At 44.9% G+C, this 141,005-nt stretch overlaps 2 protein-coding genes and 1 long non-coding RNA gene across 4 annotated transcripts; 2 read left to right on the top strand and 1 right to left on the bottom strand.

Annotated features, from left to right (window-relative positions):
• Positions 1-62,271: 62,271 nt before the first annotated feature.
• LOC308471276 lies at positions 62,272-70,588 on the bottom strand. Its single transcript, XR_013982868.1, has 3 exons — positions 70,482-70,588; positions 68,146-68,210; positions 62,272-62,439 (listed from the first exon to the last, which is right to left on the bottom strand). It is a non-coding gene; the product is annotated as an uncharacterized lncRNA (long non-coding RNA).
• An 11,223-nt stretch (positions 70,589-81,811) lies between these two features.
• DNAJC22 (DnaJ heat shock protein family (Hsp40) member C22) lies at positions 81,812-90,346 on the top strand. Its single transcript, XM_080994937.1, has 3 exons — positions 81,812-82,122; positions 83,792-84,676; positions 87,916-90,346. The coding sequence occupies exons 2-3, from the start codon at positions 83,855-83,857 to the stop codon at positions 88,093-88,095; spliced, it is 1,002 nt and encodes a 333-aa protein (XP_080851063.1). The 5' UTR covers positions 81,812-82,122; positions 83,792-83,854; the 3' UTR covers positions 88,096-90,346.
• Positions 90,347-93,157: 2,811 nt separating this feature from the next.
• Positions 93,158-140,512, top strand: SPATS2 (spermatogenesis associated serine rich 2). Of its 2 annotated transcripts, none has more exons than XM_080994661.1 (13): positions 93,158-93,287; positions 102,435-102,736; positions 121,965-122,044; positions 122,686-122,794; positions 124,506-124,555; positions 125,564-125,825; positions 126,571-126,777; positions 130,049-130,184; positions 133,329-133,387; positions 134,418-134,527; positions 136,902-137,004; positions 137,831-138,036; positions 139,326-140,512. In XM_080994661.1, exons 2-13 carry the CDS (start codon positions 102,712-102,714, stop codon positions 139,635-139,637), a joined length of 1,659 nt encoding a protein of 552 aa, XP_080850787.1. In that variant the 5' UTR covers positions 93,158-93,287; positions 102,435-102,711; the 3' UTR covers positions 139,638-140,512. The 2 variants fall into 2 exon arrangements, with proteins under 2 accessions (XP_080850787.1, XP_080850788.1); XM_080994662.1 differs by having other exon boundaries at positions 93,282-93,342.
• Positions 140,513-141,005: the final 493 nt, after the last annotated feature.

The following is a 141,005-nucleotide window of genomic DNA, read 5'->3' as shown; positions in this document are numbered from 1 at the left end:
CCCCTGACCATTAGGACCAGTTGTGGCCGACTCTGGGGTTGCGGCGCTCATCTTGCTTTATTGGTTGAGGGAGCCGGCGTACAGCTTCCGGGTCATGTGGCCAGCATGACTAAGCTGCTTCTGGCGAACCAGAGCAGCGCACAGAAACACCGTTTACCTTCCCGCCGGAGCAGTACCTATTTATCTACTTGCACTTTGATGTGCTTTCGAACTGCTAGGTTGGCAGGAGCATGGACCGAGCAACAGGAGCTCACCCCGTTGCGGGGATTCGAACCGCCAACCTTCTGATCGGCAAGTCCTAGGCTCTGTGGTTTAACCCACAGCGCCACCCACATCCCACCTCCTATGTTACAGGGGCCCAAATGGCCTTAACTGGTCAGGCATTTGGCATCACTGGTCTCGTGCTGTGGAACATCCCTCCAGCCGAGATTTTTCAGGCATCCTCGCTCCTGATTATATAAAGTTATAACAATCCAAATTACATAGCCATATGATATTTCTCTGAGTCTCTGAACTTCCCACCTTTCTCTCCATGGGTCCTATTGTACACCATCTCAACTGCATATTATTCCATAACCCATGTTTTATATGTCTCCATATTGTCCATAATATTTGCTACATTACAAGTGAGATTAAAATCCTACCAATGTTTTCATCTGCTTACAGTGGTTTCCTAGATAAGTTATAAATGTTTCCCATTCTTGGTTGAAGTTTTGAACTTCTTGGTTCCTGAGCTTCGGGAATTGTGTCAGTTTTGCCATTTCGGTGTAGTCCAACAGCGTGGTTTGCCACTCCTCTCTGGTAGGGACTCTTCTTTCCATCTCTGGGCAAGTAGCATCCATGCGGCTGTTGTTGCATACATAAAAAGTATTTTCTGTTCCTTTGGAATTATCGGTACCTACAATTCCTAATAAAAAAGCTTCCGGTTATTTTTAAAAAGTTTATTTTAAACATCCCCCCCAATTCATTACAATGGTACCTCGGGTTAAGAACCTAATTCGTTCTGGAGGTCTGTTCTTAACCTGAAACTGTTCTTAACCTGAGGTACCACTGTAGCTAATGGGGCCACCGCCGCGCGATTTCTGTTCTCATCCTGAGGTAAAGTTCTTAACTTGAGGTACCACTTTAGCTAATGGGGGCTCCCGCTGCCACCGCCACGTGATTTCTGTTCTCATCCTGAAGCAAAGTTCTTAACCCAAGGTACTATCTCTGGGTTAGTGGAGTCTGTAACCTGAAGCGTCTGTAACCTGAGGTACCACTGTATATATTATTTCCCACTCTTGACTCTCAAAACTCTTGAAGACACCACAAGACAGTTAGCTCCGGTCTCCTCGACCCAAATCTTCTTGCTACATCCATTTGGTTGCAAGAATCACCCTTGAGCCACTGCATGGCAGCGGGGTGTCACCTCACCTTACACAGAGTCGCAGCATCACTTGCAAGGTTTCTAAAATCAAGGGACCTGGATGTGCAGTAGAACAACTTCACAAGCACAAGTTCAAGTTGGTGTGTGCTTTCTAGAGTGTATATTATTCTCAGGGACGTTCTGGGAGGGCTGAAACATATGGATGAATGAACTCTGAGAGTTTGAAACAGTCTAGCTTGGATTTTTGTCAATGCTGCTTCCAGTTCTGCAACAGCCCCAACTACTAAGCAATGTGTGTTAAAACAAATGGAAATTAAACAACACAAAGGCAAAATGTCTCCACTAGAGAGGTGGTAGCTGCTGCTGTGCATATATTGAGAGTTCATCTTCCTTTCTCTCCTTGACCCACAGTATCCCCTGTTTTGGTCCCCGCTTAAATCTGAATTCTTATCAGCACTACAGAGAACCAGAATCCTAGGTTGTTCTTTAATTCATGACTTTGTGATTTGTAATTCATGACTTCATTATTTTGATATTTAAGCCACTAGGATTTCAGACAAATGGTATATTTTACAGGGTTGCTCATTAAACGCCCAAAATAGCAAACAATAAACGGTCTGCTTGCCAATTACAAGATGACCTACAACTCTGGTCCCACGGAGACACACGGTTGTAATGGTAAACTGTTTGGCTTTGCGCTGACATCACTCTGGCAGGCAGGACACCTGGGTCCACTCCTGCTATGATGCACAGCACTGCAGTCCTCTGGTAGATATTTCTACCCCAAACTTGACCAGTTAGAATTGTGGCCAATGTAGCTAGCTCATGGGGGTTGAGATGAGCCAAACCTTAATGAGCCGAATCCTGGAACCAGGAAAATGATGTATTGGTGGTATTTGACTGCTAGTAAACTAGCAAAAATGTATAGAACAAGTACAAATAGCTTCTGGAAATGTAAAGAAAAGAAGGTACCTTATAGCATATGTGGTGGTTGTGTAAGGTAATAAAGGCTTTCTGGGAAATGATATACAATGAACTGAAAAAAAAATTAAAAAAATCCTTCCAGTAGCACCTTTAAGACCAACTAAGTTAGTTCTTGGTATGAGCTTTCGTGTGCAAGCACACTTCTTCAGATACACTGAAACAGAAGTTGCCAGATCCTTCTATATAGTGAGAAGGTGGGGAGGGGTATTACTCAGAAGGGTGGTGGGAATGGGAGATAGGCAGATAGCTGGGATGAGCCTGCTGACGACTCTTAACGACTGTAATGGGTCTGACAGGAAAAGGCAAGGGGTGAGAAGGTGAGAAATGGCTTAGTCATGTATAATGGGATAAGAATCCAATGTCTTTGTTCAAACCAGGTTTCTCCATGGTTTTAAGTTTGGTAATGAGTTGCAATTCAGCAGGTAATGAGTTGCAATGACTAAGCCATTTCTCACCTTCTCACCCCTTGCCTTTTCCTGTCAGACCCATTACAGTCGTTAAGAGTCGTCAGCAGGCTCATCCCAGCTATCTGCCTATCTCCCATTCCCACCACCCTTCTGAGTAATACCCCTCCCCACCTTCTCACTATATAGAAGGATCTGGCAACTTCTGTTTCAGTGTATCTGAAGAAGTGTGCTTGCACACGAAAGCTCATACCAAGAACTAACTTAGTTGGTCTTAAAGGTGCTACTGGAAGGATTTTTTTTATTTTGACTATGGCAGACCAACACGGCTACCTATCTGTAACTGGAAAAAAAAATGTTTAAAATAACTTTTGTAAAAAACAACAACCCAGAAGCTTTCTGATTAGGAATTGTAGGTACCAACATCCCAAAAAGCATAAAAGACTCTTTATGTATGCGCCATCAGCAGCATGGATGCTATTAGCCCAGAGATGGAAAGAAGAAAGAGTCCTTAAAAGAGATGAAAGGCAAACCAAGCTGTTGGACTACACCAAAATGGCAAAACTGATGGAAAAGCTCAGGGACCAAGAAGACAAAAACTTCAAGAAAGAATGGGAAAAAATTATAATTTACTTAGGAGATCATTGTACGCAGACGAAAACATTAGCAGGATTTTAATCTCACTTGTAGTGTACTATGGACAATACGGATAGATACAAAATACAGACTATGAAATAATATGCAGTTGAAAACGTTGGCAATAGGACCCATGGAGAAGATATGGGAAGTCTTGAGATTCAGAGAAACCTCTCTATATGGATATGGATATGTATTTGGTTTTCTTAAAAATTTATATTTGTAAAATCAAATAAAAACGATTCAAGCACCCACACCCACACACCCCTACACCTGGAAGTGGTGGTGGCGGCTAGCTTTTTTCAACAGCATAGCATTCTGTGCCAGCTTCCGGCACTGCCTTAGGATAAATTAAAAAAAAGGTAAAGGACCCCTAGACAGTTAGGTCCAGTCAAAGGTGACTATGGGGTTGCGGCACTCATCCCGCTTTCAGGCTGAGGGAGCCGGCGTTTGTCCACAGACAGCTTTCTGGGTCATGTGGCCAGCATGACTAAGCCGCTTCTGGTGCAACAGGACAGTGGCAAGTGCCAGAGTGCACGGAAACACCGTTTACCTTCCCTCCGCGGTGGTACCTATTTATCTATTTGCACTGGTGGGCTTTTGAACTGCTAGGTTGACAGGAGCTGGGACAGAGCAACGGGAGCACACCCCATCGCACGAATTTGAACTGCTGCCCTTTCTATTGGCAAGCCCAAGAGGCTCAGCGGTTTAGACAACAACACCTGTGTCCCTGCTTCTTTGTGTCTGTAGGAGAGAAGCATCCCAGTAAGGAGGTGGTGGTGAGGTTGTTGCTATGTTTATCTAGATTCATAGACAACAAATGCCTTTATTTTCTCTGTCTTTCAGTGCACTGAATTCCCTATAAGCACAGTTAAAAAAACAAAAATTCTGCCGCACTTCAGGAGCCAGATTCATCCCCTGGGTCCTGGTGCTGGCTAAAAGCACCGTGCATGTTTCTACAAGAGTCAGTTTGGGATGGGGGAGTAGAGTGGGAAATGCCTCTCCTGGCCGCCCCCTCCTCCTCCCTTCCCTACCTCGCAGACTGTGCTAAAATCCATCTCTCAGCCATGACAAGAAAAGACAGTAAAACCCAGCTGGGGTCATTGTAAGCCCAATGCATGAGCAAAAAGGAACGCATCTTGAAAGAGCTCGCCAAGAAGGAGGAAAGAACTCTAAAGGTTTAGGAAAGGAGTTTTCTCAGTTCTGGCCTCCTTGGATTTCGTTTGCTGGGCAACAAGACCCTGCGCACAGAGCAAAACCCCCCCCCCACTTTTTAACCCATTATGGTCAAGGACATGATTTAAGACATCCGTTCTGTGTGTCAGAGAATGGCTGGACTCTGGAGAGTTGTGGCTCGATACTGATGTGTGGGCACTCGGAGCAGGAGAGGGGGCTAGGGATTGACTTGGAATAAGAGATCAGTGATTGGGGAGGGGGGGCTGTAACAGCCAGGAGGTGAGAGGCTTCTTCTTCTTTGGCGATCACTCGTAGCTGAATAAGATTGTCTTCCATAAACATGGTTTTAACAGTGAGTCCGTAAGTGACTGTGGAGGCCAATTCTGGATCCACATGCCTTCCACAGTGGGGACATAGGTTTCTGGGCGAGAGTTGATCATGGTGAGGGTTGGCCAAGTGTGCCTTCTTCTTAGCACGTTTCTCCCTTTTGTCCTGAGTATGAGCATCTTCAAAGTCCACGATTCCTTTGGTAAAGGCTGTTTTCCATCTGGAGCGCTCGCAGGCCAGTGTTTCCCAGTTGTCGGTGTTTATACTACATTTTTTAAGATTTGCCTTGAGAGAATCTTTAAACCTCTTTCGTTGACCACCAGCATTATGCTTTCCATTTTTAAGTTCGGAGTAGAGTAATTGCTTTGGAAGACGATAATCAGGCATCCGCACAACATGACCAGTCCAACAAAGTTGATATTGGAGAATTGTTGCTTCAACACTGGTGATCTTTGCTTCTTCCAGTACACTGGCATTAGTTTGCCTGACTTCCCAGGTGATGTGCAAAATTTTTTGGAGACACCGTTGATGGAATCTTTTGAGGAGTTGGAGATGGCATTTATAAGTGGTCCATGTTTCAGAAGCATATAATAGCTTTATAAACATGCATTCTGGTTTCCATTTGAATCCCCTTGAGTTCTCAAACACTAGGCAGGAGCCAGCAGGATTGGAGGGTGAAGGATTGGAGAATCAAGGATAGGTGCAGGAGGAGGAAGAGATTGGTCCAAGTGGTGGAGAGTCAAAGGCTTCCAATCCTCCTCCATTTGCCCCCATCTCTCCTGCTCCACTGTCTCCCAGGACCAGAAGAGGGCTGCAGTGAGAGGAGCAGAAGCACACAGGCGTAGTCTCTGCCTGCTTGCACACAGCTCAGGTGAGGAAGATACATAAGCTGAAGTCCGGAGTGGGGCCTCTCTTGCTGCAACTACCTCATTGGGTACACACCTAGGAGTAGCTGAGAGATGTGGGACTGATGGACATGCCTTTTTCTAACTCGTAAGTGCATTTTGGACAGGGACAGTAAAGAGTCAATTCCTTTCTCTGGACATTTCTGTCGGAACTCCATTCGACCGAGCTACTCCTCCGGTCGAGTCTTCGGAATCTCCTCCAACGGTGATTAACGACCTAAGCCTTTGATGAGGCTTCAGGCATGTTCCCATTCCGCAGAATATACAAACAGCAGCAGAAGGACAAGAAATACGAGCTACATCGCTACGTTTTAATTCTAACTACGTAGGACAGAAAAGAAATGCATCTGCTTTCTGTGAGAGTCAGTGAACAACTGGAACAAAGAAACAGGAAACCAGTAACATCAACATACGTCTCCCTTGAGACTTCCAACAGTCTGGAATGTAAACAGAGTCTTGTGACTCCAAAAACTGCACAGTGGCATAAACAGAAACCTAACCATTTCTAGTCTGACAGCGCCATGGCACATTCCCAGAACAACCTCATAGGGTCAATTCATTGGTCCATCTTAGTTGTCATGGTAGGGACAACGTTCCTAGCTGCCATCAGTGAGCCAGGGATCAAAGATCAAGTGTGGAACTGATTTTAATCTCACTTGTAATGTAACAAATACTATGGACAATATAGATAGATACAAAATATAGACTATGAAATAATATGCAGTTGAAAACGTTGACAATAAGACCCATGGAACTGAACTTGCCACCAGTAGGGATGGGGGAGAAATGTGATTCAGTTCACATTTAAAAGTGAACTTACCTAATTTACACTTTCCGTTGCAATATTTGAACCGAAACCCAACCCCAACCAGAGATTCACACTTCTCTGAATTCTGCAAGGGAGTTCTCCAGCCAAGCAATGTGCATATGTTAGGATTAAATAGGCACATAAGTGCCTAAATTAGTGAAAATAACATACAAATAACATACCTTGAATTATAACATTATTAGCCGTGTCAAGCCTCTTCAGGGCAGGGGGAGTGTTCCTCCCGTTGCCCTGAAGAGGCTTCAGCAATAGCTGCGCAGCCTGCATTCGCTCCATAAAACGCACACAGATTTCCCCTTACTTTTTAGGAGGGGAAAAGTGTGTCATAGATCGAAAAATACGGTACCTGTCTAACAGGGCTCATTGCAGGGGTTATCAAATCCAAAGCACTTTAGGGGGCGCTGTTGGGTTACATTGGAAACTGCAGTAGGCTTATACAGGCTTATACGCTGGGGCAGTGTCTTTGCACCTGGAGCACATGAATCAGCCTCACTTGGTGGTGGCAACTGTAATTGCACAAGCTCTTTCCTGCTTCCTAGGTTGTTTGCAATGGTGGCAGCTGGGGGAGCTGCAGTGTGTCCTGCTGAAAAGCTTGCCACTGCTTGATTCCATCCACCCTCTGTTCATCAGCTGTGGTTACAGAGGAATTGTTCAACACGCAGTGCTGAGAAACAAGACCTAGGCTTGAGCTTCACTCCTGGAGCTCAGTTTTGAGGGTTCCATCTCCGCAAGCACACTGAAACATGATAGGAAAATTCCACCCAGAAGGAGCTCAAACAAATGATAGAAGAACAGAGACAACGACTGAGAGTTGTTGAAAAATAGTGTTCACAAGGCTTCTATTCTGTGTCCAGGGCAGCTGTCTACCAGCTCCATCTGGTATGCAGGCTGAGACCCTAACTGCCCGCAGACTGTCTAGCCAGAGTGGTGCATGCTCTGGTTAGCTCTCGCTTGGACTACTGCAATGTGCTCTATGTGGGGCTACCTTTGAAGGTGACCCAGAAACTGCAACTAATCCAGAATGTGGTAGCTAGACTGGTGACTGGGAGTGGCTGCTGAGACCACATAAAACCAGTCCTGAAAGACCTACACTGGCTCCCAGTATGCTTCTGAGCACAATTCAAAGTGTTGGTTCTGACCTTTAAAGCCCTAAACGGCCTCGGCCCAGTATATCTGAAAGAGCATCTCCACCCCCATCTTTCAGCCCGGACACTGAGGTCCAACTCTGAGGGCCTTCTGGCGGTTCCCTCACTGTGAGAAGTGAGGTTGCAGGGATCCAGGCAGAGGGCCTTCTCTGTAGTGGCACCTGCCCTGTGGAACACCCTCCAATCAGATGTCAAGGAAATAAACAATTATCTGACTTTTAGAAAACATCTGAAGGCAGCCCTGTTTAGGGAAGTTTTTCATATTTGATGTTTTCTCATGTTTTTAATATTCTGTTCGGAGCCGCCCAGAGTGGCTGGGTAAACCCAGTCAGATGGGCGGAATTTTAAATTTATCATCATCATCATCTATTGAAGCATTGGGCTCCATCAGTTGCACTGCAATACCTGGTTCCTCTGCCTGCTGGCCTTCCCAGAGGAGAGCAAATTGTCAGACAGACTTGAATTGGTGCCTGTTCTGCCCCTGCTTACAGATGAATATTCCCTCTCCAAAACGCCTTTTTCTGAACCCCCATTTTCTGCTTTCCATTTTGGGGAGAATCGTGTTGATTGGGTGGCAACTAGACAGCTTCAAGCACACCTGCATGTTGTCAGTTTCTTGAACTCGTTCCATCTTGGCTTGTAACCCAAAATATGGCACAGAGACAGTGCAAGTGGCCATGACTGATGTCCGCCCCCCCCGCCCCCGCACAGAGATCAATAGAGGAAATTGTACCTTATTGATCCTATTAGATCTCGCTGTGGCCTTTGATACTGTTGGCCATATGGTGTTGGCATTATAACTGCAAGGCCAAGTGTGTGTTTATGGGTGGCCTTGCTGAGTTCTGGCAGGGAAATCCCAGAGGATGGTGATGACAAACGATTCATGCTGGACTCCCGTCTTATTTTCCGTTCTGCTTAAGAGACGTAAGGAGCCTCCGGCATTCCCATTTGTTTTCATTTCTTTCACAAAGCAACAGCTCTACCATTAGGCATGTTGAGGCAGGCAGTTCAGACAGCAGATGCTGTTGGGTTGAGAGGCGAAGCAGGAGTAATGTCAGGAGCTGGAATCAGGAGCAGCTCAGCGGTGTGTCAGTGAAGTTAACTCTGTATTCAAAGAAACCTAAAACAGCTGAGTGATCACAGCAACACTTCCCAGTAGGTCTTGCCCCAATGAAGCAGTTTTGAGGACTTCCCAGCGCTCTCTAAGACTCCTCCCCAGCAACCTGAGGCTGCTTTGTCTTGTCTCTCTTTGCTCCACCATCGTCAGTTCTCTCTGTGTTCTGGGAGATCAGGGGAGAGGGAAACAGGTCACATGACGAGATGGAGACTCCCTGTCTTCTTCAGCAACCTGCCTCCACACTGGCCCCTCTCCTCTGCAGCCTCTGCTTCTGCCTTTGATTCTGGACTGTCTCTGCCACAGCCTCTTCCTGCTCACTAAACCCTGTAACCTCTTCAGCTTCTGACACCTCCTCCTCCCAGTCTTCTCCCTCTGACCACACTTTGTCATCCCACCACCAATCCCCTGGCTCTGAGCCTTCTTCCCCTGGCGGTTCTCCAGCTGGTTCCTCCCACCACTCCTTGGCATTCGGCGAGTCCATGACAAGGGAGTTGCTGGAGTTGTGTGTGCCGTGCAGCCCTAAACTAACCAGCTGTTGCCCTCAGCTGCAGTGGAGGATGCTGAAGTAAAATTACACTGGCAGTCTAGACGACTTCAGTACTTGGAACGAAAGTGGGCACCATCTTGTCCTTTGCCTTGGGCAGCAAAAGGTATTGGTGTCAGGCGTCAGAGGATCCAACCCCCCATGGTAGTTTGCCAAGAACGGATAAGACAAGGAAAGATCTTGCCAATATTGTTTTTTCAGTATTCACAGAGTGGCTTAAAAATGCAACTTCCTGTAATAAATTATTATATATAAAAAACACAGCCTTTTGGAGTAATGTTGTTGCTCCAAGTAAATCTCCACCCCCCCCTTCTCTCCTCCTTTCTCATTCGTCAACAGCACCACCCACCTTACGGTTGCCGCTTAGGGCCATCTGTCTCCGAGCCCTTTGCTCTCCTGCTTTCAATGCTCGCTGGGTTCTGGGAGATGGTGGGTCTGGAATGCTTTCTAGTGATAACGTGTTAGCCAGCTGCCCCAGCTCTGTCTCCCTCTCCCCCATTATTTCCCAGCTTTCCCCCTCATCTGCCTCTGACCTGTGACCTCCTACAAACCACTGTTGTAAATCTATACTGCCTTCCTCTTCTCTGGGTCTCCACCATTCCTCCTCTGTCCAATCCCTGACAATTGGACTGGCCCTGTTTTTGCCTGTCGTTTGCCTGCGGCTTGGCTTGTCGAATACGCCTCTGCTCTCCATCTGCCCTCGGTCACTAAGAGCTAACAACAGTTTTAAAATTATACGTCTCGTCTGCAAGATGCTGAGGCTCCATTTACAACTTGAGGCAGGTGGATTGGCTGTCATTGAGATCTTCCTGCTGTGAGTGCTTGCCAGATGGAAACCCAGCCAGATGGACGGGATATAAATATTGTTGTTGTTATTATTATTATTGCCAGGGTGGTGATCCACATGTATGAGCAGGTACATGTGGAAGTTCCATCCCAAATGGAATTGCATCTGGGGATGCCTCTACTTCTTCCACTTTTTCCTCCTCAAGCCTTAGTTGCAACTGGCCTGAAGCATGTGGGCGTCTTTTCCATGCATGTGTTTGCAATGGGATTGCAGCCAGCATAACAGGTGATCTGCACTGAAGTTGGGTCTCCAGAGGGAAGGCTTTGTACAGCATCAGATAACACCTTTTGGTGCACTCTTGGTGCCGTCATGAGATCCTGCTGAGGAGATTCCGAGTTGATCTTGGTGCTTGTGATGAGATGGAGACTACCAGGTGTGCAGGGATGGATGCAGGCCAGTTAGGGATGGCACTCCTCAATAGTAACAACAAACAACAACAACAACAATTTATTTATACCCCGCCCATCTGGCTAGGTTTCCCCAGCCACTCTGAGCAGCTCCAAACAGAATATTAAAAACACGATAAAGCATCAAACATTAAAAACTTCCTTAAACAGGACTGCCTTCAGATGTCTTCTAAAAGTCAGATAGTTGTTTATTTCCTTGATACCTGGTGGGAGGGCGTTTCACAGGGTGAGCGCCACCACCAAGGAGGCCCTCTGCCTGGTTCCCTGTAACCTCACTTCTCACAGAAGGCCCTCAGAGCTGGATCTCAGTGTCTGGGCTGAACAATGGGGGGTGGAGACACTCCTTCAGGTATACTGGATCGAGGCCATTTAGGGCTTTAAAGGTCAGCACCAACACTTTGAATTGTGCTTGGAAACGTATTGGGAGCCAGTGTAGGTCTTGCAGGACCGATGGTATATGGTCTCGGCAGCTGCTCCCAGTCACCAGTGTAGCTGCCACATTCTGGCTTAGTTGTAGTTTCCGGGTCACCTTCAAAGGTATCCCCATATAGAGCGCATTGCAGTAGTCCAAGCAGGAGATAACCAGAGCATGCACCACTCTGCCAGGACAGTCTGCAGGCAGGTAGGGTCTCAGTCTGTGTACCAGATGGAGCTGGTAGACAGCTGCCCTGGACACAGAATTGACCTGCACCTCCATGGACAGCTGTGAGTCTAAAATGACTCCCAGGCTGCTCACCTGTCCTTCAGGGACACAGTTACCCTGTTCAGGACCTGGGAGTCCTCCTCACCTGCCCGCCCCCTGTCCCCTTGATCCATCTAACTCAGCATCATCCACACGGACTGGCAGCAGCTCTCCAAGGTTTGAGATGGGGGTATGTGTTTCTTTTTCTCCCAAATCTACCTGAAGATGAACCTCAGACCTTCTGCATACAAGGCCACTGAGCTACGGCCTTTCCCCAAATGGATGCAAAATGCTCCAACCTCCCCATCTTAAGAAGGCAAAGCGCACCATTTTGCCCAGACTTAAGTCTTCCAAGCAGCCCCACGCAGTGCATGTTGACAGTTTCTAGCCTCAAAGGTATAAAGGTGTAAATTGCAGTTGTGCTGGGAGAAACAGCCATAAGAGACTTGTCTGGGGAGCCATGTTTCTTTGTGTTTCTTACATTCTAGCCTTCTGTCTATGGAATGGCACAGCGAAATCCGTGTTTACTATTAGTACTAGATCAATAAATTATTCTCCGATTTCCACCTCTTCTGTCTGAATGAGATCGCTGCTTGCAAAATTAAAAGGACGCGTTACTGCTGCTTTCCTCTAATTGCAGGGCATTTAGTAGTACCTTGCAATAAATCACTTTTCATCTAAGACATATTCTCCTCTATCCAGTAACAAATATAAATAAAAGTTGGTTCTATTAATCAAGCCACCCAGAGTGGTTGGGGGCAACCCAGTCAGATGGGCAGCATATAAATAATAAAATTATTATTATTATTATTAATTAGCTAAGAAGTTGGTTGCTTAAAAGAGGTATGATTTCATATATTTAGATTTTTTGCCGAACTAGAAATTGATTAATGAAATATTCTGTATGTTAGCAGTTTATCTCAATTTCTCATTTGTGCTTTTGCCCTTCTGGAGTTGGGGGACTCAGATACCAACAGTAGCTGTACTGTGTGTGTGTGTGTGTGTGTGTGTGTGTGTGCGCGCACATATATATACACACATGCACAAAATAAGACCCTTTCGTTCCTTCCAGGATGCGGGGGGGGGGGAGGAAGCAGTAATATGTGAGTTTGGTGAGTTCTTATTCCACAGAGCTGAGTTTGGGCAGGCAGCAGGCCATGAATAAATTCATAGACTTTCCCCTCTGCCGCACCAGCCCTCCCCTTCCCAGACGTGGACCTTACTGTCACAAGCCCATCTTACGACTGGCAATTCCCACATCTCTGGATGGGGGCGAAGGGGGGGGAGGGCTCTTCTTTTCAGAAGCCGAGACGGGAAGGCCCAGTGGGCTTGGGAATTTAGATGAGCCGGGCATGCAGAAAAGGGAATGGCTTAGTGACGCCACCTTTTGCACCTGTGCTTCTGATCCATCCATCATGGGCACCCCAGAGGCAGCTGGCCGGCAATTAGGCATTTGCCTCCAAGCCTCACCCTGCCCTAAGAAAGACTGGTAGTGGCAAAGACCTTGAATTAAATTTGTATTTATGGTGTGAGGGCCCCCCCCCCATGCTACCGGCCAAGTGCCGTTGTCACTCTTCCTTTGCCAATGTCCTTGTATGGATTGTGGCTGCCTGCCCCTGACACACACACACACACACACACACACACACACACACACACATTTTGGGTTTATTATTTGAAATCATTTGCTCGCAGTGGTATAAGAGGCCCATCTGTCTTTCTGAGGTTAGGATGAGGTTTGTGATTAAAGAGGGATGCTGTTGGTTTTGAACGGAGAATGAACGAGTGCTTTGTAGCAGCCTGTTCGTCAGCTTGCTTTAAGGACCTACCATTGGCCCCAAATAACTGCTGGAAAATGAATCCAGACACTGGTCACATTGCACCTGATTGAATAGTCATGGGGAAATGACCAATGGAGGCGAGGACAGGATAATATGAAAGCAGTTTCCCCCTTCCTGTCTGAGATTTGCAGACTTGGAAAATGGAAGTTGCAAAGAATTTGAGGAATAAGGTAAAGGTAAAGGACCCCCGGACGGTTAAGTCCAGCCAAAGGCGACTATGGGGTTGTGGCACTCATCTGGCTTTCAGGCCGAGGGAGCTGGCGTTTGCCCACAGACAGCTTTTGGGTCATGTGGCCAGCATGACTAAACCGCTTCTGACACAATGAAACACCATGACGGAAACCAGAGTGCACAGAAACACCGTTTACCTTCCCTCTGCAGCAGTACCTATTTATCTACTTGTGCTGGTGTGCTTTTGAACTGCTAGGTTGGCAGGAGCTGGGAGCTCACCCCATCACAGGGATTCAAACCGCCAACCTTCTGATTGGCAAGCCCAAGAGGCTTAGTGGTTTAGACCACAGCGCCACCCACATCCTCATTTGAGGAATAAAGAGCCTCACATCCCATCTAGAGGTGCAAACAAAGACCAAGGGTTATGATTTCCCATTCTGCACAGCCAGTGCAGCAGTGAATTCCAGGGTCAGATAATTTAGAAAACTCTCTGGAGCAATGTTCATAACATGGCATGCTGACAATGGCTTCTAATGCCAAATTGGAATTCGGAGCCTCTGAGTTTTTAATAGGAGCTTGTGTCTAGCCTTCAGTCATGATTGCAGAGGGGTATAAGTGGCTTCTGCCCAATCCTTCCAGGAGTTGCCAACATGGAGCCCTCCTGATGTCGCTGTGCTCCAAATTCCCACCATTCCCAGTTGGCATGCCCAATGGTTGAGGATGATGGGAGTTCTCCAAATTAACTGGAAGGAACCACAGTGACTGCCCCTATTTTAAATGACTGGGGGTTCAAATGGGAGTGCCAGTGCTTAAGCAGAGTGCTGGCATTTGCTCATCAAAGGTTGTCATAATCCTCAACATTTAATATTTGTAAAGGGCTCTAATATGTGCCAGGCATTGTACAAAAACGAAGACAAAAGTAAAGGGCAAGTGTTGTTGTTGTTGTTTAGTTGTTTAGTCGTGTCTGACTCTTCATGACCCCATGGACCAGAGCATGCCAGGCACTTCTGTCTTCCACTGCCTCCCGCAGTTTGGTCAAACTCATGCTGGTAGCTTCGAGAACACTGTCCAACCATCTCATCCTCTGTCGTCCCCTTCTCCTTGTGCCCTCCATCTTTCCCAACATCAAACCGATCCATTCTGAAGGAAATCAGCCCTGAGTGCTCACTGGAAGGACAGATCGTGAAGCTGAGGCTCCAATACTTTGGCCACCTCATGAGAAGAGAAGGCTCCCTGTAAAAGACCCTGATATTGGGAAAGATGGAGGGCACAAGGAGAAGGGAACAACAGAGGACGAGATGGTTGGACAGTGTTGAAGAATTGAAAGCATCAATTCTTCGGCGATCAGCCTTCTTTATGGTCCAGCTCTCACTTCCATACATCACTACTGGGAAAACCATAGCTTTTACTATACGGACCTTTGTTGGCAAGGTGATGTCTCTACTTTTTAAGATGCTGTCTAGGTTTGTCATTGCTTTTCTCCCAAGAAGCAGGCGTCTTTTAATTTCGTGGCTGCTGTCACCAGGGCAAGTAGAAAGTTCCTATTCCTTCTCCTTCCCTTTTCATGCCAGGGGCCTCTCTCCACTCACTTCCTGCACCCCCTTTGTCTTTTATGGTTTCTGAACCACAGTTCTTCTCAGACCACATCCGGTTTATTAATTAACATTTTGCATAATCATTCTAAAAATAATTGTGCAACTCAGATGAAAATGCAGAGTAAATATGATCTCTTAAGTACAGGGACAGAGTGCAGGAACTGGAGTGGGGCTCGGATCTTTGTGTGGCCAATAGCTAGCGAGCATCGATGCTTGTCTTTTCTTCTCAGTCCTTCCCTTCTTTAAAATGGGAAGATTAATTCATTGGCCCAGATTTGTTACGAGGATGGCCGAGAAAAGGACTGCAAGACATTTAGCATGCTGAAAGTGCTATAGGAATGATTAATAGGAATAATGAATGTATGCAAATGTAGCCATTTGCATAATGTACTCTTAAAAATGGCAGATTAGCATAATTTTATTTGCTGGTCATGAGATTTTAAAAACTTTTAGTACGGAATCTTAGGCATGCTAGCCAAGGTCATCCCAAGCATGGTGATTATTCTAGCTATCTATCCTGGCCTGGTGTTACCCAGCATACATCTGAGTTGAGCAGGGATTTGAATCTGGGGCTCTCCAGTCCTATCAATGACTGCACAAATATACAGCCATGGATAAAACACCGTTCATTGACATCTTGGACCTTTCCAGGCAATCCAATCTTAATTCAATAAATGTCAATTTATTTATCCCTCATTTGTTGCGAGAGAGTCAGATATCTTCCTTCTAATTAGTGCTTCTAAAGCAGAGATCACATTCCTTTGCATCCAGGTGACAATATTTTCTTACTAGAAAACTGTCATTCTCCAGGCCTTCACATGTACATCCCAGATCATTTTCTTCCTCCCCTCACCGCATGCAACAATACATACTTTCCCCTCTCTCTTAACTCCTTGTCTAAATTTCACCTTGGTTTGACAATCTATATCAAGTACAGTGGTACCTCAGTTTTCTAACGTAATCTGTTCCGGAAGGCTGTTCGAGTTCCAAAACATTCGAAAACCGAAAACTCAATACGGAAAATTCAATATGAAAAACTCAGAACAGAAGCCATGTGGCATGTTCGACTTCTGAGGCGTGTTCGAAAACCAAAGCATTTACTTCTGTGTTTATGGCATTCGAAAACCAAAACGTTTGTCAACGGAGATGTTCGAAAACTGAGGTACCACTGTATCTATATCAGTACTGTGAACTCCTGAGGTCAGGGATCTGTCTTTCGCTTGTGTTACTTTGTGTGGGTGTGTACATACTATACCTTTAAAGTACATTCAAAGCACATTTCCCCCTTCAAAAAATTCTCGGCCACTGTAGTTTGTTAAGGTTTGCCGGGAATTGTAACTTGGCAAGGGGGTAAGCTACAGTGCCCAGAATTCACTGAGCGAAAGAATGTGGTTTTTAAAGGCATAACCTTGCTATGTACAGTGGTACCTCAGGTTACAGACACTTCAGGTTACAGATGCTTCAGGTTACAGACTCCACTAACCCAGAAATAGTACCTCGGGTTAAGAACTTTGCTTCAGGATGAGAACAGAAATCACATGGCGGCGGCAGGAGGCCCCATTAGCTAAAGTGGTACCTCAGGTTAAGAACAGTTTCAGGTTAAGAACGGACCTCCAGAACAAATTAAGTTCTTAACCCGAGGTACCACTGTCCACTGATGGGCTTTCCCACTAAAATAAGGTGGTGAGTACCAACAGGACCGGAGCCAAAAAAAGAGCCAATGAGAAGCTAGAGCGAAGCATCTGTATCCTTGGGACAACTGTGAGGTTGCATAAAAGGTAAAGGTAAAGGTACCCCTGCCTGTACGGGCCAGTCTTGACAGACTCTAGGGTTGTGCGCCCATGTCACTTAAGAGGCCGGGGGCCAGCGCTGTCCGGAGACACTTCCGGGTCACGTGGCCAGCGTGACAAGCTGCATCTGGCAAGCCAGCGCAGCACACGGAAACGCCGTTTACCTTCCCGCCAGTAAGCGGTCCCTATTTATCTACTTGCACTTTGACGTGCTTTTGAACTGCTAGGTTGGCAGGCCCTGGGACCGAGCAACGGGAGCGCACCCCGCCGCGGGGATTCGAACCGCCGACCTTTCGATCGGCAAGTCCTAGGCACTGAGGCTTTTACCCACAGCGCCACCCGCATCCCTGTGAGGTTGCATAAATACCCCCAAAAGAGCATCCCTTCCCTGAAGCAGCCTAAAGAGCACCGTGCATGCTCAGTAACTGCAGAATCAGTGTCAGTTGGAAAATAAAAATGGGGGGGGGAATTGGGGGGGGGGAATGGAATGCCCATCTTGAGCTTATTACAATCCGTAGTCTTCTAGACCTAGAGGGAAAGCCTGGCTGGCTGGAGTCCTGAGCAATGACACAGACAGCGCAATGCGTTCATTTGCCACCTGCTTAATGTAATGTGTGAACTTCCTCCTCTCCCCTGCCTCACCGTGTACAGCCTTGCATTTTTATGACAGGTGGACGTTGCTGTGGGACACTGTCTAAATGAAGGGTCAGGCTGATTTCTGGACCCTTCCAGGCTCCTGTGTGTTGCTGCCTGAGGCTCCACTTCTCAGTGACCCCTGCAGCTATTTGCCTCCTCTTTCTTCCCCTTGATACACTCACTACAAAGTTTGGGGCGGTGACGCGCTGCCTGCTTCTGAGAAGGAGGGCTGGAGTGTTGGGGGGACGGTGGCTGGCTCCTCATTATCTTGCCGGGATTATTGCTCAGGTTCATAACACCTATACGTTTAGTCTGCTGGGAGTCTCCCCGTTGCCTTTCCCTTTCAAAAAGACCCGAGTGCTTTTAAATCAGTCCAGCAGGGGATTCAACAGACCCTTGTAGCTCAGTGTGTTTTGAGTGGGTGATAAGCAATGAGACGCAGTCATAAGAAAGCAATCATATATATATTAACTGAGCATCCAGTTAACAATGGCTGCGTAGCTACAATGAGGCTAATGAGAAGTGAGAGTGGGGTGTCAGCATTCTGGGGGGGAAACTAAGGTTCTTAGAAATATATGTTTTTAAAAAACTTTGAGAGAGGGAAATGCCTAATAACAGGGCAAAGAAAACAGCCCAATGGGCATTGAGCATGCTTTAATAATAATAATAATAATAATAATAATAATAATAATAATTTATTTATACCCCACCCATCTGACTGGGTTCCCCCAGCTACTCTGGGCGGCTCCAAACAGAATACAGTCGTAACTTCGTTCTTGAACAGAATCAGTTCTAGAAGTCCTTTTGACTTCCAAACCATTCAAAAACCAAGGCACAGCTTCCGATTGACTGCAGGAGCTTCCTGCGGTCAGTCAGAGGCTGCAGAAGTCGCATCGGACGTTCGGCTTCCAAAAAATGTTCGCAGACCGGCTCACTTCCGGGTCTGCAGCGTTTGGAAGCCAAAAGGCATTCGAATTGCAAGGCATTCCAGAACCAAGGTACGACTGCATTAAAAACACGATAAAACATCAAACATGGATAACTTCCCTAAACAATGGCCCGAGAATGCTGAGGGTCTGGGGGAAGGGGTTGATATTGGGAGAGGATGTGTGCTAAGGGGAATGGGATGGCGTATTCTGAAAGAAGGCGTGGATGTCAGGCTGCAACACTGAGCAAGGAGTTCTCTACGCTGGAACATTTTGCTGCAGGTCCCACCTGTAAATCCCGATTTCTATTCTTGGTTCTCAAAGGGGAGTGTGACCTAGTGGGAAGTAAGAGCCAAAGCTGCTGGGTTTTGTTCTCATTCATCCATGGGGCTGGGGTCATCATCATCATCATCATCATCATCATCATATTTTATTTATACCCTGCCCATCTGGCTGGGTTTCCCCAGCCACTCTGGGCGGCTCCCAGCAGAATATTAAAAACACAATAAAACTTCAAACATTTTAAAACTTCCCTAAACAGGGGTAAAACCTGTTGGAAGCTTCCTTATACTGAATCAGTATACTGCTTTGACTAGTTGTTGTTTAGTTGTTTAGTCGTGTCTGACTCTTCGTGACCCATGGACCAGAGCACGCCAGGCACTTCTGTCTTCCACTGCCTCCTGCAGTTTGGTCAAACTCATGCTGGTAGCTTTGAGAACACTGTCCAACCATCTCATCCTCTGTCGTCCCCTTCTCCTTGTGCCCTCCATCTTTCCCAACATCAGGGTCTTTTCCAGAGAGTCTTCTCTTCTCATGAGGTGGCCAAAGGATTGGAACCTCAGCTTCAGGATCTGTCCTTCCAGTGAGCACCCAGGGCTGATTTCCTGCAGAATGGATAGGGTTGATCTTCTTGCAGTCCATGGGACTCTCAAGAGTCTCCTCCCACACCTTAATTCAAAAGCATCAATTCTTCAGCGATCAGCCTTCTTTATGGTCCAGCTCTCGCTTCCATACAACACTACTGGGAAAACCATAGCTTTAACTATACGGACCTTTCGTTTAGTTTAGCTCTGACTAGTAGCTGCTTTCAAAGGTCTCAAGCACAGGTCTATCAGATCACCACATGCTTTTAACGGGAAATTGAACCTTCGACCTTCTGCGATGCGAAGCGTGTGTTGTATTCCTCTGGAGCTAGGCTCCTTTCCTTAAACAGATTGGGGCATCGGCATTCCTGGACTGCATCTTGAGCTCTCGGTGGTCAGCTGTTTCAGAATGTGTAAGTGACACGGAGTTGCCATCTAACACTTTCTCTGCCTGCTTGTGTTTGCGTGGGGCAAGAAAGGGAATGTTCCCTCTCTCGGAGCTCATGTTCAGGAAGGTCAAATGCTGGACAGTTCCCTTATGAGAAACAACTGCCAGAAGAAATTGAGCATGTAACCATTTTAAAGGATATTTTGCTGTCACTCTACCTTAAACTTTAGTTAACTAGCAAACAAACAAATCTTCCCAAAAGGTCACTATACCACGGGTTACCAAATGCTAATGGACAGGCAACGGAGGAGACCTGTTGTCTTCCTGCCACCTACTCATCGCCAGGAGCCCATTTCTGCTGCACAAGAAGGGTTCCCCACCCCCTGAGCTAGCAAGGCAACTGGGTTTCTATTTGTTGGGAAATCTGCATTCAAAATGACAAGAGAAACACCCCCTGCCGTCACCTGACCTTGGCTCATGTGGCGAAAACAGCTTGTGATGGAGCCACTGTGAAGCTGTCAAGAGGGGGGAGATGCTGAGGGTGTGGGATTCAAGCCACATAACACTTCCTGAGTTTAACATCATGTCCTCAAAGCCTCACGTGTAGATTCATCCCTAGGCAGGAATGGGAATGCAAACATCCCAGGTCCCAGCCTTTTCCACAGCTGTGACTGGCTCCATAGGGTGGAATTTGCTGGGCTCCTGACTGCTTGTGCCTTGGATAAGTCCTGAAGACAGTTCTTTGTTTTCCCTGCCATTGGAGCGCCATGACCATGTACGGGGCCTTCTGCGTGGTGGTGCCAGCTTCAGAACTCACCCCAGGGACACTAGCCTGGCATCTAGCAGTGCGCGCTCTCTCTGCACTGAGCAAAACCCTCTTTATTTCCCTATTCTGTTTAAATCTATTGACGTGCTCTACTCCAATAAATTATGCTGTTTGTTGTGTTCTAATACTTCGTGTTACAGTGGTACCTCGGGTTAAGTACGGTACTTAATTCATTCCGGAGGTCCGTACTTAACCTGAAACTGTTCTTAACCTGAAGCACCACTTTAGCTAATGGGGCCTCCTGCTGCTGCTGCACCGCCGGAGCACGATTTCTGTTCTCATCCTGAAGCAAAGTTCTTAACCTGAAGCACTATTTCTGGGTTAGCGGAGTCTGTAACCTGAAGCATATGTAACCTGAAGCATACGTAACCTGAAGCGTATGTAACCTGAGGTACCACTGTATTGTTTTCACTTATTGATTTCAATGTGATAGTTTTGATCTTTATTGTGTGCTGTCAGTGCTTTTCTTCTTGGGGAAAAAAAGTGCTGGTACTCACCGTGAAGTTTTCACAGTGCTGCACTTTTAACCAGTGCTTTTGTTCTAGAAAAAAAGGTGTTGGCCTGTGTACCCTTGAATAAGCCCAGAAAAAAGCACCGTGTCCAACATAGTGAATTCCTGAATTGAATTTGCAGGGCCTCACTTGCTCCTGCAGTGCTGTCATTTCTCACTTTGCACTGAGCCCCAAATAAACATGTGAAAGAGTTGGCGTGAGAATAATATTTACATGATGTCCCAGATCTCTGATGTTAAGGGATGCACTGAGGTTGTCCTCGCTGAGAGTCCTGAATTCCCAAAGCTCGAAAAGTCTCTACAGTCTCTTAGCTTTCAGGAAGTCGTGCTTCAGGTTGGTAGAATCTACATTGTTTTTTGAGTGTGCTAGATTCCCAAGGTCCACTAGGTAGAGTAGAAAAGGTAAGGTAAAGGACCCCTGGATGGTTAAGTCCAGTCAAAGGCGACTGTGGGGTTGCGGGACTCATCTCGCTTTCAGGCCGAGGGAGCCGGCGTTTGTCCACAAGACAGCTTTCCAGGTCATGTGGCCAGCATGACTAAACCGCTTGTGGCGCAATGGGACACCGTGACGGAAGCCAGAGCGCATGGAAATGCCTTTACCTTCCCACCGTAGTCGTACCTATTTATCTACTTGCACTGGTGTGCTTTCGAACTGCTAGGTTGGCAGGAGCTGGGACAGAGCAACAGGAGCTCACCCTGTCGCGAGGATTCGAACCGCCGACCTTCCAATCAGCAAACCCAAGAGGCTCAGTAGTTTAGACCACAGCGCCACCCGCACACGTTCTGTGTAGTGTTTGCACAGTGGCTCAGTGGGGCCAACAGACACTTAGAATTACGGAAGGGTAGATAGCATTTCTGAGTATATGTTCAGCCCAGGAATTTGATTTCATTACCTGAACTGAGCTCTCAGATCTTTCACACAAAAATGCACTCCTGGTTTCTAAGTTTTCTTCATTTCAGGAGAAGGTGTATGTGTGGAAAAGTGGAAGATTTGTTGCTATACTTATTAAGTTTGTTAAGTGAAATATACTCGGAGTCAAGAGTGGATTTCATGCTCTTTATTCAGCTCATAGTGGTGAGGAGGAATGGAAGCTCCCCCAGAATGTCTGCTTTATATACATTATTTACACAATGGCCCCCACGTGATTGGCTAATTCTGGGATTCTCCTGTAGGCCAATCAGGTTGCGGATTCACTTCCACCTGGAGCTGGATTGGGTGGCTCCTGTGGACCAATCAGACTGCTGCATTCTGGATCCTACTGTTCTAGGACCAATCAGGCTGCTGCATTCTGAATCCTATTTTTCTAGGACCAATCAGACTGCTGCTTTTTGGATCCTATTCAGCTCAGTACATAATATTAAGCATACCTACTTCAAATAATCCAGAGATCTAGGAGTGTATCCTGATCTAGCTTTTGCCCACCCATGTTAGACTGCTAAGACCCTATTGCTCCCTGCCCTCAGAGCTCAGAACAGATGCCCGTGCTTTCCAATTTTTGCTCCCACTGCACTCCATTTCTTTTTTAGGAATGAAAACAGAAGCTAGGAATCTCTCTGGCTCCCCAAGCAAGAGGTACTCACTAAGCTTTTCCTCCATCTGCTTCTTTGTGAATGTGAGTTAGTCAGGGCTGAGAGATCAGGTCCTGCCATCCCTTCTCCACCCTCACCCCCTCCAAACGTTATGGGTGGAAAAGAGAATACAAATGGGCTAAGAAACCTCTTGGATATTATTAATAATGGGGAGGAAAAACCCACAGCCCGCTTTGCCATTGTTGGCCTTTGATTTCTGATCCCTCGCTCTCCTCTCAAGAGACAGATGGTATAAAAAATATTGAGGCTGGGAGTCTAATTTGTCACAAAACACAGGAAAACTACAGCTACCCTTTTATCAAGCCTTTTCAATTCTGTTTTGAGGTCTGTATACTGCAATCACACCCTCTGGTTAGTGCAGAATTGAGAGCTCTGACTGGGATGCAAAGGGGATTGAGTTGCATATTTTGCTTTTCTCTAATTAACCTGCAGATTCAATTACATATTACAGTATTTCAATAAAGATGGTGATCATTGATTAAATTAAATTGAAAGTTTCTCATACACTGTCCATATTGGTCCCTTACACATAGTGTAAGACAATAAAAAGTCAGGTATTTGAGTATACTTCGGCTATGAAATATAAAGAAGCCAGATTTCAAGGTGCCGTCTCTTTATTTTTGCTTTGAAGAGTTCTGTGTAGGCTGAAAGCTTGCTTCAGGCATTTTGAACGCTAGCTGTTCCAATAAAGGCATTGCTTCCGTTGCAGACAAATTCCTCGCTGCTGGGGAAAGTATCACCTTAAAGCATTATTGCTTGGATCAAGAGTGGCACACAGTTTGTTTACAACACTAACACCCAAAACTCTCTCACGGGAAAGGGCAATTCCACATTTTGCATGTGTACGTGATCAATGAACAATTGGATTATTTGTACGGTGGCATCCATGTCCACAAAACCCTCTACAGAGTTGCATAAGCAAAAGAAACAGAAAAAAGAAAGATTCTTCCTTGCCTCCCAAGGAACAGTGAAGAAAACAACAGAAACTGGGAAGGGAGAGAAGGAAAGCAAGGGATGAATATGCAATCAGAGGTAGGTTACACCTAATTTGGGCTTAGCTGCAGTTGGGGGTGAGGATTAAGGGGTTCAATCAAAGCTTCTGGAAAAAGGTGAACTTCTGAGAAGGAATCTGAAGGTAAGCATTGAAGGATGGAGCCCCAGGCATAAGGGGCAGAAAGGAAGAAGTCACTTAAAAGAGTATAAGTCCTGTGAGCAGTTGAGGGCTGTAGAGCTGCATGGGTAAAGGTCACAGGCAAGGACGTCCATCCAGTCCGTGCTTTTAGCCATAGCGGTACAAAGACAGAATTTTGGACCAGGATACAAATCCAGTTCCCTTTTCAGTCACTGTTTAAGTCCCTGCATCTTTCTTCTTATGCGGTTTCTGTTAAATGTGACCCCAGATGGGCTCTTTGCCACACATGCACACCCTCCCTCCATCCAGCCCATGTCAGTCAAGGTTCTGGTTTCTAAGGGACATGGTCAGGATCTGTCTGACATCCTGTGCAACTGCACTGCTGTCTCTGAGAGCAGAAAGAGAGAGGCAAAGGAGGATGCTTTGCTTAAGGATCAGAGGAAGGATGGATCAATAACAGGGTCTGGACCCAGCTCCTCTCCAGCAGCAGGCAAAAGGTTAAAAAAAAAAGGTAAATGGTCCCTGGACGCTTAAGTCCAGTCAAAGGTGACTACAGTGGTACCTCGGGTTAAGAACTTAATTCGTTCCTGAGGTGCGTTCTTAACCTGAAACTGTTCTTAACCTGAAGCACCAGTTTAGCTAATGGGGCCTACTGCTGCCGCACGATTTCTGTTCTCATCCTGAAGCAAAGTTCTTAACCCGAGGTACTATTTCTGGGTTAGCGGAGTCTGTAACCTGAAGCGTCTGTAACCCAAGGTACCACTGTATGAGGTTGTGGCACTCATCTTGCTTTTCAGGCCGAGGGAGCCGGCATTTGTCCACAGACAGCTTTCTGGGTCATGTGGCCAGCATAACTAAACCACTTCTGGCACAACAGAACACCGTGACGGAAACCAGAGCGCACGGAAATGCTGTTTACCTTTCCATCGCAGTGTTCCATCCATGTACAGTATATGTGTATTGGTGTGTTTGTGTCCCAGTGTTCTTGAGGCTCAGGGTCCCACAAGCTGCTAATGGATGCATCCTCAGAGAGATGTATAGCTCCTAGCTGACTGACCTTGCAAGTGGCACTGTGGTCTAAACCACTGAGCCTCTTGGGCTTGCCGATCGTAAGGTTGGCAGTTCGAATCCCCACGACGAAGTGAGCTCCCATTGCTCAGTCCCAGCTTCTGCCAACCAAGCGGTTCAAAAGCACACCAGTGCAAGTAGATAAATAAGGACCACTGTGGCAGGAAGGTAAAAGGCATTTCCGTGCGCTCTGTTTTCCGTCATGGTGTCCTGTTGCGCCAGAAGCGGTTTAGTCATGCTGGCTGCATGACCTGGAAAAGCTGTCTGTGGACAAACACCAGCTCCCTTGGCCTGGAAGTGAGATGAGCACTGCAACCCCATAGTCGCCTTTGACTGGACTTAACCATCCAGGGGTCCTTTACCTTTTTAAACCTTTTTTACAGTTTGTGTATTGGTGTGTTTGTGTCCCAGGGTTCTTTAGGCCAAGGGTCCCACAATCTGCTAATCGATGCATGCCTCAGAGAGACCTATAGCTCCTGGCTGGCTGGCCTTGCCTTTGGGAAGGAAGTGCAGACCTCTGGGACGAAGCTTCCAAGTGCACTATGTAAAAAGAGACTTCTGGCATTTTCGTATTTCATGCTGATCGTACAAAATTGATTTCTTGAATGCGGAACCTGTGAGCTGTGTATGAAATGAATCCTCGATGCACATTCTCAGCCATGTTCCATGTATTTGCCATGCACTTGTGTACAGAATTTGCACACATTCTCTTTTGTTGTGTGCATTTGCTGTACATTGGCCCACAACTGAGAATAGGAGGCACAAAGAAAATGCAAATGTTTTGTGTGCTTACGTTTTCCATTTATAGGCTGTCTTTTGGTTGTAAGCGAACCTTGACTGGGCTTCCGTAATTCGTGTACGTTCACTTGCAATTTTTGTGATCGCACGGGAAAGCATGGCCGGCGTGCCAGAGTTTCCAACTAATGTGAAACTCGGCGAGGGATTGGATTTCTCACATCTTCCCCAGTTGTCAGAAGAGATATTTTCAATGAATCTGTATCTTCGCTGTGTTGTTTATGGCTCTGCCCTTTGCAGCTAATGGAGCAGACATAGGGACATGGGGAAACTGTCGCGCCTGCAACTTGCTTGCCGTGGGATTCGACTGCCTCTCATCAGAGCTGGTGTTGTGTTAAAGAATTTCAACCCGATATCTGTCAGAGAAGGTGTCAGGAGGTCAGCCAGGACCCTTAGGGGATCCCCCTTGATAGCCTGCCCTGTCCTTAGGAATCATACACACTGGGTGCCTATTGTCATTGGGCAGAAACAAAATGCTTGCACCCTGCCCTAGAAGAGAGAGAAGCAGATGGGGGTCAGGAGAGCCAGTTGCTTGCTGGCGGCATTAATACAGAGAAGGGGCAAGGGTTCCCCAGCTGGTACAAAGCTCAGGCGCAGTGGCTGGAGTCAGGCAAAAATATCTGGAAATGTCTGATAAGCCAGCCCTTACCTTGAGATGACATTTGGAGCAAACACCTGTCTGTACGCAGCTGTGAATCTTTGGGTCTTGTCCTCCCTTTTCACAGTTTGGGATTCTGTGCAGCAGGAGGAAAGTAAAGGGAGCTCTGTGTTTTCCAAGGAAGTTTCAGTATTGGGAGCGATTCTGAGTGAAAAATATACTGCCTCTGAAGAATGATAACTAAAAAAATTTAAGAAAACAATGGTGTGGTGTGTGTGTGTTTTCCACAAATAATACAGGTTCGAAGGGAGAATTGGGCCATGCATTAAAAAAGGTAAAGGTAAAGGACCCCTGACAGTTAAGTCCAGTCGCAAACGACTCTGGGGTTGCGGCACTCATCTCGCTTAACTGGCCGAGGGAGCCGACGTTTGTCTGCAGACAGTTTGTCCGGGTCATGTGGCCAGCATGACTAAGCCGCTTCTGGCGAAACCACAGCAGCGCATGGAAACGCTGTTTACCTTCCCGCCAGAGCGGTACCTATTTATCTACTTGCACTTTGACGTGCTTTTGAACTGCTAGGTTGGCAGGAGCTGGGACTGAGCAACGGGAGCTCACCCCGTTGCAGGGATTCGAACCGCCAACCTTCTGATTGTCAAGCCCAAGGCTCAGTGGTTTACAGCACAGCGCCACCCACGTTCCTGGGCCATGCATAATTTAGTTGCATATGAATATCCAACAGATTATTGTTCTGCGATCACATTTCATGCAGAGATTGCTATATTTTTTCCCCTTTGCATTTGTAGTTTTCTCTGTTGTGAGGGATCCAGGCTGTATTGTGGGCTTAACAGATAAAAGGTAGCTTATTTCCTCAAAGATTACCAAGTTTAAAAGGTGCAGGAAGGCAAGTAAGGGCTGGATGAAAGGAAACCATCATATAAACCAGGGATGTGGAACTACAACTCCCATGATCCCTGACTGGGGCTGATGGGAGTTGGAATCCAACAACATCTGGAAGCCACAGGTTCCCCATCCTTGATATAAATGTACGTTGCACAGGTAGGTGCATCCATTCGGTGGATCTAATCCAGATTCTTGGTGGGCAGAAGGCAAAGATTAAGGGAGAGATTGAGGTATTAATATATTTGATTTTTATGTATGTGTGTTTGTGTGTTCTTTCATCCTTCATCTCCCCCCCCCCCCAAAAAAAGAGAAAATAAATGAAACTTTTATAAACAGTTGGAGAACTAATCTGGGGTGGGTCAGATGTAAGTAAGGATGTGGGTGATGTATCAAGTGCTAACCAAGAGACGTCAGGCTTTTCTCAGGCACCCTGGAAAGCTTGCAACATCTTTCTCTTCCACAGAGCTTACTCAAGGACTGTAAAATGTGCATGAACATATAATAATAATAATAATAATAATAATAATAATAATAATAATGATAATAAATTTATACCTCACCCATCTTGCTGGGTTTCCCTAGCCACTCTGGACGGCTCCTAACAGAATACTGAAAACAGGATCAAACATCAAACATTAAAAGCTTCCTTAAACAGGGCTGCCTTCAGGTGTCTTCTAAAAGTCAGGTAGTTGTTTATTTCCTTGACATCTGATGGGAGGGCGTTCCACAGGGCGGGTGCCACTACCAAGAAGGCCCTCTGCCTGGTTCCCTGCAGCCTTACTTCTCGCAGTGAGGGAACCACCAGAAGGCCCTTGGAGCTGGACCTCAGTGTCGAGGCTGAACGATGGGGGTGGAGACGCTCCTTCAGGTACACTGGGTCGAGGCTGTTTAGGGCTTTAAAGATCAGCACCAATACTTTGAATTGTGCTTGGAAACGTACTGGGAACTAATGTAGGTCTTTCAGGACTGGTGTTATGTGGTCTCGGCAGCCACTCCCAGTCACCAGTCTAGCTGCAGCATTCTGGATCAGTTGTAGCTTCCAGGTCACCTTCAAAGGTAGCCCCATGTAGAGTGCATTGCAGTAGTCCAAGCGGGAGATAACCAGAGCATGCACCACTCTGGTGAGACAGTCTGCGGGCAGGTAGGGTCTCACCCTGCGTACCCTGTGTTCAAGGGAGCCCTGGTGCTTGGAATCTATCTCTTCCTTCAAACCTTGTGGCCCTCTGTCCTTTCAGCCCCAAACCCTCCAGTTTGGAGACCCCCCCAACTGGATCTTAATCTTCCGGAGGGAAACGCTGGCCGCCTCCTCCCTCCTCCCCTCCACCTCCCAGGGTCCAGCAAGTCTTCGCTTGAAGCGGGCGCCGTCTAGAGAACGGGGAGAGTCGTCTTTCTTGAGATGCGCCCATTCCCCCAGTAGACCTGACGGGAAGCAAAGTAGCGGAACTTTCCCATTCGGAGGGCTAAACTGTGCCTCTTCCCTCTCAATTATTCTGTTGTGACGGGACCCGGAGACAAATTGGCATGTCAGAGGCAGCTGGAGTGGGTTTGGAAGGAGAATTGTGCAAATGAATACAGATGGGCTTCAGGCCGCTGGGCTGGCTCGCCATTTAATCCAGGGCATGTTTGCAATAAAACAAGTGCTTCCACGCCGGGGTCTAAATTGGATGAAAATTGTCCTTGAACGGCTACATAAACCAGGAACTGTTGGAGAGAGAGAGAGAGAAACAGGGAGGGGGCAAATAAACACTGGTTGTTTTTTAAATTAGGGCTGCCATTTGTCTGGATTTACCCGGACATTACCTGGATATTAGGCAAGTCAATTAAAAAAAAAATCACAATTATTTTTTTGGCAATTTTGGGGTGTTCCTAAAAAAAAAAAAGCTCAACTTTTGGAATGTCCTGGTTTTTCCTTTTTGCAACCATGGGTGTAGCCGAGGAGGGGGCAGGAAGGGGCAGATGCCCCCCCCAATCAATAAAAACCAATAAAAATACTGAGGTTTTGCCCCCCCCCCACAAAAATCCTGGCTAGCCCATGATGGCAACCCTAGACTAGGTGTACAGATTTGGAGAGCGGAGGTTGGGGGGCGGCTTTGTTTTTGAAAGTGGGTTTGGACTGGTTTGGGGGGGTGGGAAGGAGCTGCACGTCTCCCAGAGCAGCCGGAAATCCATCTGTCTCCTCTGCAAAATGTAAGCAAAGCAAGGCGAGGGCCCGGCAGGGCTTTATTGAAATGAAAATTGACTTGATTGTTGGGGATTACGGAGCGTGGCATGGAACGGCGCGGCGGATAATAGATTTGTTAGCATAATAGAGCCCGTCGCCAGGAGCTGTTAGCGTCATGCCTGGGTGGAGAGCACGTTTTTGCGGACAGCTCGTACATCACAAGATGGAGCCCCTGGAGGGCCCACCATCAACAAGGCAAACAGCGCGCGCCGGATCCGACCCCCCTCCCTCCGACATCCCTGCTGACAAGGGGAGGGGTGTGTGTTTTTGTATGTGTGTATGTGTGTTTGTAGGGTGGTGTGTTAGGGAGCCAAGCGAGAAGAGGTGCAGGCCCGAGGTGTGTGTGAGAGGGCAGGTGGGAATCGCCGTCAAGCTTTTATTGGCCGATGCTCAGCAAAGTTTTATGGGATCGTAAAATGCCCGGAGGCTGCAAGAAATGAGAAGGCGAGGGGATGCATAGAAACGGCACACTTCTCGCCCCTCTGGTCGCCGGCGTGGATGTGGGGCATCTGGCACGCAAAGGGGGAGAAGATCGTGGGGATTAAATAGGCCAAGGCAGGCAGAATTATGCTAGGGTTGCCATATTATGAAGAGCAAAAAAGAGGATGCTATGACGACTCTCATTTCAAATCCCCCTACTGTATGTAGGCTATATTGCTGAGGGTGGGGGGCAGGAGAAGAAAAGAGGAAAGCAAGTCTTTGGCCACCGGTTTTGTCTAAGTCTCATCCAGAAAGTATAGCAAGAGACATTTTGGCAATTTTTTAAAAAATCCACCCAGATGGAAATTTTACCCCTGAAAAAGAGGACACATGGCAATCCTTAATTAGGCTAACGTGTCTTCTTTCTTTCTTTCTTTCTTTCTTTGGCGATCACTCGTAGCCGAGTAAGATTGTCTTCCATAAACACAGTTTTAACAATGAGTCTGTAAGTGACTGTGAAGGCCAATTCTAGATCCACACATCCTTCCACAGCGGGAACATTGGTTTCCGGGCGGGAGTTGATCATGGTGTGGATTTGCCAAGTGTGCCGTCCTCTTAGCACGTTTCTCCCTTGCGTCCTGAGTTCGAGTGTCTTCAAAGCCCATGACACCTTTGGTAAAGGCCATTCTCCAACTGGAGCGCTCGCAGGCCAGTGTTTCCCAGTTGTCAGTCTTTATACTACATTTTTTTAGATTTGCCTTGAGACAGTCTTTAGACCTCTTTTGTTGACCACCAGCATTACGCTTTCCATTTTTAAGTTTGGAATAGAGTAGTTGCTTTGGAAGACGATCATCAGGCATCCGCACAACATGACCAGTCCAACAAAGTTGATGTTGAAGAATCATTGTTTCAACACTGGTGATCTTTGCTTCTTCCAGTACACTGATATTAGTTCGCCTGTCTTCCCTAGTGATGTGTAAAAAATTTTGGAGACTCAGTTGATGGAATCTTTCGAGGAGTTGGAGATGGCGTTTATGAGTGGTACATGTTTCACAAGCATATAGTAAGGTTGGTAGTACAATAGCTTTGTAAACTTTTACCCTATTGGTCACCCACCTCTTCACACATTCCAGCTTGTCGATATCCTATGGTGCTCAGAACTTGAATTGGTACTCCAGGTGCGATCTGACCAAGGCGGAATAGAGTGAAACCTATTACTTCCCTTGATCTGGACACTATACTCCTGTGGGTGTCGCCTAGAATTGCATTAGGTTTTTTTGCTGCTGCATCACACGGTTGGCTCATGTCGGGCTTGCAGTCTACTAAGACCCCTGGTTCCTTTTCATACGTAGTGCTGTCAGGTCAGGTCTGGGTTTGATCCTTTGGTAAGCTAGGCTGAGAGGCTCCTTCCCCAGCTGAGGAGGCAGGGCTGGTGTGCCCGTATGTGCATGCCGGGGGGGAGGGTGTTCGTGGGAGACTCTGGTGTGGCCTCACCCACTTTTGCCCACATCCACAGCTGGCATGCAGCCCCACCTCCTCCCCCAGGCTGGCCGTAGGCGAATGTGGACTTTTGGCTGCCCTTGATGTAGGGGCCGAAGAGCAGGGTTCTAACCATATCAAAACAAGCCTGGCACTTTCCGCAGGTGCTCATGTGCCATATAAAAGTATTGCCCCATACATACAAAAGATGAACAGGTTAAATCTGCAATGCTACTCTGGGCAAGGGATTTGGGGCATAATGGAAAACAGATTTGAAATTCACGGCTTGTTGTACGCTGAAAGAAAATTATATGAAAATGATGTACCGGTGGTATTTGACTCCTAGTAAACTAGCAAAAATGTATAGAACAAGTACAAATACCTGCTGGAAATGTAAGGAGGAAGAAGATACCTTTTATCATATGTGGTGGTCACGGAAGGTAATAAAGGCTTTCTGGGAAATTATATACGGTATACTGTAATGAACTGAAAAAAATGTGTAAAATATTTTTTGTAAAAAAACAAACCAGAAACTTTTCTATTAGGAATTATAGGTACCAACATTCCAAAGGAGCAGAAAAGACTTTTTATGTATGCAACAACAGCAGCACGGATGCTACTAGCCCAGAGATGGAAAGAAGAAAGAGTCCCTGCCAGAGAGGAATGGCAAACTAAGCTTGTTGGACTACGCCAAAATGGCAAAACTGACCGGAAAGCTCAGAAACCAAGAAGACAAGAAATTCAAGAAAGAATGGGAAAAGTTTATAATTTATCTAGTGTACAGCAAATGCACACAACAAAAGGGAACATGTGCAAAGTCCTTGCACAAGTGCATGGCAAATACATGGAACATGGCTGAGAATGTGCATCAAGGATTCATTTCATACACAACTGCTAGGTTGGCAGGAGCAGGGACCGAGCAATGGGAGCTCACCCCGTTGCGGGGATTCGAACCGCTGACCTTCTGGTCGGCAAGTCCTAGGCTCTGTGGTTTAACCCACAGCGCCACCCATATATTCCCAGTCTATGGGTGTCTTGTCTTAACTCAGTGATAGGCCACCCCCAAAACAGAGGAACGGGAGGCTTAGTTGAGGAGGAGCACCCAGAGCCTTGAACCCATTTTCAGTGCCTCCCACCTGCACCCACAGCTCTGCTCTTCCTGACTTCGTCACCCCTATCCATGTGCATGAATACACACACACACAGATAGAGAGAGAGAGAGAGAGAGATACTACTTTATGTTGTATAATATAGTATCAATTAAAGTGTTTGGCCCTAATTGGTGATAATGAGCCAAGCTTCCCCAGAGATGCTGCAGGCAATTAGCAGGACCTGCCCCACCCCTCCTCCCCCCCCCCCAGCCCCATTTACTGGGCTGCCTGGCGGCAGGCCTGGCTCTCTGCCCGTCGGCTGCTCGGGAAAGCTGCTCTTTATTAAGGGCTCCTGAGGTGCAGGCAGGTCCCCGAGCTGTCAGCCCGGCCCGCTTTGCAGTCTTGTCACGCTGTTTAAATTGGGCTCAGCAGAAAGCAATTTAAAGAGTGTCAGGGCAGGCGGCTGACTCTGGTGGCAAAGGGCCCCCATGCCGGCGGCTTGATAAACGAGATCCAGCCTGCCACAGCGAGGTCGATAACCAGCAGGCTGAGCATGCTGTGGCAGAAAAGGGGGACGGAGCTGGGGGGGGTGACCCACCCCTCGCCCCTCCGAAACCCACTACCCTACCTGGGAACCTTGCACCATTCCTCACAGTGCCCCCTACTGGAAGTGGAATGTAGAGCAGGGCCTGAAATGTTATCCTGCCCTATCCGGCCTGCCTGGGCTGGAGCAACTCAGCTAAATGAAGTTAACCACGTTTGCGAAATTTAGGTTCACGGCATACGTTGAAAGCAGGCTTCCTCAGACTCAGCCCTCCAGATGTTTTTGAGACTACAGTTCCCATCATCCCTGACCACTGGTCCTGCTAGCTAGGGGTCATGGGAGTTGTAGGCCAAAAACATCTGCAGGGCTGAGGTTGAGGAAGACTGATTTAAAGCACAGCCACATTCAAGGCATATCACTTTCCTCAAAGAATTCTGGGCGCCGTGATTTGTTAAGGGTACCTGTGTTTCAAATGGGCATTGAATGGACTTTAAACATGTGGTTTGGCTCTTCCCCCAGTTTACGAGGGGAATGAAGTCAGGGAGGACATGACAGAATTGTATAAATTTATGCACAGTGTAGGGAAAGGTGATAGAGAGAACTGTTCTTCTCTTCCTCCCCCCCTCCTCTCTCTTTCCCCCTCATTCAATGAGGCCCAAATGTAGAAGGTTCAAAATAAATAAATTAGGGCTGCCATACGTCCAGATTGTCCCACTCATTACTGGCATTTCAAAGGCGGAATTGGGGGGGGGGGCAGATTTCCAAAAGACAGTGCTTTGTCCTGGATCTTAGGCAAGTCAATGGACTTTCGGGTTTCCCTAACTGAAGCTCAAGGAAAAAGCCTTGACAACTTTCGGGGTGTCCTGGTGTTGAAACTGAATTACTCCTTCACAGAACACATCCTGGTCTGACTGCACTGGGTACCGGTTAGTTTCTGGGTTTGACCTATAAAGCCTTAAATGGCTCAGGACCGCAATACCTCAAGGACCCCCCCCTCCATATGACCCTCCCTGGACTCTGAGATCATCATCTGGGGCCCTTCTTTGTGTGCCTCTTCCACAAGAAGTCTAGGAAGGAGGCAAAACGAGAAAGAGCCTTTTCTGCAGTGGCTCCATGTTTTGGTCGGCACCTTCATTATACACCTTTAGGTCAGAAACATTCTTCTTTAACGAGGCCTTGGGCTGATTGACATCTGATGCCGTTTTAAAATGTGTCGTGGATTATTGGGTTGTCTTTATTTTTATTATGTATTTTCTGTTTCTTATACAGTGGTACCTAGGTTTAAGAACAGCTGAGTTTATGAACAACTTGGATTAAGAACACTGCAAACCCGGAAGTAGGTGTTTTGGTTTGTGAACTTTGCCGTGGAAGCAGCACATGTTCTGCTTCCTATTGAGTGTAAATTGAGTCCTCCACTGCTATGGGAAAGTGCATCTTGGTTTAAGAACGCTTTGGTTTAAGAACGGACTTCCAGAACGGATTAAGTTCATAAACGAAGGTACCACTGTATTGTGATTGTATGTCGCGAACTCGGGTGCAGGGCAGTATAATTTTTATAATAATAATAATAATAATAATAATAATAATAATAATAGTTATATTTTGTGGTTCGCTTCCACAAGGGTGTGTGCGTGTGAAAGGCATCAGGGTATCACACTGGAGACTCAGGTTGAAAAGGATGTGTGATGTTTGTGTAGTTCAGAGAATGCAACTGAGCAGGGGAGTCACTGTGCCAGTACTTCATACAATATCGACCACCCCCACCCCCATGCAACTTTGCACACTTCACAGTAGATGCTGTAGCTACCTGTGCATTATTCTAAGACGCTATCACATTTTCCAAGGTGCAACAAATGGAGTATCACTGCGTGCTTGGTAAATGCAATATCCCTCCAGTGGAAGTTATCATCTCGACCAAAACACACACATATACTTTGAAACAACTGCGCTGTTAATGCTTAGTAACCCAATTGTACAGAAAGGTCCAATGTCTACAGGCCTTTTCTGACCTTCCCCTTCCCTGCTGACATTTTAAAAATGTGTTTAGAGAAGTGGCCAAAAAGTAACTGAGGATGCTTGTCTTTTGTCATGTTGGAAGGGTCAGACAAGAGGATTTAGTTCTCACTCTCACTCTCTAATTTTCATTTATAACAAATAAACATTTCAGCAATAAAAAAGAATTTAAACAATTCTCACATATCAAACCTCGAGTTCCCTATCCCTTTTTCAGCGGTTCCATGAATTTACCCTCTTTCTTCTTCTGCATATCCCAATTAACTCTATTTATTCTTTTCCTCCTCTATTTCACATATGTTTTAGAAACTGCAAGTTTTTACCATAATCCTGCTAATGTCTTAGTTTGTTTGCAATTTGTTTGTAAATATTCAATAAATGATTTCCATTCCTTAATAAAAAGTTTGTTATCTTGATTTCTTATTCTTCCAGTAGGTTTTGCCATTCTTGCATGGTCCATAAATTTCTGTAGCCATTCTTCTTTCATCAGGACTTCTTTCCATTTTTGGATGGATGCCATTCTTGTGGCCGTAGTTGCATACATAAATAAATTTCTGCCTTGTTTAGATAACTCTGATCCCTTAATTCCCAAAAGAAAGGCTTGTTTTTTGTTTACAAATGTAATCTTAAACATCTTTTCCAATTCATTATATATCATTTCCCAGTAAGCTTTCGCCTTATTACAAGACCACCACATATGAAGAAAGTTACCTTCATTCCCTTTGTATTTCCAACACATATTCGTTTTTGATTTATACATTTTTGCCAATCTACTTGGTGTTTGATACCATCTGCTTAATGTTTTCACATAGTTTTCTCTTGAACCATAATGAGTTCTGGATCTTTTAAAGGGAAAAAAAACCTACTTTCAGAGGTGTTTCCATAAGAATTGCCTAGCAAGATCAGACTTCAGCATTCTGCTTCAAAGTGCTACATGCCTTTAGACATATGAAGGTAATTTCTATTCAGTAGGGACGCGGGTGGCGCTGTGGGTTAAACAACAGAGCCTAGGGCTGGCCGATCAGAAGGTCGGTGGTCCGAATCCCTGCGACGGGGTGAGCTCCCATTGCTCGGTCCCTGCTCCTGCCAACCTAGCAGTTCGAAAGCACCTCAAAGTGCAAGTAGATAAATAGGTACCGCTCCGGCGGGAAGGTAAACGGCATTTCCGTGCGCTGCTCTGGTTCGCCAGAAGTGGCTTAGTCATGCTGGCCACATGACCTGGAAGCTGTACACTGGCTCCCTCGGGCAATAAAGCGAGATGAGCGCCGCAACCCCAGAGTCGGTCACGACTGGACCTAATGGTCAGGGATCCCTTTACCTTTATCCAATATTCAGAGGTAGACTGCTGCTGTAACTGGAAGGTCTGTTTACATCAGAGATGGGGAGTCTGTGACCAGGAGGTCTCTAGGCTGGTTGGAATGGCGAAACTTTGCATAACTACAAAGCACTCTCCCAAGATTTCCCATGCCATGAAGGCAGCTGTTCACTGAGTGCCACCCGTTGACCTCATGTTTCCTGATGAGAGAGCCGGCTGCAGATATGAAGGGGCCAGTAATTTCACCTGTCACTCAGGCAAGGGATACGTTATTGAGCTTTGTGGCAAGTGAGATTGCAGAGTGAGTGAGGCCAGGGTCCCAGGGGTGTCTTAGAGAGAGCCTGCTTGTCTCCCTGCAACACACCTAAAAGCTTTGTCGGGGTTGCGGTGATGACGGTGGTGCTTAAGGTTTATTAAGAAGTCCAATTCCAAAGAGCAACCGAGGAGCTCAATCTTGGACCCTAATGCTGCAGAAGAACCAGATAGATCCATTTGTGGAGGGATCCAGCACGTGTGTAGGGTGAAATCAGAGCAGTGTCCTTGTGGTTAGTCCGCTGTCTTGAGAGAAACACTGTTCAGAGAACCCAAACGCTACCTGGGCAGCCTTTCCATAAGACAGTAGCAGAGGAAGGAAGGGAAGTGATGGAGGACCACTCATCAACACAGCTGAGAGACTAGCAACTTTCCCTTCCTCTTCCCCTTGAACTGTTTTTTTGTCCCAGCTGGTTATTAGTAGAACTTGCAGCTAAGAAGTTTTCTTTTTTCCGCTTCCCTCCCAATCAACTTTCCTTTCGTGCCATGTCTTTCAAACAGTAAGCCTGTTTTTATTGATATGCAAGCTTTTCTGGGGAGCCTTTTTTGCAGAAGGGTGGGCCTAAAAACCCTTTCAAACAGGCATGTAGAGGAATAGCCCAATAACTCTTCGCTTACGGAGAGTTGGGAAACCTGATGCTTCCATGGAACTTTGAATGCAAAAGGTTTCCCTGGCAAAATCTCCCTTTTAGCACTCCCGTCTGCCTGCAGCTCTGACTGCGAGGCTCAGCTGGGCTCCTTGAGCTCCGGCAGGATGGTTTATGGCGCACGTTAAGGCTGGAGGCAGCCTGTCAAGAGAGGAGCCTTCTCCCTGGGCAGTCATGCCTGTTGCCTTGACGGGCTGGGAGGAGCGACACAGAACTAGACACCTGCCGGCTTTTCAACAAAAACAAGGATGGGGGGGGAATTTCCCCTCCCCTCCCCCTGCCGAGCGTCACCTCTTGCCCATGCTTAATGAAATATTGAAGCAGGTTGGTGGTGACAGACAGCTGCCTGCCGCAGGCTGCACAGCAGCAAGGGATGGGGGGAAGCATTGATATTAGATCTGAAGACTGACAGGGGCTAATGGATGGGTGCAAGGAAGCAGGCCGGGTCCTGAGTGGAGAGATTCAAAAGTCCTTCTGCAAAGATCCGCAGGGGGCAAGGGGCAAGGGGCAGAGAATCCCTAGGTGGCTAGAATGCTGCAGGGGCAATGCCCTTGACTTGGTCACCATCCTTTGTGAGTGCCTGGAGGCGGTGGGAGGATGGATGGCGGCTAACAGATTGAGGTTGAATCCTGACAAGACAGAAGTACTGTTTTGGGGGGACAGGAGGCGGGCAGGTGTGGAGGACCTCCTAGTCCTGAATGGGGTAACTGTGCCCCTGAAGGACCAGGTGCACAGCCTGGGAGTCATTTTGGACTCACAGCTGTCCATGGAGGCGCAAGTCAATTCTGTGTCCAGGGCAGCTGTCTACCTGCTTCATCTGGTATGCAGGGTGAGACCCTACTTGCCCGCAGACTGCCTCGCCAGGGTGGTGCATGCTCTGGTTATCTCCTGCTTGGACTACTGCAATGCGCTCTACGTGGGGCTACCTTTGAATGTGACCTGGAAACTACAATTAATCCAGAATGCGGCAGCCAGACTGGTGACTGGGAGCGGCTGCCGAGACCACATAACACCTGTCCTGAAAGACCTACATTGGCTCTCAGTACGTTTCCAAGCACAATTCAAAGTGTTGGTGCTGACCTTTAAAGCCCTAAACAGCCTCAGCCCAGCATACCTGAAGGAGCGTCTCCACCCCCATCGCTCACTGAGGTCCAGCTCCAAGGGCCTTCTGGTGGTTCCCTCACTGCAAGAAATGAGGTTACAGGGAACCAGGCAGAGGGCCTTCTCGGTAGTGGCGCCTGCCCCGTGGAACGCCCTCCCATCAGATGTCAAGGAAATAAACAACTATCTGACTTTTAGAAGACATCTGAAGGCAACCCTGTTTAGGGAAGTTTTTAATGTTTGTTGTTTGATCATGTTTTTAATATTCTGTTGGGAGCTGCCCAGAGTGGCTGGGGAAACCCATCCAGATGGGTGGTGTCAGGGGTTCAGGGACAGAGGCACAGGGTAGGCAGGAGATGGAGAGCGATGGGGATGAATCCCAGGACAGCGAGGAAGAGGATGACAATGACTCAAGAGATTCCATGAGTCTTTCCAGCGAATCAGAGGATTCCCAGAAGGGGGCGCCGGTGGTCAGGGCCAGGGGAGCCCCAGGGGGGACGTGTCAGGAACAGGGGGCCAGCAGGGGATCCCAAAGTGGCAGCTGGGCGTCAGGACCAGCCTCCCCGCCAGAGTGCAGCGAAGGGGGTGGAGGTTCCAGTGTATCAGGGGAAGCAGCTCCGGCAGCAGAGAAGGGAGGGAGGTCGGAGCAAGCCACCCTCCCGGAAGGGGAGGGGAGTAGTGAAGGGAGTAGTGTAACTGTCAAAAGGAAGGTTAGAGGTTGGGCGCGCGCGCCAAGTTCAAATGTAGAGGCGCGCGGAAGTACAGGGAGCCCGGAGGAAGAGCCAAGTCCCAAAGCCCGCAGGAGGGGGGAAGAGCAGTCTGGGGATTCCGCGTCAGGGGAATCCAGGAGGGCCGAAACCCCAGGGGGCAGGAAGACCCTGCGGAAAAGGAAAGAGAGGAAGAGGTGGAGCAGCGCAAGCTTCTTAAACTGGTGCAGGGGAGGGACTGACTCAGAGGGGACTTCAACGGTCTAAGCGTAACAGACGTGGGGCTGCGCGCCTCGGATGTGAAGCAAACAATGAACTGCAATAAACACTTTTGTATATAAGAAGAGATTGGCGTTGGTCTTTTGTGAGCTGAGACTTGAGGCAGCCCTGACAGGTGGGGTATAATAATAATAATAATAATAATAATAATAATAAACCAGATGGAAAGGCCTGGCTGTCCCCCAATACACACACACACACACACACACACACACACACACACACACTGCACTTACAAGTTGAGGGGATGCTTCTAGCAAGTCGTAAATGGGAGAAGCTACAGCCAAGTGACTCTCAAAGGGACACAAGGTGGATGGATGGATGGATGGATCGATCGCAGAGCAGTGGGGAAACTTGTGGGCTTATGCTCATGATTAAACAAGCAATGGTGTGCTTTTTCTCTTCATTAGTAAACAGAATGCTTTCCAAGGAGGAAATCAAGGGAGATATAATAATAGTTTCACTGAATGCAGGCAGTAATCCTGCTACCACCAGCTTGACAATCAGAGGCACCGATAACAGATTCTTTTTGTCCATTTACAAGGCAATCCCATGCTTATCTGTTCAGAATTGAATGGGGCTTACTCTGATGTAAGGGACCATGAGTGCTGCCTTACAATGCAGTCCTAGGCCATTAGTCCCATTGCTTCCCACGGCGCTTAGTCCCCAAGTCAGCCCTCCGTTAACGCGTTGTGCAGAGTTGCCTTGCGTTCCTCTATAATCTTGAATATGCAGATCACCCACCACCCACCCATTAGGCAAATCTCACATCACAAGAAACATAACTTTTTTTTTTACAGTGTTTTATTACAGGCTTGTATTTTAATTGCTCTTGGGAGCAATGCAAATGCATCGGAAGGGTGGGATATAAATCTTTCAAATAAATAAACAAATGTGTGTGGAATTTCACCCGTAAGGTCATAACGCTAGTAGTGATGGACAACACAATCCTCATGTGACTCCTCTTAAATCGGTCCCATTGTAGTCAGTAGAGTTTTTGTTGTTGTTGAGTTGTTTAGTCGTGTCCGACTCTTCGTGACCCCCTGGATCAGAGCATACCAGGCACTCCTATCTTCCACTGCCTCCCACAGTTTGGTCAAACTCATGCTGGTAGCTTCGAGAACACTATCCAAGCATCTCGTCCTCTGTCGTCCCCTTCTCCTTGTGCCCTCCATCTTTCCCAACATCAGGGTCTTTTCCAGGGAGTCTTCTCTTCTCATGAGGTGGCCAAAGTATTGGAGCCTCAGCTTCAGGATCTGTCCTTCCAGCGAGCACTCAGGGCTGATTTCCTTCAGAATGGATAGGTTTGGTCTTCTTGCAGTCCACAGGACTCTCAAGAGTCTCCTCCAGCACCATAATTCAAAAGTATCAATTCTTCGGCGATCAGCCTTCTTTATGGTCCAGCTCTCACTTCCAGTAGAGTTTACTGCCAGGTAAATGAGTGTTGGATTGCAGCCTGATAGTCTTCATCAGGGATTGAAAGCCTATGGCCCTCCCATCATTGCTGACCATTTGCCAGCCTGCCTGGAGCTGATGAGAGCTGCAGTCCAAGGTTGTTGTTGTTGTTGTTGTCATTTTTATAAGGAGGGTGACAGGTTCCTTGCCCCTGGATACTACAGGAAAACATGTTAAGAGGCTCATACAATTAGACATAGTGTGGAAAAAGTGAGCAGAGATTTCCACACACAAACGTCTCAAAATGCCACAACTCAATATGCTGCCCACAGAGAGCAGCAAAAATGGTCCCCTTCTCTAACCTTCGTCTAGTTGGTTGGTTGCAAGTCACTTCGTATTGTTGCCCTGGGCAAGATACAGCGACTGATGAAGTGACTGAAAACTTTAATCAGTAATAATGATAAAACAATAATTGTTGGGGACCAGCTGATTTTTCAAACAAGAAGTCCAGAGAGGAGAGTTTGGAAGCATATTTTGCCCCACAAACGGAGTCCTTCACAAGTGGGCAACCTTGGATGCCATCTGTAATGGTTCTAGGGGTTGCTCGTGCGTAAGCCGGTGCAAACACCTGGCTGGATTGGCTGAGTGAACCTTTTCTGTCCGGACAGCCACTCACCCGTGGCTGTCTCAATCGCTGGCAGAATCCGTCAGTGGGCGTTTCTTAAACTTCTTCCAGCAAAGAAGCTCTTTGACGCCTAGTCTCCTCCTACTCTCTCTGCGCGGAAGCCTTCTGCGCAAGGAGGGCGTAGGCAGCGGAGGAGCTCTACTCTCCCCGCTGGTCCCTGGCAAGGAGTCATGGGACCGCCTCGCCGCTTCCCCCATCTGTCCCCCTTCTCCACTGGTGCTACGCTGATTCTCTTCCCCAGAAGATGGGCTGCCTCTCCCAATCCTGGGACGCTCTCCGGAATCCCTCTGGATTTTGCTCTCTCCCTCCGGCACTGATGGCAGTTCCCTGACACCATCTAGCATAAGTTACCCTGCAGGCTGTATATTGGCCCTCCGAAGTTTTTTGTGGCCCCCAAGACTACCCCAAATTTGTCCTTCAAACAAGCAAATAAGCAAACAAGCAAACAAACAAACAAAAAAGGTCTAAATGACCTTGGAGGTTTTTAAGCAGAGGTTGGATGCTATTCAAACCTCTTTTCTGTGGACTTATTCCACATTCAGCCATGGGGGCAGGGTGCGGGGTTTTTTTTAATTATTATTATTATTATAATTTATATACCGCCCTATACCTGGGGGTCTCAGGGCAGTTCACAGAATAAAATTAAGATATAAAACCACAAAATACCTAATCAAAATAAAAACAACAACCCAATAGCACCCCCAACAAAAAACCCCACATTTTTAAAGGGCATAGGATGTAAATCGGATCAACCAAAGGCCTGGTTAAAAAGGAACATTTTTGCCTGGCGCCTAAAGGTGTATAATGAAGGCGCCAGGTGAACTTCCCTGGGGAGAGAATTCCACAGACGAGGAGCCACTACAGAGAAGGCTTGTTCTTGTGTTGCCACCCTCTGCAGGGGCATCACAAGGAGGATGCGGGGGATGTGGTCTTCCTCAGGTGACATGCCTAGGGAGGGTGACAAAAAAACCCCTGGGTGGATCGCTGTGGTGGTGCTCGCACCCCCGGTGGGCAGATTTTCATGATTGTTGCGATCGTTATTGTGAAAATCTGCCTGCTAATCGCACAGATATGCCCATGTGCAGTGCTGACACCCCCGGGAGGATCGGGCACCATCAATGGCACCCCTGGGAGGATTGCCCCACCCCTGGGTGCACGTCATGTTTGCCACTGGGTTCCCCAGCGGCTCCCTCCACCACTGAGCCTCCAGACCTCTCAAGGAGGAGGCACACACAGAAGGGCCTCAGAAGATGATCTTGGGGTCCGGGTAGGTTCATATGGAAAGAGGTGGTCCTTGACGTATTGCAGTCCTGAGCCATTTAAGGCTTTATAGGTCAAAACCAGCACTTTGAATTGGGCCCGTAAACTCATTGGCAACCAATGCATTCGGACCAGGATTGGTGTGATATGCTCAAACCGTCTTGGTGAGCAACCTGACCACTGAATTCTGTACCAGCTGAAGTTTCTGAACTGTGTTCAGATGATGTTGCCCTCCTCATCCTGGTGAGCTGAACCCACACAACAGACTCTGCCCACATGTTTGGTAGCCTTAAAACCAGAGCTTTCCAAACTTTTTCATGTCAGCGACACACTTTTTAGACACGCATCATTTCAGAACCCAAAACTAAGAATCTGTCAAGAATGTATAACTTGCTGTTGAAATGGAATACTCAGGATGAAACGGTGAAATCTGCTATGATTAAATGGGCACAAGATGTTGGACATAATATTATGTTTGCTGACTGGGAACAGTTATGGACCACAGGTATGAAGTTTACGGCATGTAATGCCTTAAGAGAGAAAATTATGAAAAAGATATACAGGTGGTACATGACCCCAGTCAAGCTTGCAAAAATCTATCATTTGCCCGATAATAAATGCTGGAAATGTAAAGAAACTGAAGGTACATTCTTTCACCTTTGGTGGACGTGCCCAAGGATTAAGGCTTTCTGGGAGATGATTTATAATGAAATAAAAAAGGTATTTAAATATACCTTTCTGAAGAAACCAGAGGCCTTTCTTCTGGGCATTGTTGGCCAATTGGTGCCAAAGAAGGACAGAACTTTTTTTATGTATGCTACGACAGCAGCAAGAATACTCATTGCAAAGTATTGGAAGACACAAGATCTACCTACTCTGGAAGAATGGCAGATGAAGGTGATTGACTACATGGAATTGGCAGAAATGACTGGCAGAATCCGAGACCAGGGAGAAGAGTCGGTGAAAGAAGACTGGAAGAAATTTAAAGACTATTTACAGAAATATTGTAAAATTAAGGAATCTTAGAAGGATGTTGGATAGAATCTAAGTGGTTTCCAGCTGTAATGCTTTAAGAGATACGAAAAAAAGGTTTACAAATGGGTAAAAGCTTAATGGTAAGGATTTGCTGAACTGGAATACAAAAAAGGGAGGTACGAGGAGGTCCGGGGAAATAAATGTAAGGAAGATATGCTTTGGAAAATTAACGTGTTTTTAACTGGTTTTATTTTGTATGTTTCTTTTTATTTTTCATTTTTTTGTTATATTTTAAAAACTTTATTCTTTTTTCTGTATTTTGTATTTTCTTGTATTTTTGTTTTTTGTTTTTGTGTAATTCTTGTACTCTTTGAAACTTTAATAAATATCATTAAAAAAAAAAAAATAGACACGCATCATTTCGTGCGGCACAGTGATTCAGTTTTACTAGCTATCTGGAGGTTAAACTAACCACTTTCCAGCCTCGGGAGGAGTGTTCACACCAGGGGTCAGCAAACGTTTTCAGCAGGGGGGCCGGTCTACTGTCCCTCAGACCTTGTGCGGGGCCAGACTATATATATATATATATATATATATATATATATATATATATATGAACGAATACCCCACAAATAACCCAGAGGTGCATTTTCAATAAAAGGACACATTCTACTCATTAAAAACACCAGGCAGGCCCCACAAATAACCCAGAGGTGCATTTTCAATAAAAGGACACATTCTACTCATAAAAACACGCTGATTCCCGGACCGTCTGCGGGCTGGATTGAGAAGGTGATTGGGCCGGATCCGGCCCCCGGGCCTTAGTTTGCCTACCCATGGTTCACACAACACATCTACACACGGCAGCCGACGCAGTAACATATCACAGCACATAGTTTGGAAAACTGCTTTAAACATTCACGCTATGAAACGAAACGGTGGGGAAGCGGCTCTGTTTGTGGAGCGCCATGATTTAGGAGGTACCTTTTCATCACTTCATAATGTGAATTCTGTCTCTCGAAATTCTCCGGCAGAACAATGCCATCAGGCTCCATGAGACAGGATTGCTCTGTTGCCTTGCTCCTTGAAATGAATAACTTAATCTCGTCCACCTGTGTACCAATTTGGAGGATATGACAGGGAGCAGGGGACATGTGTCAGCACGCAGGACATTTGTTCTATGAATCAGTGGGGCGTATCGGCTGAGTTCTCCTGAAATTAATGAGCATGACTCACTTGGGTCCATTGCTTTTCATGGGCCCACTCTTAAGGATGTCTAACGTTGGATACAACCCGATATTTGGACGACTACCATCCAATATCCCCTTGTTCTCTCGTTTTGGGAAGCTCCGCCAAAAAAATTGCGGTTACCGCAAATTACCAACGTTGGTTCTAAAAAGCATGACACAAAAGGAAACAAGAACAGGAGGGCAGAGGGGAAAACAAGCTCAAGCCCAAGTCCTTGAAATTACAGCTGATGTCAGTGACAGTTCTTTTTTTATATATAGAAATTTATTTATTTGGTTTTTCAGATTAAAATTTTATAGTCACATATCGAACATACAACATAAAAACAAGATTCCAAGGATTTCCCTCCTCGCCTTTGTGGGTCCTATTGTTAATCATTTCCTCCTGAATCTTTTATGATAATCCAAATCTTTTACCTCGCCATTGTGTCCACCTTTAAGCTACAGGTGATATTCCAATCCTAGTAATGATTTAAACTGTTTACAATGGTTTTTAAGAGGCAGAGGGCCTTCTCGGTAGTGGTGCCCGCCCTGTGGAACGCCCTCCCACCAGATGTCAAAAATAAACAACTACCTGACTTTTAGAGGACATCTGAAGGCAGCCCTGTTTAGGGAAGTTTAAAAACAAGCTGTTTAAAAGAACGTAGGCAGACCCTCAGGCCTTTGCATTTGGTGGGAAAGGGAGGGTAATAATAATAATAATAATAATAATAATATAGGTTATTTTATTTCAGTGTTTTGTTGGAAGCCGCCCAGAGTGGCTGGGGAAACCCAGCCAGATGGGCGGGGTATAAATAATAAATTATTTATTTATACATACATACATACATACATACATACATACCCCGCCCATCTGGCTGGGTTTCCCCAGCCACTCTGGGCAGCTCCCAACAGAATATTAAAAACACGATAAAACATTAAACATTAAAAACTTCCCTAAACAGGGCTGCCTTCAGATGTCTTCTAAAAGTCAGGTAGTTGTTGTTCTCTTTGACATCTGGTGGGAGGGCGTTCCACAGGGAAGGCGCCACTACCGAGAAGGCCCTCTGCCTGGTTCCCTGTAACTTGGCTTCTTGCAGTGAGGGAACCGCCAGAAGGCCCTCGGTGCTGGACCTCAGTGTCCGGGCAGAACGATGGTGGTGGAGATGCTCCTTCAGGTATATGGGCTGAGGCAGTTTAGGGCTTCTGTCTCTCAGAAGCACCACTGGTATATTGGCTTCCAGCTCCACCTCACTCTTTCTGCCCTGCTCCATCATCTAGGGTTGGCATACATCCGTACTTTTCCGGACATATCCGGAAATCAGGCAGCATTTTGGTGTCTGGGCATATTTTCGTGAAATTGGCAAAACGTCTGGGAAAACCTAGACGTATTGCAAAGGGGGGTTTGAAAAAAATCATCAAAAATATCCCCAAAGCCCCCAAACTCAATTTTCTGGGGGGAGATGTTCCCCAAGAAAGCTCAACAGCTTTGTCCAGATTTTTAGTTTTGGGACTATGACAACCCTACTAGGGACTATTCCCCCAAACGAGGTGAGAATGCAGACGAGATCCATCCAAACCCCTGTTGTTTTTCGGAGTACAGTGGTACCTTGGGTTACATCCGCTTCAAGTTACAGACACTTCAGGTTACAGCCTCTGCTAACCCAGAAATAGTACCTCGGGTTAAGAACTTTGCTTCAGGATGAGAACAGAAATCGTGCTCCGGCGGCACGGCGGCAGCAGGAGGCCCCATTAGCTAAAGTGGTGCTTCAGGTTAAGAACAGTTTCAGGTTAAGAACGGACCTCCGGAACGAATTAAGTTCTCAACCCGAGGTACCACTGTACTTCCTCCTCGGGAACTTATTCGCTAAAGCCTTGCTGCTCCCCTTCCAGAGCCAGGCAGGGGGAGAATGATGCCTATTGTTGGGGAAGGCAGTTTTTGTGTCCCCGCTCCCTCCCCACTTTTTCTCAGCTGGGATTTACTGTCCGAGGAGATGCACTGCGCTCCAGACCATATAAAATTAGTCATTTCCTAAATCCACCGGCCCTGCGCTAATAAATGGCAGCCGGGCCGTATATCACCTGCATGCCAGCCAACGCCAAGATTGATATCTGCAGGGCGGCCTGAATTAATTCCTTGGACAAGCGGCATTTATTAAGCATTCTGAGGATGTCAGATGAAGAAATCCATCCTGCCCTCGCTGGCAATTAGGCGGGGAGCGAAAGATCAGGGTGGATAGATGGGGCTCCCAGCGGGGCACAGATGCCAAGGGTCAGTGCCTGTCCTAGCTGCAATAAGCGCTCGGCTCCCAAGAAACAGGAGGAGGCCCCCCCCGCCCTGCCCTTGCTTGCCAGCCCTACTCTTCTCTGCAGTGGGCACGATGCTACTAGGAATAGCAAAAAATAGAGGATGGAGACAGAGTTCCTAAGTCCAGGTTGGATTTTTGTGCTCTTTCCGATGCCAGAATTCCGCAATTGTGCTTGGAAATACAGTGGTGCCTCGGGTTAAGTACTTAATTCGTTCCGGAGGTCCGTTCTTAACCTGAAACTGTTCTTAACCTGAAGCACCACTTTAGCTAATGGGGCCTCCCGCTGCTGCTGTGCCGCCGGAGCACAATTTCTGTTCTCATCCTGAAGCAAAGTTCTTAACCCGAGGTACTATTTCTGGGTTAGCGGAGTCTGTAACCTGAAGCGTATGTAACCTGAAGCGTATGTAACCCGAGGTACCGCTGTAGTAATAAAGAAGGTTGTCTCTGAGCATATGAAGAATGCTTTTTTTTCATGACAATGGAATGATCACAATGATGCAGAAACCTGTTTTAAGACGTGAAATTATTTCCTATGTATTCCAATGGCAGTTGTAAGTGAGTTGTAAGTCTTCTCTAAAACAAAGAAAGTCTGAAAATTTGGCGGCTGGGCGGGCGGCTTGAGTCACAGAATAGGGGTATATAATGGTATAAAGAGGTGTGCGATATACCTATTAATGATAAACTAACATGTGTCATTAAGGTAAGATGGAGAATATGCAGGAGAAATGATTTTGAGGAGATATGGTGGGTGTTTGTAGAATTTGTACTGTTAAAACGGAAAGGGGTCAAACCATCGCAAGTGATGAAATTTTGGGAGGTTGGATAGTTATAATGGAATGGTCTCGATGGTGGGGTGCACATTTTTGTTCTTATTTATTTATGGTTATGATTTTGTATATAAAAAAACTATTATCACCTTTAAAAAAAGAAATAGGGGTATAATTCACAGGAAAAATTGAGTATCCAATTTAAGTTTTGCTCAAGCACTGTTGTTCACATGGGATGGGCACATAAGAAGCTCTCTGAGTATACCTGATAATGTCAAAATGTGAATGGGGTCAAGACGTGTTTCCTTCAGCTTTACTAGTTAGGGATGTGGGTGGCGCTGTGGTCTAAACCACTGAGCCTCTTGGACTTGCCAATCGGAAGGCGGTTCGAATCCCCATGACAGAGCTAGCTCCCGTTGCTCTGTCCCAGCTTCTGCCAACCTAGCAGTTCGAAAGCACACCAGTGCAAGTAGAGAAATAGGTACCACTGCGACAGGAGGGTAAATGGTGTTTCTGTGCACTCTGGTTTCTGTCACGGTGTCCCTTTGTGCCAGAAGCTGTTTAGTCATGCTGGCCACATGACCCAGAAAGCTGTCTGTGGGCAAACACCTGCTCCCTCGGCCTGAAAGTGAGATGAGCGCCACAACCCCATAGTCACCTTTGACTGGACTTAACCGTCCAGGGGTCCTTTACCTTTTTTATCTTTACTAGTTAGGGAATCATGATGGTCCACATCCACCCTAGGAATTAGGTTACTATTACTAGGAATACACTGTGTGTTCCCAAGCTAACATATCTTGCCTGTAAAAGTTTGTGAGTATATATGTGGGAGCCTTCTTTTAAAAACCCCAGACACCTCACTATGCTAATCTTTGTAGATGTTTGAAGCACCGAGTGGCTGTTGCATTGGTATCATAAAAAGAGATCCTCTCCCTGTGAATAATGAAATCATAATGTAGCCAATTAGATTTGACTGTGTGTGACCCTGAATCTTCCCAGGAGCAGGAGGACAGTATAGATTTGGAACAGTGGTTTGCAGAGGGGCATAATTCAGAAGGCAGAAGCTGGGAAATACTGGATGGGGAACAGCTAACAGAAGAAACATTGGAAGAAAATGGGAACTTATTTAAAGATAATTATGAAAAATGTTGGACGGAAGTGAAAAAAGATTTAGAAATCTGGTCAAATTTGAAGCTTTCATTGTTGGGTCGTATTGCTGTGATAAAAATGAATGTATTGCCTAGAATGCTGTTTTTGTTTCAAACATTGCAAATTGTGGACAAGATGGACTGTTTCAAGAAGTGGCAGAGAGATATTTCTAGATTTGTCTGGCAGGGCAAGAAGCCCAGAATAAAATTTAAGATATTAACTGATGCAAAGGAAAGGGGTGGATTTGCCCTGCCAGACTTTAAACTTTACTATGAATCAGCAGCTTTTTGCTGGTTGAAAGAATGGCTACTTCTTGAAAACACAGACATTTTGGACTTAGAAGGTTTTAACAATGTATTTGGATGGCATGCATATCTGTGGTATGACAAGGTCAAAGCGCATAAAGCATTTAAAAACCATATTGTCAGGAAAGCACTGTTTAATGTTTGGATAAGATACAAGGATTTGTTGGAAAACAAAACCCCAAGGTGGCTGTCACCGATGGAAGCGAAAGCTCTGAAAAGGCTCAATATGGAGGCCAATTGGCCGAAATATTGGGAAATTTTGGAACAAGATGGAGATAGACTGAAACTGCAGAGTTTTGAGAAACTAAAAAATAAAGTGCGAGACTGGCTTCATTATTATCAGATAATGGAGGCATATAATTTGGACAAGAAAATTGGCTTCCAGGTGGAAAAATCAAAATTAGAAACAGAACTGTTAGAACCCAAAACTAAGAATTTGTCAAGAATGTATAACTTGCTGTTGAAATGGAATACTCAGGATGAAACGGTGAAATCTGCTATGATTAAATGGGCACAAGATGTTGGACATAATATTATGTTTGCTGACTGGGAACAGTTATGGACCACAGGTATGAAGTTTACGGCATGTAATGTCCTAAGAGAGAATATTATGAAAATGATATACAGGTGGTACATGACCCCAGTCAAGCTTGCAAAAATCTATCATTTGCCTGACAAGAAATGCTGGAAATGTAAAGAAACTGAAGGTACATTCTTTCACCTTTGGTGGATGTGCCCAAGGATTAAGGCCTTCTGGGAAATGATATATAATGAACTGAAAAAGGTATTTAAACATACCTTCTTGAAGAAACCAGAGGCCTTTCTCCTGGGCATAGTCGGCCAATTGGTGCCAAAGAAGGACAGAACTTTTTTTATGTATGCCACAACAGCAGCAAGAATACTTACTGCAAAGTATTGGAAGACACAAGATCTACCCACTCTGGAAGAATGGCAGATGAAGGTGATGGACTATATGGAACTGGCAGAAATGACTGGCAGAATCCGAGACCAGGGAGAAGAGTCGGTGGAAGAAGATTGGAAGAAATTCAAAGATTATCTACAGAAATATTGTAAAATTAATGAATGTTAGAATGATGTTGGATAGTAATTAAGTGGTTTCCAGCTGTAATGCTTTAAGGGAATATGAAAAAAGGGTTATAAATAGGTAAAAATTTAATATTATTACTTTTAAAGGATTTGCTGAACCAACAGATTGAAGTGGAATACAAAAAAGGGAGGTATGAGGAGGTCCGGGAAATAAGTCAAAGGAAAATAAGTAATGGAAAATCTGTGTGTTTTTAACTATTTTTATTTTGTATTTTTGTCATTTTTTTTTCATTTTTATTGTAATATTTTAAAAAATCTTAATAAATATCTTATAAAAAAAAAAAGAAACATTGGAAGAGAGAGGGTTAACAGATTCATAGTCTCTGGATAGTATTCACCCCCCCTTCCCCCAAAGTCCTGGAGAGCTCAGAAAGTGGCAGAACGGAAAACACAGCGGATCCAACTTCAGATTACAAGACGTAGGAGTGACGTAGATTAGTAAGGATGGGGGGGGGGTGATCCTTAACTGGGAGCACCGCCATTTCTAGGAGACATGCTCTTTGTTCTCTCACGGTGATTATTAAAGAATCTAACTGGTAAGACGCTCCTTTCGTTTGATCTTCTTATTTACTGCCACAGGGGAGGAAGCTGATTCCCCGAAGCCTGACACCTGCGTACACTCCAACACAGCTGCTCCCTAAGGGTAGGGCTGCCTTGTTTTCCCCCTTGCTCTGCACAACACCTTCTGGTGGCGTAGCTGTTTCTGGGGGGTTCTTTGCAGAGCCCGTGGTGCCTTAATGTATTATGAAACAGGGCCCTCCGAGGGAACAGCCTCGCCAATTATCTGGAGCCAATAAGTACCCCTGCTTGGCTTCCTACAGAGTCTGTAGGGTGGAATCTACACACAAATTTTAAAAAGCTGTGAACATGCTTTTTAAAAAAAACCGTTTTGAAAAATACTTTGAGTTTGGCATGGCTCGCTCTCGCCATCTAGTGTCACATTTGTATATTGCGCTTTACAACGTTTTATTTGCAGCTGTGTAGCTGAGTACTAGGTCTGCTTCCTTCTCCTATGCGCCTCCTGTGGGGAGTGGAGAGCAGCTGGGAACCAGACTTCCAACAGCTGGGCTTGGAAGTGCCAGGGTATCCCCCTCGGTGTGGGGGGGGGCTCTTGTCTCCATGATATTGCTCCCTCCTTTCGTCGCATGTCCTCCCCCTTCTCCCCCCACCCCCGCCATGTGCAGAGACAGCCAAGAAGAAACGCAAACATTTCGGACGGTGCGTCTCTGCCATCGATCACCTGCGCACGCCCCACTCCGGTGAGACCCACTCCCCGTTCCGAGACAGGTTTCCGTGCCTCATTCCCGATTCGGCTCATGCCCACCTGAGTTGCGCGCTGACAAATAGACATTTAAATCAGACAATTAGCTGGCCTCCGCTACTGACATTTTTAATGTATTAATGTGCATCAACAGCTAATACATAGAAAATTCCCCTAATAACAGTGCTTGGGTAAAAGGGGTTGCTTTGCCGCTCTGGAGATGGCAGTGATATACGACTCCGATGGGGCGCTGGACCTGCAGTTCGCATTAATTACCAGCCGACTGACAGGCCGACGTGACAGCATGCAATAGGCAGCAACCCCTTTATAATATCTGTAGCCATTCTCTCTCTCTCTCTCTCTGTGTGTGTGTGTGTGTGCGCGCGCGCGCGCGCAAATGAGAGGGTTTTACATTGTGCATATATTTGTAAAAACTCCACACAGGTCTGCCTGCCTTGTGTGCAAATGTTTTAAACTTTACACTGTCAAGGAATGTGTGCATGCTGTAAGATGTACACAATGTGTGCATGCCTTAAAACCTGAACTGTCAAAACCGTACATATTTGTATGTGTGCATAAGCGGGGAGCCCAGACAGCTATGCATATGCAAGAGTGAATTAACTGCTATATACCTGTACAGAAAGATGTACACATCTAAATCTGTGTATTCAACAGGGGTGGATAAACTGTGCATGCGAAAAGATGTACATGTGTCTTGAGTATGCAAGGAAGAGATAAACTTTCTATGTACAGTGGTACCTTGGGTTGCATTCTTCATATGCTCAGAGACAACCTTCTTTATTACTACAGTGGTACCTCGGGTTACATATGCTTCAGGTTACATACACTTCAGGTAACAGACTCCACTAACCCAGAAATATTACCTCAAGTTAAGAACTTTGCTTCAGGATGAGAACAGAAATCGTGCTCCGGCGGCGCGGCAGCAGCGGGAGGCCCCATTAAGGTTAAGAACGGACCTCCGGAGCGAATTAAGTACTTAACCCGAGGTACCACTGTATATGCAGTTATGCAAGAGCACCTAACAGAAGTATATAAGGTAAGCTCTGGTTGTGTGAGAAGTATGCATGCATGTACAGTCAAACCTCTGTGAAAATGGAATTCAGTAAACCTGTTTCCCTGCTTGTAGGAGGCTTACTGGGAAACCTATATAAGAACCTAAAAGGAAGGAAATAGAGATCAACCTTGGTCAAGTCAGAGCAAAGCGGCTATTATGCCTGATCTTTATTACTGCTGTTGCAACAGGGCGCTCACTCACCCCACGCAGGAGGGAGGAGGAACCCAGAACAATGGTGTGCAAGCCCTTATATAGACTTTTGAATTTGCCCACCTGTAGCTCAAGTTGTTGTTGTTGAGTCGTTTAGTCGTGTCCCACTCTTCGTGACCCCATGGACCAGAGCACGCCAGGCACTCCTGTCTTCCACTGCCTCCCGCAGTTTGGTCAAACTCATGCTGGTAGCTTCGAGAACACTGTCCAACCATCTCGTCCTCTGTCGTCCCCTTCTCCTTGTGCCCTCCATCTTTCCCAACATCAGGGTCTTTTCCAGGGAGTTTTCTCTTCTCATGAGGTGGCCAAAGTATTGGAGTCTCAGCTTCAGGATCTGCCCTTCCAGTGAGCACTTAGGGCTGATTTCCTTCAGAATGGATAGGTTTGATCTTCTTGCAGTCCATGGGACTCTCAAGACCACTCCCCAAAACATGATACATACATCACAGGGAGGCGAAATCCTGTCTGGCAGAATACTGATAATGGTCACATGATCGCTTTACCTGGGCAGCCTGGCCATTCCTTTTGAGATGCTAAATACCAGACTTAGTTCCTGAATCCAGGTCACAAGCTCACCCTATTCATGCACAAATACACCCTTAAGACAGGATTTGTGAGCAAAGAGACAATGGGGAGGTTTTCTCATTTCCCTCCTCACCTCAGAGAATATTTGAGGTGGCTGGAAGAGTCAAAATGGCTTCAGGATTGTTCTCCTGTACTATTTCAGACACGTGGTTTATATACTTACGTACGTGTTTGCATTGTACATTTATGAACATATGATTTATATATGTGTGAGACCTTAGAATTCCTATAACATCAGTTTTCAAATGTCTCGGCTGCCGAATGTTTTGGAAGCAAAACGCCGGAAACCCGGAAGTGAATGCTTCCATTTTCAAACACGCCTCAAAAGTCAAACGGCTTCTGAGGCGCATTTCTCAGTTTCCCCCTTTGAACTTGCTGACAGCCCTTTGATCCTCAGTTTTCGAACGTTTTAGAAGTCAAACAGGTTCGACTGTGCACAATAAAAAATGAAATCCACACAAATGACTGGTAGGGTCTGTGTGTACAGGATGAAAAATAGTGCTAAAGATCTCATTTTATTCTACTAAAAAGTTTCTGTCCCACTTTTTGGTCCCCAAGGCAGCTTCCAAATTAGAACATCAAAATTCAAAAAATAAAAAATAATTTAAAAAAAAAATTACAAGATTAAAAACAGATGCAGTGAATCAGTGCATCTTCAGGAATATTATGAGCAGGGAAGAAAGAGTACAATTCTAAAAGCAGTGATCACCCAAGACTAATGCCTCTACATTTTGCACCAGGTTCTGCAAATGCTAGAAACTTAACACTTTATTTTATTTTACTTTATTTTAATGAAAACCTGGTAATGGGATATTATGGATCTTCCATGGGGTAAACTGTCCCCCTTCCCCCCCCCATCCTCCATCGATGCCTGTGTGCAACATCCTCATTTATTTCCTTCCCTCCTGTAATGGGTGATAGTATCTCTGTGGTGAAGGTAAAGGAACCTTGGATGGTTAGGCCCAGTCAAAGGTGACTATGGGGTTGCAGAGCTCATCTCGCTTTCAGACCGAGGGAGCCAGCGTATGTCCATAGACAGCTTTCTGGGTCATGTGGCCAGCAAGACTAACCCACTTCTGACACAACGGAACACCGTGACGGAAACCAGAGCGCACAGAAACACCATTTACCGTCCCACCACAGTGGTACCTATTTATCTACTTGCACTGGTGTGCTTTCAAACTGCTAGGTTGGCAGGAGCTGAGACACAGCAACAGGAGATCATAACCGTCACGAGGATTCAAACCACCAACCTTCCGATCGGCAAAACCAAGAGGCTCAGTGGTTTAGACCACAGCTCTACCCATGTCCCCCATCTCTCTGTGGGATGCCACTTCCACAGCATACAATTTAAAGCATTTTGGTTCCCTCAAAGAATCCTGGGAACTGTAATTTTATATATATATATTTAAAAGTCTTCTAGGAATTGTAGCTCTGCGAGAGGTCAAATACAGTTCCCATGATTCTCTGGGGGAAAGCCAGGCTCTCCCATCTCTCCAGCTCTGATCAGGCCTGGGGAGATGCCGGAGTAATGAATATTCCTGGATTGAGGGGGGCCTGACACGTGTTTTACAAGTATGTGTTAGATGCCTGTTATAATGCATAATTGGTAGCATTGATCAGACCCGGCCACCAACGCTTAAGAGAATCGATTGGCAAAATCTGCCTACTAATTGAGGCATTTGTCATCTTGTCCAAGTCTGGGTGGGGAGGGGAGGAAGGGACAGGGCAGAGAGGTGAGATACAGCTTTGCTGGAGAATCACTGTTCTTGGGGTTCTCATCTCAGTCCCTGCCTCCCTTCAGCAACTGCCATTGGTTCTCTAGTGCCTTTTCCCGTCCCCCTAGTACATGGGTAGGCAAACTAAGATCCAGAAGCCAGATCCGGCCCAATCGCCTTCTAAATCCGACCTGTGGACGGGCCAGGAATTAGCGTGTTTTTACATGAGTAGAATGTGTCCTTTTATTTAAAATGCATCTCTGGGATATTTGTGGGGCCTGCCTGGTGTTTTTATATGAGTAGAACGTGTGCTTTTATTTAAAATGCATCTCTGGGTTATTTGTGGGGCATAGGAATTTGTTCATTTTCTTTCTTCAAAATATAGTCTGGCCCCCCACAAGGTCTGAGGGACAGTGGACCGGCCCCCTACTGAAAAAGTTTGCTGACACCTGCCCTAGTCTTACCCCTTTGTATGGTGATGGAGGGATTGGCAACAGAAGCAAGTAGTTAAGACCTAGTCTGTCCACCTTGCTCTCCATTTCTTGAACTCAGTGCCGGATTTACGTATAAGCTAAACAAGCTATAGCTTAGGGCCACACTCTCTTGGGAGCCCCCAAAAAATTAAAGAAAAAAACTGGATGTACATTTCCAAAATAAAAGGAAAAAAAATGGCTTTAGATACCTATTAGGTCCATAATATAACATATATCCAACACAAAAAACAGTGACAATTTGTTGTTGACAAAGGACAGTTGGACATATAAAGGGCCCCATTACCTTCAGTAGCTTAGGGCCTCATCAAACCTAAATCCGGCCCTGCTTGAACTTGATTAGCTTCTGCTTCTTGTGTGCATGTGTGTGACTCAGTGCTCCTTCTGGCTGTGATGTCTACAGAAGTGGGCAAACGTGAGTGTGTGTTGAGGGCCGACATCAGGGGAGGGAAGCCAGTTCTAGCCTTCTTCCCTCCCTACCCTGTTAGCCTTTCCTTGACGTGAGCTCTGACAAGCCTGAAAGATCGATACTGCTGACCTTTGGTAGAGCTGAGGATCTGATGCATGACAGGTCAGGTGTGGCAGAACATAGGGTTGCCGTATTTCAAAACGTAATAACCAGGACACCCCAAATGTTGTGGAGCTTTTTTAAAAAAAATGAACCCCCCCCCCCAAATTGTTGGGCTTGTTTTAGACAAACCCCCAAGTTGTTGAGCTTTTTTTTTTAAAACAAAAACACCAGAAAACCTGTGAATTAGGACCATGCTACAAGCCTGCTAACAATTGCCCTACAAATTTCTAAGCGCCTTAACTTAGAAGTCAGTTCCACTGAAATCAATGGAACACAATTAGGACCACACTACAAGCCTAACAATTGCCCTAGGTAACCAAAAATTTAGACTGTGACTCCTCAAAAGCCACCCAATTCCAACTAAGCTTCTATCCAAACCCAGGTCCCAACACAGTAGGGTTGCCATATTTGAAAAAGTAGAAACCAGGACACCCTGAACGTTGTTGAGCTGTTTTTAGACAAACCCTTAAGTTGTTGGGCTTTTTGAAAACAAAAACGCCAAAAAATGCAATTTTTCGATTGGCTTGCCTAAGATCCAGGACAAATCCTGGTTCAAAACTACAAAATCAGTTATGTCAGGAGCAAAAGCCTTTACCTTCTCTTCTACCTCTTCTTCTTTTCAAAAAAGCTGAAGGTGCATTAGATTTTGAGGCAACATTTACAGGGCTCATTTTCCTAAGAAATCATGCTTATTCCTCAAAATGTTTACAGTGGTGCCTCGCAAGACGAAATTAATTCGTTCCGCGAGTTTTTTCGTCTTGCGGTTTTTTTGGTCTTGCGAAGCACGGTGTCGGAAAAGTTTTGGAAAAGCTTCAAAAATCACCAAAGTCTTCAAAAACCTCAAAAAAGGCTACCACACCGCGTGCTATGAGTTGCTCCTCGAAGTCAAGTCGCAACTGTATTAACGGTGTTAAGAAAAAGGAAACAAACTTGCAAGACGTTTCCGTCTTGCGAAGCAAGCCCATAGGGAAAATCGTCTTGCGAAGCAACTCAAAAAACCAAAAACCCTTTCGTTTTGCGAGTTTTCCGTCTTGCGAGGTACCACTGTACAACGTTCAGCTATTGCAAAAGTTTTTCAGTGTTAATTTTATGCATTTTTTAAAATCACCATGGTATTTAACAATAACATCTTAGGTCCTTTAGAGGAGAAATTGCGAATTGCAGAATTTTAAATACCCATTATCATCCTTGGCTTCACTCAATTTTGTGTATAACACTCTTCCATTTTCTTCTAGTTGTGAGGGTGGGGGATGGGGAGGGGCCTCACAAGTGCAGTAGCCTAGGGCCTCTCTTCATCTAAATCATGCCGTGGTTAGGGGCCCTTTAAACCAGAGCCTAGGTGGAAGTCTGAAAAGGTACGTGCATTATGTCTGCATCCTTGCCTCTGGTATAGATAATCTCTAACAGGCCACAGATAGACACAAGCATTGGTCAAATCAGGAAGACGAGAGCAAGCAAACAGCTGAAGAAAGTGAGTGAGGCAAAACTAAGATCAAAGGGCAGGGAAATGGCATGATATCTGCATAGAGATCCTAGTGGTTCAGTCCAAAGAACCAAGCCACGTGATGCGGGAACCTTTTTAGGCAGTGTGATAGGAATTTTGAGGTCTTTGATATATGGTAATGTTCATAACCACACATACATAGATCAGCACAGGAAGACTGACCTGAAGCCATTTTGATTCCTAAACTGAGCAAATGTTTTCTCTGCAAAGTCAAAGTGGAAAAGCCTCCCCATTGTCTTTTCCTTCACAAATCCTGTCTTAAGGGCATGTCTGTGTTTGAATAGGGTGTGAGCCTGTGACATGGCCCAGGAACTAAGTATTTATCACTACAAAAGAATGGCCAGGCTCCCCAGGCAATCCAATCAAGTAACCTGCCAGACAAGAGATAAACAAGGACAGGAGAAAAACAACATTCAAATTTCTGTTTTAGACCGCCTTTTCTGTGATGTAGGTGTGATGTATCTGAGGGGTGGTCTTAGGTTACACCCCTTCTGTGATGTATGTATGATGTTTCTGGGGGTGGTCTTGATCTACAGGGTGGCAATTTCAAAAGTCTTTATAAGGCCTTGCACGCCATTTTTCTGGGTCCCTCCTCCTCTCCTGCGGGTGAGGGGAGCACCCTGTTGCAACAGATCAATAAAGATCAAGCTTACTAGCTGCTTTGCTTCTCAATATTCTCTGGCTGGCCTCTGTTATTCTCTCCTACCAATAGGGAACCTATGTAAGGACTCTATATGGGCTCTTGGATACCCCATAAGGGAAAAGGGCAGTTTTTATTTACAACAGCAGATGATGGTCAGGGCAGGAGTAAATGGAAGCATTTCAGTGACTCTCCACCTGCTTATTGCCCTCAACCACTGCTTTGGTGCTGAGCACCAGACCAGGAAACCCATGAGCTCAGTTCAGATCCTACACTTGGTCAGATTCCTGGCTGGTGTGTCCATTGCTGCAGTACTGAACGGAGAAATTAAGGACATTGGATGGGTTTGAGCACATTGAACAAGAATCTGCCTTATTTATGGACCTTGAGCAACACTCAGATTGACATTCTGACAAAGAAAATAATTTATGTACATTGTAAACAGCAGCACATACAAAAAGATACAAATACTTTCCCATTACCGTGTATGCCGTACAGATTCTGTTGAAATCTTATTACAGATAGGATTTTTTTTTCTTTTGTATTGTATTCTTATCTCTTTCTACACTCAAGAAACACCACACTTTATATTTCTGCAAAGACCGTCTGTTAGTCTGAATCCGAAAGCCAACCTTGGAGTTTTTGTTCTACCCTTCCTTGTCTCATGCAAATGACGCTGTGTACTTCAAAGGCCTTCTGAGATAGATTCTTCCAGCCTCTCAATTATTCTTCACTTGAAAGTCCCTAATTACCTAATTGATGGCTCTTTTCCTGATGGCTTAAAGCCGTCCTTTTGATCTGTGGACCCTGGCAACCACACCCTGCTGGAAAAAAGGAAAAAGTTTACACAGATGCCTTTAGGTCTTCTTTATTAGTGCCTGCATCTGCACATTCACAGGGTTGTGCAATTAGGAAATTAGGCATGCTACCCTGAGAATCCCAAGGGAAATAAAAATTATTATTGTTTAAAAAAAGAGAATCCCAGGGAAAGTGGGATTGGGACTGGCGAAACTGGAATGGGCTATCATGCCACAACCCCTTCACACATGCAGTTTTCTCATATATCTATATCTGTGTGTGCATGCTTAATAAGAGATCATAGAATCACAGAACTGTAGAGTTGGAAGGGACCCTGAGGATTGTCTAGTCCAACCCCCAGCAATGCAGGAATGTGCGGCTGTCCCATAGAGGGATTGAACCTGCAACCTTGGCGTTATCAGCACCACACTCTAACCAACCACACAGCTATCCAGCTGATGTTTTGAGAATATATTGATTGCCAGCTGATGACCTACATGTCATTCTGATGTCAGAAGAGAGGCTCTGCTTCTTTCAGGATGTGGATGGAAAAGCAAAGTTTTGTGCCCTGGTTAACTTCCTGACACTGATGGCTAAGCTAAAGTTCCGTGTTTATCCAGCACTCATTTACATTTTCTCAAGGAGGTATAATGTGACGCTGTGGTCTAAACCACTGAGCCTCTGAGGTGGGCGGTTCGAATCCCTGCGACGGAGTGAGCTCCTGTTGCTCTGTCCTAGCTCCTGCCAACCTAGCATTTGAAAGCACACCAGCGCAAGTAGATAAATAGGTACCACTGTGACAGGAAGGTAAACGGCGTTTCTGTGCGCTCTGGTTTCCATCATGGTGTTCCATTGCGCCAGAAGCGGTTTAGTCATGCTGGCCACATGACCCAGAAAGCTGTCTGTGGATAAACGCCGGCTCCCTTGGCCTGAAAGTGAGATGAGCACCGCAACCCCATAGTTGCCTTTGACTGGTCTTAACTGTCCAGGGGTCCTTTACCTTTACCTTTATATGTGGCTTCACCTCCTCTTCTTTTCTCTTCACAACATCCCTGTGAGGTTGGTTAAACCGAGGGAGTGATTAGCCCAAGGTTACTCTCCTGCCTGCTGTCTATCACAGCTGAATGGAGATCAAAGCCCAGATATTGCTTATCCAGCCCAAAACTCTGCACTATACTCAGTTACACCCCCTTGGAAGAAGCAGATACATAGCTTGGGGGTACTTTCTGATCCATCACTGTCACTTGATACTCAGGTGGCCATGGTGGGATGGAGTGACTTCCATCAGCTTCTGCTAATGGCCCAGCTACACTCCTTTCTGGACAGGGGTGGTCCAGCTTCTGTTGTCTGTGGTCTGGTAACCTCTAGGTTAGTGCAAAATATGATCTGAATCTCAACATCAAAAAAACTAAGATCATGGCTACTGGTCCCATCACCTCCTTGCAAACAGAAAGGGAAGAAATGGAGGCAGTGAAAGATTTTACTTTCTTGGGCTCCATGATCACTGCAGATGGTGACAGCAGTCACGAAATTAAAAGACGCCTGCTTCTTGGGAGAAAAGCAATGACATACCTATACAGCATCTTAAAAAGCACAGACATCACCTTGCCAACAAAGGTCTGTATAGTTAAAGCTATGGTTTTCCCAGTAGTGATGTATGAAAGTGAGAGCTGGACCTTAAAGAAGGCTGATCGCCGAAGAATTGGTGCTTTTGAATTATGGTGCTGGGGGAGATTCTTGAGAGTCCCATGGACTGCAAGAAGATCAAACCTATCCATTCTGAAGGAAATCAGCCCTGAGTGCTCACTGGAGGGACAGATCCTGAAGCTGAGGCTCCAATACTTTGGCCACCTCATGAGAAGAGAAGACTCCCTGGAAAAGACCCTGATGTTGGGAAGGATGGAGGGCACAAGGAGAAGGGGACATCAGAGGACGAGATGGTTGGACAGTGTTCTCACTGCTACCAACATGAGTTTGACCAAGCTGCGGGAGGCAGTGGAAGACAGGAGTGCCTGGCGTGCTCTGGTCCATGGAGTCACAAAGAGTCAGACACGACTAAATGACTAAACAACAACAACAAGGTTAGATTACCACCATACATTATATGTGTGGCTGCCTTTGAAGATGGTTCGGAAACTGCAACTGGTACAGAATTCAGCGACCAGTCTGCTCCCAGGGGCAAGATAGTCTGAGCGCATAATATCAATCGTCGCCTGACTGCATTGGTTACTATTCGTTCATTCATTTATTCAAGGACCACTGGGCGGTTTACAATATTAGTTTCTGGGCTCAATTTAAAGTGCTGGTTTTGATCTACAAAGCCGTATGTGGCTCAGTACCCCAGTACTGCCTCTCCCCATACGGACCAACCCAAACCCTGCAAGTGTCATCTGAGGCCAATCTCTGTGTGCCCCCAACATGGCAGGTCTGGTGGGTGGCAACATGCGAATGGGCATTTTCAGTGGTTCCTCCCTGCTTGTGGAATGCTTTCTCCAGGGAGACTTGCCTGGTGCCATCATTACATATCTTTAGACACCAGGAAAAGCCTTCCTTTCCTGCCAGGATGTTGACTTTTAATTATCTGTGGCCTCCTTTAGTGGATGGGATGTTTTAATCTTGCCTTTTAAAAAGATGAAGGTGCTTTGGATTTTTCTATGCTTTGTTTTATGGCAGTTTTAAAATATGTTGTTTACTTGTTGTTGTACATTGCATTGGCAAACAAAGGTGACTAATAAGTTTAATATAAATAAATAAATAAATATTATTATTATTTGCTTGTTTTGCTTTCTAAATAAATATAGCATGATTGATCAAACTCTTCTGATATTTGGTCTTCTATTGGTCTTTGCATCTTGATTTTATCTTTCTTTATTAATTTAGCATTGTACTGTGATTGGGTTTTTTTATTGTGCTCGATTTTTAGGCAGTCTTGTTTATTTTTATGGTTTTAAAAAACTTTTTTACTGTTAGCTGCCCAGTAGACATTGTTAATTCGGTTGTATATGGACGATGTAAGTAAATAAAACAAAAGCTTTAAATGCTGCTGGGATTTGTGCCACTAAGTATTTATTGGGGAGAGAGCCTGGAAAGCCTTCAGGATGCAAGGAATGGCATCGATTTCTCAAAGTAGGTTAACTTTCACTGATGCAACCAGGTTTTGGCTGTGTTCCTGGATCTTAGGCAATTTGTGGGCTGGTATCCCAGGACGGACCAATGGAGACTGAGTCCTTCGTTGTCTTATTCCCATTCTGTATATGCAAATACCTGGTGCCATGAGCTGTGTCTGAGGGGTGAAGAGAGATCATGTAGCCCAATGATTATACACTGTATCGAACCTACAGACAGATTTTTGCTTCATGCAACATTTGTCAAGTCCGTTTCTAGTCAAGCCTAGAGACTGAAGAGAGTGAAAAACAACAGGACTGTTTTGCTCCAAATCAAAGATGAGAAAAGAGAACCTTTCCTCAATTGATCAGGGATCATATACAATATTTTCCTAATCTTAACCAGTTGACAACTGAATGTAAGCTGAGACACGGGTGGCGCTGTGTTCTAAACCACTTAACCTCTTGGACTTGCCGATCAGAAGGTCGGCGGTTCGAATCCCCATGACGGAGTGAGCTCTGTCCCAACTCCTGCCAACCTAGCAGAAAGCATGCCAGTGCAAGTAGATAAATAGCGGTTTAGTCCTGCTGGCCACATGACCTGGAAAGCTGTCTGTGGACAAACGCTGGCTCCCTTGGCCTGAAAGTGAGATGAGCACCACAACCCCATTGTCACCTTTGACTGGACGAAACCGTTCAGGGGTCCTTTGCCTTTTTTAACCTAAGCTGGAACCTGAAAACATAATAACAGGTGTATCATACTGTGGAACCCCTTGCCATTGGAGTTGAGTGAGAGACAATAAATTTCCTCTACGGTGGGCCTCTCATCTGCCTCAGGCAAGAGATTGATTTGTGTATGTGTGTTTGTTCTTCTTTTATTCTTTGCCTGCGGTAAACTACCTCACTCTGTCAGTAACTCCTCTTGAGTTGAGTTTGTTTGTGTGCTGGGCTGGATGGGCCAATCCTGACCTCCCTGCCGTCCCTATAGCTGCCTGCCTGACAGCCCCATCACTTGCCCAATTGCCTGTCAGGTACCTGTCTCTTGGCAGCACATAAACGCCAGCTCCTTTGTTGTCTTTGTTTCCGTGACAACTTGCAAGCAGGGAAATGGGATGAAGGACCTAGCCTGCCCCGCTAGAGAGGATGGAGGAGCAGGGAAGGGTTCTACACCCTTCATGTGCTGGGCTTTAGCATCCTTTGCATATAGCAATATTAGTTCTAATTCCCTCAGTGCACACCAGCAAATCCAAACGTTCCCAAATTTAGAAGCTAGATCTAGTGAGTCTGGAACTCTTTGGGAAGACTCCATCTTGCACAAACACCCTTTGTTATAATGTATAATATTAAAGCAGCCGCGGAACTGGCATCACGTGTCCTGAGAAAAAGAGTTGTGTGCATGTATGGCTGTGGTTTCTGTGAGTAAATCTGTGTGTGTGCATTTCTCTGCATTACTGTATGCTGCATCTACTTGTATGTATGCTTGTGACCTTGGGCCAGTCATGGTGTCTCAGCCCAGTCTATCTCACTTGGTTGCTGTGAGGCTAAAATGATCAGGGGGAGAATCATATGTGCCCCCCTGAGCTCCTTGGAAGAAAGATGGGACACAGAATTAAATAATACACATATCTCTGCATGCGTGGCATTGCTTATACCTAGACATATGCCGTAGCTATGCATACTTATTTTCATGCATTTGTGTGCATTTATAAATGTCTATTGTGTGCATTTAGAAATGGGACACGGGTGGCGCTGTGGGTTAAACCACAGAGCCTAGGACTTGCCAGTCAGAAGGTCGGCGGTTCGAATCCCCGCGATGGGGTGAGCTCCCGTTGCTCGGTCCCTGCTCCTGCCAACCTAGCAGTTCGAAAGCACGTCAAACTGCAAGTAGATAAATAGGTACCGCTCCAGCAGGAAGGTAAATGGCATTTCCGTGCGTAGCCATGCTGGCCACATGACCCGGAAGCTGTACGCCGGCTCCCTCGGCCAATAAAGCGAGATGAGCACCACAACCCCAGAGTCGGTCACAACTGGACCTAACTGTCAGGGGTTCCTTTACCTTTACTTGAAATGTCTACATGCACATGTGCTTTTCTGCATGTATATTTGTAGGCACTTGCACAGACAAGTGCACACACTTTAGCTGTGCATTTGTGTGTATTTGTACATATATAAAAAGGTAAAAAAAGGTAAAGGACCCCTGGACGGTTAAGTCCACTCAAAGGCGACCATGAGGTTGTCGCACTCATCTCACTTTCAGGCTGAGGGAGCCAGCGTTTGTCCGCAGATAGCTTTCTGGGTCATGTGGCCAGCATGACTAAACCGCCTCTGGTGCAGTGGAACACCGTGATGGAAACCAGAGCCACAGTGGTACCTATTTATCTACTTGCACTGGCGTGCTTTCAAATGCTAGGTTGCCAGGAGCTGGGACAGAGCAACAGGAGCTCACCCCGTCGCAGGGTTTCGAACTGCCGACCTTCTGATGGGCAAGCCCAAGAGGCTCAGTGGTTTAGACCACAGCGCCACCCATGTCCCTAATGTACATGTGTATGCACATGCCTGCTTTGCTTATATGTTCATGCTGTTGTGCACAGACTTCATTTGTAATATACATGTCAACACTGTGATAGAACATTTTCATTGCTGGAATTAATTCAAATACTAATTCATATTTATAGATAGTGTGAGATTTTTAAACAATGTGTGTTCACATAGACTTGTCTGTGTGTTTGCTGTTATTTTATTAGGCACTTCGCTGGGGTTATCTAACCAGCTTTTCAAGAATAAGAGGTACACTGTACTGTTTGTTTTGTAATATTCAGGAATAAGGAGAAGCCTTTTAAGGCTACAATACTAAACACGCTTACCAGTGAGTAATTCACATTGAACAAAGCGGAACTTACTCCTGAGTAAACCAGCCTACGCTTGCACTATGAAATAAGGACTGCCTCTTTAAATAGCAGGCATTTCAAAGAGCCCTGTGCTTGGCAAATGGCAACACTTCAGTCAAGGAATTCTTCCCCCTCCTTCCCCCGAATCTCTAGACTCAAATGTTCCTCCTTCCCACCCCAAAGTCTGTCTGACAGCCCCATCACCTGCCTGTTTACCTGTCAGGTATTTATCTCGTGGCAATGGGGAAATGCCAGCAATATATTTCTATGACAACACACAAACAGGGAGTTGGAATGAAGGGCTTAGACTGATCCAGCAAAGTTGAATGCATAGAAATGAGAGGTTGAGAGCGGAGGAAAGCTAAGCCGAGCATCCTTCGCTAATTGCTTTCTTAGTACTTGGGGCATATTAATGGTCCTTAGCTCAGATGACAGCTTGGTGGACATGGGCAGAGACAGGGACAGGATTCTTCAGGGTACCGGCGTTCGAGATTCATCCTGAGCAGAAGAGAGCTTTTGAAATGCTTGCGCGTCTTGAACGCTGGTCTCACACACAAACACCCCCCCCCTATCCGACCCCCAAGTGGGAAAAGGCAAATTTGACAGTTTAAAGCCAGATCTTTTACTCAATCGATCAGTGTCTCGAGATGAGTCCCCCCCACCCCTCGGCAATCGATCTTCTCAAAGGAGTAGGGCAGGAAATCTTTAATGGATGTAAGAAACACAGTCTATGGGGTGTGATTGTGTATGTGTGTGTTCAAAACGACCTGCTGGGATGAGACAGAAGGAGAGCCAGAACTGCCCTGTCACCTGGTGTCATTTGCTGGGGCGGGGGGGAGAAACGACTTGGAAGTGGCTAAGCTGAAGGGTTAACGAATTAGGAAAGGCTTGTGTCGTGTACAGCAGGGCCAAGAACCAGGCCCTGTTTCTGCAGACTTGGCTCACAGCCCTGCTCTTTCCTCCCCGTACTTCCTCCTCCTCCTCTTGGCTAGCCGGTGTCTGGTTTGAGGAGGCTCTCGTGGTCTGTCTGCGCTTGGCTGGTCTCCATCCTTCACTGCTTCTCCTGGATCCCCAGTGGGACGGCTCAGCTCAAAGCCAGCCAAGCATTTGTGCTTTGGCTCTGGAAGATTCTTGCTTGTCATTCCGGTGGGACTCACTGTCTTGGAACAGACAGACAAGGAGGACTGCACCTCCGTCCAAAGGTGCTGGGCAATATTTGGATGAATGATGGATAGATGTGGGAACGGAGCCGGAGAAAAACCCCACACCGACAGGAGAGAGGCATAGTTGCTGCTGCTGTTCATATCTTCCTCCTGCTCTTTGTTGTTGTTATTGCCTGTTGATCTCACTGGAGGGACCCATTTACTCCGGACGGAAGGCATTCTACATACTTCCTTTATTCTCCATGTCAGATTTTGCTTTGTTTTGTTGCCGTAGTTGGAAAAATACTCTTGCTCTTAAGTTCTTTAGGGAACAGTACACTTTTCCTATATACAGTCATACCTTGGATCCCCAACACCTGCGAGTTGAACGTTTTGGCTCCTGAACGCTGCAAACCCGGTGTTTCAGTTTGCGAACATTTTTTGGAAGCAGAACGTCCAATGTGGCTTCTTCAGCTTCCGATTGCGTGCCTTGGTTGTCGAACATTTTTGGAAGTAGAACGGACTTCTGGTATGGATTACGTTTGACAACCAAGGTACGACTGTACAGTAGGCCCGCACATTTAACTTATACACATTCAACTTTACGTGCTTGGCAAAAAAAAAGGATTTTTTTTTAAAGGGGGCAGGCATCAGTGGGAGGGGGGGAGGCTTTGGCAATCCCACCCGCCATTGCACCCAATGTGTTTTAACTACATTCGCTTTTAATTTGTTTCCCGCCTTTCTATATTTCTATACAGAAGGCGGTTTACAGCAACAAAATATACAGCACACACCTTATAGTAATCTGCTCCAATACAAAAAGTCATAATAAACCATAACTTTAAAGTGGAACGACTTATATAAGATAAAGTAATATTCAATAATCCATTAGAATATAAGAGTACACAAGAAAAATAACTCTCAAAACATCAGCAAATAATAATTAAACAGAAGTTCACTCTTAACAATTACAAAAAGTAACAACTAAACGATGATCAACAAAAACAACTGCAAGTCACAATGCATAAAACGTCACAATACATACAAAACCATATTAAAAGATCAAATTGAGAAATAAAGACACACAAATTGTACAACAATTTTTGTAAAAATAAATAAATCCCTAAACTCCTCTTCTCCCTTCCCAGCTTCCTCTGCTGTTCTTAAAGTCATGGCCTGGGAGCGGCTAATGTGATCTTTGCTTTAGGCAGGATCTCTGGAACATAACCCTCCATGTAAGTTGTGGGCTTGCTGTACTGTAGTATTAGGGGTAGCCAAAGCATGGTACCTTCCAGATATTGTTGGCATTCCCATCACCCCTATTGTCTATAATGGCCAGGGCTGGGGGGAATTGGAATCCAACAACATATGAAGGGTACCAATTGGCTATCCCAGGCTTGGAGACTTTTGTTTATTTGGCAAAATTTATATACCACTTGATTGCAGTAAAGCCTCTAACTGGTATACAAGAAGAAAGGGATGCGGGTGGTGCTGTGGTCTACACCACTGAGCCTCTTGGGCTTGCGCATCAGAAGATCAGTGGTTTGAATCCCCGCGATGGGGTGAGCTCCCGTTGCTCTGTCCCAGCTCCTGCCAACCTAGCAGTTCGAAAGCACACCAGTGCAAGTAGATGAATAGGTACCACTGTGGTGGGAAGGTAAAAGCATTTCCGTGCGCTCTGGCTTCTGTCACAGTGTTCTGTTGCACCAGAAGTGGTTTAGTCATGCTGGCCACATGACCCTGAAAGCTGTCTGTGGACAAATGCCAGGTTCCTCGGCCTGAAAGTGAGATGAGCGCCGCAAACCCATAGTCGACTTTGACTGGACTTAACAGTCCAGGGGTCCTTTACATTTACCTTTTTATACAAGAAGATGACCACACAAGAGTTTTCTGGGCCTTGAGAAGGGCCTCAGGAGGCACCTAGGAGAAGGGACAAAAAGCATCAAAACGGGTCAGGCCAAAGGCCCATCAAGTCCACCATCCAGTTCTCACAGTGGCCAGCCAGCTGCCTATAGGAAGCCCACAAGCAAGACAAGAGCCCAAGAGTGTTCTCTCCACTTCTGATTCCCATCAGCTGGTGTTTCTTCAGAAGTTGTGTGTGTGTCATGTAGTGGTTAAGGTACTGGACTGAGGCCTGGGAGACTTTGGTTCCAATCTCCACTCAGCCATGAAGGTCACTGGGTAGGTAAAGGTAGGAAAAGTTGCTGAGCTTTTTTTGGCAAAACTGCAAATGACATTCTTTGGCTATTTTTGTGGGAAGTTGGCAAAAACGACACTGCCGACATGGGTTGCCATACGTCTGGATTTTCCCTGACATTTTTGCTGATTTCTGCCCAGACACTGCTGCTGATGGCGGCATTCCAGATACATCAGGGAAATTCCGGGCAGATGGCAACCCTAGAAACAGAAACCCTGCTGCACCCTTAGAGTGCTCTCTGCTTGGAGAATTGCGGTCTGTGTTTTTCCTGGAGCAATTATGCCTGGTGTTCCAAAGTCAGGTGTGGTGTGTTAACTGCCTTGTTCCATGCCATTAAGAACATCAGAAAAGCCCTGCATCATCCTGGTCTCACAGTGGCCAACCAGATGCCAGCGGGAAACCTGTGCCAGGACTTTATCCCTTCCCATTCATCCCCACTCCCCATATTTCCGACTTTGATGCTTTCTTCCCCCTTCTAGATGACACCACTTGCCGTCCTTTCCCTAAACCTCACACCGCAGCAGTGGGAACCTTTGATTGCGTGCTGAGGCCCTAGGTCCCGCAGTTCCCTTAGATAATAAACACACGGACACAAATATTTGGAGTTAATGGGATAAAATAGGCCACAACTTTATTGGTTACAGATGTGAGTGGTTTGGCTTAGGCATTGGGTGAAACAGGACTATATCACCACTCCTGCCCATCTGCAGGGAGTCCCACTAAGGGTAAACCACCAGTAGGGGGAGCCTTATGACATACCGTATTTTTTGCACCATAACACTCACTTTTTTCCCCCTAAAAGGTAAGGGGAAATGTCTGTGCGTGTTATGGAGGGAATGCCTACGGGTGGCATGCCTACGGATTTTCCTCCTCTAAAACCTACGTGCGTGTTATGGTCGGGTGCGTGCTATAGAGCGAAAAATACGGTACGTCAAATAGGGGCACCCCGCGGGGTCCCCATTGGGATAATAATAATAATAATAATAATAATAATAATAATAATAATTTACTATTTATACCCCGTCCATCTGGCTGGGCTTCCCCAGCCACTCTTGGTGGCTTCCAACAAAATATTAAAAAACAGTAATGCATCAAACATTAGAAGCTTCCCTAAACAGGGCTGCCTTCAGATGTCTTCTAAAAGTCTGGTAGTTGTTGTTCTCTTTGACATCTGGTGGGAGGGCGTTCCACAGGGTGGGTGCCACTACCAAGAAGGCCCTCTGCCTGGTTCCCTGTAACTTGGCTTCTCCCTTTAACAGGATACCCTTAACGAGGAGGGGCAGGCGGAGGCTACAGCCACCCCTCCATCCAAGCAAAGGCTTACCCAATGCCAAACCTTACAGAGTTGTGACAATTGCTACAAGGTAGGTGAAAACCCAATGGCTGGTGCCAATTTGCCAAGTGGAAAAAAAATCCTACCTTGCCCCAACAATATGGCGGCCGACATTAGCCCATAGCAAGGCCGCTGTCATAGCAACACATAAGAAGAGGGCGGGTGGGCTGGGAGATCCGGCGAGGAGGTGAAATGAAGACGCCCCCCCCCGGCCACATCGCCATTTAAACAGCCAGCGGCCACGTCCCTGGCTGTGCCAATTGGTCAGCCAGGGGGCATGACGTGGCCGGGAGTCCCTATGATGCAAGCGGCATCCCTCCGCCCTCCAGCCGGGTCACTGGAAGGTCCCGGGTCCCCTGCCACAATACCGTCCACCGAAAAGCCACTTTGGGTGGGGGCTAACCCTAGATACATCCTACTGGGGAGGGCTGAAAATCCAGGTGTGCAGCGAGCAGAGTTAACATCTGTGTCAATCACAGGACGAGGACCTGCTAATCAGCAGCGGTGATTCAGGGCCATGCTTTACCGCCAGCTCCTAGGGGGATAAGATGGCACTAAGAGGCAGCACTTCCGCATTAAAATTCATCAGCCTGTTAAATATTTAAGACTCTCCCCCCTGTTCTATCCAGGCTCTATTCCCATGAAAGTGGACTCCACTTACCTTCCATATCTGGGAATGAAATGCTGTAATCTTACTTCCCATCGCAGGCATTTAAACCCCTCTTCCTTTCCCAGAAGGAAGGATTAAACCCAGAAGTTCTGGCTCCCGGCCGGTCTGTTTTAACTGCTTCTCCCTTTCTCTGTGACCTCACTGTCTCTGCGCATAGCCATCAATTCCCTAATGGAGCTGTGATGCTGATAACTCCTGCCAGCTAAGCAGGACCAGAACTTAGGGTGATGCCTAGAAAAAGGTTTTGTTTTGGTTCCTAACTCTGTTTGCTGAAGGCATAATGCATAGAGGAGGGCTTTCAGAGGAAGAAGGGTTTTTCTCACCTGTCAACGTCACTGTTAGGCCACTAAGTGAAATTATTTGATCGGGTCAGGGAATACACAAAAGCTGCAAGAGGTCCGGATCTGTGCCACAGCAGCCTGCACACTCTGCTCATGCCAACCCAGAAGAAAACATGTGGAACCGAGTCTGCAGTTTGCTCCGAGAAAAGCTAAATTCATGACTTACGCAGTACAGTATAGCTGGTACAAACATGTGAAATAGTAGCAACAAAGGCAGCCAGTGCCAAATCAAAGACTGCACCTTTTGTGAAGGTGAGGAACACCTATTAGCAACATTGGCCCCTCCAGTGGTCATTTCAAGGGTGCATTCATGATTATTTGTGCTCATGATTATATTGGGGTGGTCATACAGAGCCTAGGACTTGCCGATCAGAAAGTCGGCGGTTCAAATCCCCGCAACAGGGTGAGCTCCCGTTGCTCGGTCCCAGCTTCTGCCAACCTAGCAGTTTGAAAGCACGTCAAAGTGCAAGTAGATAAATAGGTACCGCTCTGGCGGGAAGGTAAAGGGCGTTTCCATGCGCTGCTCTGGTTCGCCAGAAGCGGCATGGTCATGCTGGCCACATGACCCAGAAGCTGAACGCTAGCTCCCTCGGCCAATAAAGCAAGATGAGTGCTGCAACCCCAGAGTTGGCCACGACTGGACCTAATGGTCAGGGGTCCCTTTACCTTTATGTCAGGCTTCAGGGAATAGGCTTTCTCCCCCCTTTGGCAGTAGATAAGCAGAACAAAGGAAAAGGAGTCTTCTTACCAGTTAGAAACTTTAATGATCACAGCAAGAGAACAAAGAATCCATTTCCTAGGAATGACGGTGCTCCCAATTAAGGGTTCCACCCACTTCCTCCCAAGTCACCCACATCACTACCGCATCTTGTAACCTGAGCCCGTAACCACTGTGCTCTCTTCTTGACACCTTATCTGCTCTTCTTGACCTTGGGGAGAGCAGATGAATGCTTTCCAGAGACGGTGAACCTGTTAACTCTCTCTCCCCCAGTGCTTCTTCTCCTGGCTGTTCCCCATCCAGTATTTCCCAGATACTGCCTTCTGAACTATGTCCCTCTGCAAACCACTGTTCCAAATCTATACTGTCCTCCTGCTCCTGGAAAGAGTCAGGATCCGGATCCGGATCAGGGGGAGGGGGAGGCTCCCACTATTCCTCCTCAGTGCCGCCCTCCTGACAGTAGATCTTTATTCACTCCTTCTTCCCTGGCGGAGCAAGGGGCACTATTTTGTGGTTTGCCTCCACTGCCGAATTGTCTTCGGCTAGCCCTACTCTATAGTCCAGGCATAGGCAAACTCAGCCCTCCAGATGTTTTGGAACTACAACTCCCATCATCCCTAGCTAACAGGACCAGTGGTCAGGGATGATGGGAGTTGTAGTCGCAAAACGTCTGGAGGGCTGAGTTTGCCTGTGCCTGCTACAATCAGATGATGGACTCCAACTCCCATCAGCCCCTGCGATCATGGCCGAGGGGTCAGGGGTGATGGGAGTTGTAGTCCAGCAACATGGGGAGGACTACAGGTTCTCCACCCCCACCCCTGCTTTGCAGTCTTGCCACTTGTGCCAGGGTTGCCATATTTCAAAAAGTAAAAGCTAGGACACCCCAAATGTTGGTTTAGGAAGACCCCAAAATTGTATGTATGTGTATGTATGGACACGGATACTTCTCAGCACAGTCCCTGACACACTGCATGTACCGTAACTTCCTGCTGAAATCCTGTAACTTTTCATACCACAAATGTTCAGGATGTGTGTGTGTATGTCCCTCTTTTGTTACACAATAGCACAAGAGTGTCCCTCCAGACTTCATTGATAACATTGGGAAGGAAGCACTGCAGAACAATTAACAAAGCAGAATTATGTGTGGATGTTCCAGTATAAATCTACCATAAATGCACCAGGGTGGCACTGCTGACATGTTGCAGAATATGCCTACAAAAAAACCTCTAAAAAGTCAGGTCATGGTCTGATGTGTCAAGCACACCAGTAATTCCCATCCTTTGGAAACAAAACAAAACCAAAAACAACAACAACAACAACAACAACAACAACAACGCACCAGCCTTGGGGCATCAGTGTGGTTTTTTTAAAAATTAAATATTAAAGTCTCCCAATCCACCTCCAGGTCGAAGCAAATTTATCCCAATTTGCATGGGGCTGGGAGGCATGCGGCTGAGTCAACAGCGCACAAGGAGATTGGGCTGATTAATTATGAATTAGGACAAATTGGCGGCCTGCTACTCACTAATCTATGTAAATAAGGACGATAATACCGTGAGTGCCTGAGCAAACAGGAGCTTGCTAAGGAGAGCCAGGCAGGCCATCTCCCTGCAGTGGTGGGTCAGGGGAGACTTTGTGGTGCCATAAATTTTTATGGGGGTGTCGGAATGAAATTTGCATGGGCAATGAGATGCTACCTATCTGGTGAGCTGCCCCGTTGAAATGGATGCTGGATACATCAATGGGTCAACTAACACAAAAAGGTGGGGGGAATGAATTGCTGTAGGCAGAGGGGAGCGACTGATAAATGGATAAACAGGGAGGGTGTCCCTCTTGTCTGCCTGCCTGCCTGCCTGTTTACATATCTGTCTCGGTATGAGATTGACAAGGATGGTCTTTTATTAATGCAAGCAGCTAGGATCCTGGGATACTTAACTCTTTGCGTGTGTTTGTCCAGTTCTTGAAATATTGGGATGGGCAGGGGGAGCCCCATACCCTCCAACACTTCTCCAATGAAAATAGAAACGTCTCTCCAACATTTCTCCCATGAAAATAGGGATGTCCGATTCCATATCCTCCAACATTTCTCCCATGAAAATGGGGACGTCCGATTCCATACCCTCCAACATTTCTCCCATGAAAATGGAGACATCCGATTCCATACCCTCCAACATTTCTCCCATGAAAATAGGGACACCCTAAGGGAAAGCGGGACATTCCGAGTTCAAATCAGAAAATGGGATGGCTTCTGTAAATCCGGGATTGGCCCTGAAAAATAGGGACACTTGGAGGGTCGGGAGCCCTCAATTCGTTCCCTAAGCTCTGCCATATCATGCCTGCTCACTTGCAGCTTTCTGAAATCAGTACCGACGAAAGGCAATAGTGGATTGTGCCCCAGCGCTCATTTAATGTGAGCACCAGGCATGACAATGTAGATGCCTTACTCTTCTAAAGAGATACAGTGGTACCTCAGGTTAAGTATTTAATTCATTCCAGAGGTCCGTACTTAACCTGAAACTGTTCTTAACCTGAAGCACCACTTTAGCTAATGGGGCCCCCTGCTGCCGCTGCGCCGCCAGAGCACGATTTCTGTTCTCATCCTGAAGCAAAGTTCTTAACCTGAACCACTATTTCTGGGTTAGCGGAGTGTGTAACCTGAAGCGTATGTAACCTGAAGTGTATGTAACCCGAGGTACCACTGTATATTTCAGTAGCAGGTCTGTTTCCTGAACAGGGACCAACATTACAACTACTTTAAAACGAAACATGCAGAGAGAAGCAATGGGGTTTTTTAGGCCATAAGAGGAAAACTCTACCATTTGCAGATGGGCAAATCCTTTATCAACATCCACCAAAGTGTTAACATGTGAAGTGACTCTCAGATAACCAGACCTGGGGCCTTCCCAATAAACAAATTTAGCACAAGAGTTCTGTACACTACATTGGTACCTTGGGTTAAGAACTTAATTCGTTCTGGAGGTCCGTTCTTAACCTGAAACTGTTCTTAACCTGAAGCACCACTTTAGCTGATGGGGCCTCCTGCTGCTGCCGCGCTGCTGGAGCACGATTTCTGTTCTCATCCTGAAGCAAAGTTCTTAACCCGAGGTACTATTTCTGGGTTAGCGGAGTCTGTAACCTGAAGCGTCTGTAACCTGAAGCGTATGTAACCCAAGGTACCACTGTACACTGATAAGTATATTCTGTGTTGCAAACAGAATAATGCAGTAGGCAGAACAAATGTGGGTGGTCTTCCTTCCTGCCTATGCCGCTGGGAATCTCATTCTGAGCTGAACTTTATATTAAGAGTTTGGTTTGATGATGTCCATGTATTAAGACTTTTTGAAATGGATGGATGGATGGACTGGCCCACCATAAAGTGGCGCAGACATTCGTTGTGCAAATGTGGGAACATTCCTGGTACCCAAACATTTATCATATGCATCTTTGTTCCTCCCACCACCAATTTTCTTTGGTTACTTGGTGGGGAAGAAACTCTTATTTTTACTTGTTGTGACATTCCTAGACAGAAAGCAAAAAAAGGTAAAAGGTAAAGGACCCCTGGATGGTTACGTCCAGTCAAAGGCGACTATGGGGTTGTGGCGCTCAACTCGCTTTCAGGCCGAGGGAGCCGGTGTTTGTCCACAGACAGCTTTCCAGGTTATGCGGCTAGCATGACTAAACTGCTTCTGGTGCAATGGAACACCGTGACAGAAGTCAGAGCGCACAGAGACGCTGTTTACCTTCCCGCCACAGTGGTACCAATTTATCTACTTGCACTGGTGTGCTTTCGAACTGCTAGGTTGGCAGAGCAACGGGAGGTCACCCCATCACAGGGATTCGAACCGCCCACCTTCTGATCGGCAAGCCCAAGAGGCTCAGTGGTTTAGGCCACAGCACCACCCGCATCTCTTAGACAGAAAATACTTCTGAGTGGGAATTGACATCCACTACTAGTGGCAATCAATGAAACTCCAATCGCTTGCGGCTTTCCGGACACAGTACACACCATAGAAATTGTGCACCAATAGTAATTGAATAATGGGATTTGAGAGATGGAAGGGTCTGGTGGTCATCTAGTCTAACCCTCTCCGGAGTCTAGGAATCTTTGCAGCTACAGGGTCCCTGACAGATAGACATAACAGAAACTCCCTGTTAAGATTTGTCTCAGTGTGCAACTGAAATCTGCTTCCAGTATTGTTACCGGAAAAATCCGAGGGCTCCCTTGGACAAAATAAAGACACCAACCAGGATAACTTGGAGCAAAACAGCAGCCTGTAGGCTTGGCCTTTATTGAACTGTTGCAACAGGGTGTTCCCCTCACTTGCGAGAGAGAGGAAAGACCCAGAAAGATGGTGTGCAAGACCTTATAAAAACTTTTGAAATTCCCATCCTCTAGGTCAAGCCCACCCCCAGAAACATCATGCATACATTATAGAAAGGAGGGGTTGAGGGAGGAATTGTGGTGGTAACCTGAGTGTCCTGTCACCTGGATGGTTCCTCCTTTCCCCCTGCCCATGAGTCACTTCCAGGAGACAAAGGGGAGTTGGCAGTTTCCTGCCCCCAGAGGGAAGATCTGATCATTGTCCTTTGTTTCAGTCCATGCTGAATCCACTCCCATATGCAAGTTCTTTGTGATCTTGATGGTCTTCTGTCTAGGACCATCAGGGCTGGCATAGCAACTGGGCAGGGCTCCTGTGGATGTGCTGGGATGGTGAAGGGATTATGGCTGACCAGAACCAAGCCACCCCCCTTTGATAGTCCTTGTCATATGGAGTAAAATAAAAATGGAACAGTGCAAATCCGATGTATGGTTGATTTTTCTATGAATTTATAACAGAAGTGTGGCATATGTAGTGTGTGAGTGTGAGTGTGTGAAGTTTGTACAAACTGAATGATTGGGGTGGGGGGTTCCTGCTACAGTATCACCCATTAGTTCAAGAACATAATAATAGATCAGGCCCATGGCCCATCCAATCCACCATTCTGTTGTCACAGTGGCCAACCAGATGGCTTATAGGAAACCTGCAAGCAGGACCCCTTGTGCGCTCTCTGGAGTAACAGAAGGCAAGTCTTCTCCATCTTTTCTCCATGGCCTTTCAGATATTTGAAGACAACGATTGTACCTCTTTGTGCATGAGGATCCGCACAGGGGCCTCGTGCGAATTCCTGTATGTGACTGCCTTTCGTGTAGGAAGTTCTTAATGTCTCAAAGTGCTTCCTCTATCCCCGAATCCAATGACATTCTTCCTTTGTGTGTTGCACCTGTGAAGATAGAGATCCTTGTACAGTACAAAGAGTTCCACTCCCTAGTTACGAGTTTTGTCTGCGCTTTTAGGATGATGTAGATAGATGCTGCCACCTGGTGTTTTAAAGCATTTCCTAAGAGTAGGAACTTGAACTCGCTTTAATTTGAAGCAATGCAAAATAAAAATAAAACCACAGAAAGGTTACTGGGGCAGTGTTGCTATTTCCCTGTATTCAAGTGAGCTTGCAACTTGGGAGACTACTGCAGAACTTGGAAGACTACTTTTGAGTCTGCTCTCTGGCGTATTTAAGCAAAATCAGATCTTTTGGTCTTGACTTGGAACCCTTGTAGAATTCAAGCGAGCAATATATTTATCGCAATATTCAAACCAGATCAAGGGATGTTAAAAAACAAAACATTGAGTCAGCTGTAAATAAAAGTTGCTTCCCCAACTTCTATGGTTTAAATGCAACAGATAACAGGGTCACTTATATATCAAAATTAATAATTCCAGGCCTTTATGTTAGCCTGACTGAACGTTTCCCCCTCAGCTTTTGTCAAGAGCAGATATTTAAACATCCACAGAAACAGCAGACATTGTGGGTGTTCTTTGAATGTGCCAGACACTGCAGAACATATCCTATTCTACTGTCCGTTGTACAACCAGCTATGCTATCTCCTTATTTGGGTAGTCTAAAATCACGGCACAATGAACATGTGAGATTCTATCTGTGTGACATTAACCTGGAAGTAACTGCAAGGGTGGCTGAGTTTTTTATCAACAGTATCAATTAGAGTGGTGAATGGCACTATTTAGCAGGAAGAAATCCCAATGAAAATCCTCGTCATTATATACAGTGGTACCTCGGGTTAAGAACGTAATTCGTTCCGGAGGTCCGTTCTTAACCTGAAACTGTTCTTAACATGAGGTACCACTTTAGCTAATGGGGCCTCCCACTGCTGCCATGCCGCCACCACACGATTTCTGTTCTTAACCTGAGGTACTATTTCTGGGTTAGCAGAGTCTGTAACCTGAAGCGTCTGTAACCTGAAGCGTTTGTAACCTGAAGCGTCTGTAACCTGAAGCGTCTGTAACCCGAGGTACCACTGTATTTTACATGGCTGTTTATTTGTATATATTTTAATTTTTTATATATGGATGTTTTGTGATGTTTTAGTCCTGGGTGTGAGATGAGTGCTTAATTAAGTAACTGGCATGGCTTAAAATCAGAGATGGGAAACTGAATCCTCTTGGAGGGCCAGATCCAGGACTCCACCCCCATGGGCAACTTGATAGCTGAGTGGGGCTGCTTTGAACCCATGACTTGAAAAAGAAGAATCAGAAGTGCGGTCTAAATGTAGTCCTTTACTACCCTGGCTTGCATTCAAGAGTTGCAAGGATTCTTCCTGCAATTCAAGCAGTAGCTACAGAGGGCATCTCTTCATTCCTGATTCTTCTTTTACAGATTTTGAATCTGAAAAGTGCATGAGTTTACCTGTCTCGCACCTGCTGCCACATGACCTGGTATCACAGGGCACTTGAGTAGCAGTCAAATGTAGTCTAAAAGCTTGCATCATAAGAACTTTTTTTATGTATGCTACTACAGCAGCAAGAATTCTCATTGCAAAGTATTGGAAGACACAAGATCTACCCACCTTGGAAGAATGGCAGATGAAGGTGATGGACTATATGCAATTGGCGGAAATGACTGGCAGAATCCGAGACCAGGGAGAAGAGTCGATGGAAGAAGATTGGAAAAAGTTTAAAGACTATTTACAGAAATATTGCAAAATTAATGAATGTTAGAATGATGTCGGATAGAAACTAAGTGGTCTTTAGCTGAAATGTTATAAGGGAATATGAAAAAAAATGGTTTATTAATAGGTAAAAATCTAAAATTACAAATATTTTATGATTAACGATTAGGATACATAAAGAGGGGAGGGATTTGTTGAACTAATAACTGAATTGGAATACAAAAAAGGGAGGTGTGAGGAGGTCCTGGAAATAAGCAAATGAAGGCTAAGTAACGGAAGGAATGAATTGTTTTTAACTGTTTTTATTTTGCATTTTTCTTTTTTCTTTTTTTCTTTTTTTGTCTTGTAATATTCTGAAAATCTTAATAAATATCTTATAAAAAAAATAAAAATAAAAGCTTGCATCATGGTTTCGTTGTGGCGTGTTTTCCCTTTCTCCTAGGCAACTTTCATACCCTCCAACATTTCTGTCTTTTCTGTTTGCGTCTCACCATGTCTGGTGCACATATAGTTATGTACTTTTTGAACTTTCAATAAACATTTAAAAAAACCAACCTAGTGGAATGCAATAAATAAATAAACAAGTTATTCCTGTTGACTGATTCAGATTGACCTCTTTCCTAAAAACCTGGATCTGGATGGGAATCAAGTATCTTATATACGGTAAGAGACATGCAAAAGAGGATCATTGGAATGAAGCTTACCTGTGAAATGCTTGTGGTTTACACCCACAGTAAAGTACTTGCTTTCTGTTTCTGTGGTCCTCAATCATCTTATCAATCAACACATAATTACAGATTTCACCATCTATCAGACGCAGGTCTCTATAATTTCCGATCCACTGTAGATATATCAACAATCATTAGCTGTTGCTAGCTAATCCTTCAAGTGTTTTTTGGCTTGAAGGTACCTTCCAGCACAGAGGCTTGGTCTGCTGGTTGGTTCTGCTAGTTTTGGATATATGAAGCATCTTAACAGTAAAGGTAACGGTAAAGGATCCCTGGGCGGTTAAGTCCAGTCAAAGGCGACGATGGGGTTGCGGCGCTCATCTCGCTTTCAGGCCGATGGAGCCAGTGTTTGTCTACACACAGCTTTCCAGGTCATGTGGCCAGCAGGACTAAACCGTTTCTGGCACAACAGAACACTATGAGAAAAGCCAGAGCGCATGGAAATGCCATTTACCTTCCCGCCGCAGCTGTACCTATTTATCTACTTGTGCTGGCGTGCTTTCGAACTGCTAGGTCGGCAGGAGCTGGGACAGAGCAACAGGAGATTCGAACCACAGGGATTCAAACCGCCGACCTTCTGATCAGCAAGCCCAAGAGTCTCAGTGGTTTAGACCACAGCGCCACCCACATTGTGAAGCATCTTAACAGTACTGAGCTTTAAATGGATCTGGCATAATTGGACAACTCTTAGCTGTCAGGGGTGGGTCAAGTATATGCAGGAACACTAGTGGCAGGGGGGACTTCCAATGCTTAGAGAAAGGATTGCTGGAAAGGCACCCAGACAAAACCCCTCTTTGTTCAGACACAGTATGCCTCTGAAGCTCCAGCTCTGTGCATGCTTGCTTGAATTCCAGAGAATGCAGTAGGTTTTTACTTCTGAGTTAGGAGAGCATCAGATGCAGGCAAGCAGCAACAGTAGACAACGGTTTGGAAACTTTATGAGGCCATCAGGACTGGGTGGGTTTTGGTTTGATCCAGGAAGGCAGTTCTGACGTCCTTAAAGCTTTACCACCAGGCTCAGAAGTATTAGCTTTCAATTTCTCCCATGCATTGCAAAAGGAGTTACGGAGGCTTTTGACTTTGAGCAGGCTCTGAAAAAGGACACTGCCCAATTATTTATGCCCTGGGGGACTGAAGCACTCATGCACCAGTTGTGTATCCCAGGGGAAACAACGGTAGATAAAAAATCATGGAAGCATTGGTTGAGTGCCAGGTATAGAGCAATACATTTTTAAGTCCAAACCTGAAAATGGAAAGCGTAAACAAAAGAGGTTTAAAGACTCCCCTGCGGATATGTGTTCACAGAGCGGTGTGCCTCTCCATAGCTAGATAGCTCCCTCCGCTCCACCCATCAGGAAGGAGAGTCCTGATGATCCCTCAGTCCAAATGCAACCATATCACTGATCAGATTGCATAGCTGCTGTGGGCCAAAAAATTGAATGTAACCTTTGAACGCACATCTGTGCCAGTTTGCAGAAGCCCATGCCTCCGTTGTGCGTTCCTACATGCTGTGTGTGTGTGTGTTTTGTGATAGACGTTAGCTTTCTCCTGACTGAAGAGCAGAGTGTTTGAGGACCGGGACATTTGCAGGGAAACCAAGATGCTTGTTTACAAAGCTATTGTACTACCAACCTTACTGTATGCTTGTGAAACATGGACCACTTATAAACGCCATCTCCAACTCCTTGAAAGATCCCATCAATGGTGTCTCTGAAAATTTTTACACATCACTTGGGAAGACAGGCGAACTAATATCAGTGTACTGGAAGAAGCAAAGATCACCAGTGTTGAAGCAATGATTCTTCAACATCAACTTCGTTGGACTGGTCATGTTGTGCGGATGCCTGATGATCGTCTTCCAAAGCAACTGCTCTATTCCAAACTTTAAAATGGAAAGCACAATACTGGTGGTCAACAAAAGAGGTTTAAAGACTATCTCAAGGCAAATCTAAAAAAATGTAGTATAAACACTGACAACTGGGAAACACTGGCCTGCGAGCACTCCAGTTGGAGAATGGCCTTTACCAAAGGTGTCATGGGCTTTGAAGACACTCAAAGTCAGGACGCAAGGGAGAAACGTGCTAGGAGGAAGGCATGCTTGACACACCGTTATCAACTCCTGCCTGGAAACCAATGTCCCCACTGCGGAAGGACGTGTGGATCCAGAATTGGCCTCCACAGTCACTTACGGACTCACTTTTAAAACCATGTTCATGGAAGACAATCTGACTCGGCTACGAGTGATCGCCAAAGAAGAAAGAAGCAATTGGTGCTGTGTGGATAACTCTGAAATGCATGGATGAATTGGGAGAAGCCCAGCTCTGGAGCTGATTTCCCTCCATACTGTGACAAAGGCCTTTGACACAGCTCCTGACTCTTCAGTGCTGTCGGTACGCTGGGTGTGCCACCACATTGCCCTTTGGCCACTCTTCCCACCCCCTTTCCTGACAGATGTCCTGTGCCCAGTCCCCACCCCCACCCCAGGAAAGCAAAGTCCAGCCTAGTCCAATGGGATCAAAGGCTTTCTGAGTCAACGTTATAGCCCTGATGAAATTGTGCCGATTTTCCCCCCACTGGGAGTGAGACGAAAGGTGTGTATGTATGGTTCTGGAAACGCTGTTCCTGGGGACAAAGGAAACTGCCTTAGAGTGAGTCAGGCCATCAGTTCACTTAGTTCCTTACTGTCTGCTCTGCCTGGAAATGACAAGAATTGAACCTGGAACCTTCTCCATGCCAAGAATGTGTTCTGCCACTGAGCTGCAGTGATTGCGTTGTTCAGATTTGGCTCCTCGATTCAGCAAGCGGCGGGGAGCCCAGAGTGGCTGGATCCAGCTTGTGGCAGGTATGGGAAGCTCTGCCTATAGGCAGCATTGCGGCTGGGGGATCCTTTATGTTGGGAACAGTGGGGCCATAGCGGGTAGGGCTAGCCTGAGTCATTTTGGCACTGGCGGCAAACTACAAAATGGTGTTTTCCCCCAGCGTCAGGGAAGAAGGGGTGAGGGAAGATCTACAGCTGGAACAAGGAGGGAATAAAGATCTTCATCAGGAACATGGGGAGAGTGAAGATCTACATTGGGAAACAGAGGGGAGGGAATCAAGTCAGTCATATATATATATACAGTGGTACCTCTGGTTAAGAACTTAATTCGTTCTGGAGGTCCGTTCTTAACCTGAAACTGTTCTTAACCTGAGGTACCATTTTAGCTAATGGGGCCTCCCGCTGCTGCCGCACGATTTCTGTTCTCTTCCTGAAGCAAAGTTCTTAACCTGAGGTACTACTTCCAGGTTAGCGGAGTCTGTAACCTGAAGCGTCTGTAACCTGAGGTACCACTGTGTGTGTGTGTGTGTGTGTGTGTGTGTGTGCGCGCGCGCGCATACACACACACACACACACACACACACACATATAATTTTGACAAAGTAATAATAATAATTAAATAAGAATAAAATTGTGCACCCCACCACCGAGACCATTCCATCCTAACTATCCAACTTCCCAAAATTTCAACACCTCTTGTGATGGCTTGACCCCTTTCCATTTTAACAGAACAAATTCTACAAACACCTTCCATTTCTCCTCAGAATCATTTCTCTTGAGTATTTCCCAACTTACCTTAATGGCACATGTTAATTTATCATTAATAGCTATATCCCATGCCTCTTTATACCATTCTTCCATTTTATATTCTGCGTGCCCCTTCCACTTCCTAGCTCTGTTAATTCATGCAGCTGTCGATAAATTTGTGAGCAAGTCCTTCATAGCCTGTGAACCTCCCACCCCATTTTAAATTGATAATAATGCCACCTCTGGACTTTTGGTCGGTTTTAACCCAGTGATTTCTGTTATCTCCTTAAACACCCTTTGCCAAATCAAGTCAGTCTTCCCCGATGGTTGAAGTCAGAATCAAAGACCATCGCAGCCAGGGTGTGGGGGACTATCTGAATAACACTGGGTGGGGACAGAGCCCAGAGGGCCACTGTTTCTTGCCATGAAAATCATACTAGCTCTTTCTAGTTACTCTGTGGACATTCAGGAACCTGGAAAATATATACCTAAAGGAACGTCTCCACCCCCATTGTTCAGTCTGAGGTCCAGCTCTGAGGGCCTTCTGGTAGTTCCCTCACTGCAAGAAGCGAAGTTACAGGGAACCAGGCAGAGGGCCTTCTCGGTAGTGGCGCCCGCCCTGTGGATGTCAAGGAAATAAACAACTATCTGACTTTTAGAAGACATCTGAAGGCAGCCCTGTTTAGGGAAGTTTTTAATGTTTGATGTTGGGAGACGCCCAGAGTGGCTGGACAAACCCAGCCAGATGGATGGGGTAGAAATTATTATTATTATTATTATTATTATTATTATTATTATTATTATATTGGACATCGCGGGAGGAGGGAGGGGTGTGTGTATTATGTCAGCTGAAACATGGTCCAATTGGGCCTAATGCCCTGACATATGCTGCGGATGAGGGGGGGTGTTCTTCATGTACCTGCTACCTTTTGCTCTCTCTCCTCAGGTCGCCAGTGAGATGTCTTGCAGCAGAGCGCACTGCCCACAGTGAAGAGGTGCCTGGTGAACGATGGCCAAGCGACTTCTGGTGGCTATTGCCCTCTGGGCCCTGGGAGGTCCCGCTGGGCTCCATCATCTCTACCTAGGCCGGGATAACCATGCCCTATTGTGGATGCTGACTTTGGGGGGTTTTGGGATGGGGTGGCTCTGGGAGCTGTGGCTGCTGCCGGGTTGGGTGACGCAGGCCAATCGCACCTTGGAACTGCCCAGAGATGGACCTCCACCTTTCAGCCCTGTGCGCTTCCTTGGCCAAGCCTCAGTAGGCATCTACTTTGGTTTGGTGGCCCTGATGGGTCTCTCAGCCCTCCCGGGTTTTTACTTCCTGGCTCTCCCCCTGGCGGTGGGACTCGGAGTTCACCTGGTGTCCGCAGTGGGTGACCAATCCTCTGATCTCCAAGCTACTTTAAAGGCGGCCTTCATAACTGCACCAATCTTCTATGGCCGCTCTCTGGCCATCTTTCCCATCACTCTCACAACTAGTGTCACAGCCCAGCGGCACCGGTGCTATAAATCCAACAAGGGCACCAGGGACAAGCTTGGTGCCCGACTGTACCGACTGGGCCTAGCCTACCTTGCTTTCACTACACCTTTGGCATACTCTGTCTTCTACAACACAGCGGCCACTGCCAGCTACGTAGCCGGCACTATTAGATCCACGCTGGATTGGCTCAGTGTGTTCCCATCCCTGAGCAGCGCGCTGGAATCGGTGCTTCTCCTGCCCTACCATGCTTGGAAGATGCTGGGCTTCAGCGGTGGCTCCTTCCAGGAGTGGGAGCAAGTTTTTGCCTTCGTGCACTCGGTCCAGAACGAGAGGCAGCGGATGGCATTGAAGGTACAGGGCAATACTCTTCAGCTCAGTTTTGTTTTTGTGACGGTATACTTTATAGCAGCTGGGTTAGAGGAGTGGGATCTGGGCAACGTCCATTTTGGGTGATGCTGTGGCCATGTGGGTTAGGATACTGAGGGCCCCGTTTCGGAAGTCTCTCCAGAATGTGGGGTTTTGCAGCAAAAGGCTTCTGAGGGACTTTTACTGGCATTTGGCACCGTTTTGGAATAAATAGGGCAATGTCAATGCCGTGATCCCGTGATTTAGGATGCTGAGCTCCCCATTCCGGAAGTCTCCGCGGAACATGGGTTTTGGGCCACAAAAGGCTTCTGTGGAGCTTTTGGCAACGTTTGGCGACATTTCGGAGTGAATTGGGAGTCAACAATTTTTTGGTGACCCCATTTAGGAAGTCTCTGTGGAGTGCAGATTTTTGGGCGCAAAAGGCTTCTGTGAGGCTTTTGCCAATATTTGGCTCCATTTTGGAGTGAATCGGGCGACGTTGCTATTTTGGTCATGCTCATATTTCTAGATTCATGGTTTTTGAATCTTCAGCCAACTCAAGGATAAGGCTAGAGTTGGACTTAGCTGGTAACTAAGGCTACTGTATCCATCTTTCAAGTGAACTGGGAAACAGGAAGTTTGGGCTTTGGGAAGAGGGAATCGAAATGTCTCTATTCCCAACTTTAACAGCCTCCCTTCAAATGTCAAGGAGATAAAGAACTACATAACTTTTAGAAGACATCTGAAGGCAGCCCTGTATCAGGAAGTTTTTAATGTTTGTTATTTTGCTGTGTTTATATATATATGTTGTAAGGGATGCGGGTGGTGCTGTGGGTTAAACCACAGAGCCTAGGACTTGCTGATTAGAAGGTTGCCGGTTCGACTCCCCGCCACGGGGTGAGCTCCCGTTGCTCGGTCCCTGCTCCTGCCAACCTAGCAGTTCAAAAGCACGTCAAAGTGCAAGTAGATAAATAGGTACCGCTCCAGCGGGAAGGTAAACGGCGTTTCCGTGTGCCGCTCTGATTCGCTGGAAGTGGCTTAGTCATGCTGGCCACATGACCCGGAAGCTGTACGCTGGCTCCCTTGGCCAATAAAGTGAGATGAGCACCGCAACCCCAGAGTCAGCCACGACTGGACCTAATGGTCAGGGGTCCCTTTTACCTTTATATATGCTGTAAGCTGCCCAGAGCGGCTAGGGAAACCCAACTAGATAGGCGGGGTATAAATAATTGAATTATTATTTTTATTAAAGCTGAGGAGACCTGGGTTTAAAACCCCACTTAGACTCACAGGCTGACCTTGGGTCAGTCATAACCTCTCAGCCTAACCTACCTCTCAGGGCTGTTCTGAGGATAAAATGGAGGTGAGGAGGAGCCACATTTGCTGCCTCGAGCTCTTTGGAGGAAAGGTGAGCTATAAATAATACAATAGTCTTATATGCATCTATTCAGAAACCCCATTACGTTCAATGGGATGCACTCCAGGTAAGCGTGTACAGGATTGCAGCCTAACAGCTCAAACCTAACTAAGTATACTCGGAAGCAAGTTCAGTCCAGGATATTGCAACCCTCTCAACACGCTACAAACAGGAGCAAATTCAATACAAGTCCATGGGACTTACTCCTGGGTAAGTGGGGTTAAGACTGCAACCTAAGCCCTAATCGTAGAGCAGAGAACTCCAGTAAGCTGTAAGCAACAACAACAATGCTAGAAACCATAGGAAAAAGACACCCCGTCTCAAAGGTTGGATAGCTCAGTTGGTTAGAGTGTGGTGCTGATAACACCAAGGTTGCAGGTTTGATCCCCGTATGGGACAGCTGCATTTTCCTGCATTGTGGGTGTTGCAGGAATTTATGTATAGGTTGGGGGGGTTGCCCCTCAAGCAGATATCATGCCCACTACCAAAATCAGCACAATCGCTTTTGTGACTTTTGTGATTTGTCCCCACAAAACACTTCATCGCAGTTTCTTCCTGTCTATTCAAAGGGCCTTTGCTGCACGATACCAAATGTAACAATTCACTGATAAATGTATCTGTGTACTGGCTCACTGGGAAAACTCCAGAAATTCAGATAGACATGTGAGCTCAGCTACTCAGCAGCCCCTCTGCCTGAGTGATAATTCCTGGCATCCTGATACCTGAGTGCCAGACAGGTAGCCATTCCAGAAATAGCAAACACAGCTGAAGACAAAAGGGTGTGATTAACTTGGCTGGGAAACAGGGAAATGTAAATATCTTTTTTGTTACACTTGATGAGTGTTTGGTGGAGGGCAAGGAGAACCATGGGGCAGGGTCCAGGATGCTCAGATTACTGCCACCAGACCTCCCCTTTCATGATGTAACCGTGATGCATGAGTGATGTAGTCTAGGGAGGGTGTGTAACATGGGGATTAGCAGCTAATAAAAGTTTGGGGCCTCTTTTGTTTGGGGCTTCCATCTTGTTCCACCTTGTGGCAGGTGGGAGTCCTGTCGTGACAGTCTTCAATAAAGACCAAGCCTACTGGTGGCTGTTTTGCTCTGGTATTCCTAGCTGGTGTCCTTGTTTTTTGTCCAAGGGAGCCCTCATATTTCTCTGTTAATATTGGGCCTTGGACTAGACGATCCTCAGGGTCCCTTCTATTGGTAAAACCTATTTGGTGTTTCGCAACTTCCGACTAGTTGCAGGACCTTAGCCAGACCTAGCAGAGTAAACGCAGAATCCATGGAAGCAATTGTTGACTTGGCTGCAGACGGGATAGACGAAGCAGGAACCAGGAACTTATAGTTAGGTGTTTATTATATACAGTGGACTATTTACAGGAACAGAACACGGATCTTTTGCTAGCTCTCTCTGACACGACTCACAACTCCTACACTGACACACAGAACTCTGAACTCCAAACTACCAGTTAGTAGGCCATTAATTACCACCCCTTTGAGATAGCTTGACCAATCAGGGAGCGGTCTCCATGTCTCTGTTATCACCAGGCAGACTTACTCCTTCAGATTGCCTTCTGGCTGTCTGCCAAACCTTAATTGACTCTGTGTGAGTAGCTGCACGGACACAGTTTCCCAACACCTTCCAACTCTATGATTCTAAGAAGGTCATTCTGCATAGGACTCAGCTTATACAGATCTATAAAACTAGGCAGTCGTTCTTGGCTTCCCCACCGACATCAGCTTCTACTGTGCCACTGGCTGTGAGGCCCACCAGGACATCTCCTCCACCTAACAGGCCTGAAATGTTTCCTCCTTTCCCTATTAGGTCTTAGGAATCCACGATGATGCCACACCTGAAGAAATCCACAAAAGCTACCGGGAGCTGGTGAAGCTTTGGCATCCAGATCACAATCGGCACCGGGCGGAAGAGGCGGAGAGACGTTTCATTGAGGTACAAGCTGCCTATGAGCTCCTCACACAGATGAGGAAGCCAAAGCCGACATGACGGACTCTGACTGCCTCCATAAAACACTGACGTTTATGTTGCTGGGGGCCTTGAAGCCATGGTTCTCAAAAGAGCTTCTCAGAGCAGCCCTACATTGGTCCAGAAGATGGAGGACACAAATTGTATAGTGAAATATATTTGGAGTCAAGTGTTGATTTCATGCTGTTTATTCAGCTCATAGTAGTGAGGAATGAAAGTTCCCCCAAAATATCTGCTTTATATACATTATTTACATAATGGGTCGCACGTGATTGGCTAATTCTGGGATTCTCCTGTAGGCCAATCAGGTTGCGGATTCACTTCCACCTGGAGCTGGATTGGGTGGCTCCTGCAGACCAATCATACTGCTGCATTGTTCTAGGACCAATCAGACTGCTGCATTCTGAACCCTATTGTTCTAGGACCAATCAGACTGCTGCATTCTGGACCCTATTGTTCTAGGACCAGTCAGACTGCTGCTTTTTGGATCCTATTCAACTCAGTACATAACATATAGTATGCCCTTCCACTTGGTCATTTGTTGACTTAGTGGTGCCAAGTCTTCCTCCTCCCTGTCCCCCCCCCCGCCCTTCAAATTCTCTGGGTCTGTTTTCCAGAGACTTTCCAGCGCTCTATGGACTGGCATGATCCCTTTTCTTTTTATGTTGCCTGTCTTTTGACATAGGAGGAGAAGCAGTGCTTTCAAGTTTTGCTTTTCTGTCCTAGAAATATTTGTATTGAAGGGAGGATACATTTATTATACAAATAAAATGTTTGCTAATAATATTTGGGAGGTTTTTTTGGGGGGGACCACTCAGGAGGTTTGAAAACATATATAATATTTTTATTGTATTTTTTTAAAGTACAGAAATGATAGGGTTGTCATATTTCAAAAAGTGAAAATCCGGACAGAAAAGTTGTTGAGCATTCTGTAATTTTGCCCAAAGTTGTTGAGCTATTTTTAAGGGAAATTGCCAACGTGGTTTGCCATTCATCTGGTTTCTCCTGGACATTTCAACAATTCCCACACCAGGACAGTTTCCGACGGCTGGTTCCCGGCTATGTCCAGGAAATTCCAGACATATGGCAACCCTAGAAAAGAAGAATGGCATATAATCATTAATCCAAAACCACAGAGACTCAAAATCTAAACTAAAGAAAATAATGAGCACTGTCTCACATTATCACCAAATTTTTCGTTCCAGAAGGAAATAAAATCGGACATTTTTTCCCCTATACGTTTTTCTCTTGCTTGTACATAATAAGGTAGCTTATGATTTACTGCTTTATCCCAAATACTAAAGAACTAGTCTGACCAGGGGAGATGGTGAGGCATCTTTCCCCTACAATACATTGAAATTGACATTTTTGATGCTATCAAAATAATAGTACCCATTTCTGCATCTACATTCCCAATAGTCTTCCAAGTAGTTGAAGAATACATTTATTGGGTTTCTTAGAATTTTGTGAGTTTGCTGGTAGGATCAACTGATAGGTTCAGATGGATCCCCCCCTCCACATTGCATTTTTAATATAATTCACCAGTGAGTGCTGAATGGCAATATCTTCAATTACAATACCTGTTGGTCTGTATTTATGGACCATCTGCATTGAGCAACTTCTCAATTGTTGGAGGGAACTACTGGATCTCCCCTGAAAGCTAAATCTATGACTGCTGTTTATAAATGCTTCTTGGACCTTTGTAAAGTAGATTGGCAGGAACCTAGAGAGTTGTGGAATAGGGATTATGCTATACAACCTAAACAATCGGAAATTGCTCTAGAATCTATATGGAACATTTCTCTAGATTTGAGGTTGATCCAACAAAAAATTATGTTTCGGGTAATTTGGACTGCGCAACTTCAGCACAGGAAGGCCCTGTTTAAGAACTATAGATGCTGGAGGCGAAATGTTGCAAATGCCTTGTTGTGGAATATGATGGTGAGCACATCCATGATGTATTCGTTTTGATCTGAAATAGTTGTCAATATAAATTATGTATTGCCAAAAAGTTTGATATTTGCAATGCCCATGTACTTTTAAAGTATATTCCTATAAGTATAGTAGTTAACAAGAGGTCAAAAGTACATCTTATGTAAGCCCTTATGGTTGCCATAAACCTCAAAGGATTTGTTATATCTCACCACCATGGCAACATTTTTATAGTGTCATGTGGATACCTATTTGGACACTTGGATTGACTTGGATTGACTTGTATGTTTTATTTTAGATAGGAAATATCGGTGGCCATTATATTCTCAGTGCAACCTGACATTGTTTACTGTCATTATTAACCTTTCTCTGTCCTTTTTCGTGTTAAAATTGACACTTAAAAAACAAATAATGAAAAAGACATTCCGGAAGTTTTGGATATTACCGTATTTTTTCGTCTATAAGAAGCCCCCATGTATAAGACACCCCCTATTTTGGGGGACTCAGGTTTAAGAAAATGGGGGGAGACACTATCTGTGGATAAGACATGCCCTAATTTTTGACATTATTTTTTAGGGGGGGGGAACCTAGTCTTATACACGGAAAAATACGGTACAACATTTCCAATAGATTTATAGATAGTCTGCATTTTATTAAAAAGTCATGCAAGTTACAATATCTACAACAGGAGGAAAAATCAGGATGAGGTGAGCCAAGACCTTTAACAATTTTCAAGTGGTCCATGTGGGACCCCAGATTGTGAATTGTGGTGTTGTTCCTCATGCACAACTGCCTTTCCTGGGAGATGCAGATAGAGGTTTGTTGGTTTGAAAAGCCTGCAAGCTCAGCTGATCCCAGCAGGTGCCGCTGTTGAGCTGCTGAAAAGCAGGAATGAATGGGGCTCCTGTTTTTTTTCTTTAAAAAAAAAAAATTCCTTGGGAAATGAAAAATGATCCTATGGTTTCGCACAAAGAAAATATGTGTGGGGTTTGTCTATATTTCAGAAGAAGCAACAGTGCGATAAGAGGCTGCGGACACGAATGAAAATAGGCTTTGTGCTCAAATCCACAACGGGCCATAACTGGTGACATTGGGGTCCGAAGGAGGAGAATTTCAAATTCTTATTCTGAATTCGAATAATGGCTCATCAAAGCTCAGTCATGGAACTTGTTTGCAATGCCCCAGCTTCACCTTGGGAATCTGAAGAGATCTGTTCAAGAATGACTCTGAGTATCATGCGCAGAGGGTCATAACTAGATACCGTATTTTTCGCTCTATAAGACGCACCTAGTTTTTGGAGGAGGAAAACAAGGAAAAAATATTCTGAATCTCAGAAGCCAGAACAGCAAGAGGGATCGCTGTGCAGTGAAAGCAGCAATCCCTTTTGCTGTTCTGGCTTCTGGGATAGCTGCACAGCCTGCATTCGCTCCATAAGACACACACACATTTCCCCTTATTTTTTAGGAGGGAAAAAGTGAGTCTTATAGAGCAAAAAATACGGTAACTAAATAACCAATACAAAACCTATCCTATCAGCTTGTATGTTTTGTGGGGAGAGGCGCTGAACAGGACTTTTCAAAGAGGGTGACTCTAGCAGCAAGTGGAGCATGTTGCCCTTTATATGCTGATAAATTGCTAAGAGTTTTGGTTGAGGAACAGAAATAATAATGATAATGATGATAATAATAATAATAATTCTGTTGTTATACACGGGTGGCGCTGTGGGTAAAACCTCAATGCCTAGAACTTGCCGATCGTATGGTCGGCGGTTCAAATCCCCGCGGTGGGGTGAGCTCCCGTCTTTCGGTCCCAGCTCCTGCCCACCTAGCAGTTCGAAAGCACCCCTAAGTGCAAGTAGATAAATAGGTACTGCTTTATAGCGGAAAGGTAAACGGTGTTTCCGTGTGCTGCGCTGGTGCAGGCTCGCCAGAGCAGCTTCGTCACGCTGGCCACATGACCCGGAAGTGTCTCCGGACAGCGCTGGCTCCCGGCCTCTTAAGTGAGATGAGCGCACAACCCTAGAGTCGGACACGACTGGCCCATACGGGCAGGGGTACCTTTACCTTTACCTTACCCCACCCATCTGGCTAGGTTTTCCCCACTGTTCTGGGCAGCTTCCAGCAAAATATATAAAATAATAAAATGTCAGACGTTAAAAACTTCCCTTCAGATGTTTCCTAAAAGTTGTGTCATTCTTTATCTCCCTGACATCTACAGGGAGGGTGCCACTACCAAGAAGGCCTGGTTCCCTGTAACCTCTCTTCTCGCAGTGAGGGAACCGCCAGAAGGCCCTTGGAAGTGGATCTCAGTGTCCGGGCTGAATTGCCACTTTTCTCCTATAGGAGAGCTCCCAAGGTGGCGTGTGTACGTTTATTTATTTATTTATTTATTTAATTTTTATTAAATTTTCTGTTTTAGAATTTAAGAGTATTCATTTAAACAAACTTAAAATATCGATGACTTCCCTTTCTTCTTTTTCCATGGTTCATTTTGCATAACATAAATCCCTACATATTTTATATAAACCAAACCATTCAGTATTCCATTATTACTTCCATCAAAATTCCATTATTACTTCCATCAAAATCTTTAAGCCCGACAGGCAGAAATTCCAACTTTTTAGCATAGAAACGCAGAATCGGTGATTGAAGCATCACCTGTTGGATTTCTACCTGTCACGCCCCCGCTATTAACAGGCAAACCCACGTCTCCATTCGCGCAGGCGGAGGGAAGAAAAGAAAGGGTTAAAAGAGAGACAGGCGGGTTTCCTAGGCGCTGCGGTATTGGGCAACCCGCGGCATCTCCGCCACGTTCCACGCGCCCGGATTGGCTTTTTGAGCCCCACGGCTTCCCCGATTGGCCCAAGAGCCGTCACGGTTCGGGCGAAGAGCAGCCTTACCCCCTTTTCACCTGATTGGCCGTCCCTTAACGAAGAAGCCCGATTGGGCGGGCGGAGGGGAGGCGGAGCTTCAGCGGCTCCGTTGTTCTCCGAACTCCGTCGCGCGCGAGGGTGGAGAGGCGGGCGGAGTTGGCGAGAGAGAGAGAGAGAGAGAGAGAGAGAGAGAGAGAGAGAGAGAGAGAGACGGGAGGGCCCCGCCTTTGCCTCGCTCCCATTGGCCGGCGTCCGTGCTTAAGCATTGGCTGAAGGGAGGAGAGGCTCCTGCGGCCCTATTGGCTGCCGGGGCTCGCGCACCGTTCTCTGCTCGCTCCCGTTCTCTGTCTCTTCGCTGGTGGGCGGGGCTCGCTTTCCCGGTGTTTGGCGGCGGCGGCGGCGGCCTGAGGTAAAGGGGGCGGGGGGGCGGCGGTTGTGGAGACAGCGGCTGGGTCGTCGTCGGGGTAGGACGGGGCTCCCGGGCGCTGCCGCTTAATGGGGTCGATGGAGGGACAGGGGAGGCAGGGCTGAGGCGAGCGAATGGGCCGTTTCGCGAAAGGAGGGGGTGGGCTTCGAGGCAGGCCGTCGAGGGGGCGGCGGAGCGGAGCTGGTTTGTGAGGGAACGAAGGGCCTGCGCGGACGGTGAGGGCCTCTTTCGCGCAAAGCAGGGCGACCTGTGGAAGGACCGCGAGAGTGCCTCTGAGCATGTCCAGAATGCATTTCCCTATTGCAATGAACGAGTAATGCGGGGAGGACCCCCAGCCCCGTCCCACACACACACACACACGTATTGGGGATTTAGCTTCCAGGCCGGAAGGGGGTTGTTCCCAGACAGACTGGAGCCGTGGCACTAGGGCTGCCATAAATCCGGATTTTCCCGGGAGTTCAAAGGCAGAATTGACGGCTGGGTTTCGTTTAAAAAACAACAACAACAAACCAACCACTGCAATTTCCTTTTTTTAAAAAAATCAACAATTTTTTGGGGGGGGTTCCTTAAAAAAGGCTCTACAATTTTTGTTGTTTCCTTTAAAAAAAAGGACCAACAATGTTGGGGTCTTCCTAAAAGCTCAACAACTTTTAGGATGTCCTGGTTTTTACTTTTGGAAATAGTACCCTGTTTGGTACCACCCCGAAACAACGAGGCACTGGAATCATGGAGGCGGCGGGCAGCTGAGTGTGAAAAATAGGGACGCGAATGAGAGGAAGCGGTTCCCAAAGGGTGTGAGCAGCTTGCAGTAGTCGCTGGTTTTGCTCTTTGCTGCTGCAAAAGGTTTGCATCTGACCAGCAACCATTTGGGTGGTTGTTGGTTTTGGGGGTGTTTTTTTTAAAGAACAGTCTCCTGAACAGAAGAGCAGCAGTAACCTTTCTCTTGAAGGAGCAGTGCTGAGGGAACAAAAGCTCAATAACTTTATAGCTTGAGTGTAGGTGGGAATGGGCCCAGTGCTTGGGGAGGGGAAGGGAAGACAGCTTGTGGGGGACAGGAAACTTAGGCTGAGTGAAGTTGAACAAAAAGTAAGGTTTTCCTAAGTGTGCAGAGAGCCTTGTTTGATTACAGTTTGTAGTGATTAATCATTTGCTGCTTTTGTTTGCCTATCATGTATGCAATTTAAATTAAGTTATGTTGCAAGACTTCAGATTCAGTTGTATCTGAATATATGTATATATTTTTACAGAAAGCTGCATTGCAAGCCTACAGTTCTGATAAGTAGTTAAACATTATGCAGGGAATTTGCTGTGTTGTACATCTGCATTTTCCCTGACATTACCAGGATTTCAAAGGTGGTATTGACTTCGGGGAATTTCTGAAAGACGGCACTTTGTCCTGGATCATAGGCAAGTCAATTGAAAAGTCACATTTTGTGGGCAGTTTTGTGGGAAAAAGGGGGGGGGGGAGCTCACATCCAGGGTGTCCTGGTTTTTACCTTTGAAAATATGGCAACCCTACTGTGCTGGGACCTGAGTTTGAATAGCCTAGTTGGAATCAGGTGGCCTTTGAGGAGTCATTCTAAATTTTTGGTTACCTACCTCGTAGGGCAATTGTTAGGCTTGTAGCTTGGTTCTAATTGTGTTGTGTTCCATTGATTTCAGTGGAATTAACTTCTCAGGGTGCTTAGAAACAACACGGGTATAATGCTGCACAGTTAAAGAGCTGTGTAAATGATGGTATAGGTAAGCCAGTCTTTCAGATAAGCCCACAGAAGTTAACTAGCCTGTTGGGCCCTAACATAGGTAGGATTAAGAGCTCTGTCCCTACTCCAGCAGCCCACTGCATCTCTGTGCTAGATTAGGGCTTTTATGAAGCGTAGTTGGCATTCAAGCCTACAATTCTCACATGCAGAGTTTGTTACCCCAAGAATTTACACAGACCACCGAAATAAATAAAAAATAATCTCTATTTACTTATTGATAACTGTAAGGAGCAGGGAAAGGAGGAAGTGACCATATATTGGTTTAACACTTCCAGAAGGAGTCTGATTCTCTTTTATTTACTATTAATGTTATAAATGATAAGGGAGGAATGGCAGAGATTTACATTGAAAAGAGACCATGAATTTAGCAGATGCTCTTGCAGCTCAGCTTGTTTGGAACATGTGAGCATGGCATTCTGTAATGAGTTCTCCCTTGAGGCCTCTCCAGGCCAGAACTGAAACTTCTTTCTGAGGTACAAGCTGTCATAGCAAAAGCTGAATGTTTTCAGGGGTGCTTCATATGAAGGGGAGGAACTTCTGTCCTCTAGCAACCCACCTGATTTCTATATTGGGCACAGAAGAGGGACAGAGCACTCCATCTCTCTTGCAGCCCACACACTCACCTGCATGCAGTTCCTTGTTGCCTGTGCCTATTAGGCTTGTACTTTAAATACAAGGCTGAGATTAATCTCAAATTCTAAAGTGTAACTTAAAGTAGAAACCAATGAATAGTTACTTAAACTTCTTGAATTCTTCAGTGTGGTTTTAATACAGAGGCTTGTACTTCTCTACCTTGCTTAGAAAGACATGGGGTAAACATATTTGTTTGCTAGGGCATTTCCTATTTGTGTAATAAACCTAGTATATTGCGAACTGTGTGTGTTTGTGAGAATACCTGTAAGTTACAAATTATGCCCCTTGCAAAGATTCATGTATGTGATCAACAAGATTAAAATAGCTTGGTAAGGGACTATTGTACTCAAAAGCCAATTAGCCAGCTGCTGCTGCATAATATAGATGTTGTTCAAATGTGGAGTGGAAGAAGATCTCCCTTTGCTTGAAATCACAAAATGAAAAAAGATTCTTACAGGTAATAGACCTCTGCTGTAGAGCAGCATTTCTCAGCCTCTTGGTTGTGAAGCATGTGCAAGTGGGTCATGGGCTTTATAAGCAAACCCAAAATCATTATTGCATTTAATTTACAATTAAGTCTTAAATGAATTGTTGCCCATCTGCAGTAGCAGAGCACCCTCCTTTGCCCATGCACCAACTCCTGGAGCCCAAAATGCAAACATTTTTGCCAGACATCAGGACTGACTGTCAGCAGGCACTCTCACCCAGCTGGAGAGACATTATAACTTCTGGGTGTGGCCACAGCTCCATCCCCTGCAACCCTTTCCTTGTCAGAGGGCTCTGAGAAGGAGATGCAGGGAGGGCCTTTGAAAGGCTGGTGTGGGAGAGGAGGAGAGATGTCAGGGGTTGTTGGGTGTTTGTGTGTGAGATGGTGTAGTCTCTCAGCCCACCTGAGCTGGAGGAGTTATGTTTTTGTCCATCAGACAAACTTGCAGAATGAACTGCCAGTTTTCTTGATGTACTGGTCATTGGAATAAAAAAACCCTACAGTACACAATTATTACTATTATTTTACATTTCACAAGTGTAGGCAAAAAAGCTTGAAAATAAATACCTTTTTAGGATTGCAGTCTATGAGTGCGATGGTCCTCTGTATACTTCCCTGTGAGTAATTCCAGTTGAACTCAAGGGAACTTACTTCTGAGTAGATATTAGTATAGGATTGCACTGCAAAACTGCCATCCTAAAGACACAGCACAGTCCTAACCATGTCATCTCAGAATTAAGCCCTGTTCAATACAGTGGCACTTTTAGATAAGTGCAGTCAGGTTCCCATCCTTACTGAGAAATGCATCTTACCGAAAACAGTGTGAGATACCTTCTAACTGAACATAATATGTAGGATTATGCTGCAGGTCTGCAATCCTATGCACAGTTACCTGGAAGTAAGTCCCATTTAATCTACTTTGACATAAAATCAAGCTTAAAGGTGGTGCTTAAATATTCCAATGCAATTGATTTGTGGATTGCACCATTTAAATGTGTCCCCAGGATTGAATGACTAGGGTTACTATACCACTGGGCATAGCTGTTGAGCAGATTAAACGCTTGTAATCTGATTTTACTGGTTTTATTAGAAAAGAGCTTGCTACTTTTAAATTGTTCTCATTGATTGATTATATTCATTGCATATACAAAACTGAGTAAGTCTATAAGTATTATAAATATTTTAGCAAATTCTGCATTAATGGGTGTGTAAGTAAATTTTTGCTTGGATGCCTCATATAATGGTTATAAAATAGGCAAAACTAATGATTGCAGAAGACCCAAGTTTCAAAATTCTTGTAACAACAAATCAATGGATCACCATATCAAGTAAATCTGGATTTGTGGGTTGCCATACCAAAAAGGTTGGGAACCACTGCTCTCTTCTGAAGTGTGTGTATTGTGATGTTAGGAGTCTTGCTAGTAGATTTAGTGTAAAATGTAGGCAGAACTATTGACTTGACCAGCCAACTGCATAAATGAACTTGCCACAGAATGCTTTAGAATGATTTCAGATTTGTTTGTAATTACTCTTCAGTAGAAACCTAAAACGATTGTCCTACAGCTCTTACCTTACTCTATTTTATCAACACTTGACTTTCCTTCTCGCAAAGACAGTGCCATGGAATGCTTCAGACAAATCAGCATGGAAGATAGTGTAGCAAACTTTTCAATGATCAGATAGGTGGTATAAGTTAAATGTAAGCACAGTTCAGAGGACAGTGCAATAGTTCTGCTCAGGTATTTGTTTACTGATGGGAAGGGAGAAAATCACATTTTTTAAAAGTCTGTCTTTTCTAACTTGTTATTAAAATAGATTCACTGAGTGGACTTTATTTTTCTGGAGTGTGAAGAAAAGACCCACAGTTCTCCACCTCTTTTTTTCATTCTGTGTAGCTTTTTATACTTGTTTTACACTCATTTGAAGAGTTAGTTGAAAGCGGCTCACATACGATATCCTTGCAGACTTGTACTATCTGCACATGCTTGGAGCTAGACCTCCTTATTTCAGCAATAGAATTGTCATTTATCTTCCATACTTCCACTAAGCTATTTCATCTGATAGAGAAGGCCAGTATTTTCTTTCATTAATGTTAGGTCAGAGTTGTGAATTGCCACTCACCCAGTTGCATGTGGCAAGAAATAATTACTTCCAGATGACCAAATGTCAATCCTTTTCTTTTGGGGCCAAATACAACTTAAAATAGGTGCTTACAAAACTGTCTAGCTAGTAAGCAAATGTCATTATAGGTTTTTTTTTAAAATAAAAGCACATAGACACTTCAGTTATAATCAGCACACTATATGGCTGACAACCTTTGGTATCTGGCCACATTCAGAAGTGCTTTTAGCTATTCTTTGTGCTGCTTCTGAATTTTGTGCTCCCTGATCGCTTGTGTATTGTTCTGCAATCAGAAACACGTTCCTTCAAATGCCATTTCGGTGTGTTTGGCTCAAAGGTAAAATATTTCTCATCTGTTTCTTTGTCTCAGCTTAGCTGCTGTAGATTTAGATTTGTTCTTTTCCAGGTTCTGTTTCTTTAAGATTTAAATACATTATTTTCTGACATTTTAAGTGTGCTTATTTCACAACTGTCTCTTGCATAAATATAGCAAATGTACCCAACATTGCTCTTACATTTCACACTTTGGTAATGTGCACTCCTGCATTTTTAATCTGAGATTTATGACTTAATTTGAGGCTTTTTTTTGAGTTTGAGGGAAGATTGATGGGATCCACAAATGTGCTTGCTAGTGGTGACCATATCTTTTTATCAAGTGAGGACAGCGTGGACAAAGTCTGGGGGTTAATCCCTGGAGTTGTGCTGAGCTGAGGCACTCGGAAAGCAGTATTCTTTATTTACCATTGGCCTAAATTTGCTAGCTTCTTTCTGAAAGTTGTTAACTCTAAACTTGAGGTCTCTTTCAAGGGAAAGCAGGATAAAACTGTTTTCAATAAATAAAATAAACTTATTTCCTGTTCCACCACAAGGCAGAGCAATTATATTTCACAGGATTAGTTAAACATCTGGCTGCCATCTTCTTGTATGAATATATACACACATATAGTGAATGAATTTGTGCTCCACTGCTTCAAATAAAAACAAAAGAGCCCTGCTGGATCAGGCTAAAGGCCCATGTAGTCCAGCAACCTGTCCCCACAGTGGTTAGCCAGATGCCTATGGAAAGCCCACACGTAGGTTGTGATCCCTGGCAGCTTAGAGGCAATACACAGCTGATAGTGGATGTAGATATAGCCATTGTGGCTAGTAGACATAGGTAGCCTTATCCTTTATGATCTGGCTAATGGTCTTTTAAAGCCATCTAATTTGGTGGAGAGTCACTACATTTTGTGTGAGTGAATTCCATAGTTTAGCCGTGAGCTGTGTGAAGGACTTCACTTTGCAAAATCATTTATAAAGCTTTTTCCTCAAAAACTTACTTGTCTGTTTTTGTGGATGTGTTTTCATTAAAGAGTACAGCAGAGTAAAATCCAATATAGCCATAAATTGTGAAACCATGCTTACCTACAGACATGGTAGATGTAAACTGCACGCTACTAATTTGATAGAAATGCTTCGTCTTGCTCTAAGACCTGTTTTCAGTTAGGAGTTAAGCACATTCTTACATTTTTCTCATGAAATCAGCTGGACTAAAAAGCACTTTGCTATGGTTGGACCGGGCTCCAAAATTAGGAAGTGTTTTGCATGTGAAGTTCTGTGTAGTTTGGGCTGGATGTAGCCTTCCTGTTTGACAGAAATAGCTGTATAGTTACAGTCAAATAATCTGCAAAGAGCCCCTGATGAGTGTTAAAACGGGCATTTGGGAGCTGCTTCACAGGATATTAGCTACAGCCCTGTCTCTCCAAGTGCGATAATGCACTGTATGTAAGGGTCTGCTGATAATCAGGAAGTCTCTGCAGTGTGTACCTGTTTAAAATAAGTGTAGCAGTACTGTACGTCCAAAAGTGAGTGTGGCCACACCATACACTTGCACGCACGCATGCACCCACAGGCTGAGCTGGACTGTATAGATCAGCTGAGGAGGGTGGTTATTGTCCCCCTGCCTTCTCATTAAGTGATCAATCTGGTGATGAGGGAGGGGCAGCTTGCATCCCCATGAGGCACTGGGCTGAGCAGAGAGGTTTAAACTTCTCCCCCACCACAGTGCTATGCATACTATTTTTCTTTTTGATGCCACTGCCAAAATTGGTGGGGTCAGAACATTTTTTCACTGGGCTAGATCAGGTCTCAAGGCCCAGTTTAACCACTCCTGATTTATATCATAATCCTTAGGCTTTGTCCATGCCTCCCCTTTTCTCCTATGCTTCCTAGTCTTTCCCACTGTTGATATTTGAATTGTAAGGTGGTTTGCAGTGAGGTTTTGCCTCTCTCTTTTTTGCCTTTGAAGCTTTGTGAAGCATCAAAACTATAGCTAGCATTGTATTAAATAATAAAATCCATTATATGGAAGAAAATCTATAGGAATTGAAGGCTGAGCTCACGACCACTTAGAATATAGCTGGGTGCTTCTTTTTAGTGCTCAGATACAACTCTTAGTTCAAACTGGTTTGTTGGAATTGTTCACGCTGTGCGGAAGATTTACCGGTAGATTTGCATGTTGCCACTTCGCCTATTTCGAAAATGTTGGCTTGAAATGTGGCATCTGAACGTAGAAAACCGAGAGCATGGTTGGCTTCTGGCAGGATTATGACTGCTAAGAGAGTGGCTGTGTGAAGCATCCCTTGCTTGCTACTTTGTTCCAGGGCATGTGCATTCTTACAGCAATTAATATGTCAAGTTAGGAAAAACTACTATGCTTATATGTTCCCTTTAAAGCACAGCTTGCTCTATGTTAAAAGTGTAACTAAAAATTTAATCACTTGTGGCTTCAATCCGCAGGTTCAATTTCTCCATGTAGAGGATACTCGTGACTTGTGAGGCAAGCCACCATTTAGATTTCAACTGTTGGATCATGGTGTGATCTGCAGTAGTTGGGTGCATGTTGCTCTTGCACCTGTATAATTGGCTTCTTTGGATTGAAGCTTAATACGTTCATGTGGTACACAGGACAGAGCTGTTGGTTAGTGGGGAAATGTATCACAACTGGAAGAATTGCCAATCTAACTTCTTAGTGCCTTAAATAGGGCAACTAACTTTGTCTCAGTTGTCTTCTGCTCTTCTTTAAGAATGAGTATAAATAGTGAGAAACTGGTGGATGGTGATGAGAACCAGGGTTAGCAATTCTGTAATATATATTTGTGTGCAAAAAGCTTGGTCATGATACATTAGTTAAAGTTCATATTTAAGCCTACCTAGTACAGTCCTGCATTGGAGGGTATCAATAAAAGCACCTTTTGACTACTACTTCATGTTTATCAGTCTTAAATATGATTTTTGTGTGCATGTTTGTGCATGTGCGTTCCCCCCCTGCCCCCATTTGAAAAACTCAAGTTCTTCTAGAATACAGACAGATGTTCTTGGATTCCAACTCTGATCTTCCATGACCATTGGCCATGCTGACTGGGGCTGATAGAATTTGAAGTCCAACAACACTTAGAGCCTCACTTTCCCATTCCTAGTGAACTGTACCCGTTTTTGTATTATCAGTGTAGGCACTATTGCTTTCCAGTTCATATGATGCTATGCATGACAAAGTTAATTACTGGTTCTGGTAGGTTACATTACCTTAAGATGACAACTGCAAAAGGGCATTTTTCTAGACATCCTATATCAGAGGACATCTAGAAGGATTATTATTATTTTGCAATATGAAGTGTTTACAATTAGGAGAAAAATGAGCAGCTGCTACTTCAATTACATACTACTACTCTGTTGCACTGTGTTGCTGAACCTTTAGGGAGTGCGCAATTCCAGGACTTCTCTCCCATTCTTTTAAGTCTAACCCTTAGAAAATAACATTTTTTAAAAATACTGAAACTTGAAGTGCTGCTTCTGCTAATGAATTTTGAACAATCCTGATGTCTTTATAGTTTCAAAGTTTGTTTTACCAGAATGCAATAACTGCAGTTCTGGAACTGCAAGCTGTTTCAAATGCAGGGCAAAGTCTACCCGAAACTTTACAGAGTATCTCGATGGCTTTTTGTTGACCCCTTGTTCTGCAGTTCACTTTAAGCAACATGAATTGAATTCAGGTTTTAAAAAAAACAACTATTGAAGAATGCATTTACAGACCACAATATGTCTGCCAGACTAATAAATCAAACTCTTGTATGTTTGCTTTTTCAGAATCTGAAAAACAGCAATATGAACTGCTGTGCTTGTGCTTCTTGACAGAAGGTGATGTTAAGAGGAAATATCTGCAGTGATCAACAGGTTGTCCAAGAAGGTTTTTGACAACTCGTCTGTTGCCTTGGAAGCTGGAGGATTGCTGTCCCCAAGCAGATATTTGCCATTTCCTGCCTTGATGCAAAGCAGCACTTGAATTAAACCTGCCACTCTCTGTTCCTTGAGGAAACAGATTCTTATTGCTGTGTAACTGAACACTAAATACAGGGAACCTATTATGTCTAAGAGGCAAAACCAAAAAGGTAAGATTTACAATACTAGACGGGCATATATAGTAAGGAGTGTTGTGTTACAGGCAAATGTCAAGTATGAATTTTTGTTCCTGCCATTTTAGTCCACAGTAGAAGATAATTACTCTAGATTGGCTATTCTCAAGTTGCCTCCCTAGTAAGAAAACACTCAATGTCTTCCAAAATGTGAAATGAATCCTAATAATGTGTTCCTTCACATCCCTTCCCTTCTTGACCCAAAGGAAGACAGCCCAGCAGCCTTTTGGCTTCCTGGTGTTGGAAATCAAGCAAACAAGGAGCATGAGAAAACAGGGTCGCTTCATGGTTCTCGGTACTTAACAATGAGCAAGGTGTAATGAGGCAAATGGTCTCCTATGGCAATGGGTTGATATTCTGCCCCTTGACCCATTTGAGAGACACACACATTTCTGATCTGTCGAGGAAAAGCTGGTGTCTTTTCTAGGATCTGCCTCTGCCTTCCCAGGGAGTCTTATGTGCCTCTGAGAACCACTGGTACAAGGATCATATGTCTCTTTCAAATCTGGTGCCGTTTGTGGCAGTTTATGTGTGCTGGTCCCGTGGGTTACCCGAGAGGTGAGGTCCCAGTCCGGTCCATGGTCGAAGGTGCACCGTGGAGGCAGTCCGTAGTAGCTGAAGCTGGGTGCAGGGCAGGGAGTCAGGAACGGGTATGCAAGCAGAGAGCCAGGGCGGGTCAGGAGCTCTGGCAGAAAAGCATGACAGGGTTCAGGCAGGAACTAGCAACCAACAATGTTGCTCCTGCAACTTGGGACTGGGGCTGGCCTGCTTTTATCTGCCCCGAGGCATAGGGTGGCACCGATCCTCTGGTGACTTGCCTCTCCTGGCCTGGAGGCGAGCACTCCTCCTGTGGGAACTTAGTTCCTTATGCCTCTCTGCCCTGAGCCTCTGCAGCTCAGGAGAGGCTGGAGGGTTACCGGACCCAGAGGCAACCTCAGCTTCCTCTGACGGGGCTGAGAGTGGAGCACCTGCAGGCAATGGGTCCTCCATCACCTCAGGAGTCAGAGCAGGCTCAGCTGATGCCTGCACCTGAGGATCCAGCACAGGTGACGACCCTTCGGGCTCAGGCCCCAGCCCCGGCTCAGCTGGTTCTGGAGGCGGGGAATTCCTTGCAGGTTGGGATCCCTCATGTTCAGCATCCGAGTCCAAAGCCCAGGCCATTGCATTATGTATGAAGGAAAATTTCACATTGTTTAATTTGCAAAGTCTTGAGTCCTTGAATACAAGGGACTTGTTAAATGGGTCTCTTAGGGCAGAACTAGATGTGGCTCCTCCTGAAAATGGTAGCTGCCTCCCAACTAGCGCCCCACTCCTCACGGTAACATCCAGCAAAACTTAACTGTATTCTGATGTCACAATGTTGTACATTTCCCTGAACACCCCTAGCAGCAGCAAATAATATAAAGTAGCAAAACACATCATTACATGATATTGGGAGACAGGTAAGTTTTACTACATGTTATAAAGGAGAGAGTTAACATACACCTCGGGTTTCTGTCAACAGCTGTAGATTTGCCGGTTCTTTCTGGCTTGGAGTTGTGCTTTTCCAGTATGCGTCAGGTTTTATTTATTAAAAGCTTTGTATGTCACAGTTTGATCTAAAAGATCTGGGATAGCTAACAGTCCAATAGCAATAAAACTAATAATACAAAGTAACAGAGCAAATATTTTAAAATGGACAGTGCACAACAGGAAACAACTAATTAAATTCAGCAGCAGGAAACAGTGGAAACAGAAAACAAAAGTGCTAAACTTTGAATTCTAAGGTTCTCTTAAGAAAAGCACTGCCTTTGGCATGAATATCAGCAGAAAAGGATGGAAAGCTCTTCTGCTGGAGAGTAGCGCAGATACGGTGCCACTGTCAAGAAGGCTTTGTCTTTGGTAGCTCTCCATCATAACCATTCACGATTTCAGATGGCCCTGCAGCAGGTATTCTGAGAAAGACATCAGCCATTATTAAGATGCCAGTAGGCTCCCCTGAAACAACATGACTTGGAACTTGTGCCTTTATTTGTAACTTAGCCCTTTGGGGCTGACCTCTTCCATGACAGTTTCTTCATGGAAGACTACACTGATGTACATGCCTTGTAGTCTTTTTCACCATTGAACACAACTTGTGAGCAACATGGCACACCTTCGACATGGCTAGTTCTGAATTTAAACCTTAATTCTGCTAGTGTTGATCCGCAACCCATTTTCAAGTTCCTGATCTTTATTGGTTGACTTCATTTTTTATGATTGCTTGGATTATTAAGAAAAAGTTGCTGACTAAAGAACTCTCCTGCATTTGCAGCAATCCTAGTGTGCAGCAAGGGACGCGGGTGGCGCTGTGGGTTAAACCGTAGAGCCTAGGACTTGCCGATCAGAAGGTCGGCGATTCGAATCCCCGCCACAGAGTGAGCTCCTGTTGCTCAGTCCCTGCTCCTGCCAACCTAGCAGTTTGAAAGCACATCAAAGTGCAAGTAGATAAATAGGTACCGCTCCGGCGGGAAGGTAAACGGCATTTCCGTGTGCTGCTCTGGTTCGCCAGAAGCGGCTTAGTCATGCTGGCCACATGACCCGGAAGCTGTATGCTGGCTCTCTCGGCCAATAAAGCGAGATGAGCGCCGCAACCCCAGAGTCAGCCACGACTGGACCTAATGGTCAGGGGTCCCTTTACCTTTACCTAGTGTGCAGCACACTGAGGCCTGCCTGTTGCTGTAACCCCACTACAAACACAAGACCCAAACTGGAGAAATGCTTACAACCTCAAGCAGCATTTACAGTCTATACACACTGTTACTATAAACAATGGAATACTGGTAAAAGTCTGTTTCAGCACCGGGTATTTTTCAAGTTCACATAAAGCCAGTTTCTAGTTGCTGGAGTATTTGTTAGATTCCAGCTTGAGTTGTTGCCGAGCATGAATCCCCAACTTTAGTGTAATTCAAATTGCTTGCAAATTTATATTTCACTGCTCAGTATCTCACTGTATGACACACCTAACCAATTCCAGTTTAAATATCTCCTAATAGGTTCTTATGGCAATCTCAGACTGTCAGAACACTTTCCCTTTCACTTCACCAGCCCAAGAAATGAGTAAGCACAGCTTCAGACTTCTCAGTTTATATCACTCCCCTAACAAGACAATACCAGTTTTTAAATAACTATTATTTCAATTGAAAACATGCTGCATTCAGCTGACTATTCTCATTATTAATCAAACTTCACATTTAAGCAACTAGGTGTTAATGTATGCAATGCAAAAATCCAAAACACTCCAAGTTGAGAAAGTAGAATGGTAGTGGGGTCTTTCTTTTCTCTTTTTTAAAAAAGATGTGTGTACTTCAGGTGTATGAATGTGTTCCTAAAATGTTAATGGAGCCTCAGGCATTTTGTTCTAACCTTGCTCTTGTGTTCACCGATCAGTAATTCTTCAAGCTCTACTTGTTTGCCCTACATACACATTATCTGACATTGTAGTCTCTTGAAATAAAAATATTTCCATCTCTGGGATTAGTTTGTTTGTTTTTAACCGTATGGATTGTGCACAAGAACACTTTCATACTTAGTACTGCCCACTTGCAATAGAGGGTGTCAACTATATTGGAATGAGCTATTTTGTCTTTTATATTAAATAATTGGTGGTGTAACAGGTAAATCCTGGAATATATCTTGCCAGTGTTTCAACACACTGCATTCTATGGAAAAAGGCATTCTATTCTATTCCATTGACCAAAAATATTTTTTATTTTTTTTGTGAACCAACTTTTTATCTTGAAGCAGGTCACTTCTATGATACATCTTTGCTCTGTATTTTGCTCTTCTGATAACAGCCTGAGGATAACCTCTTTACATACTACGCTGATGTTACAAATCTGAACAAGTACAATTTTAGTCTTAAAAACCTTGCAGATGGTAAATCGCTTCTGAAATGAACTGAATGATTCTATAATGTAAAATAGTAATCTGATCAATAGGTTTGCTGTAGTTAATAAATTTGTCTATTCCACTTAAAAGTTATATGGTATTTCTTGTAACCCTGTGTGATTTTGTGAACCTTGTGTGAGGATCAACTATATCCATAGGAAAAAAGTCATCCACTGCATAATCTAGAAGCAATAATGTAAATATCAATATATATGCCATAATATAACAAATATATAGGGATTTCTTTCTTGGAAATGACTTAGTTTGAACCAAGTGCTCCATATGCAAGTTAGAAATATTAAAAGCAACTGGACTCCCCATAATAACTTTTTGGTAATAAAGTTTCTCCCAGGTCTTTGGCCAATTAAGCAATCTGTGGCCTTTACAACCGGGGGGGGGGGGGGGAGAGGGTCTTATTGTTTTGTTTGCTACTATGTTATGTATTTTTGTATTTTTATGTTGTGAACTGCTCTGTGATCCTCAGAAGAAGGGAAGTATGGAAATTTCAAAATAACTACATGAATGAATGAGTCTTGCTGCTGTGCCATAATGCCAGTATATCTGAGAACCCCTCACCAAAGTAGCTGAATATGGTCTCTGTATGCCAAACTTCTAGAACAGAGATTACATAATTGACTGGACATTCCTTATTCCAGCTGCTAAATTGTTATGAGAAGTACTACTCACACTGTGGAAAAAGAGTTCTTACCCACCCCACCCCCAAAAAATTCCTAGAGCAGACACTTTGTTCCAGACTACATTATGTTCCACGGTATAAATGCTTAATTACAGTTGCATTAATAGTCTGTGCTGTAATGTCTGGAAACAAGAGGCATGGAAGGAAGGGTTATACTTTTATCATAGTCTTGGGTTACTAGCTTACTGGAATTATTTGTATTTTTTGAATTGCATCTGTTTACCCAGACAAAAAGCTTGTGGGAAAGTAAGACCAATGCTGTTAAGCTACGTAATCAATTAACAGTGACATATATGTATTGGAGAGTAAGGAAGGTGGGTGGGACAAGACACTGTATTCTAGCTATATTGTTGTTTTTAAATTCTAGTAGCTTTCACCCTTGTCTAGTGAATTATTGAAGTCTCTGCAAAAGCAAGAATGGGAAACCCCCGATAACACACTTTCTGGCACCAGAACTGGAAAATTGTTCTTGTTAAAAAAGGCATTGGTGTTACACAGCCATAAACTCTGCTCAGGACAGCCCAACTTTTAAAGTAAGGCGTGCCACCTTTAGGTTATACAAGAGTTTGATCAGCTTGGTGCCTGGGATTTTTTTCCAGGCTTGTCAGCAGCACTGTGAAGACCAGTCGTCTTCAGATGTACCTGACATACGGGCATTGCCTTACACAGGAGAATCTGGGCTCATTCTTTCTCCCCTTCTTTCCACTTAAAAGTACTGATGAGAATGTTTCATTCTGCTTCCTCCTTTTCTTACAATAAAGGGGAAAAGATGCCGTATTTTTTGCTCTATAAGATGCACCAGACCATAAGACGCACCTAGTTTTTGGAGGAGGAAAACAAGAAAAAAAATATTCTGAATCTCAGAAGCCAGAACAACAAGAGGGATCACTGCGCAGCGAAAGTAGCGATCCCTCTTGCTGTTCTGGCTTCTGGGATAGCTGCGCAGCCTGCATTCGCTCCATAAGACGCACACACATTTCCCCTTACTTTTTAGGAGGGAAAAAGTGAGTCTTATAGAGCAAAAAATACAGTACGTCTTTGTATCTGAAGCAATGGTATTATGTATAGGGCTGTGCAGTGCATTTTTTCTTTAAAAAATGTTTAGGAGTGCTACTCTCATTTTGACTCAAGAAAATCATTTTATCGTTCAAATCGGGGAAAATAAATACAGTAAATGGACAAAAGTACAAAGATTCACAAAATGTTTAGGGGTATGTGTACCCCTGCGTACCCCTAGGGAAAAAAGCACTGGGGCTATGACTGCCTGAATCAATCCAGCTTAGCTAGTGTGGATCAGCGAAGATTCCGGCTTGCTTCAAACATTGCACACTTCCAAACAGCGGCCACTGTCATGTAGTGCATATAATTTTGCCCACCTTTATTTTATTACTGCAATTTCTCATGCCTTTATTTCACCATCTGTATATGAACTGGGAAGCTGCAGTAAGGAAAACATGTGGCAGTGACAATAAATCCTGTATAATCTTTGCCCAGGCATAAAACAGCTGAGAACTGTATCTCTGTGTAGTGTTTAGTAGTTGAAACATCTGGTTTCTTTTTCCTTTCTCATTGCACAAGAACTAAATATTTTTAAATGAAGTCATAAAAGCAGAGTGATTTAACTGCCAGTTTTCAGTGGAAAAGAAGCCTAGTTTAATATTGTTGAAAATAATATTGCATCTTCACTGAAGAGATACAAAGAAAATCCATTTTTCTGGACCTAGTTTGGTGAAAACCTGACATTACAGAACTCCTCAAGCTACAGCTCTTAAAATTTAGCTAAGTTGTATTTTGAGTAAACCCTTTGAAATCAATAGATTTACTAAAATCAGTCCACTTCATTTTAGTGGGTCTATGCTGAGTATGACTTAGTAGTTCTGAGCAGTCTTCCCCAGCTGTTCTTTCATTCCCGCCACCCTCACAGGCATGCTTGGTAGGCACACAGGAGAGGGCCTTTTCAGTGGCTGCTCCCAGACTTTGGAAATCCCTTCCTATAAAAACTATACTGGCTCCCTCCTTGTTGCCCTTCTGCCAGCAAGGGTAGGCTTCCTTGTTCCAACAGGCTTATGGGAGTTCACTGCTTTTTATGAAAGCTCTGATGCTGTGCTATTGTAATTATTGGTATGGTTTTAATAGATTTTATGTATGTATGTAGTTTTAGTCCTGTTGGTGTTCAATTTTTTTTTCTATGTTTTTAGCAGTTCTTATTTTTACCTGCAAGTCTCCTTGAGTCCCATCAGGCAGGCACACACACACACACACACACACACACACCCCTACCCCTATCCCTGGTGCCCTCCACATGCTTTGGACTTAAATTCCCATCAGCTCTAGCCAGGAAGCCTATGCTGGCTGGATCTGCAGGGAGTTATAGTACAAATAATCTGGAGGGAACTAAGTTGGAGAAGGCTGGTTTAGTGTTTTGTCTAGATATGGGCAATACATTGGGTCTGTCTCTCAAAAAAAAATTGAAGTATATTTAGTTGCATCTTCTGCCTCTAATGTCTGAAACGTGGGTGTTCATCTACCTCTTCAATAAAATGAATAAGATACTGTAATATTTTGTGGTAAAACCTAAAATACCTGGTTCAGAGGAGTTGGGAACAAATCCAATTAAAATTATGTTAAATAAGAACAATAAGTATTCGGGTTACTTTGCTGTTCCACCCCTAAATTGATCCCACTGCTTTCAGACTGAGATCAGTTGTAAGTGAGGTTGCTTGGTGAGATGCTTACAAAATTCTAGCAGCTGACTTTTCAAATAGGAATTCTCTAGATTTTGTGCTCGTCTCACTAGTGCAAAGGGAATTCCACCCTCTCATGCCCTCAGGTGCCCCCCGAGGACCCCCCATCAGCTCAGGGGGACTGAGAGAACCCCCAGAACAGCACACAGCAGGAGGCGAGGGGAGATTGTTCCATCTGGCAAGCTGAAATGCTTGCACTGACAGAATGATCATCTTAGCGTGATGTTGAATTCTGTGTCTTTTCGGGGGAACTTAATTGGAATATGATAAGCCACTATTGAAAGAGGGGCTCAAAACCTGTCATAGCATTAGATTACAGTATATTGAATAGCGTTCTGGGCTTGGATTGGAAAAACCTTGGCTCAGATCCCATCTCAGCCCTAACGCCTGCTTGATAGCATAGTTTGCAAGTCACTGTCTCTTAGCCCTAAGTATCTTAGCCTATCTGCAGAGGGTATAAGAATAGAAATAACTAATGTAAGCTGTGCTGACTTCATTGGTGAAAGAGCAAGGTATAAATCCACAAGGCTTTGTCACCAGTAGAGGGCCTGGGAGCTGCACAGAAAAGTTACTGATCCCTCTGTCCAATTTGAGTCCTTTGTTGGTTAACTTGTTCAAAACAGAGTTCACATGGTGAACTCTTGTTTGGCCAAAGCAAAAGAGAGACTTCTGTACTTTTAACTAAAGATTATTATAAATCTGAATCTTGAAAAATAGGATGTGCTTAATAGATTAAAAGCCAGAAATCAAACAGCCTGTGAGAAATAGTTCTCATACTTTTTGTTGCATTTCCAACTGTTGGAACTGTAGACACCCAGTCAAATTGAACAGGTGTGGATAGAAAAGCATCTATAGCTTACATTTAAAAAGTATTAATTTAGTTTCTATCTGTACAGATGATCTGCAAGACTACAGATAATCGTAGCTGATCTGTTTAACATCTTAATCTGGAAAGTGACTTTACGGGAGGTGCTTTTATGAAACCAACAATTGAGTGGTTTTCTAACATCTGAATTCAACTATTCCTGCAATCATGAATGCCTGGGAGACAGCCTAATATAGGAGGCGGGCAGTAAAAGTAGTTTATATTGGGCATTGTCATCTGGCAAAGATTGTTGTTTGTCTACCTGATACAAGCAGGTCTCTGAAGTATTTGCTTGGTTCACTGCACTCACCAACTTCTGATCTAGCAACGAGACTCTCATATGTGTCCTGTTCTACATCATTTATTAAATTACTTATATAATATGTTTTTGCTCTAAAGCCATGTGTATATAGAAGTAATCCCTATTGATACTGGGAGCTAGTTCCAAATAGTCCTGCTTACAGTTGTGGCCAAAGGTTATACTAAACTTATTATTATTATACTGCCCATCTGGCTTACAGCATATATAAAAACATAATAAAACATCAAACATTAAAAATTTCACAATATAGGGGTTCCTTCAGATATCTTCTAAAGGCCGTATAGTTACTCATCTCTTTGACATCTGAAGGGAGGTCATTCCACAGGGAGGGCACCACTACCAAAAAGACCCTCTGCCTGGTTCCTTGTAACTTCGTTTCTCACAGTGAGGGAACCAGCAGAAGACCCTCTGAGGAGGACCTCAGTGTCTGGGCTGATTGAAATTTCCTCTTCAGTTCTTTATAAATCCTTTGATTGTATTATTCACCATTTACTTTAAAGTAGTTATTAAAGAACCACTCTAAGCATGTTTATTATCTTGTCAAACTATGTCTTACCTAGGAATGATTGCATCCCATCGTTATACCAGCAGTAGCTAACATGTGTTAAACTCCTTTCTGGTACTTCTGGCTTAGTTACCCTTGATTTTGAATTCCCAGTTTGAAAGAATGAGCAAGTTACAAAAGTAAACAACCACAAGGATCACAATAATGGGCACATTCGGTTGTAACTACGCCACTTAAAATAGTGATAAAATTATGGTCTCAATCTACTGATCCTCTGTACATAAAACACTTGGGCTTGCAGTTGGATTTTCTGTTACCTCTCAGCAACAACTCCCATTGTGTGCATCAGGAGTCCCACTTGCACACGAATTTCAAAGGCTGGCTTGTTCTCCCCGGGAAGCTGCTGTTGAAAGATCAGAGTTTTTTGGGGAAAACCCAACCACCAACAGCGGTGCTGCACTTGCTCTTCCCTGGATCCAACAACTGTGCAGATGTATCTACAGCTTGAATATTCTGTTTCAATCATTTATCTCCTGGTTTCCTAAATTGAGCTCATAATTTTATCATTACTTAAAGTCGTGTAGCTACAACAGTATCAGTGTGATCTTTGCGGTTACAAACTCACTTTGGTTGTTAAACAGAATTTGGAAGACATTTTGGCTTTTGGGCCCTTACCTATTAATTCTCCATTTCTTTTCCTGTTGTACCCCTGCTCCCCTATCTTCCTATGTACATGAGACTATATGTCTATGGGAAGGGTGTATCTTTAATTTTGTTTATACAGCTGCTAGAAAGGAATGTTACTGGGGTTTTTAAAATCAAAGTAATTGTCAAAATTGAAAGCTCCTATATTTCCCATTCAGTATTTAGAGCAAACCCTGACTTTTTAATTATTTGCAATAGGAACCAACCTTTTCAAAATGCAGCTCGGGAACCATCCACCATCACCATTGATGAAATGTTCAGACATTGTGAAAATGTTGTGGTTTTTTCTAAGTACCCAAGGAAAGTTTCGGCTCATAATTCTTGCACCCTAACTTACTACTTCTCTTCTAGCAGAATATATATGTGCATTTGAATTATGGTTTCTTTTAGCTTAGATGCATGACTTTTCTGTGGCTTATTACAGAATGATTCTAACTAATGCCAGTGTGGAAGACATTAGTCATAAATTTAATGTCTTCCCATTATAACTAGTTATAAATTCCATGGAAAAGCACTGGTAAGCATTTGAGCAATTCTCCTTGATGGTAACAGTACAATTATTATTATTATTATTATTATTATTACAATTAAATATTTTTAAGATTCGTTCTGCTAATTCACCATTGTCAGAAGTATTAGCAATAGAGGCTGTAAATTTCAGAAACTGAAATGCCAATATCCCTGCATGACCCAGCTGTTTCTTTTGAGCTGATAGTAGAGAAGCAGATGATGTCCTAACCTTTGGACAGCTGAAAGTGAATTTGCAAGCTACTTCGTGCATCTCAAAGTGAATGAGTACACTATGGTTGAGTGTATCATGCGTGACCATGTATTACCGTGGGGAGGGGGGAATTCTTCTTGAGAGGCATTTACTCACACTTACATTGTAGTGAGCAACAGCTGGTCTTGGCTTCTTATGACATCTATGAAAAAATAGTTGCTCCTATGTATAATGGTATACGTTGTGGGTGCTTGTGATGTTTCCACTTATTTCTTAGCATGTGAAATGGTTCTTGAGAGTTGGAGTTGATTAAAAGACATACTATTTCTTATATGTTACAGGTAACTGCATTTGTGGACTTGTGGTACAAAATTGATAGATATCAATAGATTAGCTACATTAGGGGATTTAGAAAAATGTATTTTAATATAACTATTAATTGCTATAGAGACCTGTTTTTCTTAATCCACTGCATGTGTTGTCGTTTCTTTTTTAGAATTATAAATTAGCATTCTACCTCCTCCCTAGTTACTTAAAAGATGGAATAATCTTTGTATGTCAAATATTGACATTATTACTAGTTTACAAATTTCCAAAATTGAAGATGATTACTGGTTTTTTAATGCAATTTTTAATTTATCTAATGCTGTATTTTCAGATAGGACTAGATTGGCTGAACTTAAGAAGGTGCTTGAATTTCTTGCTGTTCAGTGCAGCTGGGAATGACTTGAGAGGACAGTTTCTCTCCTGTAATTTAAAAATTACCCTAATGGTCTATTTTGTTAAGTTTTCACTTATAAAAGCAGCAAGATTTCACCGTGCTCTTGGGTTTAAATTACTAGGTGTGACTTGCTGTTGCCTGTAAATTGGAGGGCAGCTGCTCTTAAATAGAATTGGAAGGTAATAACAGGATGAGTAATTAGAGGTGCCCTAAAAGTATTTCCTGGCATCTCCAGGAAAGCAGAGTGTTTTATTCACCCAGTCAACTTGCTCTGTATTATTGGAAGTGTTATCTTGGAAGCTAAGTGCCACTTAATGCTAAGCGTGACAGATGTGTTTCAAGTATGCACTGTCTGTGTTAGTGTGTGATGGACACCTTAACATTTGAAGGTATTTAAACACACAGGACCATGCAACAGACATGAGCTTTGGAGCCATGGTTGACTGTGTCTACATGTACAGATGTGAATATCCACCTCACAATGCTACATCTCTTTTTGCATGTCCATAGAGCAGTCTTTTATACAGACTGTAAAGTTGCCCTTATAGTGCAGTTAGAAATGTTTTCAAAGCACCTTTTATGTTTGGCTCTGCTCAACTAATTCTGGTGATTGTAAGATTTATCCCAACACAGTGGTTCTCCAAGTAGAAAGCTGGCCTTTACGGTAGAAGATCACTAGGTCTGTGATTGCCAAGTATGAAGGAAAATGAAAGTTCAGTTTGCCCACCATCCTGGCCGCTTTAACCAGGACAATGCTAGAACTGTAAGATTTTCCTCATCTGTACCAATTCAGACAGCAGATGGTGATCATGTTTGAATTTTCTCCCCCATGCCTGCTAACTCTGTACATGGAAAACTAGGAAAGAATGTAGAACCTAGCTTCCTTCCTTACCTTTTAGGGTTTTTTATTTGTTTTATTTTATTGTGGGGAATGTGGCTGCAGCCTGAAGTTACACAGTATAGAGAAAGGGCTCATTATAAACTGGCCAACAGCCTTGCAGTAAAAAGGGTCACTGTGACAATTTGAGAACTGCAGTGTCAGCATTGCACAGAATTTCTTCATACTATATCCTGTTTATTTGTATAGCTAGGCCATCAAAGAGATCTATTGAAAATACACACAACTTTGTGCAATAGTGAATTCACTAGGGGCAGGGACGTGTCTGCTTTTTGCTTGTAAAATTCTGTAAAGCATTGTCAGCCGTGATATAACTGAACACGATAATAATCTGTTCACCCCCCTTAATCTCCTAATAAACACCTGTCTGTGTTTGAAGTGGAGCTCCAATGACAAGTAGAAATCCCAATGAATAATTTACAGAAGTATGTTAGTTTTGCAGTACTGCCAAATGTGCATAATTTTCTTGTTGAAGATGTCATGTTTCATCGTTTTCTAGAAGCTGCTGTTCATAATGTGGTGGATTATGCTGCATTGATAGACTTGATACCATAATGAGAGGTTTTCAAGTATAAACATCTGATGAGTGGATCACCTTTTTAACAAGGAAAAGAAATTCAGAAACAAAAAGTTTTTGATGTGCTCAGAGATATTTTAGGAAAGCTTTTGGTGCAGATATGTAGAGCTAAGTTATCGTGCAGGTTAGTTGCAAGTTCTCCTTGGTCTATTTTCGTTCCTTACTGGCATATTCTTTGTAAAACAGCAGGGTCTTAACCCTCCTGCGTTTTCCGCCTTCAGAAGGAGGGTGGTTGTTCCTCACCTGTCTCCTCCACAATGTTCTCCACTCTTTCACTTGGACTTGGCTACGCTCATGCACGCCAGTGCTCATCACTCATATAGCTTGCTATATGCAAGCACATGGTCTGCTCCTGGTCAAAAAACAAAACAAAACTGCTACATTCATTCTCATCACAGCACTAGGCTGAAAGGAGAAGTTTCTTCTTTGCTCAGCCTAGCACTGTGATGGGGAGGAGAGTTATCTTTTCTACTGTTCAGAAAGAGTGATCCCCCCCCCCCCCGGCCACCGTCTTAGTTTGATGCTTCCCAGTGCAATGGTGGGGAGGAAATTGGGCTGGCAAGTCATTTAAAGCAGCTTGGCCGGCCTGATTCACTGCTTTGCCACCCGTCTTCTAGACAAGGGCAGCAAGGGAGAAGAGGTGGGGTCATTAAAGTGTGCAGGAGTGGTAAAGTTGGAGGAAGGTTATTTGTTAAAAACTTACTGCCTTGTAAGAGAAAGTATGGCAAGGCTCTGAAGTGCTTTAGTGCCAAGGAGTTGTGTCACATGTGGAAGTGGATGAGTTACTAGAGTGGAGGGTCATCACATTGTCTGAAATGTGGGGAAACGTAGTGATTTGGTAGCAGAACACTAGTTTAAAGTGAGGAAACCAAGCTAAACCAGGTGACGCTATAAGTCATATATCAGCCTCATTTGCATATAAAGCTGGAAAGAAGCCTTACTTACAGTAAGTGAGCATAGGACCAGGGACACTGAACTTTTCCTCTTCCCATGCCTTACCTCTCCCCATGCCTGTTGAACTACATTTCCCCTTTCCTGAATCACTTCCAAGGAAGTGTTCAGCATCCCTCTCCTCTCCATTCATTCTAAAAGAAGATCCAGCTAACCTCCTATTTCATAGATGAGTGGAGTGAATATATGGAAAGAAATATTGTGCATGCCGGCATCGCATCTAGTTTGACCCTTGTGATCTGTACTTTGGGGAGTTGCACGGAAAGGTCAGTATAAACTGTCACTGATAACGGGCTTATTATGTAACTTCCACTACTGACGTGGCAGGTAGATGGCATATCATCTGTGACTGTATCCATGGTCGTGCTTACAGAAGCATGGATTATGCATGCTTAAGATGTTTCTAAATCAGGATATGTTGGGGTTCACTGATTATGAAGCCCATTTTCTGTCATACTAAATTAGAAGTGAATAGCTTGCCTTTCCACTAAGTATATCTTCTTGTTGGCATTGTTTTGAGAGAAGGTGCAGGGTTGGGTTTAACTTTAGTAGAGAACTTGGCAAACTGGTTGGATCTTTACAATGTTGGACAGTTGCTATTGAGCATCGTGTGTGTGTGTGTGTGTGTGTGTGTGTGTGTGTGTGTAAAATCACACTCTCCCTATATGCACACAATGTTATTAACACTTGGTTATCTTTCAAGGTGTGGGCACTGAAACTACAGAAGTTTCCCCAAGAAAGTTAGGGCCAAATAATGGATAATGCTATGGTCTGCGAGGTGTTTCCAGGATTGCAGCTATTTAACAAACTAGTTTTGGTGTGGTATGAAAAAGAGTGGTTTAGAACAATAGCCTTGAATAAAATGACTTGTAATGGCTACATACATGCCTTAGACTCTTTGTGAAAGGAAGCTGTGAACAGTTAAGGTTTTGAGTCTATGGCAGCAATGGGCAGAGTTCAAACTTTCAGGATCTGCCTCATTTTTTACTGGAATCCCGAGAGAACCACTAACTGGAGGCATGTGCAAAAGAGATAGAATTAAAGAATTCTAGGCCCAGGAATTTGGTTTAAGTCCCAGAATTGAGTGGAGCTCACAGCCCTTTTGCACACAAGTCTTTGTTCTCCCCCTCTGCCAGCTTTCTTCATTTTAGCGGCATTGGGGGGGGGGGTTATTGTGCTAAACAAGGTGCCAAAAATCCTGGCTGATACATTTCAAAATTCCCTCAGTTTCCAGATAGATTATGATCTACCTTCTGCCCACCCCCTGGTCTATGGAATTGATCACATCCACTCAAAAGGAAGAGCTTCAGCATGCCATGAGCTTAAGAAAAAACAACAATCATAAAGGGCAAACCTCTTCTGCTTTCAGTGGCTTGATCATACTGTGAATGCATACTTGCTACTCAAGTTCTGGAATTGCAAGCTGCTGCTTATGAAAACAAAGACTGCTGTGTCATTGTTAGCAGGCAAGCTGAAATCTTAAGCACCTAAAGAGGAGCAGTTAACCGATAACTGTCTTGGCTGCTTTTTTCAACCATTTCTTAACAAAGGAAAGAGAATCCAGAGTCACGAAAAAGCATGTTTCATGAAAACATTCCCCAACAATAGCAGATCCTATGCACAACAACTTGCATCAAGGGTCAGTGCAGTATCTATTAAAGTCAAACAAGAGGTCGGCATATTGATTAGTTTGTGAATGGACTTTGAGAGATAGATGTTACATTTTTACTGCCTTGGAGGACTTTGAATTTTGGGCATGGAGGCAAGATACAGAAGCTAGATAAATTGTGAATGGGCAGTAAAATGGCAAGTGCAGTTCAATGTAAACAAGTGTAAAGTGATGCATGTAGAAGCCAAAAAACTTGATTTCACATACCGTATTTTGCGCCCCATAGGACGCACCGGCCCATAGGACGCACCTAGTTTTGGGGGGGGGGGGAAATAAAGGGAAAAAAATTATTCCCCCCCCCCCAGGTGCGGGGCTGGAAGAACCAGGTCGGGGAACAGCGGGAAGGCGCGCTCCGCCTCCCCGCTGTCCCCCGAGCTTGTGGGGCTGGCGATGGGGAGAAGTGCGCTGAGCCTGGGACTGCAGGCACCTCTGCGCAGCCATCGGGAGCCTGCATTCGCCCCATAGGATGCAACGTGATAATGTTCCTAAAATTATGCATGGAGGAGTGAATAGAGAAATGTTTTCTCAATGTGCTAGAACTTACAGGCATCCAGTGAAGTTGAATGTTGGAAGATTCAGGGCAGAAAAAAAGGAAGTACTTATTCACACAGCTCATCATTTGAGTGGAATTTGCTCCCACAAGGGGCATCATGAGTAGCAATTGCATGGCTTTGAAAGAGGATTAGACAAATTCATGGTGGATAAAGCTATCAGTACCAATCAGGGCTATCATCTGCCTTCTTGGTAGGAGGCAGTATGCTAGAAACTGCAGGTCAGAAGAGCGCTGTTCTGGCCAGGTCCTACTTGTGCGTTTCTCATGGGCATCTATCTGGTTGACCGCTATCAAGCAGTCAATCATTTTATTTGTATGCTAACTTTCCAGAGTTATAGCCATGCTCAAGGTGGCTAGCATAATTACCAACATAATAAAAGTAGTCATAAACAAGCAAACATCAATAAGTACACATTGAACCATTTCCAAATAAATCATAAGATCTAGATTAAATATACAAAAAAACAACCCAATACCAGTAACACCCCACAACAATACCCCCTAAATGATACCCCAGCCAAGAGTCTGTCCAGCAGCCTCAGCTTTTGCAGCTGGAGTCAGTCAGGGTCCTGCCCTCCCAGGCCAGGTGGGAAAAGGTCTGGGAGGGGCAGGGCAGGGAGCAGGATGAGTGCAGGATTTTGGAATAGATTGGCTACTGGCCAGATACAAATGTTGTTCTTAAGTTCTTTCACTATAAACCCGGGGTAGGCAGAAGGCAGATGGAGATCTACAAGCAGATTGCAGAATGATTAAGAGTATGTCAGGTGAGTTTCTGACCCCAAACTGTTTAACAATAGCAAAATATATTCCCCACTCCCAATTGGTTTTGAATACCTGTAGCATCTCAAATGTAGATTTTGCTCTCCTATATGCAGGTAATCCCTGTATTTGGGTGAATGAGTTAACTGGCTCCATCCTTTTCATAAGTAAGCCCACAGGCATTACTAGCCTGCAAAGGTCTTTATCAGCATGCTGAGGGATTTGAGGTCTTGACAGGACAGGCAACTGGACCAACCAAAAACAAGAATTTCAGAAGAAATGAATGCAAAGTTCCACATCTAGGTAGGAAGAATGAGATACACACATACAGAACAGTGTAGCACCTAGCTTGACGACAGGATATGTTTAAAAGATATAGGTGTTAAAACAGAAACTGAATATGAGTAGGAATGCTGAATAATTTTGTTCATTGATGCTCTCTGTCTTGTGGGCTGTAGTTCCCATAATCCCTGACCATTGGCCAGTCTAGATAGTTGTTAGGAGCTATACAGTGGTACCTCGGGTTACATACACTTCAGGTTACATATGCTTCAGGTTACAGACTCCACTAACCCAGAAATAGTGCTTCAGGTTAAGAACTTTTCTTCAGGATGAGAACAGAAATTGTGCTCCGGCGGTGCAGCAGGAGACCCCATTAGCTAAAGTGGTGCTTCAGGTTAAGAACAGTTTCAGGTTAAGTACGGACCTCCAGAACGAATTAAGTACTTAACCTGAGGTACCACTGTAGTCCAAAGCATCTGTAGGGCACCATCTTGGCTACTGCATTAGGTTTGTCTTCAAACCATTCATAGCACAAGCTGTGAATGAGGTTTGTTCTTGGCTTATTGCTTGTGGTTTATATGGGGGAAAACAAACCCAACCAGGGCTTAGCTCCCAACAGTACAGGTGCAGTAGGACCGAAGGAGAAGTGGAATGGTTGTGATTTTCAGTCTTTGCACCACCATGCTGCATGCTCACCTTTAAACCGTGGTTGAGCTTGACCATGCTTTGAAAGTGACATGTGAACCAGCCCACTAGTTTTTGAGCGGTCTTCGAGGGCAGCCTCATTGCAGCACATTGCATTAACATTTCAGGAGTGTAAAGAACTGTAGCCACTCTCCCTCTGTTTGACATGGCTATAGCTGGCTACGGGTACTTTGTGTCTTGAATGCCACTTCAGCCGCCAGTGGGAAGGTCAGATCTAAAAGCACCCTCAAAATTAACACCTGAATCTTTAGGGAAAGTGCACCCCCATCCAAAGCAGCCTGAACACCACCTCTCAGGTCAGAGAATGCCTGATCTCTCAACCACATAGGCTTTACCAGGGATTTCAGTAGTCCTGATCGTCAAGCCCACTCCTCACTTACTGCTTCAGTCTTTTAGTTCTGAAAATTGTAATTGAATAACAGAAAAGGAGCACCCCTTTTGTGACGCACAAGTCCTAAAAGCAGAACAAATAAATGTGTGCTGGCAGTTATGCTAGCATTAAACAGAATTAGCAGCTGGCAGATCTTGATAAATGAATTGTAAAAACTGCAGTTTGCGTACCCAGGAGGGAGCGACAACATTAAATATTGAGTAAAGGTTTGGTGCTGTGATGGATTCCTCTGTGCACATTTGGTAGCTGCGTATTATCCTCAAGATTAGTACCAAACAACAAAGGCAGCATTGAGACTGCCCCAGTTGTCTTAATTGATATCGGACTAGTTCTGTTAGAGGTTACACTTCCTTCGCTGCTGCTTTGATCCTTCTGTATTTTTCTTTTCTTTTGCCTGAGTAGGCTAACAAAGCAGAGTTTCAACAATATGTCGGGGGTCTCACAAAACTGTACGGGTCAAAGCAGATCTTGCGAAAGATCGTCCTTCTGATCCGTTCAGCCTGGGCCTCCTGCTATGTTGAGCCTGTGTTGACTTCCAGTCAAGTGTAGCGAGGTGGTTCTGTTCATGCTCTTGCTACATCAGCAGCAGTGTGCCATATGCTTACCTGGGTTGAATTAAATGAATGTTGATGGTGTACATGTGGCTGAGAAGCAGGCATGGACTGACTGAAAATGGGAGCATCAGCTAAAGGAGAGGGTTGTGTGAATAGGCCATGAATCGTTAAGGCAATACTGTACATTGCTGCTCCCAATTTTCTGCTGCCGTTATGTTTGCTCTGAAGTAGAGCTAAGGATTCGCAAAGCTATGTTGAAGGTGTGTCTAACCCAATGATAAATCTTGAAGATAAGCTTTAGTATGCCTAGGAATATACCAGACTAAGCTTCTGACCTTCAGAACTCATCACAAGCTCTTCCCAGGCAGTCTGATTTGGGGCTGGTCTTGCCATATTGCCAAGGCTGGCTGTTTTCAGAGTTCTGCTTCAAGGCAGTGTATACAATTGCTGCAGTGTTCAACAGGTGGAACCCCTGTGCACTCTGCCTCTCTAGTGGGGTGTGTTTGCATACTCTTGTCACCAGGGATTGGATGAGACCTTTTAGCATAATCTCCAGCCTACTTTTTATTTTCTTTCTGCACAGCACAGTGTATATCTACAATTCGTCTGAGAGTTTATTTCCATCTTCTTGGTTCCTTTCATTCTGAATATTCTGTGTCTCTTTCCACTTCATCAGATTCATCAGGATTTATTTTTGATGTGCAGTCCAATACTGTGATGGCTCAAGGAGGTACCTTTGAAAACATGAAAGAGAAGGTAAGGAATTCCTGAACAGTTCTTGTAGCTGGGAGTTTGGCATGTTATATTGCTGCTAGATTATTATGATCTGCGACGGACAGAAATTTGGAGTAGATAGAGACCTCTGCTGTAGGCAAAGCTGTTACCCCTTTTGATTCTTTGATTCCTGTACTACTGGTTTGGGGGGAAATGATCTCTCTGTAACTCTCCATTTCTCCCTTGCTTCCTTTCCTCTGCCATTCCTGCAAGTGACTTTAAAGCCGTGATTGAGACATGTGCATTACCAAAAAAAAGAGAGGGGAGCTAGCATTTATTTGGGGGCAGAGATGTACTGGCCAGTTGCATTTGGCAATATATTGAGTCATAATGTAAGCGTTGCAGTAATAACTGAAGCAAAAGGGACCCAGGTGGCTTCAGGCTGCTGTGTGTTCATGTTGCTTCCAGCTATAGCGTCTGTGAGAGGTTTGCTTCCTTGGGATGGGCTTCAGAAAAACATTGCCAGAGAAAACAACACTAATGGGCTGTTCCCAGAGCAAAACTGAAACTGACATCAGCTGGAAGAAAAGAAACTTAACTAGTTTCCTGTGTTGGAAGCAAGGGGAAATGTTTGACTTGGAAGCAAGTGGTTAATATGTGACCTGCATATCTCATTTTTCTAGATCAGTGCTGTGAGAGCAATAGTCCCCAACCGCAGCAACAACGAAATTATCCTGGTGCTGCAGCACTTTGATAACTGTGTAGATCGAACGGTGCAGGCTTTCATGGAAGGTGAGTTTTTTAATAACCAGGTTCTATCTCAGATGCTGGCTATCCTCTGTGATGGGGATAAATGGTGGGTAGGGGTTATGGGCCTTGCATTGTGAATATGTGCAGTTACAAACTCTTCACTTTTGCACCTAGTTTATTTGGTGTGGGTGTTTGTGATTCTTGGTTTCGTTGGGGACCAGGAAGGTAACATTTGGAGTGTGGAATTTGGTATGGAGAAAGACTGGAAAAGAAGGAAGGGTGTAAGAGTAAAGAGTTCCACTCTGAACATTTATTTCCTTTGCATGTTTTACATGCAAAGACAATCCACATAAAAGGGAAAATCAGTCCTCAGCTCTGTAAACTGTTGAGGGGAAAGTCTCCTGGGCAACTATTTTACAAAGATCACAAGCAAGCACGACATCCAAATATGCATCATTGTGGCAAAATAGATATTCCTGCAACTTTCACACAAGTATACATACTTAAAACAAATATTTGGTTCATGTAGGACATATGTGTGCAAAGCCCCCAAAATACTGTTTTCTAACTTTTTAATGAAGAAGCAGCCATACATTTCTAGATTTTACTTTCAGTCAACGTGGGCTAGAAATTTGTTTCTCGGCTCAGAAGTTTGTGTGCTTGGATCAGTACAATTTTGCTTTAGCATCTGGGTTCTATATTGCACCATCTTGACAATATAAATTCCCACTTTTCCTGCTTCATTCTTTTATATATGCTTATGTAGGTACATGAACATTTAAATGTTTATTACTTGAGGCTGGACAAGAGCCAGTTTGGTGGCCAGTCCAAATGTACCTCTCATTAAATGGTAATTGTCTTTAGACTACATAGGGAGAGTTTTTCTTGGCTTTTCTCAGAATGAGCAGCACATTGGTTTCATTCCTGAATATGTTTTCTTTCTTTCTTTCTTTTTTTTTTTTGCATATACTCTTTCAGAATCTATTTAGGATCCACATGAAACAAAAAGGTCATATTTCGGTATAGGATTGAAACTAGAATTGTACGCACAGAGTTTTTAAACTCTTTTGTTGCTACACTACCATAAAAAAAATCAACCAATGTGTAAATTATCTGTGCAATGGCTAGAAATAATTTTTTAGTTACTTGGAAGTTAGTAGGCTGTACTTCCAGTGCCAGGAAACACCTCTGTATTAATGCAGTTTTATTGCTCCAGCACATGCATGCTGCAACACATTGCGTGGAATACTGTGATTCAGAAGGGGCACACTTGAGTTCAAATTAGATCTCTGCAGCAGCCTGTATCAGTTTTATCTAGTTCTCGCTGACATTTCTTGTGCCCAAACCAAACAGGCACTTTGTAACATACAAAGACTTTTAATATCAAACACAGAAAGAGAAAATTCCTACAAGAGCATTTGGATGCCCCTTGTACGTAAATCCTCATCCCTCCTTCGTTTTCCTGGCTCTAACTTCATGGAAATTCAGGCTCTGCTATATTTTTCTCTTTGGTTTTTTTGGTCAAAAACTCTCAGAAAACACCTGGGGATAAGAGGATGGTCTGCTTTCCAACCCATGGGCAGAAAAGAAATATATAATTCTTTCCTTCATGTGCTATCTGCGCCACATCAGTTACTTATGTAACTCTAGATTCTCTTTTAATATCTCGTGTTACTATCTCCTTTCTACTTCACATTCATAGCGCATAATTCACAATACATTTCTGCTTACGATTTTTCTTTTTCGAAAACAGGTAGTGCCAGTGCAGTGTTGAAAGAATGGACAGTAACTGGAAAGAAAAAGGTAAGCCTTCATTTGGTCTTGAACTGCAGTGTATTGGGTTGGTTTGGAGTCTTTCTGGAAGGACCATGGGGCTTTCTAAGCCCATCTTCTTGTACCACTCACACCAAACGGCAATGACACAAGAAAAAGAGAATTTGTCATAGGGCAGCACTGCGTATTTATTACTAGATAACGTTGATCTGAGAAACTACTCCAGTGTCTGGTAGCTTTTGGAACAAAGTTTCAAAACCACAATTCACTTCTGCTTAGCATTATTGGGGTGTGTGTGTGTGTGTGTGTGTGTGTGTAAAATACTGCCCTATACCTGCAGGTTGGTTCACAGAATAAACAGAATATAAAACCACAAACCATTCATGAGAGACGGTATCATGTGGGAACATTTTCAGCTGGCATGCTGAAAAAAATTCCTAGTCCTGCAAAACTGTTCCTTGGCACCTGTCTATTAGGCTTCTTCCAGGTTCAGGGGTAGTTTTCTGATTTCTTGATTAAATTGTTATCCCTTTGGCCAGTGAAAATGTTACTCAGCCATGTCCCTGGCTTCTAAGATTTCACAGTGTGGTTCTCACTCGCTGTCAAGCACACCTTTTCAGTTGCAAGGGCTAAAAATGGAAAGCTGCAACTCTCAGAGCCCATGAGAGCCCAGTGACACATCCTGTGCCTTTTCTGCATTTGTACAAAATAGTGGTATGCACACATCTGTGAGTGCAGCCAGCCCTTCAGAATAATTGATGGTTGAGAGCAGTATTTTTAATGTTCTCCTGCACTAAAGTCTTTCTCTATTCACAGTTGCCATGCTTAGTACACTTGGGCCACATTAATCTCAGTCTGTCGGTTCTAATTGTTAAATAAATCCATCCCACTTTTAAGGGATCAATGCCTAGGACGTTCAGCTATAAAGTATCTAATTATCTGATGTTCAAGTAGTAAGAATGATCCTGGAAATTAAGCTTAGCGTTTTTCTTTCCTCTCCCCCTTCCCCCTTGGTGGGGCGGATATATTAATCCCTAGAACAAAAAGAAGAAAACTAAGCCAAAGCCTCCTGCAGAATCGAGGGCCAGCCTTCCTGACCCCAGCAAGCCAGCATCCACCGAAGAAGAACAGTCTGTAGCTTCATCTGATAAGGGTGGGATCAACGGTTACCATGTCAATGGCTCGGCCAATGACACAGAGTCTGTGGACTCACTCAGCGAAGGTTTGGATGCGCTTTCCATAGATGCCAGAGAGTTGGAGGAGGGCGAGCCTGCAATGCCTGAGGTGCCTGATGGAGCAGGTTAGTTCTCTGTCAGGTTGTTGCCGAAAAGCAGTACTGCTGCTTGTGTGTGTAAAGAAATAGGAGGGCCTTGTTCTCTCCCTTCCGCTGTGCTTAAATATGTAATAATAATAAAAACAGATTAAATACCTTTTTTGCTGTTTAGCACTTGTAACAAAAAGGTCAGCTAGTTCTTTGGAAATACGGTGCAAACTATTCCAGATTCCCAGAGGAAGGAGATGGCAATAGGAGCGAATTCTGCTACAGTCGTACCTTGGAAGTCAAACGGAATCTGTTCCAGAAGTCGGTTCAACTTCCAAAAGGTTCAGAAGCCAAAGGACAGCTTCTGATTGGCTGCAGGAAGCTCCTGCAGCCAATCAGAAGCTGCGGAAGGCACATTGGACATTTGGCTTCCCAAAATAGTTTGCAAACCGGAAGAGTCACTTCCAGGTTTGCAGCGTTTGGGAGCCAAAACGAGAACTAAGCTGTTCAAAAACCAAGGTATGACTGTATAAGGTTGGGTATCTAAATTTTGCACTAAAGGCTCACTTAGAAGTGGCTTCATAGAGATGGATGCTAGTGTATCTTCTAGGTAGATGAGCGTTCATAGCACATTGTTCTTTCTGGCGATATGGTGCTCTGCCAAAACTATAAAGAGGTGCCTAGGAAAAATAGTTTGGGAACCCTGGCTTACATAATTGCACTTTTTTACTGTGTTATGATCTTCAGATGCATGAAGTAGGACCTTCTTTTCCTCCCTCTTTAGTAACATTAGAAAACGGGCTAGCAGACCTCAGTCCAAAGCCTGCCACCACACGGTCTTCCCAGAATGCCCAGCCTCTCCGGGTGCAGCCTGAACTGAGAAGCTCCAGCAAACCGCTCTCCAGGCCTGTATCCAGCAACCATTCACCTGCCCCTTCATCTCTGACGATGCTGGATGAGGTCCCTGCGTCCTCTGGAAACAAAAAGCTAGGTAGGCTGGGTGGGATCTGTGACTGCTGCATGATTCTGTTGTTCAGTTTCTAGGCTTCGCTGAGCACATCATAGTTTCACCGAGCAGATCTGGAAACAGCTACAGAGTGACTACATTTGTTCTAATTACTGGGCTGAAAAGTTTTAATGTGTGCCGCCTCTTGTCTCACTATGGGGGTAGGAATGGATAGCATTGGACTAGGATCCGAAAGACACCTAGGTCAAGAGCCTGCTCAGCCATAAACAACACTGGATAACATTGTCCCAAGTCACTCTCAGCCTGACCCTCCCTCACAGCTTCTATGAAGGTAGAAGAGGAAGAACCTGACCCACCATATATGCTGCTCCCAACTCCTTGAAGAATGGTGGTATAAAAGATGAGAGAAATAAATGTGCCCACATCAATGGGATCTTGAAAACTGGATATAAAATTGAAAGCTGTTAGCTATTAGTTCCATATGCTGTAAAGAGTGTATACAAAGGCATTAGAGATGTACAGTTGTACTTTGAAAGTCGAACGCTTTGGGAGTCGAATGTTTTGCCTCCCGAACGATTGAAAACCGGAAGTGAGTGTTTTGGTTTTCGAATGATTTTCGGAAGCCAAACGTCTGGCGCGGCTTCCGTGGCTTCCAGTTTGCTGCAGGAAGCTCCTGCAGCCAATCAGAAGCCATGCCTTAGCCGTCAAACGTTTTGGAAGTTGAACGGACTTCGCAAATGGATTCCGTTCGGCTTCTAAGGTACGACTGTATTCTGTTTGTCTTGTTCATGTCCAGCAGTCTTAGGAACATGTCTGCATGCTGCTCCTCAGCCCAGTATAAATTAATCATTTATATTACTGTTCTGCAGCTCTTTGGGCTAGATTCAACTAAATAATTGCACTAGCAGGAACCAGCAATATAAGTCCCACTGGTGCAAAGTGATTTTTCTCAGCTTTTTTTCCTCCATACACTGCCCTCCTCAAATCAGCTTTGGGATTAGAACAGCAAAAGAAGGAAAAATGGTTCCGTCTAGCACACAGAAATATGTGTGCTGACAGAACAATTGTAATAGCACAGCATTGAAATTTTTATGTCCATTTATTATCTTGTAAAAATGCATTAAGAAGACGTTTTCTAAACAATAAATCACCATCCTTGTCTTTCACTGTGTTTTAACACAAACACTGTGCTAGCTGCTACATTGGTATCTTGCACCTGGTGGGTCCTGAGTTGTGATCTTCCTGTGGAAGATTGAAACTGATAGCTCACCTCCTCCTTCCCCACTGCCTTGGTGGTAACTTTCCAAGCCTGCTTTAATGTCACTTCTGCCACCCCTGTAGTTCTTGTCCAGTTTTATGCTTGTTCTGCAAGTCCTGTGGTTGGGGAAGAAATTGCATGCAGAATTACTGAGCAGTCTCCCAGCTCTGAGGCTTATCCCCTGGATGATTTGAGAACATAAGTCACCAGGCGAAATGTCTCTTCCCTGTTGAATTTGAATTCCAGCTCTGCTTCCATTTGGGCTGCAGAGACCTCTTGTAAGGTACAGAATGTGTTAGGTAAGCCGGGGCTTCATTTGCAGAGCGCATTAGGCAGACAGTCTGCTGAAATTGAATTTAATTAAATTGCCTAGTGGTGGGGAGGATTATGAGCGCTTTAATAGGAATGTTGCATCTTTGTTGAGCAGGCTATAGATGACACCCTGTCTGTTAACTGCCTTTCCTCCAGCTGCTATAAAACTAAGACACAGAGTTGGTTAACTGAAATCCTTTAATTAGTTGGTTTTCCTGCTCAGTCGTTCCCCACTGTTCATATCATTTAGAATTTGTACTATCCCATATTTTTTCACGATGTTCCTTACTGGAAACTTTTCAAGATCGTGTACATTTTTCCCATGACGCGAGCCAGTATCTCAAAGAAACCTGGTGGTTAATGAGAAGCGGCAGTTTCTTACCATTCCTTCCTTTAGTCTCCTCTGTTCCTGTCTCTACCTGTCGGCAGCAAGGACCTCCAAGACCTTGATTCTAAGCATGGCCATTATCCCTAACTTCGGGGAGAGATGAACATCCGGCTCCCAGCATCAATGGTTCACCTTCTCGCAGTAACAAGGGCTATAACAAGCAACTGGCAGTTTAGCTTAGCAGGGGGTGAACACTTCAGCATGCCTTGGTGATGGAAATAAGCATGGAGATGTGCTCTGCTGGAGAGATGAGGCAGAGTGTCTATAACCTTTATTGCTCTCTCTTGAGTCTTTCATCTTTTCTTTTAGAAGAAACTACTCTTGTACAAGGGACGCGGGTGGCGCTGTGGGTTAAACCACAGAGCCTAGGACTTGCTTGATCAGAAGGTTGGCGGTTCGAATCCCCGCGACAGGGTGAGCTCCCGTTGCTCGGTCCCTGCTCCTGCCAACCTAGCAGTTCGAAAGCACGTCAAAGTGCTAGTAGATAAATAGGTACCGCTCCGGCGGGAAGGTAAACGGCGTTTCCATGCACTGCTCTGGTTCGCCAGAAGCAGCTTAGTCATGCTGGCCACATGACCTGGAAGCTGTACGCCGGCTCCCTCGGCCAATAAAGCGAGATGAGCGCCGCAACCCCAGAATCGGTCATGACTGGACCTAATGGTCAGGGGTCCCTTTACCTTTACCTACTCTTGTACAGATTTGAGTTTACTAGGGGGAAACGCCTTCTCAAAGTTAAAACTCTGAAATTTAATTCATAATTAGATGCCCCACATGCGCACACAGTCCAGTGCATCTGGCGTATTCTTGAAGTCAAGATATCATCTTCTGGTCAATCTGGTAATCTGTTGTTTTTTTTTAAAAAAATCAAATGGTTACTTCATGGCAATTAGTCAGTAGTTGACTATGTATTAATTTCATTGCTGAATGCAAGCCCCACTAGGATGAGTCTCACCTAGGAACTTTGATTGGGAACTCCTGAGTTGATTCTGCTGAAGGCAGGGCTTACATTTGCTGCTGAATTTAAACTTTGTGCCGGATACAGGCCTGCTTTTACCAGGAACCTTTGCAGCCATGGCTTAATTCATGTGAAGGAAGAGAGGAAGAGCACCCCTTAGAGTGTGCGTCCAAAACTTCCTTTTGAAATTGAATTGCCTAGCTTCAAGGGATTTACCGGTCGGCAGTCCCATGCACCTGTCAAAAATGCTCCATGGAGGATTGGCCAGTTCTGGATTGGGCCTTCAGGCGGATCCAGTTCGTCACCTCTGCTTTTATAGCAATTTGGAAAACTTGGATGGACTAATACTAGAAGGCTTTGTGTGTTTCTTTCCCCCCGGCAGGTTCTAATATTGAAAAATCAGTGAAAGACCTCCAACGGTGCACTGTGTCACTGGCTCGGTATCGTGTTGTAGTTAAAGAAGAAATGGATGCCTCCATTAAGAAAATGAAACAGGCCTTTGCAGAACTTCAGAGCTGGTATGCTAACACCTGTAGAGGCTGAATTATTCAGATATGAATAAGTTTAACATGTCTTGGAAAAAGGCAACCACTTTACTTTTACGAGTGTTTTCCTTGGGGCCTGTCACTTGTAAGGTAGTCATGTAGGTAGTGTACATGGTCAAGTGTATCTTCTCATTGATGGTGGTTGTTTGGAAAGGCTGCCACCAGTAACTGAAGCTGGTGGTGGTCTTCATGTTACAAACCTGGCTACCAATCCAAGCTATTGGACCCTGAAACATCATATGACAGTTCTGCATTAAAGGCAGTCACAATCTTCTCCCATTGTTCCTTGAAGCCGCTGAACTATGCATGTCTTGAAATGCCCACAACTGCAAGGAAAGCCCCTTTTGGGGGAAGAGCTGAAGACGTGAAGCCCCTGATCTGTATGCCAATGGTTCCAGGTTTAAAAATCCCCTGTGAGGCCCTTGTTGCAATTGTGCACTCTGATGTGGTGAAGCATAACTAAATTCTGAAGGAATAGATATTTAATTCAGGGGTTGCCAGTGGGGTACCCATGGGCTCAGTGGTGCTCTTGAAGTCTTCCCCTGGTCAGATGGCAAAACATCTGAGCCCCTTGGTCAAAAGGTGGCGAGGGCAGTCACCTCTGTCTTCCTTGAAAAGCACACATTGCTGAAGGAAAAAGTTGGAAGAGTGACACCCTTTCCAGTTTCCTTTTTCAACTCATGTGCTTTCCAAGGCTCAAAATTCGCATGCACTTCCTCCCTGTCTCTCAGGTGAGTGGGCTCTTCCAGAGGGGAAAATTCGCATGCACTTCCTCCCTGTCTCTCAGGTGAGTGGGCTCTTCCAGAGGGGAAAAGTGACTGAGGCAGTTACTGAGTTTTGCCCATAGTATTAGCATATTTCTGTAGTGGTTCCCCATCTGTGGGATGCTCTCCCCAGGGAAGTTCAGCTGCTGCCTTCATTATACACCTTTAAGTGTCAGGGGAAAATGTTCCTCTTTGACTAGGCCTTTGGCTGATTGGCATCCAATGCCCTTTTAAAATGTGTTGGGGAGGGGGGGTTTGGGTTGCTTTTGTTTTTATTATGTATTTCGTGTTTTTACATTGTGATTTTATGATGTAATCGCCCTGAGACCTGCGCTGTGGTCGAAACCACTGACCCTCTTGGGCTTGCCAATCGACAGGTCCGTGGTTCGAATCCCCTCAACAGGATGAGCTCCCATTGCTCTGTCCCAGCTTCTGCCAACCTAGCAGTTCGAAAGCACACCAGTGCAAGTAGATAAATAAGTACCGCTGCAGCGGGAAGGTAAACTGTATTTCCGTGTGCTCTAGTTTCCGTCACGGTGTTCTATTGCGCCAGAAGCAGTTTAGTCATGCTGGCCACATGACCCGGAAAGTTGTCTGTGGACAAACGCCGGCTCCCTCGGCCTGAAAGTGAGATGAGCGCCACAACCCCATAGTCGCCTTTGACTGGACTTAACCGTCCAGGGGCCCTTTACTTTTACCTTTATAAGGCGGTATACAAATTTAATAAATAATAATAATCAATTGGTCAAGCATCAGTGCCCCTTTCTGTGGGTTATAATCTCTGCAAAATGAGAGCTCTAGTTTTGCTAGCTTAAAAAGTCCTCCTCTTGTAACAATTAATTATTTGCTCTTTGACTCACACTTGCGTCACGTTCAGAAAGGTCAAAGACCCGAGTGTGGTTCAGCAGCCTGGCTCAGATAAGTCTGTGTGTCCCAGTTGCTATGGGAAGGGTGAGGGTGGAATCAGCAGAAACCAGGAAGTTCAGTTCCGTGACACAGGGATATATAGTGCCTGTTTGGAAGCAAGCCAGGGGAACCTCCTTCAATAAATGTCAAGTAGAGAAGGTTCCTGCAGGGAGGCTTTTGTACACAGGACTGATAAAACACTGAGCCTGGGGTCAGTTTGGCTCTACATTATAGCCAAGATTATTTGCCTTTTCCTTAAAACGCAGTGACGGGTCTGCTAGAAAGAATTTCTTCCACATTCCCTGTGGGTTTCAAGGAACAACTGTTGCACGGGTTGAAGGCAGTGCAGACAAATGAAATGCTTTTCTGTCCATTTCTGAGGAAACCAATTCATGTCAGTATGTAAAGCAGGAAGGGTGTCACAGGAGCAACCGGTTTTGGAAGAATTTTAGTTTTAGATGCTGTGATGGTTGACACAGCAGAATTGTTCCTTAACACCACAGGAGTTGCAGTTGGTTTTAAAAATATGTTATATTGTCATATTGTCTTCCGTAAGACATACCAAGCAGTGGAACGAGAACAGAACACAATGCTAAGCTTTCTTTCAATAGATTTCCCTCCAGAGAACCAGCCTTCCTGTGGCAGACACAGTTGCCTTAGGCTGTGTGTGTGGTCCTTTGAGGTGCCATTTCAGATTATGTGGGCAACAGCATTTGCAGCAAAAGAATTAAGGCCACCTAGAACTGTAGAAAAGGGACGCAGGTGGCGCTGTGGGTTAAACCACAGAGCCTAGGACTTGCCGATCAGAAAGTCGGTGGTTCGAATCTCCGCGACGGGGTGAGCTCCCATTGTTCGGTCCCTGCTCCTGCCAACCTAGCAGTTTGAAAGCACGTCAAAGTGCAAGTAGATAAATAGGTACTGCTCTGACGGGAAGGTAAACGGCGTTTCCGTGTGCTGCTCTGGTTTGCCAGAAGTGGCTTAGTCATGCTGTACGCCGGCTCCCTCGGCCAAAAAAGTGAGATGAGCGCCGCAACCCCAGAGTCGGTCACGACTGGACCTAATGGTCAGGGGTCCCTTTACCTTTAGAACTGTAGAACATTCTGAAGAATCAGAGCTTAAACCTCAAAGTCAAGGTTCTTCTGATTTCCAGGCAGTGAATTGATTGTTCGTGCCGTGTTTCTGTGCACTCTATTAATAAAGTTATGTCACAAATTCTGGAAAGGGCTTGCAGTTTTCTGCTGCCATCTGTTGGCTCATTCTTTATACTGGTACTGATCCATTCAAGCTCACTGAACAGCATGAACAATTCACATGCCTCTTGTCCCTGTTCTTTCTGCATAGGGTTTATAGCAGGCTTGTTTTTTGTCCACAGTCTGACAATATACAGGCTATGAGTGTAAAAGGTTTGCCCCTCTCACCTCTATCTTTTATCCTCCTTTTTTTCTAGTCTCATGGATCGAGAAGTAGCCCTTCTAGGTGAAATGGACAAAGTGAAAGCAGAAGCAAGTAAGTATTTTGTTTTGTTTTTAAAGAAATTGTGTTAATAGCATTTTTGTATGAAATGCAGTGACTTAAAAACAAACAGTGAGCCAGACCTTCTCTCCAGCCCATTCCATGTCCCTTCCAAATATAAAATCCATTATCTCATAGGCAAAAATGGCATTAAATGAGTGAATTCTGAGTACAAATACCAAAGTCTTGCAGGTATGGGCAAAACTGCAGTTTCCACTGCTGTAACTAACCTGAGCAACAGGCCGAACAAGGGCTAGGGCACAGACAATGGGCAGGCTACCCACTGGAGTCTCATTTTTGGTGTGAGAACTTGATTATGAAACTTAATTCAATAAGGCTTGTCTATAAGAAGACTTCAGGAACACCTCAATAGCTCCATCAACAGTTGTGTCATCTGGGTGCATGGGTCTTATTTTAAAGAACTAAATGGCTAGGCATAACATACCAAAGAAATTGCTTCCTCCCTGTGTCCCATTATAATGTCAAAGACAAGCGCATATATCGTACCTTTTGCATCCCCCCCCCCATTGGAAAAGTAGCAGCTTCAGTGAGGTAACTATTTAGCAGGAAATCAATCCTGGGGGGAAAGGGTTAACACCACTCCCAACCCTTGGCATTTCACGTACAAGCAAGATTGCATTAATGTACACAGTTGCTATTATTATTATTATTAGCGCTATTAGCATTTGATCCTATCCGTAGATCTCCAATATTGCATCATGTTTAGTCCTGAAAGCTCCAGTTTAACAAATGCAATTAGTCCAAGTCAGGGCAGAGTGTGTGGAAGCCTTCTAGGTGGATTCCTCATAACTATTGAACTCCTACTCCCTAGAGTTGGCCTTTTGGGGCTACATACAGTTGGCGTTTTTAGCATCTGCTTTAATGTAGGTTTCAGTTTTGTTCATTAATTTGCTGCTTGCAATGAGCTGCTAATATCAGTGAGCCAGTGATTAGTATCACTGAGCTGGTTATGCAACTGCCTTGGGCATCATAACCGCTTGGTCTGCATTCCTTTACATTTCAGTGGACATCCTAAGCAGCCGGCAAAAGAAGGCAGAGGCGCTGAAGAAGATGACTGATGTGGCTGTCCGAATGTCCGAGGAGCAGTTGGTAGAGCTTAGAGCTGATATAAAGGTGAACCTTGGACTTCTGTGTGCTATGCTAGCCCTATTCTTACCATTAATCATGATTGTGGACTAAACAGCTGATGTAGAAGTCAGAGCAAAGTAGAGTCAGAAATAGTAACCATGTAAGGTAAAGGTAAAGGTACCCCTGCCCGTACGGGCCAGTCTTGACAGACTCTAGGGTTGTGCGCTCATCTCACTTAAGAGGCCGGGAGCCAGCGCTGTCCGAAGACACTTCCGGGTCACGTGGCCAGCATGACGAAGCTGCTCTGGCGAGCCAGCACCAGCACAGCACACGGAAACGCCGTTTACCTTCCCGCTATAAAGCGGTACCTATTTATCTACTTGCACTTAAGGGTGCTTTCGAACTGCTAGGTGGGCAGGAGCTGGGACCGAACGACGGGAGCTCACCCCGCCGCGGGGATTCGAACCGCCGACCATGCGATCGGCAAGTCCTAGGCGCTGAGGTTTTACCCACAGCGCCACCCGCGTCCCCTTGTAGCCATAGCTTAATTCCCTGGTATCCTCCTGTTACAGGAGAATTGTAGCTGAATTTACCATATTTTTCGCTCTATAAGACACACCAGACCATAAGACGCACCTAGTTTTTGGAGGAGGAAAACAAGAAAAAAAAATTCTGAATCCCAGAAGCCAGAATAGCAGGAGGGATCGCTATGCAGCGAAAGCAGCGATCCCTCTTGCTGTTCTGGCTTCTGGGATAGCTGTGCAGCCTGCATTCACTCCATAAGACGCACACACATTTCCCCTTACTTTTCAGGAGGGAAAAAGTGAGTCTTACAGAGCAAAAAATACGGTATATTTTGCATGTAGGATGGCCCAGGCTCAGTCCATCGTACCATTTTGTGTTAAGGAGTGCTCTTTCATACCTGAGCTGCGAAGAGTCTCTGGAGAATGTTTGACCTTGATAGGGTCAGGGTTGAGAGGACTAGGCACTGGTCTTCCAACTGGTGGGTCACAGAATCATACAGTTGTAGAGTCGGAAGGGACCCCGAGGGTCATCTAGTCCAACCCCCTTCCTCGCAGGCAGGCATTTCAGCACATGGTTGCCCACCCAATTTAAAACCATACCAGGCCTTGCATAGCTTTGCTGATGTGCTAGCGGTTTTATCGCTGCACCGCTAGGAATGGCCTAATTCGAGGTGGGTTGCAACAGGAGCACTACCACCATGCATATATATGGTAGAAGATTAAAAATTGGGCCCCAAAATACATGTCCTGGGTCTGAAAAGGTTGCACGGGGGGGCGGGGGAGAGACTTGGTATCCTCTTGAAACGTGTTGCTGGAATTGTGCCGATGTTCACCTTGGTAGCGAAAGAACCTTTGAAAGAACACATTCTTCATAAGGAATCTCTTCTTACTGATAGTCTCTGGAACCAACTCTGCACAGGGGTGTTTCCAAGGGTGTCTGAAGTTCTAACTTTTTCCTCCATCTGAATAATAGAAAGAACCTCCAAGGTATTCCAGACTTCTGCCAATGCAGGAAATCCACTGCTACAATATCCCCAATCGGTGGCCATCTAGTCAAAGCTAAGGTTTCATTAAAAGTTCTCATTCTGATTTCTTTTTATTTCTAAAGAAAACCAAGATAAAGTGCTCAGATTAAATAAATGTATGTAAATTCATTTGCTTGCATAATGCATTTCAAAACATTGCATTCCCCTTTTTCCTGACAAACATTTGCACTTCACTGGCGTTCAGCATCTCGTTTAGAGAGAAATTCCAGTCTAGACAAGAACCTCTCAGCTACCAAGCAGAAACCTTTGCCTGTGCTTTCTCTTTACATTTGTTCTCACTTTTGTTTTCTAAAAAGTAGAATAATCTATCTGATCATGGAGCATCAAGCATGCTTGCTTCAAACACATAGCTCCAATAAATGCTCTTTTTTTTCCTACCACCAGAGGGCAGAACAAAGTTGCATAAACATCCCACTGAGCTCAGACACACTGTTCCACCAGCAAGACCATGCATAATTTTCATCTCATGTAAATTACCATTAATGTAAGGTTACCAGACGTCCCCGTTTCCCGGGGACAGTCCCTGGATTTACAAATCAGTCCCCATGCAAAATCCATTGAAGTTGAAAAGTGTTCATTGAAAAAAATCTGGTAAGCTTACATTAATGACACTGGAATGAATGTTTTGAAAATGCTTGCAGATAAATGGGATTTCCTTGCAATTGGAGGGCTTAGTTTTCTGCAGCTGTGTTGGTGAATCCGGAAGGTAGCATGTACCTTGGACGCACACTCGCAAGCTATGCCTTGGCAGATCTCTTGGCATCGGGGCCTCAGCTTGGCTCAAACCCTGAACATACTTAACAGAACGCCATTAATGGAACCTTAACATGCCGGCATTTTCCTCTTTAGCACTTTGTTAGTGAGCGCAAATACGATGAAGATCTTGGAAGGGTGGCTCGTTTCACTTGTGACCTAGATGCACTCAAGAGGAGCATTGAATCTTTTGGACAAGGTGAGCCAACCCTGTGTGTGTGTGTGTGTGTGTGTAGTATAGATAAGTTCTTCCTCTCATTTCCAAAGCTATTATAAAAAGAAATAATTTTATGGTACCCTAAAGGTGTGATAATGCCATGTTTTGCTGTGACACCAAATTCAGCATTGTCTGTGCAGAGGAAGAGGGAATTGCTAAGTAAGGCTTTATTGGGGATTTGGACATTTCAAATTCAAACTTCTGCCATTCATCTGTCTTTTGTCCTTGGGAGGTCATCTGCTTCAGAGCTCTGATGGTTGTACTAATGAAGTGGAAACAGGTGGGGGCTGCAACGAAATGTTGCAGTTCATTCTCCCTGCTAAAAGGAGGTGGGCTCCTGTTTTAGAATTAACCCCACGTAGCCATTCAACCTTTCCCCTCACTCCTTTCCTCTTGATGTATCGCTCCTTTTCCAATTGTTACTCTACATCCAGTGGCTAAATTCAGTCCCTATTGGACAATGCGTAATTTTTGCCACTTTAAGGTGTTTATCTTTTAAAGGGGGGAAAACTGCAAACCTTGGGACTCATGCAAGAATTGCTGCATTTTGGCTACAGTCCTGTGGCTGACCACCACTTGAGTTCCCTATTGGGAAAAGTTTGTAATATTACCACAAGGGTGCTGCAGGAATAGAGAGAGAAGACCCCCCCCCCCATGTAACACATCACCTTTGAATATGCAGCACTTTATCTCTCATTGTTGTCAAGAGGAGGTAAATTCTCCTTTGACTCTGTTATAGAAGATGTGTGCAGGGGATTCAGATTACGACAGCCTCTTCCTAAGAGCTTGCCTTGTGTTCTTATTTCAGTTTCGCACCCAAAGAACAGCTACTCCACCAGGTCACGGTGCAGCTCTGTTGCCACGTCTGTGAGCAGCCCAGATGAGCCCAGTGCCGCAAGCACAGTATGTGCCTCTGTTTCTGCTCCGAGCCTTACGACGACCAATAAGAAACCACCCCCCCCTGCAGAAGCCGCTGCAAATGCAACAAGCCGTCCATATCAGCCCTACCGTGAGGTAATGGATTAATCTTGCCTGTTGTGGTTGCAACTGGCATGTGGGTGGACCATGAGTACATTGCTTTGAATGGCCTTTGCTTGTAGTGTAAGAATGAGTGGCAGCAGCCCCTCTTGTTTATATCTCAGCTTTGCATTCGCTGCCAGCCTTGCAACATGGAGGCTACCACAAAAGGCCAGACTACCAAAGCCCTGGGCTCCTTGTGGCCCAGAAAGGGCTATGGCTCTGTGTCTCTTCCACTCTTTTTCTGCATGCATTCATGCACCCTAAACGGCTTTTTAGCAGGCCATGAGTAGAGGGAGCTATGCTTCCTCATGGCTGTGAATAAACAAGGCAGTTGTGCTGTGGTGCAGGGGTTCCCCCCACCGTGGTTGCCAAATTTCATTGGGATGGCCTGTGGTATATCTGAAAAAATACAATTAACAATCATACAGCATCTAGCTGCATTGCAATTGCTACAAAAGGCCTTAAGGTGGTCCACCAAGACCCTCAGTGGTTTTCAGGTGGTCCGTGGGGGGAAAGTTTAGGAACCACTGAATAGGCAGGGGCATGTGGAAGTCGTCATCTTAATTTCCCATGGGCAACCTTTTTCCTGTATGCTGGACTGATTGGAAGAGGCTTGCCTTTATTGTGTCCATTTGCACGAAAATTTAAAAATACGCTTAAATCCATATTCCCTGAAAATAGAATGAAAATCTGTTAGTACAGTGGTACCTCTGGTTTCGTACTTAATTCGTTCCGGAGGTCCGTTCTTAACCTGAAACTGTTCTTAACCTGAAGCACCTCTTTAGCTAATTGGGCCTCCCGCTGCTGCCGCGCCGCCGCACGATTTCTATTCTTATCCTGAAGCAAAGTTCTTAACCCAAGGTATTATTTCTGGGTTAGCGGAGTCTGTTACCTGAAGCGTATGTAACCCGAGGTACCACTGTAACTAGAAAGTGTATCCAATATAAAATGCTCTCTTCCATTTTTTTATATATTGTACAAATATGCTCAAGTGATGCCTTGCAGGTTTAAAGATGTGCTTGTCATCACTAATATCTTTTTTTTAAAGATTAACTTGACCCTAGTTGTCTAAATGCTCTAACTCTGTTAATAGATGTGGGAGTGGGCACTGTCCTTTTTGAACCACTCCTAAAACAGGAGCCTGGCAAGACATTCTTGTTATACTGATTTAGTGGCGGAATATCCTTGGTGATTGTGTGTCTTGGCTCTTTGCTGAATGTGGCAAAACCTGCCGGCTGCCATAGCTATTGCTCACAGTAATCCTCCCTTTCTTTCCGTTTTAGGGTTTCCAGGGTAATAGAAGATCTGGTCAAGGTTACAGGGCCCAAGTGCAACGCCAAAATGGGCCCCCACACCCCAATTCAAATAGGTACCGAAGCGGGCCTTGGTACCAGTCCAACTCCAGGTCCCGGCCACCTCCTGGAAACGCAAACAGCCTCAGCCAGACTTACAACACAGGAACCAATGGAACTGGTGCTGAGCCTGGTGTGCCAGCCCCAACTGCACAGTCCCATTCGGGGACACTCAGCAAAGAAGCCAAGGCTCTGCCGCAGCGGAAACCTAGGTCAAGCCAATATGAGGCGGCCAATTCCTGAAGAGCACGAACTCTCTGCCACTTCCCAAAACTGGATGACGAGATTGTAGGACACACCTAGCTAGAGATATTAACAAAGGAACGTTTACACTTGCTGCCCCCTTTGCCACTTTTCTCTTCCTTTAATCATTCCTTTCTGGGAAAAGCGGCTCCCTAGCGCTTCTCCTGCCCTTGCTTTCTGCCACGTGACATGGGTCAGGCTTTAGTGGAAAATGCACACATGATCTCCAGGCATGGCCTTGGCAAACCTCACTGCTGCCACCTCCTTTGCACTCTCTGGCTCCTCTTATTCTGGTGCCGTCCTTAAACATGGGCTGACTTTCAGCCCTAGAAGCAAAAAATAAAAAAGGGGGGATGTCTTCCAAGAACCCCAGCCCAAAAGCTTTTGCTCTCCCCTCGCCCTCCCTGAATGCTGCTAGCCAGGCCTTACTCCTAACAGCAAAACTCTTCATGCTGGCAATGAGACAAATTGCTGTGAATTGTGAGACCAAGATGAGTGATCCTAATGGGAGGAGCCATTAAGAGAGACTGCTGGGATGGTTATTTTCTTTTTACATCTTATCTAAATACTACATTTGGGAAAACTGGGCTTGTATCTCTCTCTCACTAGAGAATGGAGAGGTCCAGTCCTCCTGAGAGAAGCATCATTTTGACTGTACGTCATGCATACATTTAGATGTCCCCTACTTTTAATGTTTGGTGAGGGATGGGAGGTTTAATTTGCTCCCGGTCACGATCCCATCGTCTGATCCTAAACTAAATTTCTAGCAATTTAATTAGCAGTGCTAATCCTAGGTGATTGCAAGTTCCAATAAAAATTGCTACGGTCTTTCTCTATCCTTGTATAAATAAAAATGACGTACATGTTTAAAAGACGGCGAGTCTCTAGTTTGTGCTGTTATTTCTTGTAATTAAAGAGAGTTTGTGGTGATGTGGGCTGATCAGATGAGTTCAGAGTATGTCAAATCTAATTTCTAAAGCGTTTAGCAAGTGGAACTGGTATAGTTCTGGCTAGCTTGTGTAATCTTAAGTTCTCGGTGCAGCTGTGACCAGTAAGACAAAATGGAAAATTTATTTGAGACACCCGATGGATAATACAAACAGCTTAGTCTTGACTTCAGGCTTGGCTTTGCAGGCCAAAGGGAAATAGCAGAAGAAAGATAAGAGGCTTTCGGAAGGTAAAAAAATGCTGTCAAAAGTGTTCAAAGCACATCTTGGTAAACCATTATGACCATGTGATGTATTTAGCTTCATACCCAAAATAGAAGACTGTTGAAAAATGGTAACTTGTCTGAGGGCAACTGCTGAGTTTTATAGCAGAAGAGAAATTTGAACTAGGAACTTTCTGGCTAAGAGATTGAGCTCTTAG

Source organism: Podarcis pityusensis, assembly GCF_964106645.2.
Source record: "Podarcis pityusensis genome assembly, chromosome: 2".
Classification (NCBI taxonomy): Eukaryota; Metazoa; Chordata; class Lepidosauria; order Squamata; family Lacertidae; genus Podarcis; species Podarcis pityusensis.
The sequence above is the reverse complement of the archived record's forward strand: the minus strand, read 5'-3'. Positions and strand labels throughout refer to the sequence as shown.

Coding starts and splice junctions, on each gene's coding strand:
- SPATS2 (XM_080994661.1), top strand. CDS start 102,712: ATGTCTAAGAGGCAAAACCAAAAAG. Junction 122,795..124,505: donor GGTGCAGGCTTTCATGGAAG/GTGAGTTTTTTA, acceptor TTTCGAAAACAG/GTAGTGCCAGTGCAGTGTTG. Junction 130,185..133,328: donor TTTGCAGAACTTCAGAGCTG/GTATGCTAACAC, acceptor CTTTTTTTCTAG/TCTCATGGATCGAGAAGTAG.
- DNAJC22 (XM_080994937.1), top strand. CDS start 83,855: ATGGCCAAGCGACTTCTGGTGGCTATTGCCCTCTGGGCCCTGGGAGGT. Junction 84,677..87,915: donor GGCAGCGGATGGCATTGAAG/GTACAGGGCAAT, acceptor TTTCCCTATTAG/GTCTTAGGAATCCACGATGA.